The 125,429-nt window shown below is 37.1% G+C and overlaps 9 protein-coding genes across 15 annotated transcripts; 5 read left to right on the forward strand and 4 right to left on the reverse strand.

The window, feature by feature from the left end:
- The first annotated feature begins 7,622 nt into the window (after positions 1 to 7,622).
- Positions 7,623 to 19,424, forward strand: Fer2 (basic helix-loop-helix domain-containing Fer2). 2 transcript variants are annotated; one of them, XM_028321456.1, is made up of 6 exons: positions 7,623 to 7,728; positions 11,372 to 11,565; positions 11,943 to 12,048; positions 17,282 to 17,402; positions 17,948 to 18,038; positions 18,382 to 19,424. In XM_028321456.1, exons 1-6 carry the CDS (start codon positions 7,676 to 7,678, stop codon positions 18,498 to 18,500), a joined length of 684 nt encoding a protein of 227 aa, XP_028177257.1. In that variant the 5' UTR covers positions 7,623 to 7,675; the 3' UTR covers positions 18,501 to 19,424. The 2 variants fall into 2 exon arrangements, with proteins under 2 accessions (XP_028177257.1, XP_028177258.1); XM_028321457.1 differs by having other exon boundaries at positions 11,390 to 11,565.
- Positions 19,425 to 23,541: 4,117 nt separating this feature from the next.
- Positions 23,542 to 27,654, reverse strand: LOC114365041 (palmitoyltransferase ZDHHC16). 2 transcript variants are annotated; one of them, XM_028321465.1, is made up of 6 exons: positions 27,513 to 27,654; positions 26,861 to 26,932; positions 26,589 to 26,736; positions 25,990 to 26,181; positions 25,494 to 25,749; positions 23,542 to 25,252 (listed from the first exon to the last, which is right to left on the reverse strand). In XM_028321465.1, exons 2-6 carry the CDS (start codon positions 26,911 to 26,913, stop codon positions 24,753 to 24,755), a joined length of 1,149 nt encoding a protein of 382 aa, XP_028177266.1. In that variant the 5' UTR covers positions 26,914 to 26,932; positions 27,513 to 27,654; the 3' UTR covers positions 23,542 to 24,752. The 2 variants fall into 2 exon arrangements, with proteins under 2 accessions (XP_028177266.1, XP_028177265.1); XM_028321464.1 differs by having other exon boundaries at positions 27,493 to 27,654.
- A 1,259-nt stretch (positions 27,655 to 28,913) lies between these two features.
- LOC114365016 (tissue factor pathway inhibitor) lies at positions 28,914 to 30,975 on the reverse strand. Its single transcript, XM_028321431.1, has 4 exons — positions 30,783 to 30,975; positions 30,186 to 30,377; positions 30,019 to 30,106; positions 28,914 to 29,096 (listed from the first exon to the last, which is right to left on the reverse strand). The coding sequence occupies exons 1-4, from the start codon at positions 30,973 to 30,975 to the stop codon at positions 28,934 to 28,936; spliced, it is 636 nt and encodes a 211-aa protein (XP_028177232.1). The 3' UTR covers positions 28,914 to 28,933.
- A 645-nt stretch (positions 30,976 to 31,620) lies between these two features.
- Positions 31,621 to 58,253, forward strand: magu (SPARC related modular calcium binding-like protein magu). Of its 4 annotated transcripts, none has more exons than XM_028321495.1 (12): positions 31,621 to 32,005; positions 36,430 to 36,610; positions 38,557 to 38,775; positions 46,401 to 46,454; positions 47,093 to 47,292; positions 48,429 to 48,555; positions 49,714 to 49,815; positions 50,803 to 50,918; positions 51,684 to 51,876; positions 55,117 to 55,204; positions 55,575 to 55,831; positions 56,744 to 58,253. In XM_028321495.1, the coding sequence occupies exons 1-12, from the start codon at positions 31,925 to 31,927 to the stop codon at positions 56,821 to 56,823; spliced, it is 1,698 nt and encodes a 565-aa protein (XP_028177296.1). In that variant the 5' UTR covers positions 31,621 to 31,924; the 3' UTR covers positions 56,824 to 58,253. The 4 variants fall into 4 exon arrangements, with proteins under 4 accessions (XP_028177296.1, XP_028177297.1, XP_028177299.1 ...); XM_028321496.1 differs by having other exon boundaries at positions 31,622 to 32,005; positions 49,747 to 49,815; XM_028321498.1 differs by lacking the exon at positions 49,714 to 49,815 and having other exon boundaries at positions 31,622 to 32,005.
- Positions 57,983 to 71,647, reverse strand: LOC114365047 (uncharacterized). The gene is made up of 9 exons (XM_028321494.1): positions 71,303 to 71,647; positions 70,818 to 71,012; positions 70,613 to 70,726; positions 69,366 to 69,515; positions 62,685 to 63,943; positions 61,319 to 62,495; positions 61,004 to 61,122; positions 59,853 to 60,243; positions 57,983 to 59,159 (listed from the first exon to the last, which is right to left on the reverse strand). Exons 1-9 carry the CDS (start codon positions 71,457 to 71,459, stop codon positions 58,969 to 58,971), a joined length of 3,753 nt encoding a protein of 1,250 aa, XP_028177295.1. The 5' UTR covers positions 71,460 to 71,647; the 3' UTR covers positions 57,983 to 58,968.
- A 365-nt stretch (positions 71,648 to 72,012) lies between these two features.
- DUBAI (Deubiquitinating apoptotic inhibitor) lies at positions 72,013 to 106,456 on the forward strand. 2 transcript variants are annotated; one of them, XM_028321434.1, is made up of 12 exons: positions 72,013 to 72,433; positions 73,407 to 73,561; positions 77,966 to 78,118; positions 82,633 to 82,856; positions 84,328 to 84,486; positions 85,798 to 85,968; positions 87,539 to 87,726; positions 91,551 to 91,730; positions 97,548 to 97,679; positions 101,054 to 101,121; positions 101,626 to 102,025; positions 103,033 to 106,456. In XM_028321434.1, the coding sequence occupies exons 2-12, from the start codon at positions 73,414 to 73,416 to the stop codon at positions 103,442 to 103,444; spliced, it is 2,235 nt and encodes a 744-aa protein (XP_028177235.1). In that variant the 5' UTR covers positions 72,013 to 72,433; positions 73,407 to 73,413; the 3' UTR covers positions 103,445 to 106,456. The 2 variants fall into 2 exon arrangements, with proteins under 2 accessions (XP_028177235.1, XP_028177234.1); XM_028321433.1 differs by lacking the exon at positions 72,013 to 72,433 and adding an exon at positions 73,049 to 73,284.
- A 62-nt stretch (positions 106,457 to 106,518) lies between these two features.
- Positions 106,519 to 116,001, reverse strand: LOC114365022 (uncharacterized). Its single transcript, XM_028321443.1, has 4 exons — positions 115,984 to 116,001; positions 114,095 to 114,244; positions 110,132 to 110,263; positions 106,519 to 106,703 (listed from the first exon to the last, which is right to left on the reverse strand). The coding sequence occupies exons 1-4, from the start codon at positions 115,999 to 116,001 to the stop codon at positions 106,620 to 106,622; spliced, it is 384 nt and encodes a 127-aa protein (XP_028177244.1). The 3' UTR covers positions 106,519 to 106,619.
- A 15-nt stretch (positions 116,002 to 116,016) lies between these two features.
- LOC114365045 (uncharacterized) lies at positions 116,017 to 116,603 on the forward strand. The gene has a single exon (XM_028321472.1). It carries the CDS (start codon positions 116,084 to 116,086, stop codon positions 116,582 to 116,584), a length of 501 nt encoding a protein of 166 aa, XP_028177273.1. The 5' UTR covers positions 116,017 to 116,083; the 3' UTR covers positions 116,585 to 116,603.
- A 7,052-nt stretch (positions 116,604 to 123,655) lies between these two features.
- LOC114365037 (ubiquinol-cytochrome c reductase iron-sulfur subunit) lies at positions 123,656 to 124,628 on the forward strand. Its single transcript, XM_028321459.1, has one exon. It carries the CDS (start codon positions 123,743 to 123,745, stop codon positions 124,577 to 124,579), a length of 837 nt encoding a protein of 278 aa, XP_028177260.1. The 5' UTR covers positions 123,656 to 123,742; the 3' UTR covers positions 124,580 to 124,628.
- The last annotated feature ends 801 nt before the right edge of the window (positions 124,629 to 125,429 follow it).

Genomic DNA, 125,429 nt, shown 5'->3' on the forward strand with positions numbered 1-125,429 from the left:
GAGAAAAGAATTGTTTCGAGATCTTGTTCTTTATAAGGAGGCTAGCCTACTAATTTTGTAGTCCTGTGACTAGACAGTTTCTAATCAAAGTCTGGGCGCGTCATTACAATTTTACAATTTCCTGAAAAAATGCATGTGCACACAAAATTTTAATTACTTGTACCTACTTGTATTTATTTGTAAATTGTAATGAGAGATGAAACAGTGTGCGGCGGACACATATTATAAACGGGTAAAATTGATAATTAAGCTGCTTAAATAATTCATTATTAAACTGGTTCAATCTCTCCAGTCTAGATTAACTTTTATCTCATTTAAATTGTTATTATTTCAAAACCGCATTCATGGTTGATATAACGTGTTATTCAAAGGAATAAATTAATGACTATGACTATGACCAAAAATAACTGGTAAGGTAACTCATATGACCTTCATGTAATGTAGGTTTTTACACAAATTATAAACATAAAAAGTAACATAAAAGAAAACGCAAGTCATGCTAAAAACGGCAAAAACAAAACTCACACACATCACCGCAGTTCAAATATTGACCGATCCAATACAAATCACAGTAAAGAGTGGCTCTTACATCAATCTGTTTAGTTAAATGGCGTGAACACATTAGACAATTGGTTTCGGGTAATTTGTGTGTAGTTCCCATAGTCGCAGGCGCAGCCGGGCGGCGCGGCGCGGTTAACCCTCCATGTTGCCGATTGGGGTCGAAATGGCGGCGGTTGTCAAACTTTTGAAGACATTTTTTCTATTAAGCGAAAAGCATAAGCCTACCTACTGCAAGAAATGCTTACAAATAGTATGGATTTTTTTTAATGGGTAGCCTATATACCGGCTTAATAAAAAATTTTAGGCCTATATAACTGCGATTTTGTATTGCTAATAGTATTAATGCATTATGAATATTTAGACACTACCTTATGTCAATTTGACTTAATATTAACTACCTACGTTTTCGTTGTGTTCCAATTGGTTATTGATGGAGCAGAAGCAACGCGTTTCTTTCTTGTCTACTCTACAAGGCCTATAGATTTAATTAAAAATTTTATAACTTTATAAAAATCCTTTAAAATAGTTAGGTATCTAGCATTAGCATTTAACGTGAGTTTTGAAATGTTTGACATAAAAATAATACAAATACAACACCAAAAACATTTGAGAACCGCACGCGTGCAAGTGAAGTGCTGTGCCTGCGGACGACTTGTTAATAATTGCGTATAATAAATGCTTAAACACAACAAACAGACAGACAAATACGGGCGGGGGTCGCTCAGGGGATGATTTAGTTTCCACTCTATTGAGTCCAGAACGTACTGTATGTAGGTACCTACTTCAAACAATCGCCGCAGTACATCTTTTTATAGTCTAGATAGGCAGAGATCAAATATCTTGTGATAATATAATCTTTTGTGTTTTTTTAAATTAGGGCTATGATTGTGATGGGATTAGTCTGTTATCTATAGGCGGTAGATTTGCCTACATAGGAAATAAACGATGAGCAAAATATAGTTTTATTTCATTAGTTATAATAATAATATTATAAAGAGGTAAAGTTTGTGTGTTTGTATTTATGTATTTGTTAAATTGTAAGGGGTAATCTCGGGATCTACTAAACCGATTTTGAAAATTCTTTCACCAATAGAAAGCCACATTATTGCTGAGTGTCATAGGTTACCTATATAAAAACCCGAAAAGAACCGAAAAGTTATAAAAATATCTGTACATATTTAAAATCTACCTAGGTACTCGTATGTACTCGTAGATATGAAAAAAGTATGGCTGATATTCGTATGTTAATTTGGTCTTTTCGGGTTCGGGTGCGATTACAGGGCTGTCTTATTTTATTATTTGAAAAACATTTACTGTGAGAATTGTTAACTACCTAGGTACTCAAACTGCTCACTCATTTACTTATGATTCATTTTCAGGTTCAAAGGATTTATAATCTGTACCAAATATCTTTTAAATCAGAGTGCGTCAAAAACACAAACAGTTTCATCACAAATACGTTCCCGTTCAAAGTAAACAACTTCCAAAGTTAATAGTTTCCAATTTCACCAATTTGACCTAAACGCCGAACAAGATTGCAGGGCTACGACATTCACAATAACAGCGATTAACCAGTGTGACGGATTAATTAAGTGCAGTCAGAAAAACATTCTTGCAAGGGGCGTCACGCGCAGGGCACTTTTGACGACGCGTGCGCGCGTGCACCGCACGCGGCCTTTACAAAGCACTGAACCCCCGACCCCGCACTCGAAGGATAATCTCCACCAAGCGTACGCAGACAAATAAATAAATTAACCAAAGCCAACTGCGGTTAAAAACCAACTGAAAATTAAATTAAGTCGCATGCGAAAAACAAACTCGATCGGACAAATTGAGCCAATATTTTTTTCGTAGTATGAATAAATTATGCGGTAAGCCAATCGAGAGGTTTAGTAATGTGAATGAATTTTTAACCGACTCCATTTATTGTTAATTTAATATGCAGGTACCTACACACTGAATGGCAGTCACATTAGGTACATCGTTATTTACTATAAATTATGAAATAGGTAATTTGTACTATGTATGACTACAGGTCGCGTTATCAATACGAAATAATAAATATCATTCTGTGTTACAATGGTGTTCAACAGAAATTCATTGAGATAAATATTGTTTCGAAATCAACGTCCGCAGTTCCGCTCTTATTTCCGCAATAGGTACATTTTCCAGTTTCCCATTCTCATAATAATATTTCCAGTAAGTATTTTCCAGCTATAAGCCATGATTAAGATTAAGACAGTTAATTAATTGGCTTTGCCACTATAAATTTTCATAATAACTACGCGAGTTTTTCACAAGAGTAATTAAGCATATGAAATTGAAACTGTAAAGGGAACAAAATGGAAATATTCCATATATTCGCTTATGAAAGTGGTTCCAGGAAATAAATTTAATTTGAAATTTCAGGCCATCATGGCTGCCGCTGCTGGCAGTGACTGACGAGCGGGTGAAAAATACGAGCAATAAAAGTGGTCTGGACCGAGCCAGGGTATGATTTCCGAGGGCTCCGTCGATTTAAATTGCTTTTATAAAAAAACATTTTTTACAAATAAAAATACATATATCTTTCTTAAGAGAGGTAGGTTCTAGATTTTTGAGTTATCAATCTGTTATGGAATTATGTTGTACCTACCTACTTAGTAGACAATAAAATTTTGTGTCTGTAGGTAGAGTGACTTGGTATGAATGGTATGTAATATGATTATAACAGGTGCAATTTAGTAATGCTTCTTAGGAATTAAAAAATCCCGATAAGTACTATGAAGATTCCTTATTTGACTACAGGACCTTGTACTTGTACGATATACTCGCGCAAAAATTTCCTGAAATGAATGTCAATAAAAATCAATCATCACTGTAGCCATAATATTTTAACGACATTTTCGTGGCCATTTTCTGTCCACATTTCTGTCATTGAATGCGCCAACTTTCACGAAGCGTGTTTCATTTTCCAGCGCGTTCGGTGCAGACTTGCGATCTCACGCGTAAACCCATTGAGCACCGCGAGGGGCGTGTCGCGTCGCGCGGCCGCCGCGTGTCGTGTCGCGCCGCTTGCCCGCGCCAAATCAATTACAGGGTCGCGGCGGGCTGCACTTCCGAACGAGAATTAGCGCCAAATTATAGCGAACGAAATTACTTGTTTATAGAGGGTGACTAGCTAATTTATAGACATGACAAATTCGAGTACGCGAATACTTAATAGCAGGCGTAGGGTCTGTTCACACGGTCGCTGTTGACAACATGAACTAGCCATGACGAAATGATAATGTCAAAGCACATTAATTGTTAATCGCCTTTGAACTTCGTTTCCATTGAAATTGTTATTTTAGGTACGCTTTTCAATCTCTCCTACTTAGCACCACAAGTGCAAGAAGAGTCTTGTATTTTCCTGAAACTAATTCATGCCTTCGCATTTATGTCTGCTTATCGGGTACGATATGTACAGTCACGGAATGAAAAGGTTCGTCAGTTTTCAAATTGATTCCTTCAACGAATCGCGAGCACATATTACCTTTTGAAACTATGTTACAGAATAATCTCGAGTTAGAGAAAATAATCTTTAACTGTTTCTAAGTAAAGTTCAAAATTATTCTGATCAAAGTTGTTTGACAATTTATCTTGTCAAGAAGATTATCATGATTGATAAACTAAAACCTTCTTGTTGGTTCAACCTGCCATTATTATGTCTATTAAATAAAAAAAACTATTGTCAATTGGTCAATGTCATCACTGCATTGCACAGTGGGTCTAGTCAAAATGCCATCCCAAACCAATAGGAAGTTTTCACTAATGTCAGTCGCCGCGTCACCAGTAATTCGATTCGATCGGAAAATGGCAGCCAAAATGCACATTGAACCACCAACGACGCGGCGATATAAAAGTTCATTCAAAATCGAATAAAAGTTAAAAAATGTCTATGACTTTGCGATTGTTTTTATTTTTTTTTTTAATTTGTTTCTTCCTTCTTTCTGCTCTCTGTTTACGTCTATGCTTTGCCGTCAAACTAACTGTCAAAACGACATCGCGATACGGATTTGTCAAAACAGATTTAGGGTGGGTTGCACCATCTTAGTTTAATTTTGACAAACGTCTAAAATCTGTCAAACTCCATACAAAAAACACCAGTTAACGTCATAGTTACGGTCAAAGTTAGGTGGTGCAACTCACCCTATTGGTTTTCGATCGAATCGAAGCTTATCACCGGGGTTTTAGTAATCGCAATGAAAATGGCGGGTGTTGCGATTCGATTCGATTTTGATTGAGTCTTAAATGCATGTTGGCTAAGCCTTTGTATGGGAAATTTCAATCCAGTCTTTCGATTATCGATAGGTAGGGCTTTGCGATTCGATTTTTTGCCGTTTGACTAAGCCTTTTTTGTTATCGACCTCTTTTGCGATTTGTTTATTTGTTTGCGACTGGTTTGCGATGGGTTTGCGATTTTAAAGTGCGTTTTGACTAGACCCGCTGATGGGATTAAATAAACAAGCAAAACCTTATTCGTTAGCAAACGTCATATTTATTTAAATGTTAGCAGTACTGTTTCTTGCACTGTAATGTTGGCAGGTTTGACTCTTACAGTACCCAGTGCAAGCGAAAACCGACACTAAGGTGACGAACCTTTTCATTCCGCGACTGTACATTTTCAAGATTTTAATTTGTTAAAATGTACTCTTCCATTTATGAAATAGTGGTGTAATAATCAGAAAAGAAACAAGGAAACACCGATGCTTTTCAGGAGTTCATCAAAAGTATTTTACCCAATTACAACTGAACATAAATCCGTTTCATATTAAGCTTAATATCTGTGAACTCTAGATTTTTGCCAAAATGTAACATCCTGAATATAGCCGAAACAAAGTGAAAGGTACTAAAGCAACTTCTAAAAGACAATTAAAGCTCTTATCACCATAACTTTTTCAAACCCAGATGTAACAAAGGATCCGAGCACAGAGAATAATTAACTAACAAAGAGTAATTTTGGGGTATGGAGCCATACAAACCTAAAACAGGCATGATAGGGCCAGAGTGAATAGGCATATACTAGTGAACTGTACAACCTCATGAAAAGAAAATTTGAAAAGTGCGAGGCTCACCTGCACTTGAAGGGTTCCGTGTACCTAACGTCTAACAAAATTGAACTAGGTATCTTGGGAGAAAAACAAAAAAGCAACAACGCGTTTGTATGTTATTTCCTCTATTTTTTATTTTCAGAATTTTTATTGTTGTTTCAGTCAGCAATTTATGTGACATGATAAGTCACGAAAGGCATGTTGACGTGATCCCGTTGGCAGTAAAGGATTTCGAATCCATCCGTACCAGTTCATATCATTTGTACAGATAGAACGACTATTCCCACCTCTATTTCCCACCGCTGCAACTCCAAAAATAAAACATTAATTTGTACAGATAGCAGACAGCCCAGACTGGACTAGACTGCATTACACTTTTAACAAAACGAGATTCTGAGGTGAGCGTTTGCACTCACGAGAAGCTTTTAAATCCTTCTATTCAAAACGAAGCGGTCGATGAAAAACACTTCGTAACAGCATCAAATCGTTTACCATGTAACAGTTTGAAAGTGTTTAAATAACGAGCAGTCCAGACGATGGCCGCTTAGACGGGTTGTTATGGCGCTGTCAGCCGCAGGTCTTCACGCGCCAATGGACGAATAATTTTCCCCTCGCTGGGCAAAGCGGGTAGGCGGTGGATAAAGCTGTAACTGAAAACGTTACGTTTTTTTAATCGCGATAACATCTTAAAGCAGACTGCAGTGAATAATAATATGTTAACTGGAAAAAGAAACTTGGGAAATCATTAAATTAATGTAGCGTCAAGATTTTTGAAGCGATTTTTGTTGGAAGAACTTGTAGTCTATAGAATCACTTAGGCTGAGTTGCACTTATTTTCACTTATACAAACGTAAAAAATCTGTCAAATTCCATACAAAAAGCACCGGTTATTGTGATTGTTACGGTTAAAATAAGGTGGGGCAACTCAGCCTTAATTTTTAATGCATAATAACTTGTTAATTAAATTGTATTTTCCGTTGAAATACGAATAAACCGGTAAAATTTATCGTTAACAGACTTATTTCTGTTCTTCTTTCATTCTAACTATTCCTGTAAACTGTATTAAAATGTACCTAAGTAGGTACATATCTATAGTTTGAAATAGATAAAGATCGGATCGCATTTAAATCACAATTATATTCCTTCCAAGGTTACTGTGAGCCTCTTTAACTAAACTAGCAAGGCTCCAAACCTATGTTTAGGTACCTACAGAAATGCCATGCAATGTTACATACAAATTAGGTTACAACGGTGACCATAAATCAATCGAAGTAGCATCTTGGTATTGCGGCTGACATTGATGCATTAGTTGTCTGGAATTAGAACTTGGGATTAAGACACCTAACTGAAAATATAGAAGTAAAGGTTAACTGTCTCCTGGGAACTGTCTAAAATAACCAGTGAAAATGTTATTGCCTGAGCAAGCTGGCTTTTTCTATGTAAGTAGGTACATGGTGATAACCCTGTTTGAATAGAAATAAGAGACAGAGATAGGTACCTACATATTAAGTAAACTATATTTAATAATATTTAAAAACTAGAAGATAATTTCTAGAGAGAGAAAGAAATGCAGATAGGCATGTCAAATTCATCATGTTACCTACCTATTATATTTAAAATCTTTATACCTAGTCATTTATAGGCGAAACGGTTAGAGATTATGCCATACTTTGATGGTCGTTAAAAAAATATTAGGGGAAAATCCATTTTCACAGTTTTCCCCGAGACTCGTCAAGCCCCGCCCACTTTGCTCTCTGTCCCCACGAAGCGCCTCCCATTCCACAGGGGTTGGCTCGCACACAGGCACAAGACCCATCATGATTCTCACCCCAAATCGAACTTTATTCTGAGCTTGTTATAGCTCAAATTATTGGTCAATGTGACAGTTTGTGACCGTAACAGAAGCCCCTGGCAGAGACAAAATGGCCACCCTTAGGGGTATAAAAATACTTTACAAGTTGCCTCGTGGCTCAGTTGAGTTGCAATAATCAGTGATCGTGACAATCCGCAGTGCCAACTAGTGTTAGTCAAGTTAAACTAAGATGTCAGGGGCCAGAACCCAGCTGGCAGACTCATCTACCTCTCCGCCTCTTACGTAAGTTTTATTGATATAGTTAAAGAAAAACAACAAAGCCATTAATCTTCTCCAGTAATTATTAACACTTATTTTGTATGGTGTTTCTAAATTTTTAAATTGCCTGAAGACTTTACTAATCGTGTTTCTAATGTGAATATTACTTACAATAGGCGTAAGCTCAAATAAATTGAGATATTATAATACGGAGTTCTTTCAGGCTTCTTATTTATTGGTTCTTCCCAATTTTGAACAAAATTAGAAAATAGTCAAGTGCCAAAACGACGGCAAACTTTATGCAGCCTCGGAAGGCAAAGCTTATTATACTGTGTAAAATTATAGGAACCAAATCTAGTGGCTGTCTAGACTGGTGAGTAGCCTACATAGATACTTTGGCTGTGCGTAAAACTCAGATCATAGAAGGGAATATGATCTGAGGCGTAAAAACATCCATATATTTTTTATGGTAGGGTTATAGTTTCTTCTCTTGCTTGGCGAATACGTATAACTTACTTCTAAATCGATCGGTTGCAAAATCAAACGATCGAATGATATACATTTATGGATTAATTGCTTTGTCTGTTTATTGATTTAAGTAAGTAATTGCATTTTTTTATCCACAACGAGGAAGCTCTTATATAATTAATTAATATGTAATTAATTAATAAATAAGTAATTAATTAATTAAATGTAAGTACCTACGTAGGTCGATAATCCAATCACTGCCGTCACAAACTAAAATTAAAGAAAACTTCATATTTAAAAACGAAGTGTAAAAATAACACTGATTTTAAGTCGCTTAACTTAAAATACAGTGTGTGTTTATCAAACAATAAATTACTGAAAATATGAGGTAATAATTCTCTCACTTTTAATATAAACTCGCTGAATTTTCCGAGAATTTCCCGACGTGTAGGTACTAATTGCATCATCCGTGATTACACCGTGCTTTATCGATACGGGTCTACTCGTATTCTATCTACGGAACAGATTACCTTTCATTCTGCATTTTCCATTTCCCGATACAATAAAAGTATGCGATAGCCTAGTTAATTACTTTGCTATAGTAAAACTGTTTATTGGTTCACTTTTTAAAACAACTTTCGTAAAATGTAGTAAGTTTATTACCGCTTTCTATGCTTTTGTTAGAGAAAAAGTTTCCAGTTTAGATGGTTCGTGCCGGTAAATTGTTATGACAACTGCGTCGGAATAAAATTGACAATTTCTGTGCGGTCTTGCAAGTAAGTAGTGTAAGATTTTTAAAGTCAGTCCAGTAGTTTCGGAGCGTATTCAATTCAAACAAATACTTAATCAAATCTTTTTTTTTAAATAAATTAGTGCACAAAACTTATTAGGTACTTAGATAATCATCTGTTCTTTTATATTAACAAAGAAATCTTGCAATTCCACGCAAATGTCTTATTAAAAACAAAAGATAATTAATTATGGTAGCAGCCTCCGAAATAAAACTATACATATCCTCCTATTTAATTGAAAAGTACTTACTCATAGAAAATCAGAACAAATTATAGGTAAAGGTAATGGTATAATTTGGCGGAGATATCAAACTTAACTGAATAATCCCAGTGTGAGAGCCCCTTTGTAGTCCACATATTGAGCCGCGCCGCCGTAATCTCCGTGTAAATGACTTCACAGTGGACTATCGTCACAGAATAAGTAATAGTACAGGTACAGAAGGACTACTCCGCAAGACGATTTAAATAAATGCGAGTCTTGCTACGACGCGATACAGTGGAATTCAGCTCGCACAGCTCGCTCTTTCTATCGCGTGCCTCTGAACTCTTCTTACGCTGTTAGGGTTGCTGTCTAGTGAAAAAATAATTAATCTACTTATGTATATGTAATGTGTAAGTAAGTACGCATTCATTATGGAAAACCTTGGGAAAGGCCTTTGTCCAGCAGTGGACGTCATTTGGCTGAAACGAACGAACGCATTCTGAGCAGTAGTCATGGTAGGTTAGGTTCCTATACTATCCTAAGAATTATTGATTACCTACATGGCAAACATACCTTTCAGCATCTTTGGGAAGCGAAAAAAAAGATAAATCCGGTAGATTTCTTTTCGAATTTAAACACCTGAACGCCGCACAATATTTCTTTCTCTTTATGTCCATTTTTAAATAATACTTCGATCATAGAATTAGGTACCTTTTTTTTTTTGCGGGGAAAAAATGCGTTGAATCGCATACCTACCCTGCGGGGACAGGGTAGGTTATGTGGGGCTCACCAAGTCAGGAGGACGAGGCATACCCACTAAAAAGACCCCGGTGCTCCGTCACTCGCCATAAGTGGGGGGAAACTGTGGGTTTCCGGACAAAGCCTTCTCTACCACAGCCCCTCCCGGCGATTGCCCGCCTACACGGCGGGCCCTACAAGCCCCCCAGGACGGGGGGAGAATTAGGTACCTACTACAACGCACGCCAGCGTCCTGACATGCGCGCGCGTGACACTCGACTGATCAGTGTTGCCAGTCGGGTCTAGTCAGAAATTACCAGAAATATAAAAAAAAGTAACCTTTTTGAATAAAAAGTAACCTTCATACGGGGGGGGGGGGTTGTGCGGAGCGATGATTGTGTAAGGTTGTTCATGGATGGAAAATGAATACAATTGATCATCTAAATACGAAAAGTGACCAGTCGTGTAAAAACGTTTCATGGATTTGCGTTTTATTATCGAAACCATTAAACATCATCATCGCTAAAACTCATTTTTCACAAATAATAAATCAAATTCGAGTTTTAATTCACTATATGACACAATTTTTAAATTGTCACTATTAATATTTTTTACTGAATAACCTGTAAAGTTATTTCTACAATTTCTCAAAAATCACCTAAAAGTAACCTTTTCATTAGTGTAACCTAAAAGTAACCACAGCAGTACAAAAGTAACCAAAAAGGTTACAAAAGTAACCTTCTGGCAACACTGCGACTGATATAATACCCGCCGGCGGGGCGCTTCGCTGTAGGTAATTATCGGATGTACCGCGCGGAGTGAGCCAGGCCAGGCCTGCTATCGTCCATCTTTGGACGATGCATGACGTCAATAAGCCACGGCGCGATAGTGATGGGAGGCTAAATCGACCTGCATTGAGCTCGAACAATTTTCAATTTCGCCTCTATGACTTTGCCACTCAATGTGAACGAGTCTTCTATCGTGTGACCTGTAACAAGTGACGGACTTTATGCACAACTTTAGAGGGTCGTTTAAAAATATTTTCACGGACAGATTGCTTGGCCTGCGATTTTTATCGACATTGATAAAAGTCTACAATATCTGGCAAATATGAGACCACACGGGGATTTTTGCAGCATGGTGCTCTATAAGCTAATAGAAGAATACTTTCTGTATCTATTGGTCCTCGAATGAACGTGGTTAAATGTTTGTTTGAAATAGTGTGTAAAAAGCTGCCCCGTGCACACTTTAACAACGCAACGTTAAAATATCTTTAAGCGAGTCGGGAAGTCTCATACAGGTTTAATTCTCAGGGAAATCGGTTCAAAATTACCTAACCTGCAAATCGGTGAACATGTTCCATATAAAACCGTGTGGATCATTTAACCTCCTTCTTTTTTCAAAAATTGTACATTAAATCTGTGTTTATAGCCTTTCTTCCCGGATTAATTTTGCGGTATGACCGAAGGGCGTTTGATATGTACAGCGAATGCCGTCGCGTGGACTACCCGGGGCTGAAGTTCTCGTACGGGGACGGCTCGGATGACGAGGGTGCTTCGCTGGCGGCCGAGCTGCCGTCGTGCGTGTACGCAGCCGCCCGGGGAAGACTGCAGCTGCCTCTGGCGGCGTACGTGCATCAACACAGCCGGCAGCTGCATACAGGTACGTGATGGTAGATATATTTTAAATTTAGATATCTTAGCTCTTACGGCGGCGACTCGGCGGTTTTTATTGACTCCATAATCAAGCGCGTCGTGGGGCATCCACTCACCACTGGATAGATGACCTTAAAAAGGGTGCATAAAAACGCGGGATGCAAGCCACTTCTAACCAATCTGGAAATCGTTGGGGGAGGCCTATTAAATGGTGATGCTGATGTAAACAAAATTGCAAAAACTGCGGCGTCTCAAAATGAAAGCTGGCAGAGAGCACCGAGCTGAGTAGGTTAAAGCTAGATAGTAAACAATATAAAGCTTGTAAAAAAGAAATAGGTAGCAACATATTAAAACTACTTTACTAAAGTGGTGGTGTACCAACAGAAGCGCTGCTGGAAGCGAACGCCGAGCCGGAGTACCAATGCGGGGGCTCCCCGTACCGCGTGCAGCGAGCCGCGGCCAACGTGCGCGAGCGCCGCCGCATGCTGAGGTCCGGCCCCAATGGGTACCCTTCATTTGCACACGCTATTGTAGCACTGCTTTTTTATAGATTTGCACGGCGACTATATCACAGCCAAAAACCCTCAGAGCCGTTCAGCACGATGCGGTGCGGCTCCGGCGCGGCGCCTAAATGGTACGCTGAACCTCGTATCAAGGCCGGTGTGCGTATAGTATCAGAGCTAACGTGCCATGTGATATTAAAAAAAAAATTATAACGGTACCGCATCCTGTAGAACGGTTCATAATGGGTACATTTGCATACGTTGTCCACTGTCCACGCGCAACTAAATAGCACTGCTTAGCTTTTTTTAGAAAATGATAATAAAATCCAGCAGTAATTCAACCTTGTGGTAGGTATCGCCCGCGTCATGCCGAATCTCATCAAAATCCGTTCAGTAGTTCTTGCGTGAAGGAGTAAGATACTTTTTCCATCCTCAAAACTTTTCACAGTTCATAAAGAGAATAAAAGTATTCCACAAGGAGATAGGAATTTGACGGTCGTAATAACGCAATGCAGATTTCTCCCTGTTTCTTTGCGAAATTGCCGGATTTAATTATCATGATTTTATGTGTTGTTTTTGTGTTACGCTTATCACCCAGTACTGTAGGTACACTACTGATCCAAAAAATACTATCCTCAAGTTGTTACATACACATTACACGTGCATAAAAATCCTACCCCCGCTGTTTTTTCCTTTTACCACGAAAATCTCAATACGTAGGTAGAGAAATGTTAAATCCGTGTATTCACCCACGGCTTGTGGCCAGTTTTACCGGTTGGCAGGTACATGATAAAGTTTCAGTTAGTCTTACACAGGTTTACCGCCATCTAAGAAATGAAAATTGGTAATATTCAATTGAGTATCTTTTTCCCATAGACGTCTCAATGTTAGCCGTTTTTTTGTATTTATCTGACATAACTTTCTTACAGGCGATCAAAGATTTTTTCAGCAATTACTTAATGAAACAGCCAGTTACTTACTGAGTTGCCAGCCACAGGTTGCCCTTTAATAAGCTGTTATTGGCAAACAATAGACACAGATTGCAGTTATAGATCTATACTACTTAGTACCTAGCTCTTGGTATCAATTACTAATCACGAGGTGTTGCATCGAAGTAATTAGAAATGATCGTTTATGATAGCGCTAAATAATTGGCTGCTAACTAAGTAGGTTAGGTTCTATATACTTAGGGACGATGGCAATTACCTACAGTGCTTGTGTTTCTCTTCCGATGACAGTAGACTTTTTGCGATGTCTTTTACATTTGAAAGCACATAAGTAAGTACCTAAGTAAGTTTAATGTCGTTAAACTTCTTTAACGTGAATGTCAGTTTATTTTTAAATCTGCGTTAATTTTCGAAAGCTCTACAACTGAACCTTCACGTTTGCCACCTACATAATTAACAACGTACCAAATGTAGGTAGGTGCCGCTGAAACTTATACAACATAATTAGGTACCTACCTATCTACCGAACGTCTTCACACATCCCTTACTTACCTACATTGTTTTGGTCCGACTTTTGCCCTATGCTCGTTCGTTCGTTCGTTTCAGCTAAATGACGTCCACTGCTGGACAAAGGCCATCTCAAGGTTTTCCACAATGAACGGTCCTGCGCTGCCCGCATCCAGGCTCTTCCCGCGGCTTTTTTTGCGCTACACTTGACGGTTTTATCGTCGCGGATCTTCCGCGAAGAAAGTTTTTGTGTAAATGGGAGCGACACTTGTACTCGTATGAATTGGTGGAAGATTCACGTAAGGATTCTTGTCAAGCGTGGCAAAGGCCTTTAGCCAGCCTATGGGCGACGTCACACGGACTGCACCACAACAACCGCACGCAGTCGCTATATTCAACTGCATGTAGATGTCTGCTGACTTTGTCAAAGAGACAAGGTTCAAAATATAAATACTATCATGAACTTTGTATGGGAGGTCCAAATATTTGTCATATTTCGACGCACTTTTTTTTAAACAAGTTGTTTAGTATCACAGTTTGAAGCTCTTAAGTCCTGCAAAATATTGCTCATAGTTGTTTTTACACCATGTATAAGTAAAAATTAAAAGTTGTTATACAATTTTTAGTTGTAAACTAACCAATTGCATTTTTTTTGGTATCATTGATTCGCATACGCACTAAGCCCAATCATCATTGCGCTTTATTTTGATACTATATTCTTGAGTTTTATAGTTCCAAATGCTGACTTTACCTTTTATTAAAGAAATGAAGAAGTCGGTGTCGAAATCCATTTTTTAAACGCAACTGACGCGCGTTCGGCTCCAAGACTAATTGCAGACTATAGTCTTTTTCACGTAAGATGATCCGTATGACACTTCAAGGTTATCCATATTACGCATAATACATATATATGCAGAATATTTTTGAAAAAATATTTGTATTTTATTAGCAATATAATAAAAAAAATTAACTACTTGTCTTGAAATATGTAGTAAAATCTGAGTCTATTGATTATATTTTAATTAAATACGATGTAAAAATATTTTTTATTTAATGTACCCAATGTGTGAAACGGAATAGATTTAGTGCTGGGGTATTTCTTGTATAATAAAATCGATTATTTCCGCGGTTCATTAATCGATTGCAGTGAATACTTAGTTATTAAAAACATCACAAAAATCAACTATATTTTTCGATTATTGTAAAGTCAATAAACGCATTGAAAATAAATTAATAGTTTTTAATTTAAAGAAACAGAACCAGTACTTTTTAGGAATCGTTTTTTTGAACACGAACCATTAAATTTGAATATTATCAATGAAAAATTGTTACAATAATATTTGTAATTAAAAAACATGTTTTTTGTTAAATAACACCTTTACAAAATATTTCTCTAAAAGTAGGTTTTACTAATTCTTCGAAAAAAATCGATAGATAAATCGCTATGGTTTAGTTATGTGACATCTCTAAATCTTTCAAACTCGAAACGTCATACGGATCATCTTAGGTGAAAAAGACTATAACTGCATGCGAATGGCGCTGGACAGCATGCGGTGACACTACACAACTAACTATAGCGACCGCGCGAAGTTGAAGGCACGACTAGGGTTGCCAGGCGTCCGGCTTTAGCCGGACATGTTTGGCTTTTTACGGGTTTGTCCGGCCAAATATTGTCTTGTCCGGCCTGTCCGGCTTTTGTTAAGCTTTTTATTTGGCCTGCTGCGCCAGGTGAAAGTCGAGCTACAGAATAATATGAAGCGCACGCAGCAGGATGTTATGTTGGGCAACCGATGATACTATGACAGTACACACTCGTGAGCTATGACACTAATTGCACAATCCGGCTTTAGGGTAAAATGTCCGGCCAAATTAAGCACTGAGTCCGGCTTTTGTGTTTTTGGACCTGGCAACCCTAGGCACGACTGCATACAGTTCACATTGACTTCACTCAACTGTAGCCGACCGCGTGCAGTTGATATCATGATTGCACGAAGTCGAACGTCCAACTGCATGCAGTTAAATATACCGACCGCGCGCAGTAGCTGCGATGCAGTTCGTGTGATGTCCCCCTATACCCAGAGGCGGCGTAAGGCGTAGGCGACGTGGGCCACCGCCTACGGCCTCGCGGTACAAGGGGCCTCGCGCATCAAAAATTTTGAAAAATTGGTGGAGATGACAATATCACAATACGAACATTGACTATTAAATATAAATTCTTGATAGCTAAACAATGTAGTTAAAAATAAAAATATATTTTTTTCCAAACAAATTCAGCCATAATCAGACACAAAATTAAGCAACAACACGGTTTTAAGTGACGAACATTATTCTTTGGCGCAATATTCCTTTAAAAATAGTAACTGAATCAAGAAATCAGAAACTGTCAATGTATGGGTCATTCCATAAAAATCTGTATATTTTCGACGTCATTTTGTCCGTAACTTTTTTAAGATGCTTTTGAATACTTTATTAGTGTAAATTATTGTTTATTAATTAATTATGTTATGTCTAAAAGGGCCAGTCACTTTATGCTTTATTTTAGGAGAAATTATAATTTTCAATTTTTTCATACTACATTACTCCTATATGACTTCTAATAAAGTATAAAACTTTTAACCTTAACATTTATAGATAAGTTAATATGCATAATGTAGTTGTTTTGTTATTATCACTATATAAAAAACATCATTCCCTAACTAGTAATTTAGTCCCAAGTGCCGTTTAAAGCTAGGGCCTGACGCTCTAGGGACTGACGATTTGGAGTAAAACTTAACACAAATGCAGATTAACTTTATATTATAAGATGCTTAATACGATGTGCCGAAAATAGCCAAAAAACCACACGTAAATACTATTAAATTATATACAATTTCCTATTATAATCAATAAAGCTACTCAACTAGGGACTGACGAAGTGACTGGATTAACACATGTTTCGGTAACAACTGGCACGTTTGCACTAATTCAAAAAACGGCTACCGCAAAGCCAGTATGGTCTGAGGATAACTTCGTATCGTACTTTAAACTCAACTAAATGTCATTCACTCTAAATACATATTAAAGCGCAAAATTATAAAATCAGTGCGTGGCGAGGGAATGACGCTAAAAACTGTAGACTCTTTTTCAACTAAAGAAAATCAAATTATTGTTTATTGAAACCGCAAAATATTAATAGAATTTGTTGTAATATACATTTAAATAGATTATTCGTTAATTAGAACAAAGGATAAAGTTGATGTTTTTATAAATGTGGGTCCCAAAACACAAACTTTTGGAGTACGGACATGCCTAGGGAATGACGTTTTGGGTCATTCAAAAGGAATTTAAGAGGTTTTAAAAATAGTTTCAAAAAATATAAATGGGTGATGAATAAAGCACATTGCGAGCTGTTATTTAACAATTTTGGAATAAAATATTAACAAATATTTCATGTGAAATGTGGCGCGGACTAAGAGTTGACATATTTTTGTGAAATGACCCGTATAGACCTTTGACCCTTTTTTTTATTATTTCATAAAATCCGTCTTCAGGTCGCCACAGAACAAGGCCTCGCGAAATCTGTCTTGCCCACATCAAATTTAGGTCTTGCCCCGCCTCTGCCTATACCTCAGCTTTGGGCAAGCTCCACCCATCAAACATATTTCTTATCGTGCAGATTATCTGTCCTGTGGACCACACTAGTCACAGTTGCTAAGACAACCACCATCCCTTTATGACCTTTTGTCTGTGAGATAAACTATAACGTGTGCGTGCGTTCCGACTTTAGCAGTATAAACTCGGCGTTCGATGAGCTGCGGGTGCACGTGCCAACGTTCCCCTACGAAAAGCGGCTCAGCAAGATCGACACGCTGCGTCTAGCCATCGCCTACATCGCCCTGCTCAGGGAGGTGAGTGTCATTTACTTAGAATAGGGTCTCCTATAAACACTATACGCGAAGTCGTCCGACGCTAGTGTCACAAGTTCTTATCGCGTCTAAACGCCGACGTTAACGTCTGAAGGAACGCGGCCTACGGCGTCTCTAGGAGACCTCATTACCAGAGATGTGCATGATGTGATGTTACAAAGTTGTTAAATGGTGCGTAGGTGAGCGGTGCGAGGATGGTGTATCGGGCGAAAGAACGGGGTGAGGTAGGTACATGCCATAGCCCACATTCTTCTCTTGTTTTTTATGCCGTTTCCAGCAGAGCTCTGCTGACCGGGGCAAGGTAAAAGAACGAGGTTCTTTACAGACACACCTTTGGTACGTATCCTCGCACCTCTGTGGTGGACACGCAGCCTTAGTCTCCACTCTTACGACCTTCTACAATTTACCAGAGGAAAATGGACGGGTTGGGGAGACCAGATGTTAGCATAATTCTCCCTTGCTTGGTTGCATCTTGCAGACTGTAAACATGTCTAAATTGCTAAATTGAAAGTGTATTTTGCTTGTAGGTGTTAGACGCGGACTACGACCCACTGACGTATGTGGAAAAATGCCTCCGTGGGGAGATAAAAGCTGACCGTGCGCACTGGAATACTAGTGGTAACTGCCTTTTTAATTAACTACCTGTATTTTAAAAATACTAGCCATAAATAAAATATTCCCACTCGGAAGAACTTTCCCTCCATGTAGCCCTTATAAACATACGGGCTACTATCTCATCTTCTTTCAAAAGTAGAGAGGGGTAAATCTTAATCAAATAACTGTATCTCCTTTTTGATTTCCGGGTAAAAGTCATGAGAACCAGCCACCAACATGAACATGGAAAAGGATAATGTTCTACCAACCATATCGATAAGGGACAAATTGTATTCTAATCCTCTTTATACTATTTTAAGGTGGTTGAACTTAAGTTCGTAGAAGCATATTTTTTAACTATTCCCAGATCTGACAGCTCGCTTGTCCTGGATCAACTGGGAGAACCTGGGGGTGAACCCGCAACGCCGCAGCGTGCTCACGTCTCTCGCATTGAGTTCAGACAACCTGCAGTTTGCGCACAACTAGGCGCAACACGCCTACACTCGACCACTCAGACCTCAGCGTAACGTAGTTTAAGAAGGAATATTTTTTCACAGTACGCCATATACCGACATTACACAGCGAATAGTTAGACTTCCATAGATCGTAAGTACTTATATGCCTACGCGATTAAACTAGTGTTTTACAGTGCTTTAGAGCTCATATACACAATAGGAGTGTTATCATAATTGTTTTTAAAGGATGATGGCTCTGGTGATAGCTGTATTAATTGATGAATAGAATCGACATACAAGGAGAATCTACACAATAATTAAGAAGCCTGGAGATCCTGGAATATGTCCAGTTAATCATATATGCTGGATGCCTGTCACTTCCAACTGGTCAGGAGAAAGGTCCGTGTTCATCAGTGAACGTCCCATCATGGCTGAAATGATAATGGTGACGAGGTAATCATTGAATTTATGCTTGAGTGAGGCCGCGAGGGACATTGAATTTTGCTAGAGTAGGAGCTGCGTTTGGGCATCAGATTTTTGACAATCAAAAACAATGCTCGTGCAGGAAACTGCCATAGTGTTTGAATGCTTACAATTTTTAAATTTAAAATGTATCTGAGTAGTTTGCAAATGTATCTGAGTTTAGGTATATGATTACTCATATTAACTAAGAATAAACAAAATTAACTAAGAGTACAAGGTGCTAGAAAGAGTACACAAATGCGAAATCCATATCAATCGACATCTATCCCTTCTTTCACCTTAACACAAATAGTTTATTACATTTAGTTACTTAATGCACAGAGAACGGCACATCAAGGTAAACTGAGGCACATCATACAGTTGTAATACGAACGATTTCTGAACATTTATGTAGTAGTACAACCTGATAGTTAACTACGCACCTTTCGGCCGTTTGGTGTAGTGGTTCAGAACGGACTACTATGCCGAGAGGTCCCGGGTTCGATTCCCGGCCGGGCAGAAATTGAAATGGTGAATTTTAATTTCTGTGACGGGTCTGGATGTTACTATGTATAATATGTATGTATTTAAAAAAAAAAGTATATAAGTAGTATATCCGTTAAGCTAGCACCCATAACACAAGCATATTAATTGCTTACTTTGGGGCTAGATGGCGCTGTGTGAGATTGTCCAAAGATATTTAATTTAATTTAATTTAATTAATACCTCGCAGCCGTGACGTCACATCGATAGTGAGGTGCGAGTTAGCTCGATCGGGTTGTATACTCTGATGTGCTGCCGACTGTGCTTACATAGTATAGAGTATAGACGAATATACCAAGGAACTTTATTTTATGCCAAACCGCCTCTTTATTTAAAGCTATTTTTCACGTCTCATTTGGTCATGTCATAATACTTTTGAAGCTAGTCAAATCGTGATCTCATTACAAATTAAGAAATAGTTGATAAGAAAATATGTAGTCATTTAATTGTAATTCTTAATATAATTTATTTATAAGATATTCATGCCTAAACGTCATATCCTGGAAGTTGTATGCCAAATGTTTACTTAGCTTTGGTAATTAATACATATATTGGTAAAATTATATTCTTAAGATACATAAATATCTAGCAGTTTTTTAGCTTTACATAATATCAATAATATTGATAAATTCTTACTCCTTATCTTACATTTTATAGTCATTCCTGAAAGATATATCTTTCAGGAATGCAATATCAAGATCACCCATACATCTTGCCAAAAGGTGAGACGAGTGCAAGTGCACCTAACAATTTTATAATGAAACCACTTAGGCCGGGTTCCCACTATGCCGGACCGGCAGATCTCCCGGTCCGGTAAAATCGCCGGAAGGCCTAGCGGCGGTACAAATTGTATAAAGCTGTTCACATTATCCCGGATCCGGCTTTTTCGCCGAGCCCGGCATTTTTACCGAGCGTTTTGTCACAGTATATGTGGTTTTGTCGCTACAAAATTCCGGCAAAATCACCGGACCGGAGTAATGTGAACGAGTTGCGGCCCACCCCGCCGCGCCCGTGCTTCCCGCCCCGCCCCGCCCGTGCTCCCCGCACTTTATTCGGCTCGGATTTCGGATCCGGTGATCCGGTCTAATGTGAACACCCTTGTCCGGTGTCCGGTTTCCGGCAGAAATGCCGGTCCGGCATAGTGGGAACCCGGCCTTAGGTTACCTAATAGGTAGGTACGTTAGGTTTTTTATTTAATATGATTTTTCTTCCGACTGTAATTGAATTCATTTTAAGCAATAGGTCCTTTAACACACCAAAGGGGGGCCCAGTTGGTGGAAGAAAAAATATTTTAAGTCTATATCTGTAGACGCACTTGTGACTTGTCCATTGGTTGCTTACCCATTACAAAGAGAGACAAATGGAATTCTTAGTGTGAGCTAGTTGTTGTTTTAAATATTATTGAGTATTTTTATTAAGTAGGTATTTATTGTAATTATTTAAAATGTTGTGGAAGTAATTTGAATCAATTAAACAGAAGTAAGAAGCTGCCGATAACAGTCTTGTCAAAATGGTGCAATATAGTTTGTAAGTTTAGTACGAGTTTAGGACTTTAACTGCAATGAAAGTACTAATAACCAGAATAATAAAGTAACCGTAGTGATTGAGTACTATAAAATATTTTCATCGATTGTTTACTTACATATCGTAGGATACAGAATCAACTGCCGTTAAATATTTTGGTATGGTGCAATGAATAAATTATCAACAACGATATTATTGTTTCATTTTGTTCAGTGTGTGCAAATTTTTGGTTACCTGCCCTCACGTCACGCCATATGCACATCAGTTTATTTTCTTGTTGTAGAGGCTTTATCTAGCAAGTTAGAGGTTCGCGTGTCGGACTACAGATGGTTGGAAACCGCATCTCGCTAGTGTAATCGGTAATATTTAGCCTAGGCGCAAACCACAGACTTTTTTTAGTTGGCCGATACCAAATCGGTGTAATGTGCGTACTTCCATACACGCCTATACTGATTATTAACTACCCGACTGAACTATCGGCCGACGAAAATCGGTTGGTTGAGCGTAGGCTTATGGTACACATTTATATATTTGTAAGCTGTTTGTTTTCTGAATAAAACAAAATAAAATAAAATAAAAATTAATGAACAAGACTTGCAAATGTTGGAGTTAGTGTCGGAGACGGAAACACGGTCTTCAACCATGGCGACACACCGCGCCAGCGCCACCTGTCGGAGATGTAAATTAAAACACGGTCGTCAACAAGATGGCGGCACGCCAGCCAGCGTCATCTGTCGAGACGAAAGTCAAAACAGTCATCAAGATGGCGGCACGCTAGCGCCACCTAGCGGCGGAATACAGAATCTACGAGAATAGCGAGAAATCGGAGCGCGGGAACTTCAATTCGAACTCAATGGGATATTATTTTTTTCTACCGTGGACCCGGGAAGAACGTCCAAGAAACTATCGCGCGGGAAAAAGCAAGTCTAATGTTATAAAGTTAACGTAACTAATTTACCAATAATATTAATAATTGTTTCCTGCTCCCTTATAAACTATAATTTTATATTGTTGAAAGGGAGTCATTGAACAAAAATTTTCATGTGTAACCCTAATTCCCTACCTTTGCCTTCTTTAGCAATCAACAGAAACGCCGTCTTACGTGCATATGCGATAAATAGGCAATTCATATACAGAAAAAATAAATTACAGCCGTAAAAATATTCTTAAAAGTTTTATTTCATCTAATATAAACAAAGTTCCAAGAAATAACATTGAATGTACTAAATATACAAATTATTCTTATATTATTAGCTTAACATTATATCAGTAAATTGACTAGTAGACTCCTACGAGCTCGAAGGACGATTAGACCTCACTAATTTGTAAGTATTTATCATCGATATTAGTAATAAGTAATTGCATTATTAACTATGATTAATATATGGGTCATTCCATAAAATCTGTATATTTTCGACGTCATTTTGTCCGTAACTTTTTTAAGATGCTTTTGAATACTTTATTAGTGTAAATTATAGTTTATTAATTAATTATGTTATGTCTAAAAGGGCCAGTCACTTTATGCTTTATTTTAGGAGAAATTATAATTTTTAATTCTTTCATACTACATTACTCCTATATGACTTCTAATAAAGTATAAAACATATAACCTTAACATTTATAGATAAGTTAATATGCATAATGTAGTTGTTTTGTTATTATCACTATATAAAAAACATCATTCCCTAACTAGTAATTTAGTCCCAAGTGCCGTTTAAAGCTAGGGCCTGACGCTCTAGGGACTGACAATTTGGAGTAAAACTTAACATAAATGCAGATTAACTTTATATTATAAGATGCTTAATACGATGTGCCGAAAATAGCCAGAAAAACCACACGTAAATACTATTAAATTATATACAATTTCCTATTGTAATCAATAAAGCTACTCAACTAGGGACTGACGAAGTGACTGGATTAACACATGTTTCCGCAACAACTGGTACGTTTGCACTAATTCAAAAAACGGCTACCGCAAAGCCAGTATGGTCTGAGGATAACTTCGTATCGTACTTTTAACTCAACTAAATGTCATTCACTCTAAATACATATTAAAGCGCAAAATTATAAAATCAGTGCGTGGCGAGGGAATGACTCTAAAAGCTGTAGACTCTTTTTCAACTAAAGAAAATCAAATTGTTGTTTATTGAAACCGCAAAACATTAATAGAATTTGGTGTAATATACATTTAAATAGATTATTCGTTAATTAAAACAAAGGATAAAGTTGATGTTTTTATAAATGTGGGTCCCAAAACACAAACTTTTGGAGTACGGACATGCCTAGGGAATGACGTTTTGGGTCGTTCAAAAGTAATTTAAGATGTTTTAAAAATAGTTTCAAAAAATATAAATGGGTGATGAATAATGCACATTGCGAGCTGTTATTTAACAATTTTGGAATAAAATATTAACAAATATTTCATGTGAAATGTGGCGCGGACTAAGAGTTGACATATTTTTGTGGAATGACCCATATGCATGAATAATATTTTAGTCAATACATGAAACATAACGTAGGTGATTGACATAAACAAAACAACATTATGTCAATATAAACTTAGATATTCCAATTTAAACATAATTTTCATTTTCGATTTGTACGAGTATTACTAAGGTTAAATTATAACGTAAAATAAACGCACCGATAAAAGGAATGGACATAGTAAATGCGTATATTTGAAAATAATCTAATATCAAAATAGTAATTAATTAACGACATTAATGGTAGTGAAAGAGACCCCTTTCTAGTTTTTTATGAGTCAATTTTCCAACTCAAACTGACTTAACAAATCAATACTTTACAAATATAATTTTCTAGTTATTTTAAAGTTGGTTTTATGAGACGTGTTTTGAGTTTAGTATTCTATAGATAGATATTATCAAGATGATCTATTTAACAAACCAACACAGTAAATGATAGAATCATTACAATAATGTATGAAATGAGAGTATTTTTGGTGAATTACCTATTTATTCGTCAAGCAGGTACCAGTAGTCTTGATCATAATAGCAACATTCAAATTGAAATTTATTAAAAGGAATACTGAATGGATACTATGATTGAATGAAAAATTCATGATCTCACTCAATTTGATATTTTTATATTAATTATATTGTCATACCTACACTACTTTCTTAATTATGTTTTTCTTCAGTAGGTATATTTTTTGTTGATGTATAATTTGGGTTTTTTTTAAAACATGAGCCATGTCACGATAGCCGCTCATAAGTTTGACATCCTGTCACAACCAACACGAGAGGAAGAATTTAAAGCGAGTTTAATCAGTCAGACGAAAATTTCACAAATAACGAACATTGTTTGACAAGGACAACCTTCGCATTCGTTCATTCAATAATACTTTTCGCGTAAGCCGTCGGCTGAAGGTTTTTTTTATTAAATATAATGTAACACACACATCTCATTATGAATCATGAAGGTCAAAACTATCAAGTAAGAACAAGCTAGTTAGGTCTGAATGCTATGGACATAAGGTATTAATATTTTGTCACCTGCCTCACAGTATACATACACCCAGCCTTAAGACCCCATAAAAGGGATGCCCATTTACACATGAAATAAGTATGTATAATATACAGTTAATTCGCGACAACTTATGTTAAATAAATATACATAAAAATACACATTGCTTAATAACATACCTACAATCCACTAACATTTACATCAGCTATCTGCATCACTTGAAACTATGACATGGATAATATTTCTTGTACATTAACTATCCAACTAAATTCTAAGGCCAATCTTCATAGACATTGTGAACTGTGTGCCAAATTAATCCATTCCCAGTGGGTTGATGTGCCGATGGCAATAACACATGTCTCACAAACGTTCTGCCTTGCGTCAAACCAAGGAAAAGTCTCCAGTTTTTCCCTCTTCCAAAATGAAATGGATTCTTGAAAGAGCTTTGAGTCTTCCTCAACGTTGCATTTATTTGAGCTTCTACGCTTGTTTCGCCTCTACTTATGTTCCTTCCATGTACTATTACTAATGCTCCAAGTGCAAAGAATACTGACACACAGGTCACTGCCATGAAAATCACACCCTTTCTCTTCCATGGGTGGGCACAAATACGCTGGGCCTCAGTTATAGGTGGCACAGGTAAGTCATGCTCTCTAGGAAAGTTTATGGAATCATATTCAACAATGGTCTTAATAGGGATGAGTACTCCACTTTTGTTTATTTTGACCGGATGTCCAATCAGTTCTGGGTCATTGTTGGGAATGATGCCACCTGAAAATAGAAAAAAAGCATCATAAGTGGCAATCATTTATAAGAAACTAGCTGTGCCCGCGACTTTGTACGCGTGGAAATCAAATCGGAATTTTCCCATGTTTTCTCACTGTTTAAACTTCAACAATCATTTCAAAACCAAAATCAGCTAAATCGGTTCAGCCATTCTCGAGTTTTAGCGAGACTAACAAACAGCAATTAATTTTTATTGAGTGAAATTGTTGTTTAAAAATTATGTTACCTGTATCGTTGAGCCAGAGAACTTGATAGCCAAGGTCGAGCCCAGCAATTATAACGAATGTAACCCCAATCACCATATACACCATGTATAGATAGAAATATCTTGCGTTAAAATATCCGACACAGTTGTTGAGCCAGGGGCAATGGTGGTCCATGCCCAGAATGCAACGATCACACACAGAACAGTGGTGAGTCCTTGGTGGTTTTGGAGATATACATTTCTTGCAAATGCTGGACGCTTTTAAGACCTTTGGACCCTGAAAATTACATTCATATAAGTAGTTTCAAAAACCAAACACTGAGCAATGAAGAGCTGGTAACACTGTTTGACAAAATTATGCAATTGGAGATGTAAAAGTTGCTAATTACTGGTAACTGTCTATTTAAGACCTGTCAAACCCAGAGTTGTAGTATTCTAAGTTAGATAAATTCCTATCAGTCTTTCAGAAACTGCAGCAAGGTAAAGTATAAAAAATAATTGTTATGTAAATAAATACCTTTGGTGGATATCCCGGTGGCGTTGTAACTCCCATGTAATAGTGGAACAAGATATTAAGAAGTAACCAGTTTCCGAATACTACAAGAAATGCTGAAGTATACGGGTCCCGCTCCCACCAGTACGGCAGGCCAACCCAGTACGCTATTACAACTACAGCTGCTGTTAAAAAAGTCACCAAGATGACGAATACCTGAAATGTTTAGGTAATTCTGTATTAAATATCAAATACTTCTTAACACTTTCCCGGACAGTAACCCAGACACAATAGAAGTTAAATTGTTATGACTGCTATAGTAGTTCACTGTCCAGGAAAGTGTTAAAGACGCAATAAAGAACAATGTTAAACAAAAAACAATATTTTAAAAGATAAACAACTCAGTGGATTAACCAATCACAAGTGTTACAAAATAATATGCCTATGTAATAATATCACTATAGTATTCATTTAAAATGATTTATTGTTACCTCCCTGACAATTTTCAGCTAAATCGGTTCAGCCGTTCTTGAGTTATAAGTGGAGTAACTAACACGACTTTCTTTTATATAATAGATAAGGTCTGTACAGTTTATTTTAAATATTTCAATTCAAATCATTACCTTCCCTAAAGTAGCTGCAAAGTTGTCCACGAACCAGAAGATGGGTTCTAACAAGCAATCCACTACATAACTATGACCCATGTGCTCATTATAAGTGAGGGACCTTGCCGTCAATATTGCCTGTGTGAATTTCCACACTATATACCCCCTGTAAGAGAAAAAATTTAAATAAGAACAATTATTGACATAATATTATAAATAAACTGAGTACATCATAGCATCTTTTTACTACACATTTTATTTGAGTACAAACACGAGCAAGATTTACTTACTTTATTTCCCAGCAAATCCGTCGCCATTGGAATCTCCATTGTATGACCGGCATTTTAATTTTTTTTATTAACCTGAAAAGAAATGTTAATTTTTTTTAAATCTTACAAGCACCTACTTACTTCACTGTTTACAAGTGGTGTACATTTGTAGGTGAGGTCAGTGAACTTTAGTTCTAATTTATTATGCAAACCAGCCGGCTTAGGCTTACTTCAAAAACATTACTACACGAAAGGGTGTAAGAAGGAGTCTGTAAGTAAAACCAAGAGCCCTAACTCAGGAATACATAGAAATATTGACCTAAAATCAATAAATTTAAATATTGTTGAAGATGACGCTGATGGCTATTTGGGGCCTCATCTAATTGGTTTTTCTATTCAGCATTTAGTTATGTTTCAGAAATGTAACAAAATCAATACTTGTAAAACATTGTCTTTAAAATATGAGAAACATGACGTGAATTTGCTGTGTATAGTTAAAATACTTTTACATACGGGTATTATTACCATTGGGCATTTAATTAATAATCTACAGGAGCTAGGTTAAGAAAAATTATAGTATTAATTGTATACTTATTAAAGATTATTCTAAGATTGTATACTAGGAACTTCTTACTGATTTAAGAGGTACTTACGCTTACAAGGAAATGCTTACTTAACAATTAAACGGGTTTGAACTAATAAACTATACTCTCACATGATTACACCGCATAATAATTAATTGGTAGCAATTGTAGCAAAGTAAATTCACAAAATAAAACGATAGCCGATGCCGCCATCAACAACAAGGCAGGCAGGCAAAACAACGATGAATGTCAGATCTGTCAAAATGACGTTTTTAGTTTTCTCAAAATAGTTCGGGCATTGCCATTGCACCGTTTGTTAAAAAAGTTTAAAAGTTTAAAGCATTTCCGGCGAGAAAGCTGAAAACTGAAATAAAAGCACTCAAAATGGAAACATTGAATAAAATGAAATAGTTCCAGTTTATTTTGTAACTTATTATTAGTACCGTTTGAAAGAGCTCGTGAAACACTTTCAGGATCAGTAATCAGTATTTCGATATCTTGTATAGTTTAGAAATAATCGAGTGAGATAACTTATCGTTTCCACCCTGTATACAGTAGGCCACAGTTCCAGTTATTTCTGATTTTTCTCTCGCTCTCAGCAAAATAATGGTGATTCTTTGCGATAAAACTAGACGGATGACCGGAAAGGGGTAGCTGAAGAAACTGTGGCCGATTAATAGTGATAGTAGGGCCTCCTTAGTATAGGCAGGCCTCCGCACTATGGAGCGAAATTGAGATTTATGGACATAGCGATTTTTTTCACAATTTCTATTTGAAAAAAATACCTATCGATAGGTTACGTTATTCTGATGAATAAATGCTGCACAAGTTTTTCTCTAAAACCAATAGTTTGACTGGAAAAAAATATTTTCCATTTTCGTTGTATGGAATGAAACATAAAGTGGNTTAATATTTAGGAATAATAATAATTAACTGTAGTGATTTAAATAATAAAAAAAACTACACTTTTTAAATAATAAATTATTTTGAAATACTTATGACAAAAAACTATAGCAAAAAAAATATTTTAGCTAATAAAAACATTAACTTTACTTCACCGTGTCTATTTTCCGACACTTCACCTTTTAAAACTGTTTGTTTAATTTCGAATTATCGCAACACTGAAGTTTATTAATAGGTACTTTACAGATGGTGCGATTATACAAACTCCACTAGATTAAAGTTTTCTAATCGTAAATACAATAAATGCTTCTTCAAATTAAGTTTGCTCATACAACCCTGATGCTTGAGCGGTGACGTAGATCAATTCTAAACACAAAAAAATGCGCTCTTGTGAGCGTAGTAGTAAGGTGCGATTTCGAATGCACCATGTGCGTTGGATATTTTGCATTATTATTATTACCGTTAAAATGTCGGCATCTGATCCTACACAAAGGAGTGCAATTTCTGTTGCTACTATTATGTATTCTGTGGTATAGGTAAGTTATCAAATTGGGTATAATTCGAAAGGTCATGTCTAAAATAATACAACAAGTTTATCATAGCTTTATTACTGAAGCTCTGCCACGTGGTAAGGTATGCATGTGGTGAATTGATGAAAATTTTGCATAGTATTATTAGGCGGTTTCAGGCAGGTTTTTAGGCATTCCTTACGGGTTTCAAAATTATTTTGATTGCCACCACAACCAGAGTAAAGTCGACGCTTGCATGTTCTGTAAATTACGAAATAAATTGTTATTCCGGATGTTTTAAGTTTTCTTTTGCTTATTGTTGTTTTTCTTTTCTATAAATACCTAAGTTATGTTTAAGATACAAAAGACAATGCCGGAAATTGGCGTCTTTTTTTTTTCGCGCGGCCATCGACCAAACCTTGTTTTTGATTACAAAATAGTGTAATAAACCAAACTTACTATGACATATATGTATACCCCTAAACTCAGTCTGAACTGAGTTACGAGCATTAGAAGTTTGATGATTTTACATACTAAAAAAGTTTTGTAAGAAATTGTAACAAAATAGTGACATTGTATGTGAAAACAAACAATACCATCCATTAAAGGCTCCAGACATCAGTATGCAGCAGAATCAGCGCAATAAAAAATAGCGCAAAATTTTGTTGCAATTTCTTACAAAACTTGCGCGGAAAAAGCAAATCTAGTATGAAAATCATCAAACTTCTAATGCTCGTAACTCAGTTCACACTGAGTTTAGAGGTATACATGCCATAGTAGCTAAGTTTGGTTTATTACACTATTTTGTAATCAAAAAACAAAGTTTGGTCGATGGCCGCGCGAAAAAAAAAAGACGCCACCTTCCATACAAAATCTGGCATTGCCATTTTTGTAAGAACTTACATTCTTATGAAATACTTACTTGGCAAATCTATCCCAATACCAGCGGTTATAATGACCAAAACAATTGCCAAAGTCGAACGACAGCGAANGCTCGTAACTCAGTTCACACTGAGTTTAGAGGTATACATGCCATAGTAGCTAAGTTTGGTTTATTACACTATTTTGTAATCAAAAAACAAAGTTTGGTCGATGGCCGCGCGAAAAAAAAAAGACGCCACCTTCCATACAAAATCTGGCATTGCCATTTTTGTAAGAACTTACATTCTTATGAAATACTTACTTGGCAAATCTATCCCAATACCAGCGGTTATAATGACCAAAACAATTGCCAAAGTCGAACGACAGCGAACAGAAGTATGGTATTCGACCTAAAAGAAATAAATGCTCATGTAAATTAGAGTAGGCTTAATCTTAAAAATTAGGTAACTTGTTGCTGTTTAATCTAACCTGTTTGTGCAGTAGTATTAAGATGGCAATAGTCCAAACAATCCTCTTTACTTTCGAATCTATTCCCATTTCCCTGACAGCCCCCCCAAAAGAACTGGTAGCATTTTCTTTGTTTCACATCGAAATACCACTGGAGAATGTCCGCGCGACAAGGCCCGGTGTCAGGTCTGAGGAAACAGGACTTGTGTTTTGCTGCAATTCAAGATAATTCAGAATCTATGAGAAAATAAGATTAGGCTCAATCTATTTTTAAACTCTACTCTACTAATTACTCTGATCATCCATTTTCGTGCTTTTGCACGAAGAGGATGATGTTTAAAACGACATTCTGGTGCTTCTGCTGGTGCAGGTCCTAATTCCTTTTACTCATTGCTCAAGCGTAGAGCAAAGCATGAGGAAACCTAATGAGTGTAAACGGGAGGTTTCATGTAGTGGTAATCGGCTAAGGAATCTCACATGGCCAGCTTAAATGCCCCCTTTGTAGCAGGTATGTATTCACATTTACTCTGCGTAAAAAGGACAATCTGACTAAACAGATCATTTTGATTCAATCACTGTAAATAGCTACTAGTTTAGTGGAAAAAGTATACAAGTTACCTCGAAGAGTTTCATCTAATTGCATACATATTGTTTTAGTGTATGGGTCTGGCGTTTCAGTTGTTCTGTGTTTTCCATAGTATTTGTGTTTTTTTCTCTTTTTTCTGCAGTCAGATAGGCATATCAACAATATCAACGCTACCAACAGTATTCTACAGTTTACACCAAGCTTAAATCTCCACCATACTTGCATGGCCGCGGAAAACCCTCATACTACGTATTTTATTTGAAATAAATTTTATAGTGATCGTGCCATAAAATGGAAATTTTATCGCTTACAATAAATAGATTTACTGATATAAAATCAACCACCAATCTTACAAATCGCATTCAAACAAATAATGATTTTTTTTTATTTATAGGCTCTACGATTTAGGATGCCTTTGCTTCATTAACTTTTATAAAATGTCATTTCAAACCGCCAAAATTTGATTTTACCAACGACTTCAAACGTAAAAACAAAAAAGTTATGCAAAAACTTTTTGTCAAGTAAGTAAGTAAATGAACTGAATTGCAGTTTCTAATGAGAAACTTGTGCAATCCAAATAAAATGATCGATAATTACTTTGAATTGTAATTACAATGTTAGTTAAAAAATCCAGTTCATAACGAAGTTGCTTAAACTAAGTAATTAGGCAACTACAAGAAATCGCGTAAAATAGGTACAAATTATTTTTTATGAGAACAACTTAACTAATACGTCAATTTATAGTTATAACTCGATAATCTACTGATTGTTGATTTAAAATGGCCAACACCGGTTTCGTCACTAATGGCACGTCATTATTCGTCGAGTAGCGAACGAAACGAATGCTAAGCGGTGGGCGGGGTGCGAGACGCGCGTGCGCTTTTTGCTCGTGGCTCAGCGGCCGGCGCAGGCACCGCACCGGGATCGATCCTTATTGTATTTTATTCTGTTCTTTGCGCTCGCTCTCGGCGATCGTCTCTCCGACACAACACTCATTTTTTCTAACGAGCCCGTTACATCTCCGTTTTTAAGCTATGCCAATATGATAACTCTACACCATAGCCCTCCGGCGAAGTTTTTTGATGTTTTGTTTTGTTCTGTGAACGTGTGTTTGAATAAATAGTTTTATTTACATAATTTATTGAATAATAAGTTACGGAAACCGGCAAACATTATGCATATCGATTATTTTGTGATTTTTATTTTTCTTTTCAATTTTATTTATCTTGCCAATGGAGCTGCGCCCGATTTAAAGGTAATAAGTTTTATGTTTACGCATGCAGTTATTGCTTTATAATTTGATATAAAAAGTCCCAATTTATTTTATGGGTTTGTGATTATTTCCAGCATTATACAATAAACTAATTTCGTATTAGTATAATGAAGACGTTAAGCATTTACTCTACGTCATAATGATACTCAAGGGGTTAAATACAATAAACATAAGTCTAACTACCTGTACCTGTCTAATGGTTCGAAGGCAATAATTTTTTTTTAATTTATTTTATACATAATCAATTATTATTGTGTTTCATTTTTATTTTTTTATCAAAATATTTTTTATCTAAGCAATTACAAACAAAAATTAGTTGATTATGTTTATGTTGTAGAAAGTTACATAAATAATATCTAATGTCTATTTTTTAATGCACCGAGTTTACCCAGTTTGACCAATTTTAAATATGAAGCATGTACTTAAGTACTCGCAGTTACCCAGTGTTACGGAAAACATACCAAATTAAAATTCAAATAAAAATCCGATATTTTTTATTTTTTTACTGATTTATAAAAAAGGCTTTGTCCAGAAGGACAACTAGCTAGTAGAAACTTAAGCTATTTATTTTTCTACTTCTTTTTCTTCTATACGTTATCTCCTTCAGTTCCTACAGTCTAATTTTTTAGAAATCAGCAGAAATGTCATCAAATATGGCCAACTGACATAAAAATATTTTTAGTCTGTGAACTAGTGATGCGACAAAACCTCTCGTTAATCGCGAAGTGAAATGTTGTAGTACTTGCGTATCATCGCCGGGTGATCGTCAAAATACTAAAAATATGCAACAAAGTCGCAACATTGAATGTGAACTGATTATGAAATTTTCGAGAACAGGAAACAAACTGTATGCACAGATGTAATCAAAAAGCACACTGGACAGTAAAACAATCAATGATATCCGTAAAGTTATTAAACTTCTGTTGCTTGCTGCGTGATTGGTGGATTTTGACATATCTGTCAATGTCATGTCAAAAATAACCAATCATGCAGCATTTGGACCTCGCGTCTACGTATTGCCATCTGGCGGATTTTTCAATCGCGAAAACCCTCATTGAAAGAAGTTTTTTATTTTCTTAAAAATAAACAATGGAACAATACGTAAGCATAATTGCATAAAAAAGTAAAATAATTTCGTTTAAATAAAACCGACTAAAAATTAAACTGACTCCGAAAAAGTAAACACTAAAAGTAGAAAAATAAATTTACGTTATCTCCAATATTGTCGAAGTTATCGCTGGAAAACTAAGCAAAGTATCGTATATTTTTTATTTAAAATTAATCAGTAATCGGAATAAGTGAATACTTAAAATAATATCGATTAAATTTACAGATTATTGTCTATGACTCACAGGTTACGGCACTGATGTGTCAGAGACAAGTCATAGACAATATGGAGATAACACATGATTTTAAACGTCAAGTCAATTTGACAATGTCACAAATTTTCATCGTCCACGTATTTTGCTAAAATAATTTGTTTCAAAGATTGATTTCAAACTTGTATAAACGTGAAAATAAAGTTGGTTTCATGGGCTTGTTAAATAGTGTGTATGATATTATGAACACGTAAGTGATTATGGTGTAATTGTGTATGAAAGTGTTTGTTTACATCTCTGCTGGATTCTAAAAAATCAAGGTATAGTCGAGGAGGAATTTAGCAATAAGTATACCTTCCCCGATCAAAATCTAGCGTTAAGATAAGAGCTAGATTTTTTGAAAAAGTAAGAACTCACATTTTGAAAAAAGTTTACTCCTAACTATTTTAATGGTCCTACTTCTGGCTGCGCGAATTTGTACACTCTAGGCTACTATACCTATTATTTTGTATTAATTACAATTAATGACAAATTACTTACACAATACTTAAGGTGGCTTGTAACTTACCTATTATGTATCTACCACTAACTGAATACATACTCGTACATAAAAAGCACTAATCTAACAAAATAGTATCAATGAAATATCATCATTTATCCAAACAGGTTTGCTCCCGCTAAAATCAAACTTATCGATAATATCGTGATATTATTTATACTTAAGCCGGTAACCAACTAACCAAGAGGTAGTACCTACTTAAAGTTTGCAATAAATTGAAAACATACAAATTCCTGAATCTTCCCTACATTACCGCCTTTCCAATTTTATCTCGAAAACCGTCCTCTCCCTGACTTATCTGGAAAAGATCGCTTCTTAGCAATAAGTCTGCCTAAATTGACCCATTTTAATTTTGTACTTATTTCTTTAGAGTACCTACCTACCTACCTATCTACTTAACTACTATCAACCTAATCTACATAGTACCAACAAGCGAAATCTCGTTTACATACCTACCTACTGCCCAGTGTCCGTGCCCATGATACTTGTCTTTAAAACCGAACTCCGGCAATTTCAGTCGAATTTTTTTTTTCCTTTTCTATTCTGCTACTTGGCAATCTGTTTCCGTAAAACACCCAATCATCTGTCTGATTTCAATCCGGTTCTTAAATCGTTCAGTAAAAGACTAGTCCAGAGAATCATGTCTTCTTTCACTGCGTATCTTTTCGCTACGTTTTGAATACTATGTCTCTTCAGTCTAGAAAAGTGAAGACTGCCAGTTTCAGCCGGAGATTAAAATAAAACTTATGTCTTAATATTATTGAATTTATGCCAGCCATGGACAAAAAATACCAACATCTACCCGTAGGTAATGCATGTGGCAGCGTCCCCAACAAGTCTCTGGAAATGCTGGAAAATGGCAACAACAGTACCTACGTGTGCATTATCGGAAAGGTATTAATAAATAATTATGCCTTGTTCAAGTACTTACCAAAAGGACATTGTCAGAAACCGCCTAAAAAACCGCCCAAAAACATTAACCCATCATAATTATTTTCTAATTTTTTTAATACATTAAGCACCCTTTCATTCTAATGGACACTTAAGCATTGAAAAATTAAATAAATAAGTATTTTAACGTTTATTCTATAATACTATTACAACTTCCGGACGTTTTGGTGCGTGGCATGGTCTAAAACCTATCAAGTTCCNGGTAGTAATATGTCAAAATTGTTGGTTCTTAGGCGAACAATGTATGGAGAACGAACATTGTCCTTTGGCTACATATTGGTCATTTAAAAAACTGGTCTGGATATAGGAGGATATAAAGGCTAATTTGAATATTTTAATATCGTTCTACAGTATTTCATTGGCAATGCAAGCGGAACTTTAAGTATACTAACATTATCAAAGACTTGGTATTATCTATTTGATTTATTGATCAAACAACTTCGGGTTAGTCATTTGGTGCTTATCCTCTGACGTCTGATACAACAATTTACCATTCCAATATTGATCCAACCTTTAAATATTGTGAATAATTTTATCTTCGCTTTTATTTTGATTTTATGCCTGCCACTCTCAAGTGATTATCGCGTTTTCCAGAGGATATGAAGATTTATCATACCAATCATGCATATAGGTACAATGCTTTAATTATAAAATAATTTATCATAATATAGAAATATTCATTTCACTAAGAGAAAACTTGCATCTAACGACAGGCAATGCATAGGCTCTCGATCGGCTACGAATTGAATTTAAATGCATTACTCGTATTAAAATACAATCGAGCTCGTTTATAAGGGAAAATAATCATAAGCAAAGGATTTAAAGTCTCCTCAAGTGCATAAAACGCCTTTTGAATAGTTCAAGGTATCTGGATAAAAGCTATTTTGCAATTTCTGCCATTTACATAGCTTCGACACTAAACCACCTGACTTTATTAAACACCGTTAAGCTTCAAAATCATTAATTATTTTCAATAAAACCTAGCGCTAGTTTAATTACCTAGAATTCTAGATGAATACATTTAAACACATGGACACCATAAAAAACCACTCCGCACATGCCGCATGACTTGGCCGCATCTGTTTGTAATTAAGACAAATCAAAGGACTAAAATGCAGATTTATGGATTTGCTTTTAATAGAGTGATACTTGATAGAGTCAAAAGATCTTGCTACTTTTTGACGTGATTGAGAATCGAATTGATGTTCATTTCGAAGGCCGGCTGTGGTTAGACTTCAGACTCCTGATTACAATGCTGATAAAATGGCACTACTTTATTCTTCTGCCACTTCTTCTCAATGGCAGGGCATAATAATATGATGTCCCGAAAACCTCTTCCTTCCTAGGTTGCCCTACCTCCTGGTAGGGCAACCTATTTTTGGAACCTGACTAAAGTGCCATAGAGGCCTGGGCTGCGATGCGAGCCGCGATGAGCTTTTATCGATTTTACGCGATAAGTCAATTTGTCATCTAAAATCATTGATACGATTTTGTCACGGCGCGCATCCTAGCTCGGCTGAAAAGGGCCTACATACAAAGGTTTTTTACATTTTAATTAAAAATGTTGTGTTGAACAGGCCACCTCACAAAACAATGGGACGTGCTACATCCGCGTGTCGACCTGCGAAGCCAATGTGGCCAGCAACAAGAGGCCGGTCTGCGGGACTGACGGCAGAACGTACGCCTCGCGATGTGCGCTGCTGAAGGTGCAGTGCGCGGGCGAACCCGTGACGATCGCGCACAAAGGGGCTTGTGTTGGTAAGTGCTATACAGGCTGTTGATATCAATCCTCGCCATATTTATTTAGGTGATCTATTATGACTTCTATAAACGCATTTTCCACAAAAAAAAAATTACAAACGAAAGTGGAATTTTTAGCAAATATTTTCTGTGGCTGCAATACGTTTACACTGCGGCACCATAGTGTTACGCGAATCCTTGCTTATCATATCGGATAGCCTACTGAAGGAAGCCACGTAAAGTAGTTAGTGTAAATAGGTATTTTTCTTTGACTAACTAAAGTTAAAGTTAGTTTTAAATTTTTTTCGAAGTAATTTTTTTTACTGATTTGTGATCAGAATAAGCTATACTTTTTTAAACAACTTCCTAAATATGGTGAGGATTGAAATCAACACCCTGTATTATCGGGTACGGATCGTATTTGCCATGAAAATAGTTGACTAGCTAATAAGAAGAAAGATAGCCGGTTCCTCTGTGGTTGAGGATTCCTGGTAAAGTTCCCTTCCCTTAGGCCTGATCATCACTTTCCATCGGGTAATACAGGCCAGGAGCTTCCTCGTTGTGGATAAAAAAAAAGAACAACAAAATTAAATGGGGTCTTACAAGTGTTTTATAATTGGGAAAGCTCGTGCACATCGGATTTAAAAAAGGCCTGCATTAAACCAGGAATGATTAATTAATTGACTACGAGTATCATTATGGGATAATTTTAATATGTGTAGGTACAGTTGCAATTACACATAATAATAAGGAATTCTCGTAGGTAACTATAACAAACTTATTAAACTGTTGACATCTTCTAATTGGTTTCAACGGAAAACACCACTGAACTGTCATCTTAGATATTATCGTAAAGTACAGCGAAGATATCTCGACAAGGAAATGTAGCGATGACTTACACAATGAAATACTGTTCCAGAAGACTGGTGTTAATAATGAAACACATCTTTGTCCATGCGTAGCTTTGTGATCGGCGAATCCACATGTCTGCAGCTACTTTGCCCTTAGTAACAAGTGCGAGTTATTTACGAGATAGATCTATTTGATTGGCCATTCTTTGATTTCCATTCATTGACGTTTTATTGAGTCTATTGCCCTATGCAGCCAAGCCGGCAACTAGGTAACTACGTACATTTATACTTACTCTACCCCTTTCTTCCATTTTATTTATAGGAACTTAGCCTAAAGCACTTTTCACGATTAAATTATGCGAATTATAAGCATTCCATTTATCTCCCATAACAAGAATAATAGCTTCTTCCGACATTCTAAAGGGCCTACTACCTAATCTTCGCTCATATTTATTCGTGCTGCTACGCAAAAACAACTCTGGTGGTCCGTTATTATGAGTGATATAAATGACTCCGTGACTAATTTTATAAATGCAGTCGACAAAACTAGCTTTGTATCATAAATACTTGTGACACTGATGAATGATTTATGGCCTTCTGGTCAATTGACGTGCATGATTGCGCCGCTCTCAACGCCTGGATGGGTTGGCTCTGGCTTCCCTGTATAATGAAACAAAATAAAAACTATTAAAAAGTACTCATTAAAATTAAGCTCCTCTAATTATATTTGATACAAGTCTACGATTAAATTCGTAGCGGATCCAACGACAGTTCAAATTTGCCCGAGGGACTTTAATTTTACTGATTGGATTTTTTGTGGTTAACGCTATGGATCCTGGCTACAGCGATATAAAAAGACTGGCCCTCCCCTTTTCTCTCTTTAAACTAATACTTTTTGACGAGCTGGTAAAAAGCCTTGGGGGGATTTCCACAAGACCGGTCCAACGCAGCCCGCATCCAGGCGTTTTCTGTACCCTAATCAGGTCATTGATCTATCGAACTTTTAGTTACATTTGCTTCCGATTCTCAACATTGACAACGAAAGGAAGTAAACTCTTAGTTACATTCACTTCTGACAACATTGACAAGTAACTTGGAACTCTTCGTCACCAGAAGGCCCATCCTCGTGTGTCTTCGCGTTGCGTTACGCGTTGAACGCACCAGCCGATCGGCGAGCACCCTTCGTGCCCAGGTGTCGGGCTGACGGCACCTACGCGGCGGTGCAGTGCGCCCCCGCCGGCGCTGCAGCCGGCTGCTGGTGCGTCTCCCCTGATGGGAAACCCCTTCCGTACACCGTCGTCAGGAATGGCAGGCCGGACTGCACTAGAACGGGTAAGAAAACACACCTGCCTACTTTTAGTTTACGACGCCAGATGTAAATATCTGCTGCGTATCCATGAATGGTCAGTAACTTCAGGATGTGAAGGTATCTCGGGTGGGTGTTCCAAGAAGTTTATCTAAAACTGAATGAGAAAAGACAGAGCTGTCAACAATAAAGCTCGTATCCATCTCTGTGCTGGATTCCTGCTGGAGTGGTTAATTCCAACTACGAGTAGTAGCGTAGATAATATTTATCTACTTACTCTAAATTGCCTTTTGCATTTGACTTGCTATTCACATAAAGGGTGGGCAAATAATGATGATGATGTCCTGTTGATTCTAGAATGTTTTCTGGTTTGCAAGTTCGCTTAATGTTCCTGCTTAGTTCAACGCTTCACACTTATGGGAATGATACGAACATAAACAGCATCCCGAAACCTATTAATTCAGAATGTTCAAATATTATACTATATTCCCCGAAGTTTACATGCTTGTTTACAATTTAGGTCAGTTTATTTACAAACAGAATGGTTGCATTGACACGAATATTTGTTTTGCTGTTTTGCTATAAGCTGCGACTTTTACGCAAGGGCGAACATTATGCTGTACTTCTTGTGTCAGAATAAAGCGTACATCATCCTAAAGGAAGATTTTAGAATACAAATACAACAAAAACAGCCATAAGTGAGTCATTATGCGCAATACTTTATTATAATGTTTTTAAAAAGCGGGTGCTTCATCTTTCGCACCCGGATTCGAACATCTGCTTTACCTAACTCGAGGTGTAAATAACTGAAAATACTTTAGACTTCGTTTGTAAACAGTGGTACCAGATGAAATCTGATGTTTACGTTTAACCTAGAGGCGCCCAATGAGCATCGTTACTCAGAGCAGAAGTACTTACATAGATATATAATTGAGTACCTCGCACATGCTAGCGAAATTTTACGATGCAACGTCTTCATCCAGCCAAAAGTAGGTACCCACGTTTCTCGTGCCTTAAAATACTGTGAACATTTAAAAAGATCTAGAAGATTCCTATTCACTCGTATCTTGAAGACTCAAAGATTTAAGAAATCATTTAATAAGTTACGTTTAAAGAATAACTAATATGTACATACTATCTCACCAACTCTACAGTTTGAAAGTCCATAAAACGCAGCTAATGAATACCGAGGAAATCCCGGGGCAAAGTTAAACTGTCATTGGACCTTCAATGTGATTAATCTTACACTGATATAAAGCCACATGGCTCTCGACTCTCGAGTGAGTCATAATGTTAGACAAGTAGATAGTAAATCATTTGCTTTGTATAGGTACTCCTAAGATAGAGCAATAGGTTATTTATAATGTTATGGTCCTAGGCTTTCAGATAAATCACTACGTTTTACGAATACACACTTGTTTTTTTTTATTAAAAACAAGAATTTCGAAAAATAGGCAACGGGTACAAATAAAAGTTTCTCTACCACATTCGACAAATTACTGGAAACCAGGCTCGTACACTTTTGGGGCTTGCGCGAAAAATGTTTACTAAATTTGTTTACGCAAATCATCAGAAGCAGAGCTTTTGGTGAGAGAGTGTGTGTGTAAAGTACTAACTCTCGTTTGTCTTCAACGAGTAGTCCTAAAGTAATTAATTTACATAACTACTTACATTCAATTAACAATACTGTAGTACTATCTGGTTTGGCAATATGATGTACTTCGGCGAATCATCTTAGCCCATGACTAATCCACAAACCTGTCGCACATAATAAGGAAAATTATCCTGATCATTACTCAATTAAATTAAAAATAGACAATAATTCAAGACAAAAAAATGCACACCACAGTCTGCAAGCTAACGGTAAAAAAATATCGAAAGTAATAGAAGAAATATCGTTTTCAGGATACTTGTTTGGCCCAGCCAGCTGCTTAAATAGTACTTATAACAGAAAGGGAACTATGAGTTTGTTTAGCTATCACCGTATTTTTCCTCCTTTTCCTCTGCTAGCTCTTACTCGTATGTTTCCTATATTGGACTCTTAGATTGACTTCCATGGGCTTATTAAGGTGGAATAAGTTCACCTGGTGATATCCCGCATCGCTAGTGCACGTCACCACTAGGAACTAGGAACGGGGTCCCAATCTGTTCCCGTATGCGCAATGCATGTAAACAAGAGGGTCAGGGGCCCGCGGAGGCGGAAGGCGGCAATCTAACCTGTTTACTAGACAGGTGCCTATTATCGAATCAGACGACATTGATGCCAGCATGCTCCAATAGCTTTGGTCCCGAATGTCCTGATCTAAAGTAACAGGGAATATTGAAGGGAAAGCAAACAGGTGTGATTTATAAACCGAGTAAGCGATTGTTTTCAGATTAAAATACTACAAAAAGATTAAATTGAAAAGTAGAGTTTCATTATTCAGGTTTAGTAAAATATTTGCACATGACAGACTTAGTAAGATGCCATCAATTTAATCTCCCTTCTGCAGAGTTCCTTTGAAATTATTTATGTTTCAGTAACATTATCGCCTGAAGTTGTGTATTTTCACAGTGTAAATAAGTAGGTACAGCTCTTCAATAAAGCAAGATGCAATATCGTAGTGTAGTGTAACGACAGTCTTACCTGTCTAACGATACGACCACCATCGTAAGTTTTGGTAACAAAGACCTTATCAGCAATTCTACGGCTTTCCTCGCGACCATAATGTGGGTCAATGCAGCCATTTGTACAGTGGATGTTTCTACTTGGTAACAATACTATGCCTGTTGCACTGCATCGGTTCCGTTACCGCCATTGTTCTGGAGCGCGGACCAGGTCACCCTGCAGACGAAGGGTCGACCTACGCAGGGCGTTGCCCTGGCCTAATCATGTGCTTCCTCAAAACCACGCTACTTCATCTCCACTAACACTCCATTTATTTGGGTTATCGTTCATCAGATCAATTGGAACTTTTAACTTCCACAATTTCAGACTCATCAAACATTAAACACCCAGACCGCTTTAATGTATTTTTGCGCAAGTGTTTACTATAGTTTTTCTTTGCAGTAGCACTGCGAGTTAAACATCGTCATGATGAATCATCGTGTTCTTAAAACTCTATCTAAATAAAGTCTAGACGCAGGAAATTCTTGCCTGATTAATACTGCAAAAATTTCGATAGACTCGTTCGAATTTTTCGATCGTAGCATGAATCAGTTCGAAATAGGGTGTTTGCTTAGTAAGGACGAGGTTTTGTTTATAAAAATAAACCCAGGTAGGCTGACTGAAAGTCATTGAGTTTTTTGGTCCTTGACCCTGCATTTAAATATGTCAAACGAAGTTAATTAAAAATGATTTATGTTAAGTGCAACATGAGTATTTTGATTTGAATCTTAGGTAAATGGGGCCTATTATTTTAAACCTAAATGTGCATAAATTATATTTTTAATTATCAATATTATGACCTGCGGTTGCGAATGCAAATATAAATGTTTAAAATAAAATATTGCCGAGTATAGGAACACGCATCGACTTCACATTGCACCGGTAGAGTTTAGAATGTCGCTCTATATTACAAGCCTTTAATTATATAGTTTCTGGTTCTACTGTCTGTCTGCTGGTAATCAAATCTTGCATTTGAACCGTAGCTCGTACGTAACTTGAACGACAACGCAATAAGTATCTTGGTGACAAAGTGGTCGTTTAAAAGAGTCCAAAGTTAAACAAGTTAAGTTTTAAGTCAAGTTAAGATTATTGTGGCTTTTTGAAGCATGTTTTACCATGCTTTAAAAAGCCACAATAATCTTAACTTTTAAAGCATGTTTTACCATGCTTTAAAAAGCCACAATAATCTTAACTTGACTTAAAACTTAACTTGTTTAACTTTGATAAAGTCATTTTTTGTATTTGCAAAAGCATAACAAATGAAATCACAAATTGACATCGAACCAAGAATAGCCTAACCATATTCACTTAGCATTCCAGTTGGGTGCCCACATCGTCCGTCGCATTGGTAATGTACCTACAAATGTAGGTAGGTACCGTAACTGGGAATATGAAATGGCGCCATTGAACTAACCTTCTTGGAATAAGCTAGTTACTTTTTAATATTGACTTTATAGGCATGCACCTGATCCTTGCATTGTATGGCGATTGTTTCAACTCTCCAATGACTCAGATTCAATAGAGTTTGAGTAACTTTCATTAACGATGTTTGTTGGGTCGGAATACGAAAAAGGATATTGAATAAATGGGCCAATTATATCCTAAAGGTAAATCTAAGAAAAATAATTTTTTTAGAAAATCTGAAATACTTTGACTATTCGAGTTTTTGAAGCATTTACATTATCAGCAGTGAATTAACAAGCTTTGCAACGACCAAGAGGAAGCTTTTAAAAATTTATCTTCCATACAGAAAATTAAGCTGCCTTATCACAGGTCTATCTCCATGTAGAGCTACGGTATAAATTAGAAAAGGCTTATTATAACTTTAATTACGCTTGCACTTAACTAGCATAAATCCATTTGGTTAACATATTAAAATCAACAGACGGTAATTGAAAATCGTGTACGGCTCTCGGATATCAATAGCTAATTCATCTTGTGACACAGCCAGCTGACGCACGCACATTGCGTACCAACTTGATGGGCCAGCCCTTCATAGGCTGTGCAAAAATGCTCAGACGCAGATTTTTTTGGACAAATCATATGGTTGGTAGCCTCAGAAATTTAATGCAAAGGACTCTCAAACAAGAGCTGCCGTACACGCGACCCAGTTTCACCTGTATTCAGGACAGAACTGCCAAGCAAATAAGGCCGAAATCCCCAGAGCATATGAGGATAATAACCGGCCAATAGCTTCACACATGACTTTCCGTATTTTCCTATGCTGCGTCATGGGCCTGTATGCACACAGCCTTAGGTACTCCGGCGCCTGCGACCAATCAAGCATTTATGGCCACTCGTGGTGACCCGCTTGCATGGAATCTGCTACACTCTCTTTAATTACATTTTGACGTCTTGGCATGGTATAACTAGGGACTAATTGGACTTCCCATTTATAGACTGGACTACATAAATCTTTCAATGATATGATAATATATTAAACGAATAATCGAACTAGGTCTCGTATTGCGTAGGCACAACTACGTGTAAGTTACCCATGTTGTGGCGATCAAACACATGAAAGTCGAAAGCTATTACGACAATATTTTGTATGATCGTGTTGTTTTGCCAATGGGAATCGCATCGAGCGATTTCAATAGTGTCGGAAATAATCTATTATGTTGACGTTCACAAAATATGGATAGAGTCAGTGAATCCGAATGCTATATTCACACTTTGTCAGCCGTGGAATACGATACGAAACGAGACGATCCTTTGGGTGCGTATGAGACGGTTTCTAAGAACCAGCGGTGCGTCTCAGACTGCTCGACGCCGGAACACAATGGGCCCGTGTTTTTTTTTGTCTCTGTTAAAAGCAAAGAGAACCCGTCTCAGCCATCGGGTGATAGAAAAAACGTTCCAGACATCATCCGAGCGCTTTGTTGGCCGATCTTCCCGCGCCTTTGAAGTTTTATATTTAGCCCGTATACCTGTGCTACGGCTTTAATGAAGTCGTTAAGAAAGAGTTAAAAGAACGAGCAGCATTTGTAATCGCCTGTTTATTAGCGTTGTTACAGTTAACTTGCTGATCGCAAATTAGCCGGACAAAACAACGTGTCTTGTAGATATACTCAGCTCTACCACTGCTTACATGAATACAGAGAAGGATTAAGTTATTCAAAATGTTTATTGGAACTAGTGTATCAGACTCATATTCCTCGAAGAGATTACGGAAAGATAAGTTACGTGACATTAATGTGGTATTTTATTTAACCACTGGATATACTTCAGTAAATAATACGGTTGGTTTCTCCTGGTTCGTTTACTCCTATGAACTTTTTACCTATAATTTTCAATTAGTAAATCAAGGTTTGAGAAGTTCTTAATTGGTTATAGAAGTGCAAAAGTGTTATAATTGCAAATCACACTGCCCATTAAGGTTTCTTTAACGCGGACCATCCTGGGCAATTTCTCTTGAAAGTTCGTTCACGCTTTTAGTGCGTATCATCATAGTGAGACAGGTAACACCCTCGACAGGCGCCAAAGCGTCTGGGTACGAGTGACCAAACGTTAATCGTTTTAAAGCAAACCGAAACGAATCTTCATCTCGCCATAAAACGTTGTGTGCGTACTTAACGGCTTATTTCATTTTAAACTGGAAACTTTATTGTAATAATAATAAATATGACGGCGATATTTTTAACCTTTAATCGACTCCAGATGACTTTTTAACTGCATTCGATTAAATATTTTATTGGATAAATTAAGTGGTAATTAATGGGCATTACATTAATGGCATTAGTGATTTTATTATGCGATGTGTTTTTTTTGTTGTGGGTGACCTTGGTCGTAGTTAGGTGTTCTGTGGTGGGTTTTATCTACTGCATCGGCTAAATGGTTAGTACTAAATCGCTGCGGATACCTAGGTAGACCGCGTCGCGATCGTTACCGGTTTTTGTATCGGCTAATGGTGCTGTGTGCATCACTTTTGGACCGGTTGGGCAGACGGACGCCCGCACCCCCCGCGCCCTGCAGGACAAGAGCCATAGCGTAGCTAGTGACAGTAGTCGAAAACCCTAAAATGTAGAGCGCTAACCTAAAACATTACAATGGATGGACTTGCTAAATTCGTGAAAAAATAATTTCCTTCGCTTTCGTTACTAATTCGCATTCAGTACCTATAGCTCAAAGGCTCGTAACGTAAAGGTAGGTAAAGTAAACACAAATTGTGACATAATTTTATAAAAGGTTAAAATATGCCACATCAAACTCAAGTTAACTAATCCTATCATCTACTTAGATACTTCTGCTTTCTGAGAGATCATATAGCTTCAACATTAAAACCTGCATTCACAAAGAACTGCACTATATCACCATCTGATCTTAACTACTCTGTGACGGCATTCTGTGAAAATAAATCTCAACCGACACGCACACTACCTCGCGTCGAACATAATTTACGAAGACACCCGTGATATGCATCCAATACGAAGGTAATGAGCGTGTTAACTCCCTAATTAGAAGCCTGCACTCAAGCTCAACACTAATTACTCTAATAAATAGCCATTTAACAACTGTTAATACACTATTTATTCTAAATAACGCTGTTAAAACGTCGAGTGGGTGTTTTATGTGATAATTTGTATAGATGATGGATGGAGTGGACCAGTCCCCCTACGGTTTGCATAAGCTATGTAAAGGCTTATCAAACAATGAACACTCATTTGCGTTATTTGTTAAGTGTGAGTGTTAATATTTGCTGCGCGTTTTACTGCACAAATTGAATTAAGTAATAGCAAGTTAAGAACTTAAGAGCTACGTGGCTAAACAATAGGGTATATTTTTTACTCGTACATTTAACATTTTTAATTCATGTAGAGCTCTTAGATATTGGTAGATTAAGTACCACCATCTGTTATAGCTCGCTTATTAAGTTAACTGGAATTCCCAAACATGAAAGAGCATGTTGATAAAATCAGACGCGGCTCCGATTCTGCATCTGAGCCACTGAGCTCTTTGTTTACTTATCAGTAAATCAACTTATAATGTGAATTAAATTTGCAGGTAAATCCCACACAAGACGGCGTTCCTCGGTACGAGGTCAACGGAATAAAAGAAGTGAGTAACCATAACCGTCCTTTTAGTTAATAAAACTTAGAACGCGGAACAGATACCTCGGTCACCTGATACCTCGAGTTTATTGTGTCTGTAAAATAGCGAGACATGTCGCGGGACGTTAAGAGACTGTTACGTTACGATCCATTACGGAGCTCCGAGTCGGCCATAAACGGTGTTCTGTCCGATTGTTCGCTGATAAAATCGGCACAAAGATACTCGAGATTCGTGCCGTACTAGCTATCTATCGATCATGAAAGTTAGCCAACTTTCGCCGCGTCGATCCCGGAAACGCGAATGTTTGCTATCCATATTGAATGTCCCCGTCCTTAGAGCGCGTTTCGAACAGGCGGCTAACCTCGTTTTGTTACTATGATGCAGATCGGTAATCCTGTTTCGAGCATCAATCAAATAGATTAGACAGGCAAACAGCGTGGTGTGCTAAATTATACTAGGCTTTTAATGTCCTGAACCGAATAATTCTAGCAATTAAACCAGGTTATAAACTGAAGGAACTCTATCCACAATCTATCGTTAGAAATATTTTTGCTTGGCAAATCACCTTCTACTTAGATACCCTCCACTTTGTAGTATAAGGAGCCACTTAGGAATGAATTCTACATTCTACATATCACACGCAGGTTGTACCAGAACTGATCGCGCCTTGTTCAACGGGAATCTGATAAAGATCTTCAGCGGGGAGTACGAGCGGGCGAGGCCTGGCACCACCGGATCCGAACCGAGGGAAGTCGCCGACTGGAAGTTCCGAGAGCTAGACCGGGACAAGAGTGATGCCCTGCAGAAGTCCGAGTATAGAGGCCTGAGGCGTCTCATCAAAAAGGTTGGTTCTTAATCTTAGAAGAATTATGCACTCTTCTACGAAATGTTCTGGAAAGATGTGGCTTATTAAAAAAAGGTTCATACAATTCCTTCGATATCTTTGTCACGTCCACTCAGATCACTACATCCCAATTTATACACATAACACATTGACTTTAGAAACTTAACATAGCCAACTTTATAGACAACGGTGCTGCTTATATCCCTTTGTCTAACTTGAGCTATCTACGACTACGGCTAAAAAGCGAAACGACCGTTTAAAAATAGATTTTACTTAGCGCCTTCGTCTCACACGTTTCAGCGGAATCTTATAATAGATGCAAAGAATAGATGCGTATTTCTGTAAAGATCGAACACTACGCTCTCGCGCCATAATGTTGAGTCGAAAGATGAGGATTCGGTTCTATTCGTTCATCCACAGCTGAAATACTTAGACTCCGCTTAATGCAAAAACTACTCAACCCTCTATATTCGTGTATTCTTTTTTGGAGAAGTAATAGCACACAGATGATGGCCTCATCATGGGTGGCGACCACGGGCTGGAAGACGTAGCGTGGCCAGGCCTCCTACTAGGTGGACCGACGATCTGGTAAAGGTCGCGGGAAGAGCCTGGATGCGGGCAGCGCAGGACCGTTCATTGTGGAAAACCTTGGGGGAGGCATTTGTCCAGCAGTGGACGTCATTTGGCTGAAACGAACGAACGAACGATGGCCTCATCACTTCACGTCAATTTAATTACAAAGTCATCAATTGATCCGCACTGCGGCAAATGCAACCCTTTTCAACCTAGAGAAAAACATTTTTCATTGCTTTTGAAAGTTATGTTATTTCAGTAAAGTTCAAAGTGGCATCAATTCTGCCGCTACCATGGCAGCACCAAAAATGCATTGACTAACCAACCATAACTGGTGTTTTTTGTATGGCGTTTATTTGATATACTTTTGACGTTTGTTAAAGTTAAAGTAAGATGCAACCCAGCCTTAAGTTTAAGGCTGGGTTGCACCATCTTACTTTGACTTTGACAAACGTAAAAAATCTGTCAAACTCCATACAAAATGCACCGGTTATCGTCATAGTTACGGTCAAAGTTGAGTGGTGCAACCCAGCCTAAGTGTTTCATAGTAGTGACCTCACCAGGTAGTGAAACCGAAGCGCTGCGCCCGCGCTTGGGCGCGCGGTTGCGACGGCGACGGCGACGGGGAGATCGCGCACGAGGAGTGGGTCGCTTGCTTGTTGGCTACCCCCGAGCCGCCTGCACCGGACTGTGAGTACCTTGATGATCCGATGCTAGCCTGCAAGGCTGCAAGCAACGCACACTTAACTCATAACATCACTTGCGTTTTTAACTATCGATTTGATCTAATGTACAACTTTGGACTGCTGCAAGAGAAACCTTATGAATGATGAGACACATTGCTCACAGAAATATTTGTCTTATTGTGATCACCTTATTATAATACTAGCGGATTAGACTCCTTCAGACAATAGCACGGCTCTTTAAAATACTTTACCACAGACTCTACCAAAGATAACTCCGCGGTCTTTGTAAAGTCGGTCACAAAAACATAGTTTAGAATGCTGTTCGAATAAAAAAATAAATTATACTCGTGCTAGGATACATACCTACATAGATAACTTCTAGTACTTCTATTATTCGATCTACAGAGGGTATAGAGATATAAATATAGAGTCAAACAATTGCTTGAGATTATTATCTTCCGCGTCGGTAACCGTACAATGCGATGTTGTGCGAGTGACCTAAAAGATGCATTAATCGAACGGCGAACATGCGCCTATGCACAATGAACACTGAAAGTAGGATATTATGTACACACCTCTATCTACCTAATATCATGCACAAAATGTAGTGTATTCAACAAGAACAATAGCCAAGTAGGTAGGTAAGTAAAATCTATCTTGTGACTCTATCTTTTATCCATCAAAGTTTGGACTTGAAAGTCAAACGCCTATGGATAGTATCTAACTAAATAATAGTTTATTTGTCTCTAGAAACTGACTATGTAGGTACCTAAGTACGATAGTGTCTTCCGCGACAAATGAAACGTCTATCCAAGGAGCCCGTGATCTGATAATAAACAAAATGTAATAGACGAATCTTGTGAACCATGTTTTTAGCACGGCGCGGTGAAGACAAGATGGGAAGATTTATTTAAAAATGTTTATTCTCTGAATACGTGTTCCACTTAACGAAGGCGGAACAGACGCTATACGTTTAGTAAGTTGTCAAACTCGAAATAGAATTCCGAGATCAATAACATAGCTAAATTAAATACAGATCTGGTATAACGGTTAGGCACATTTCACTTTCGTCTTGGCTTGTCGTGTGAGCACTACGTTGATGTTTAATTTGCATGCTAATATAAAATGCTAAAGTGTGTGAAAACATAATAATAATATATAGTCTCTCTCCGTTTCTTCATGTCGTTGAACGCAGACGAGGACAGCGGTCCCGAAGCGGAGCCCGACTATAACGAGGAAGAACCGCCGCCAGACCCCAGCGCAGGTGACTTTCTATTCTTCATTCGACTATTATTGGGTCTATATATTATTATTAACTAATACCAAAAACCTGCATTTTGATACTCACTAACACTTTAATATCCTCTGTCTCCTAAATTCTCTAACTGCGCACTCTTCGAGACAGAAACGATTGGACACGTTATTCCACATTTCTCTATTGAATGCGACGTTTCAGTTTTATGAACTAATTTATGTTTGCTATTAAATCCACATCATTGCTGATTGGTTGAGAACTGGACGCGTTTTTAGAGGGTAATCTAATTAGGAATGTGAACACAACTTTTAATACCTACCAACATGTTCCATATTTTTAGGTAGAGTCAATAAAATAGACTTGTTATAGAAATCTATTTTTACAAGGCTATTGCTCTCATGGACACAATTACCTATTCATATTCATAAGTAGAACATCCTGTAGAACTGCGTCCGGCGTTCAATCGGTCACCCTGTACAGCCACTAATCAGCGCGCTGCAAAAATAACCTCATATGTCAAGAAACTGCTTCGCAGGCCGACGTTTTATTTTATAGGCTAGTGAACGGCAAATTCCTTGAATTTCTATTCAAGCCAATATTCATGATGCCGTACCTATATGGAGTTGATTTTAATTATCATCTCATCTGTCAGTAGGTACGTCCTGGAATCAGCGCTGGTCTTAGTGTTTTACCATATCAAGATCTTTTGGCGCCACTTTGTCAAGGCCGTTGAAGCGTGGTTGAAGCATCCAATGGAGACTAGATCCATTGCATCTAGTCGATACTGCTGAGAGTGCATACAAAATTGGTTTATGCACATGAATGTAACTGTAACATACCTAATACTTCCTATAAATCTACTACGAGTAGGTAGTAGTCCGAGACATTCGGTTACACCTAACCTTTTCTGCCTCAGATTAATAATTTAATTCCTGTTGTTGGAGGGAATAAGGTTATTGCCATCGTCGTGGTGTTAATATTTTTTTTTTATCCCAGTGTTGCCAGGCATTGTGAGGAACTCTTTCGCCCCGGACGGGCCTGACGCGGAGGCGAGGCGCGAAGACGAAGTCAACGACTGCATCACCGACCGCCAGGCTGTTTTGGATGAACAGGTGCCAATAAACGTTGCTACTATATCTTGGAATGGCACGTGGTAAAGGCGAACTAAATTGTCAGCTTTTCCTGATTCAAACCTAAGTTTGATTAAGTACTGATTTTCAACTAAATATGAAAGTACTAACCGTATGTAACTGTTTGTGGAAGTACCCACCTTGGTGCGGACGCTACAAATTAGCTAACTTTGCCTACCTCTTTCTCTTCTTATGAAACTGAATGCCTGTTGGTAGTAGGGAACCACATAACAAATGATGTTTAAAGTCGAGCTAAGTACAGAATTTTATAGAGAAGTTGCTTACTTAATACTTTTTATGGATGGTGCGAATGAGAATATTTGTAAAGGACTGACATAAACCTAACCCAGCAACACTACAATGTAACTACTACTACCTACCTACTTCTAGTGGCTGATGCGTGATTTGATGTTATGCTATGCTATCCCCTCTTCCATTTATTTGCAGGTGGTTTTAGTGTCTTGTGTTTATGTCCTTTGACTAAGCGAATGTTTACTGTTGCCTAGCGATTGTATTTATGTAATAGCACTTAACTTGTTTGTTGGGACGTAACAAAATACAACAAAATAAACGTTTATATCCTTAAGAAGGAAATGAGTGTGCTGAAAGATTTAATTATGTGTAGAGCAAATGTTTTGTTGTGTAATGTGTTTTGCCTTATTTATAACATAACAGTAACTAAAAATGTAACTTTATTACCTTTTAAATCTTCCATTTGTTATTGACGAAGGTATTCTTGACCACCAGAAAGCGGGCGGAGCGGTTCTCTACGTGCCGGAATGTACTGGTGACGGTCGGTACGCCCGTGCCCAGTGCTACCGGTCCACTGGCTACTGCTGGTGCGTCCACCAGGACACTGGCAAGCCGATCCCGGGGTCTTCGGTGAAGGACCGCAGGCCGGACTGCGATGCCACACCGCAACACGTCAGCCCCATGAGAGGTGAGCCTTAGTAGAAGAAAAGTAAGGATGTTCAGATGGTCGAGCGTAGAGATTCTAAATAGTTACATAGGGACTATAGAAGGAAACGAAGTAGCAAATGAACTCGCCAGAGATGGAGCCCATAACCCTCAAATCGGCGTAAAACCGTTCTGTGGCATCACCAAACAACGAGCCACCACGCTACTAACCGCCCTCTGCAAACAAGAGGCTATTGAGTGGTGGAAGTCTACATCGGGACAAAAACACTCAAACGCACTCATTCAGGGATATAGCAACAAAGTAACTGTTAAAGTTCAAAAGATACAAAGCTTGTGCAGTGACTAGAATACTAACCGGCCACTGCAAACTAAACAAACACAAATCAAACATGAACATGACCGAAGAAACTCTGCGCAGATTCTGCCATACAGAAGAAGAAACGGCCATGCATGTTCTCTGCTCATGCGGCCCGCTTATAAGCAAAAGAAGTATCCATCTCGGGCGACACATCATGCACCCGGATGAGAGCTATCTGCTAAGATATCAAGCTGCAAAGAATCTGGAAATTTATAGACTCAACGGGACTAAGCAGTGAACTCTAAACACAAGGGCTGCCACAATAGATCAAACCTGGTCGAGCTGGCGCAAATGAAGGTCCAAAAACCAATAATAATAATGCATAGGGACGGTTTAATGAATATTAAGTGTAGTCTCTTCATGCGCCTAAGAATATACGCGCAGCCATCTGCTTCTGCACTTAGCCATAGACTTAATGCATCGCTTACCTTCCTTGTTGTGTGCATAAGTCAGTTCTCCAACCATTCTATCCATGAGTCAGGACAGTAAATGATAACCGTCACCGTATTCTATGCAGCCATGTATGTACACTTAACCATCAGTAAAACCCAACCAAAAGCTAAATTAGTCTCTCTAGCCGTCATTACACACGCAACAAAATAAATCAAACAAAGAAGAAGGTGTAGCTCGAAGCTGAGGATAGAATATGAGCATATTTTTTCACTGCCGCTGAAACAGCAGTAAGTTTCCCAGTAAACAAGCAACAAGTGACAAAACTGTGTCTGTGGAATAACTGTGGGTAGTGTAAGAATCGATGAGTGCGTCAAACAACAGTGTCATTGTCACAGTGTCAGATTTTGAATACCTGTTGCGCATTCTTGTCCGTTCAGCTACCAGGCTCTCATAAACACCGAGGACTGTGTTTGACATTTACTCCGTTTATGATGAACTGTAAGGCTTTGTAATAGGGGTTGAAATATTGGTGCTCCCGAAAGCTATGGATCAATAACGCGAATGAAGGGGTTCCTATGCCCCTGACCAATGAGAAACGACAAGGGCGGGGACAAGTGACTAACAGGTGGTTGACACGTGGTTTGGGCATAAATGCGCATGTGTCAACGCCGGGGGTAGTGGCAAAAGCCTACAAAAGTACCAGGGCCGCATGAAATGTGAGGAGTTATTTTGCTTGGTGATTCAGCACCCTCTATCTGATGGTTTGATAACTTCGTTGTCAGCAAAGCAATTGCACGAAGGTTCGCTATTTATTGTTTCGCTTTAGGTTAAATAAGGTTAATTAAATCGGAAGGTTTTAGTACGTTCATGGGGCGCTTCGGTAGCTGTCAGCCGGCAGTACAGTCAAGATAAATACTTGTTACACTTAGGTACCATGTAGCTTAGATAAGTAAGGGTGGATTCGACCAAACAAGAGTAAATATTAATCTCAGAATAAATCGTCAGTTTTGACATATTTTCCATACTGAAACTGTCAATGTGCCATGGCAGTTATACGAGGAGTTATTCTCGGAAAAAAGATTGGTCGAATCGGGCCTAAGTCACATTTTATAAATAGATAGATTAGGTATTTTATTTGCAGGCAGAAACTAAGTAAGAAAGCTTCTAAATTATTTGTTTCGAAGGTGTTCTGTCTTTGTAGAGGACATAAAATAGTAGGTAACAAGGTTAGTAAAAATTCGCATTTTATGTATGAGAATTGAGATTTGACGACGGTCAAGAAAACTTCGAACTCCTCCTATGTTCTTCTGATTGAATTTCGTTGCGGGTCCAATTTCAGCTTAACTTTCCCCCGGTACAAGTTTATCTTTTACTGATTGGGTTTTTATTGGCGGCCAAGCTGTAGATCCTGGCTACACTGGAGTTGCATTGAGTCCAGAAAAACGAATGAAAATTTAACATGGAGAAAATTCATGATCAATCCGTTAATCGTTATTTTCACCCGGAAAATATTTTTCATTTTGTTATTTTTTCATTGAGAATATTGTATTATTCGATGCTTACTGTACTTTTGACACAAGGCTCCCACTGCCCCTTACCATCGCCTACGTAATCAATTCATCCGAACTTTTGACCAATCAGCAACCACCTATAAAAAAGGTAGTCGCTTGGTCTAACCACCAATGGGCATGTGCATCCGTCATAGGTGGTGGAAAATGCCTACAAAAGTACCAGGACCACATGAGACATGAGGAGTCATTTAGTAATTTTGAGCTTTTGAGCCATGCCATCTAGCTAACGACTTGTTAACTGCGATGTTAACGGAACACCAATTTGCTTTCAATAACAATGCAAGAGCATGCTATTTCAAAAGCATTGCTTTTTAAGCATCCATAAAAACAAAAAATTGACTTAGTCAAGTTGGATTTCAGGTATTTCTATATATATAAAAGAAAGTCGTGTTAGTTACTCCACTTATAACTCAAGAACGGCTGAACCGATTTAGCTGAAAATTGTCAGGGAGGTAGTTTAGAGCCAGGAGAAGGACATAGGATACATTTTATCCCGTTCGAAATTAAAAAAAAAGTCTGCTTATTTATTGCCATTAAGGCGGAACAAAGTTCGCCGGGTCAGCTAGTTTTAATTAAAAATAAAAGCCGTTCTAAAGAAATTAGATAGGAAACAATGCTGTTTTGGAAATATCACTCCGACAAGTGGTGCCATCATTGTTAATTACTTAGGTGAAAACTAATTGTAGGCTCCGATCGATATTTTGAACAACAAAATACAGAAACGAAGTACTACTATTTATAAAAGTTTGAATTATTTCTTCATTGATTTGTTTTTTAAACTCTTAATTTTGAACTTGTCGAGTGTTGATGTAAAATAGACGTTTACGGCATTTGTTTTAATTAAAATATCTGACTAAAATATTATCTACCTACCTACATCATGATAGGCATAAACTCTGAAGTAATTTTATTATAAGTGATAATATTTAATATTTTTCAGGATGTCCTGAAAAGACGAAGTTTCTACGCGACCTGCGGAGTTTTTTCACTACCAAGATGACAGCTTCTACCAACGGAACAGGCCCAGGGTGAGAACATGCTTAATAATTAAGACACTCATCAAATTAGTGATTGTGATTTATGTGGGACAAGCCAAGCAAAAATCTATAAATAGTTAGTGATACAGATGCGAAGGAATGATTTGTGTACCCTGCTGTTTCCAAGGCATAGTGGAACCCATTTTAAGATTTTGTTTAAAAAAGTCTACCCATACTGTGTCAATTGCCAATTTGGTCTAAATTATTGATATCGCTAACTCACCTCGTTAAAAATAAAAACAAGATCCTCTGTAGTTGTACTTGCCGCTTCTATCTCCGATCTATCCGTCATTCCACCAGATGCAACCCAACTTCTCCACTCCATTCTTGGTAAAAACTGACTCCTTAATATCATCCTCAGGGAAATGGTGAAGTGGGGTGCCTCAATCGAAGAGCAGGCTGCAACATGGACCTTCGTGATGCTAGACAAGGACAAAAACAAGGCTCTGGAGAGGCGAGAGTGGAAGGCCTTCCACCAGCTCATATCCAACGTGGACCAGTTGAGGCGCTGCGGCCGCAAGCTGCCACGATACTGCGACGTGAACCACGACACCAAGATCAGCATCACAGAGTGGATGGCTTGTTTGGAGGTCACGCAGGCTGCACAGGGGCACACGAGTAAGTAGTTTTCAATCGTCATGGTTTTGTGCGGTATGATTTATCCAGCGATTTGAAAAGGGTTGACATCACCAATCAATTAACTTTGGACAGCGCAAAACGCAGTTTTAGTATACTTTTGTATGGCAATGCAAACATAGGACGTCACTCATTTGGCAACTAGGAATTAAATTGATTCTAGAAAATTGATAAGTGGTGTCAACTACCCAATTTTATTATTGATGAATGATTTTGATATGATGATGATTGATACTTAATTAACCGATTTCGGTATTACTGAATCGATACCAGTCAATGAGGAAATTTAAAATGTGTCAATAAAGGTAACTCACATTTCGACCTTACTGATAAATGTACACTCGACAGCAAATAAATCGCACCACCCGCGACAAGCACTTTCAAACGTATGCATCCCCACTTCACACCAATATTGGTACCATTCTGAAGCCTAGTTCTAAACTTCATTTCATTATAGGAAAGGTTTTTACCCCAAAAATGTTTCTTTAGAAGGATCCAGAGTCACTTCTTCAAAAAATAGATAGTTACGCTTGAGCCAACTTTTATGGCTATAAAACTGTTAAGTTGGGATTAATCGCTATCCATCTGTTAAAGAGGACACGTGTGATCATTATTTGGTTTTATAACCATAAAAATTGGTCTAATTGATCCCAAAGGTGAGCCCAAAGTGAGGTCTTTTTTCAAGTCACATTCATGGTATATGTTAATCATTTATTAAGAAATTAAATGTGTTTTTCTTTAAGGATATTTATTGGGCTTTCAAATAACACCAATATTGTTGGGGCACCATTATTGTGTCAAAAGAAAATCTTTAAAGTTCGCGTCGCGGGTGGTGCGATTTATTTGCTGTCGAGTGTATATTATTATCTAATTTGTGTTGTGTATTTTTTAAAGCTGAAGCGACGAAGCCGCCAACCAATCCAAGAAGGAAAGGCCCCAACCCGCTAGAATCAATCCTAAAGGCTGATGATTAACCAGTGCATCTAGACAGTATAACACTCGTAATAAATATCGATTCGATTGATGAAATGAATCGAATGTTACATTGTCTACAGGCACAGTTCTCTGCCAAAATGAATTCAACAAAAACTTAATCGTGCCAGTGTTAGTGTTTACGAATGGTAGTGAATGTGTATATTAAAAGATTGTGTGACACTGAATGATTTATCATCAACATACTGATGTTTTATTGAGTATCTATAAGATTCTCGCATTTCTCGGAGAAGTATTGGCTTAGTATTTGCTAATCGACCATCCGGGCTTACTAGTCTTACGCTGTATCTCATTTATAACTTTAGGGCAACTTCTTATTTCTGTGTTTTAATTTTGGCATAAAATTCTTTAAATATTACTATGATAAAAATATTTACCTGAAATGTTTGCTTAATGTTCTATTTTACATTACAATAAAATTAGCTGTAATACTTTACCATTTGTTCGACAACAAATTCATGAGTGGTCCTAAACCGTGATTGTTCTTGAATATAATGTATATTTTAATCACAATACTGTTATGTGATATGAATTGTGTATTCTTGAGGACATATTTATGCTCTCTCTAATCAACAAATATTTGTACAAGTGATTTTTATGAGCTGTACAAGAGTAACTTTCGCTGTGTAAGCCAATCATTGTACGTTAGATCAAATAAATGGTTTTGCGAAAGCTAGTGACACTTTAATTATGTATGTTTTGTATTTATATGTGGTTCCTTAAACATCCAGTAATTTCGCATATTTGAGATCGTTAAGATTTCTAATATCACGTGAAGTATATGCAATTTCGTATTGGCTTAATCCAATCTTGTACCGGGTATTGTGTATTCTATTGTCTAAAGTTGTTCTTTCGTTTGTAAGTTGAAAACGCAAGTATTATCCTGCCGTGTAAATAAGTGAAAATCAATTGATTGAGGTAATATAGCTTAAAACTTTTATTCATATATTTATATAAAAATAGTTAAAAGGTAGTACCTATTGGGACGCTAAAGTAATTATAATTTATCGGTCGAAGTATAAACGAATCATTTGAATGTTAGGCGTATTTTTAACTGTATTTTATGTAGTATAATGTTAAATATATTATGTAGTTTCTACATAGCTGACGCGAATGTATTGTTATGTTTTATACATACAGTCAAGCTGACATCAACCAACGTCATATTTGTTACAAATTGTGTTATGTTGATGTCCAAACGTTTATTAAAATATCGAAAATGAATCGCTGAATCGCAAATAGAATATTCAAAGGGGAATACGAAAATACATCTGTATTATAATGTGTAAATCTTGAAATGTTATATTTTAAAGGAATAAAAATTGTCTATAAAAATAATGATCTCTTTGGTGGTAAATTGAAAATGGTGGATAATTTATGTAGTTTTGTGTTCCCCTTGTGTATATTCTAAGATAACATTATATTGGACTACATCAAGTAACCAAACCAAATATGGCCATGCTAAACATGTAATAATTTGTCAAAATATGCAAGGATTATCTAAATATAACATTTCTTAATACGGCCCTGATTTCATGTGTGACCTAATAAATTTAGAATGAAATAAAAAAATACATTTTGCGTGCCAGCAAGCTGTATTAAAAAGTATTTATAATTTAGGTAGTCAGTGTGAAATTATAAGGACTATGTGATATTTTTTCAATATTATTTTAAATAAATAATTTAACTTTAAAAAGTGTTTGTTTTTACACTGACCGACAATTTTAAATAGAAACGACACTCTTGTAAATGCAATTAAATAAGCTCTTACTACTTAAACTAACTACGAGTTCAACAGCCGTGAATAGCAAGTTTCAGACGTGATGGCACGAATGGAAGATATACACAATATTTTCATCTCTTTAAGAGAGAGAGAGAGAAGAAAATTATGTTCTATCCCGCTTAATCTGTGTTCTCCAATAGTATTACTGTTTACAAAACATGCAAATTTTCGTATCAACAAACTTTAACCAATTCAAAATCAATATTCGTGCCATTCGCCTGATACAAACTACGCAAATGCAACCAACATACCGACCAACGATTAAATATATACTGCAATCGCACAGCAATTTCTAATGCTTCGCCAAACTAAACTTAACAACACATTGTATATTTCACTAGAACTATTTGTTTAACAGGACTGTCCTTTTGTATTCGTCTACGGTTTCGGTGAGAATTTTCTGGAAGATGCACTCGAAAATTTGATTTTTGACTAAAGCTTCGTCCGTGTGGAGAGCCGTCCACTCGGGCTCGCAGCGGCGCCACTCGGCGAACAGAATGTCGTCGATGTGGTCCGACCGGCGGGCGCCAACACCTGGAAATGAAATAAAATCAAATCAAGTAGTTTATTCAGGGCACTTTTACTCGTGTCGGCGCGATTGGTCCAATTATCAATTGGTCCAATCGTAAAAAAATCACAAATTCGCGATTAGTTCAATTCGCGATTGGTCCAATTCGCTATTGGGCCAATTCGTTATTGGTCCAAAATAAATTGGTCTTGGATTGGACCAATCGCGCCTAAACGGTCCCAATATAGCTGGCTCTACCACCACTTCCGGACATATGGGCTGGAGCTGAGAAGTGGCGGAAGAAATTCAGTCACCTTTGTCAACCTCTTTTTCGAGGTTAGTAATTTATAGCTTCCATGACACGTTCACACGTAACAAGTGCGAGCTAGGCAGGTAAAGTCCACGCACTCTTATCATAATAATCGTTTACTTTATTTTTTTCATAAGGATCATCAGCATCAGGTCCACTGCAGGAGAATTTACTAGAGGCAAAAGGGAGGATTTAGCCTGCACTTCCCATGCTGGCCAGACGGGTTAGGGAGGCTAATCACTGTCCACGCATGAGATGCAATAGTAAAAGAATAGAACGTGAAACTAAGATGGGTTTATTCCCGTTGTCACCACCAGGCTTGTCCCCCTAGTGAGACAACGGGAATTTAATACAATAAATTAAAATAAAACTCGGACACCAAGGTATAATTAATATTAAAAAAACTCACCAGACACTATTGTAGGAGCGACGCCCGTTAGAATTTCTAATAGATGCGAGGATGTTTTCTTTATCACTTTTTCTGTGTCCTCCGGTGGTTTTTGCGGTAACAAGTTACACGAATCCCATGGCTTGTCGCTCTTTTCTTGCGTTTGCCTCTCTATGGTTTCCAGACAAAAGTCTCTGACAAAACTGTCGAATGCATCGGTGGGATCATGGTCTCCAGTGTGAGGATCTTTTATGTATCTTTGTATCTTTTCTTCGGTGGTTTCGTCGGCTACATACATCCGAGGTAGTTTGGACACTCGAGCTTCGGCCGGTGGGGTGTAAGGAGGCGGTGGTTTGTCCGGGATCTCTCTTACAACCAGCAGTTGACATTGCTGCTGCTCCAACGCCTTTATCTGGAAGATAAAGATAATTATTAAATAATGAATGGGAATTTAAAATTTGTACAAATTTTTGTTTGCTTGAACGCGCTAATGTCAGGAACTGTTGGTCCGATTTGAAAAAATAGTTTTGTGTTGGATAGCCCATTTATCGAGGAAGGCTTTAGGCTATACAGGGTGTTGATTTCAATCCTCGCCATATTTATTTAGGTGATCTATTATGACTTATATAAACGCATTATCCACCAAAAAAAAATTACAAACTAAAGTAGAATTTTTAGCNCAGCCAATAGGGGCGGAGCAGTAAAGAAAAATGACCCAAAAACGGGAAATTATTCAAATTATTTTCAAGCCTATGTAGTAGCGGGCACAGCTAGTTGAATATACAAATAGATTGAAACTAAATATCAAATTTTAACGGATGATATCTCAAACCTACCATGTAGGTCTTGCTCAGACGATTGTTGTCACAGTAATAACGATTTTCGAAATCAAGTAGCAGATACGCAAAATAGGGATGGGGGCCGGGACCCTGTTTGTAGGGCTATAACTTGATTGAGACTACAATGTACAGGATGTGAACCACTTAAGGGAAGGGTTATAATAAAGTTCGCAACAAATTAGTCTGCATCGACCGGGGTCAGAAGGTTACCGAGATACTAAACAATAAAAATAATAATACCACAAAAGCTATTCTTTTGGACTATGTGAATATCTACTCTTACTGTCTGCAAATAACTATGAATATAAGAAAATAATAATATAATTATTATACCTCTCTTTCTATAGCCAGTTGTTGACGTCGCAACTCCTCTGCTTCGTTGAGCGGTGACGTCATAGACGAAAGGGACGTCCCACTTTGACTGGGGGACGGGCTACTGATGCTGGAGCAATCTGAAATTATTCGATACTTTCGTTACAAGAACATATTATACAGAATCGTGATTTTTAACTATGTATTTACTTTAAGGTGATTAATGTATAAACAAAACTAACGTGTCTGGATAGTAAATGTTTTCAACTGTATTAACACTGCCCAAAACACCAGTCTAGATTATTTATAGTTGCAAGTTATTTAGTGTGTGTTTACCTGAGTTGGTGTTGGATGATTTGGGGATCGCCCACAATGTGGTCTGGGGTTCGGGTCCCGGCTCGGCGGACCCCGCGGGCACCGGTAACGGCCCCTGCCCTACAGGCGACGAAGGCTCCTTCAAAGCCTCAGTCTCCACTGAAGTGTCACAAACACACTCCCGATTCAAGTCGTCCACATTATCTAACACCACAGTGTCCGCACTATCACTAGTCATCGTAGACGCACTCTGGAAACTTCTGCTCTCAAACTGTACGGGGTCTACCGCTTGAACTAACGAATCCTTGACTTCATAAATCACGGATTCACGAACGTGCGATTCAACGGGAGACTTCTCCTCCTCGATGAGACCTTTGTAATACTGATCCATCTCCTCGACGAGACTGCGAGCCGTGGACGGCGTACTCGTTTCTAAATCAGGATTTTTTATTTGATTCATGAACCTATCTAACACGTCTCCTTCGTTCATATTTTGGTTTGAGTTTACCGAATTGACTATATTTCGCAATGCTTCTTCATTGACTTCGTACTGTTTACCGCTACTGAAGATTTGAGGCATTGAAAGGTTATGGAATAGAATATTGAGATATCCCCCGTCGACTACGACGAAGTTTTCAGCTGCCGTGTCTGTTGCTTGGTCGACCTTTAAGCTCTCTATCTCACTTTCACCAGTCTGTATACACTTCTCGGCACTGCGAACAGCGGCGACCGTGGGCGGCACTTCCATCAAAGGTATTGCCGACTTTGGGCGGGAAGTTGAACTCTCTTCACAGCCGCTGCTGGATAGATCGAAACACTTGAGCGGAGCAGTATTACGATCAAATGAGTTGCGTTTCAATTTTTTCTTGCTCAAAAGTATTTGTTCAACATCAACACTATTCTTCAACTTTAGTTCTATATTTTTCTTCGTTTTCAGAAGCACAACTTTCCGCTTCTCTGACTGTGTGAGGAGAGCTTTTCTCATACGTTGCATTTCCCCGCATTCATGCTGTAGCTTCAGAAGCGCGCCGCGTTGTTTCTTCTTCAATGTAGATATATCAGTGTTTTCCTGTTTCTTCTTATTCTCTAACCACAGTATTTGCGACTTAGTGAAGTCTTTAAGAGCATCTTCTCGCATTTTAAGCACGAACAGAAGATTCTTTGCTCGTCTTTGTTCATCACGAATGAGCAAGTTGAGCTGAAAGCAAAATTATTTTAAAACCACTGTTATATTCCCGACACGCAAATATAAAGTACCTAATAATGAACAACTTTTGAAGATCATCCATTAAGAAAGTTACAGCTAATGTGATGGAGGACAATTAATTAATGATGCAAATAAGTGATCGCTTTCTAAGTGTTTACGAATGGAAAGAATAACACTCACCAGACAAAGACTCTTCGAAGCCATTGTTTCCGTATCATCAACAATCGCGCCATTTTCGAGTTTTGACAAGAAACAACCATATTCTGAATTCTTCACATCGAAATCAGTGTTATTTACCCAACTCTTAACTTTATTCTCTGTGAAACACTTATCGGCGAGCGAGCAGCTTTCTAAATACTGCAGGGACTCAAAAAAGGAATCTATAAAGTTGAGCTCCCTTTCAAACTGCTCACAAATGTAGTCACTTTGTAATAGGTCATTATTAACTCTTATTGTGCTGATAATGTCCGACGGTTTCACTAATTTATTGCTATTGAAGACGTAGGAACAATTAAGCGACTTTAGTTCATTCAAGCAATTAGTACACTTCGCGTTGGATTTGTCCTCCTGTTCGAATGAGTCACGAAGCTGCTTTTTCTTTATTTCTTTTTCATAAATGGAAACTACATTTACAGGATAACTTAGTGGACTAGGAGATTGATTAGACGTTTCATTACTACTACCCACCACATGGAAGTTTATCTTTTGCTTTGTGGTGCACGTGACAGTCGCGTGGCCGATTATGTACGAAGTGCTATTGAAGAACTTGGATTCATCATTACTACATTCATTGCTTTGTAGGCTGGAGTCCAACGAAGGGATTTTGAGATTTGGTAATGATTTACTATTAAACTTTACTGACTCTTCTTTGGATTCATTTTTATCCTTTGTTAATGTTACATTTGGTATATCAAGACTATCAAATGCTTCTCTTAATAGATCAGTCTGTACGTTTGCGTTTTCTAAGCTCTTTGAGAGTGTTTCACACGCATCGGACTGTGTTACTTTATCAAAAGTAATCGGTCTAGGGTCCGTCCCTATATTAACATCCTTTGAGTATATTTCGTTTTCTACAAAAGTACCAAAATCTTTTTTGTTGTTTAAATCAATCACAGGCAGTACTAATGTTTGATGTGATTCACTGTCTTTGATATTATCTCTTTGATAATTTTCATCTAGTGGTACATGTATTATAGTCACAGGTTTATTTTTGCTTTTTATTTCTCTAAGAAAAGTTGTTGCACTGTTTTTATTGGACTGTGTTGATGTCTTGCTATATCTTGGACGTTCTATTGATTTCTTATTTTGAGTATTTCCTTTCAAAGAATCGTATAGTTTAGTTTTGATCACTGATAACTCTTTTTCACTTTCACTTGGGGTTATTGAGTTTTTCAGACTAACTTTAGATGCGGCGATGGTGCTTTTAGTCCGGATGGTATCTAAAATTAAAAAAAACGTATTGTATTAACACATCTGTTTGTATACCTATTACAAATAAATAAATAAACACATTAAACGAAGGTAAAGGATCTTAAACGTTAACACTGAACTACGAAACTAATACATTTTGGTAAACGAAACCGCGCACTGTCACTTATGGCCTTTATTCGTTTCAAAAAGGGGTTCCGTACAATCGAGCGGGAGCGCTAAAAGTGGTTAACCCTCCCTTCTTGCCGTTACGTCGCGTACTGTAGGACACCGGATCACGGCGGGTGCAAATTACGTCACGTACTGTAGGACACCGGGTCACGGGTGTAAATAAAGGATCAAATGAAGGATCCAGCAACAAGTGTTAATACGCGTCGGGATACAACGAACAAATTAAAGTACTCGCGCATTTGTCGTCATCCCACGCGTCGAATATTGATTTCTATTCTCACTGTCGCGATGTTCAACCCCTTCGCGCTGTTTTGATATAAGAGATAGAATCTGGACGCTGAGAGGTCAAAGATTATATCCCAAAACACTATGATTTTTTAAGATTTATTGCATTGATTGAGATCGACGTGATACGGATAATCTGTACAAATAAACTGGTAGAGATTGTATGTATTTATGATTATTTTCGTAACATAACAAGATTTTTTCATGAATTTCTCAGTTATAAAATTTGGTTTTTAATAATTAATAAGTATCATAAAAATATTGCTGAACATAAGTCTATATTTTAAAAATTAACGTTACGATTTTACTTTAAGACGACCTAAGTTAGTTACACTTTATGAAAGATTCACACAACACGTCCTTCCGTGATACAATACAACATTTTTATAACATATCAAGTCAACCGAACCCCTGAAAAAATGCTTGCTTGTACGGAACCTTAAAAATGTTTCAGCGATTCACTGGGAAAGCTTCCCGTCCGTTTAGAGAACTGTTTTGAACAGTGTTCCCTACTCGAGCCATGGCGAGACAGTAATGGCGGCACTTTCCGTTTTATTATTAACTAGCGGCCGCCCGCGACTTCGTACGCGTGGATCCCGTTTTACCCCCTTCATCTATCTTACGCGGTTTAGATTTTTTCATACAAATGTTTTTTCCCGCTAACTCCCGTTCCCGTGGGAATTTTGCAATATCCTGTTGTAACTAAGCTTTACGTTCACTAAGGTACCTGCATGCCAAATTTCAAGCGTCTAACTTAAGCGGTTTAGATTTTTCATACAAAAGGATTTTCCCGCTAATTCCCGTTCCCGTGGGAATTCCTAAGTATCCTATAACCTTCCCAGGAGTATGAAGAATAATTGTACCAAGTTTCGTTAAAATCCGTCAAGTAGTTTTTGTTTCTATAAGGAACATACAGACAGACAGACAGACAGACAGACAGACGGACAGACAGACAGACAGACAAAAATTTTACTGATTGCATTTTTGGCATCAGTATCGATCACTAATCACCTCCTGATAGTTATTTTGAAAATATACTTCATGTACAGAATTGACCTCTCTACAGATTTATTATAAGTATAGATTATGGACGAGTAATTGGCCCGTTACGTTTGTTACAGTAGCCTGATTGACAATCTGAAGTACTCTACTGAATAAGTTATCAATGTGTTCAGTCCATACACACACGCACTTCGTAGAGAGCAGAAATAATTTCTTTATTTCTCACATCACAAATCGATACTATTTTTTTATTTTTATCTTATTAATAAAATGCTGAAGAGTATTTTTGTTTGTTTGTTTTCTTGAACACGCTAATCTCAGGAAGTACTTTTCCGATTTGAAATAGGTAATATTATGGTGTCGGACAGCCCATTTATCGAGGAAAGCTTTAATGTTATAAAACATCACCCTACAGCCATTAGAAAAATGTTGCAAAACCCGGAAGTATTATGGAAACTAATTTCACGCGTCCGAAGTCACGGGCACAACTTGTCACATTACGGGAACTAAATTATCTAAACAAATACAATAATTTCTGGAGTGTGGGTAGAGAAAATTTATTAACAAGTAGGTAGGTAGTAAAAAATAATCACTGCACAAATTGTTATTTTCGAAGTTCGGTCGTAACATTATGACTTTTGATTATTAAATCATATCGTTGTTGTTATTACTCTATTACCAATATTATGTAAATAAATTCAATTAATTAATTTAAAATTTAATACAAATTATTGTTTTTGTGATAAATGTGTATATAGCCTGACCAGGAACATAAAAACCCTCGCCATGTTGCGGAAAACTAATGGTACTAATTTCTTTTAATGGCAACAGTAACTGAAAACTTCATTGACATGTCACCTTGCATGTCAGTCTATTGCTGTCAAAGTGTGAACAAACTTTATTTTAAATGTGCGCAATTGGTTTTATGAATTAAATTGCTAAAATATTTTTATAGTCGTGAAAGAAAAGTGGTTCACAATGTGTTAAAGTATTTGTCGAAGAGAAATACTAAGGGTTCGGACAATATTTTCATTGAATAATGTTTCCGACAAAGGTTGTCAAATTGACTGACATGTTTATCGTATAGTACAGTCCACTATGAAAATTAGCTGTGGTTTGTTTCAACTACCTATTTTAAAGTTTTTTGTCACTTTCTAAGTGTTGAATTTTATGGAATTGGGAAAGAAGTACCGAGTTTGAAGCGTTCATGAGCAGACATTGCAGTTGAATATTCAAGTTCTGAATTTGATTATTGACGAATAATAAAATAAAACCTACTAACTCGATTGATGGTTTCATTTAATTTATTTAAACCAGGTTACCTATAATAATATTTTTTCGTAAATTTATGAAAATATCAAATTAGCCCGTAATCCAGAATCCTGATACATAAAGTTAGCCTATTAATAGGCTAGTTGCCTAAAAAAATTTTTTTAGTCCGTAATGTTTAATATCAAAAAATATTGGACACATATATTTTTATTTGTCAATCTAACAAATAATTACATAGTTATGGTGCGTTGAAGTTGCGCACGACGTCACAACGTGCGGCATTTTTAAGCAAGCGTTGACGTCACGGGCCTCTTCTTATGAACTTTGGGGCGCTTTATCTCTTTAAATTTTCATTAGTTTGAAAAAGTGAAAAATACGTGTAGAGTATTTTTTGATAAGTTAACTGACGGACTAATTAAAACTCTTGCTTTTTGACCCAGGCAACATCCCCATTTAACACAGGTACGACTGTACTCAGTGTTGCACTATCAAATGCAATTGACGCGCCTCTATGCCAGGGTTTTTATGTTCCTGGTCAGGCTATACATGTGTTGATAAATAGTCAGTTTCTACAACTTCAAAACTATTTCGCTGCCTGGCCTGATTGTTAACCACGACAAATAGGTCATCACTGTTTTCAATCAGTACCTCTAGTACGAAAAACTTTCGAGTTCGTTTCGTTGCGTATTCAAAGTGTCATCGAAAAATTTTGTATGAAAAATTAAACAGCGCCCCCTAGGGCGGCTATAATATAGGGGGCGCTGTTTAATTTTTCATACAAAATTTTTCGATGACACTTTGAATACGCAACGAAACGAACTCGAAAGTTTTTCGTACTAGAGGTACTGGAATCGGCTTTCTAACCTTTAAAACTTATACTACTAAAGCCTGGTCCGTGAGCACGTAGAATCCCGTCCAATGACCCCAAGCTACCCATCCCTATCGCTCGCGCGTAATGAGGATCATTTCGATTTTTAGCTGTGAATGCAGATTTATAGGGCTAAGAAATCCTTAATACACAGTGCAAAAATTTTTGNACTAGTTTTATTGAATTTTCTACAACAGTACTGATCCTCATTATGTTGCTGTCGCGACTGTGCGACGGGCGCGGGCGCCCGCAGTGAGTGTGTGAGCGCGACAGCAACATAATTACGCGCGAGCGATAGGGATGGGTAGCTTGGGGTCATTGGACGGGATTCTACGTGCTCACGGACCAGGCTTTAGAGAATGGAGAAGTTTCCTAATGTTGAAAATATTATATTATTATTACTCTGAATGGGATTAAAATATAGACCAAAACTAAAAAGACGGTGAAGTTTTTTTTTCAAATCCATCAAGAAATGGCTGAGAAATTAATTATTTAAATTACCTACATATTTTTGCGTGGAACTCAAACATAGGCGGTGTCGTGACGTCACGCCACCCGTTCTAGTTTCAAATATAGATGACCCACGCTGAACTGTCCCACCAAACTCAATGACAGGGGGGCGCTACCATCGTTCAACTATATTGTTTCCAACATGGCAAAAATCGGAACCAGCGATCCGGTATTGACGGTGGCGCCCCACTGTCAATGTCATGCATAGGACAGTTCAGTATTTTGGAACTATACAATGCTTACCACCCCTGGCGCGTTGTCAAGAATGACACTATTATGTCAAAGTCTTTTTAATCTTTTTGTATATGGCCAGAGTCCCGATTACGGTATCTTTTAACGTTTCCGATCCAGACACGCTTCTCGATTCTGCGATACGATTGGTCGTTCAACAGCGTACGTCAGCTGTTTTGACCAATCGTATCGCAGAATCGATGAAGCGTGTCTGGATTGTAGACGTTAAAAGTTGCCGTAATCGGGGCTCTGGTCTGGGATATTTTTAAAAAAGGTTACAAATTTTACTAAGAAAGAATATTGAGTGATTCTGGCAAAAAAATTAAAATCTACTAAATTTTAAAAAATTGGATCTGTCAACAGCATTGGACCAGTGGGTCTAGACAAAGTGCAAATTATAATCGCAAACCAGTCGCAAAGTGGTCGAAAAGCCCCTTTTTTGTATGGAGTTTTGACGGATTCGATTTTCGATTCGATCAAAAAGTGCGTTTTGTCTAGTGTCTAGGGGGGCAGGGGTGATTTACTGTGTGTACTCCGAATGATTGCCGTGACTTCACCGATCAAACAGCGCGAAATACATATTTGATATGCGCAACTTTAAGGCCCTGTAACTTCTTTATTTTTAGAGATTTTTCCATGATTCTTTCATAAACCTAATTTTTTTTAAAGGTCTCTGCTCTCAATAAAATATTTATATGTAATATGTGGACATTGTTGTTGGTCATACAATAGTTTAGATATATAAGTGCAATCCTAGACTAAGACCCATTGTAAGACTGTTTTTTGTCCCAAATAAATGAAAAAAAAATAGTTTTACTTATATTTTCAAGTTTTATTAAAAGAAAAAAATTGAAACTTCTCCATTGAACTATTTTGCTGTGCCTGTAACATTTTTCTGTGAAATAAGATATTTAATAGCTCTATTGTTATATTATGTTTAGTACTGTAGTTTAAGTTACTGAATAAAACTAAGTAACCTATGCTAGTTTCTCTTTGCCAAACAAAACCTAAAGTTTCAATAATATTGATTTCAATTATCCTATTAATTAACCATAAAAAGCATATTTTTGTAATTAAATAAAATGACTCCTTACCTCGTTCCTTCATGCTCCGGACCTTCGTGTTATCTGGTGAAGACTGGCTCAAGTTTGAATATTTACTTTTGAAGTTAGGTTTAGGTGCACTAACATCTTTTCTATTAATCAAATTAGGGGATTTGGCACTTGGTTTAGTTTCTCTTGAATCTAAAAATAAAGTAAAATCTAATGATATTAATATAAAAATTGAAAACAATGTTAATGTGAAATGTTATTTCGCAACTGCCATAATGATACTACAAAAATATACCATGACCACCAGTAAGGCAATTCATTTTTCAAAGTCAATGCTTTTATGCATTATTTACGCCCTTCCCAGGGCGCTTATACACGTCCTAAATATAGTTTGCCCTACCACCACTTCGGGACAACATAATATGGGTTCAATTAAAATTCATTCTAGTGTTAAGTCTTGTAAATGTTCATTACAATTTAGAGGATTTACGCCCTATCATGTTTCCCTAACGCTACATCATAAACAAGTTTTTTAGTATAATTTATAGCTTCTTGCTCACATTATTATACACAATTCGCTTAGTTAGCAATATACAGCTCAGCACAAACAGAAAAAGATATTTCGCCAAAGTACAGTGCAAACAAAAGCAAGCAAAACAAAAAAAAAAAACAATAGTATGTACATGAGGAAAAATAAATAAGCTGATTACACGGTAAACTATTATTTTAAGACTAAGATGCTATTACTACCAAATACTTGTTTGGCAATGTTTTGTGCATAGATTTTAAGATTTATTCTGAGAGATGGATAAACCCTGCATCTTGTAGTTTTCTATGCATACCCTGTAGCTGTAAAATAACTACACACAGCAATTTTTACAGCAGACATAATGTATATCAGGTTCTCTATGTAACATTCAATAAAAGTAAATACATAAAAATGTTTAGCACATTAGGTGTTGGCTAAAATATACTAAAAAATATGGACCGGAATCCAATGTAGAAGGAATATTAATGAAAAAAAAAAAGGCAATTTTACTAGCAGTATGCAGCCCTGATTAGCCTACTTACATCAACACGCATTTGCATTTTAATATACATAATTCTAAATCAACTCTCTAACTAGAGTATCTAATTGATAGTAATAAACAACAATTTTTCATTACCGAGCATATTTAGCTATAATTTTGTTTGTCTCTCAATGAAAGCCTCGCTGGTCGCTGACATGACTTAACATAAACAAAAGAATAATGAGGGAATAAAGAAATGTTACTGGGTTGGATACTAACATTTGGAAGAATTTGTTAGTCTGGAAGTGGTTCTCTGAGAAAATTGTTTTTCATTCTTCAATTCTGCTTCAACAGCTTTGTTTGAAGTTTTACTACATCTTTTTACATCTTTAGCTGAAAGGAAATAGGCATAGTATATGAAAATATGTTTAATGTTATAAGTGAATCTTGAGCAGAGAAAAACCTATATTTAAATAAAACTTACAAAATTTAGGATGAAGATCACTTTCATCATCTTCAGCAATGGTTACTATTTTTCTTCTGGTAACAGAAGACATGGTCTTTAAGGGTGCTATCAAGTCAGGCTTCAGGGAACGACTAGTAATGACTTCGGGATCGTCAAGAGTGATGATGCGTCGTAGACGAGGCTGCAATGTGTAACTTTTCTCGGGCCATGATACTGGAATTAATTAATTAAACATATAAATTAATATGCAAAACGTCTAAATCTATAACTAAAATAAAAGGTACTGTAAGCAGACACTAGATTGATATAAGGGTTCTTTTGTTATGGTGTAAACATAATGAAAATGGCAGAATTTTACACATACTCTTAGATAGCCTAATCATTACTTTAATGCTATTGGTATTAAGTCAACCATTGAGCTTGAAACCTAAATAAAATAGGTCAAATTACACAGAAGTTACTTGAAATAAATTATTGTAGCAAAACAACAATGCCAACTTTACCTCTTGAATCAAAGTCAAAATCTGGAAGTTTTGTATATTTAATGACTGTATTCTTATGCTTAAAAGGGCTAGAGTAGGATGAATTTTCAATTTTGACAAAAAATCCATAAACTTCGTTTATATCAGCATCCACTCTTGGTGATGCCGAAGCATCCATTATTTACACCATGCACTAAAAAATTTCATGTAAACCGGAAGCCTTGCATATTATTCAGTATTTTTTACTTGAATGAAATACTAAGCTTGAACACAATATGGTGTTATTTTTGGAAACTATTTTTACATTTTTGTTGGTAGATTTAATATTTTTTGTTGTCAGTTTTTTTTCATAATGCCATAGATTCACTGTTTAGTTTTTTGTTTCGCTAGGATGCAAATGGATTGTTTATGCCTACTAGTGATGTATAAATTGTATAATCGAAATAGTTTTGGATTCACTGTCCTGTATTTTAATTTCTTTTTTCAATAATACTATTATTAATTATTATTATCCGTAAAATTTTATTTAGTTTTACATATTATTAAATCATTTTAAAAATTATACGCAGTATATTTACATGGTCATGGTTAGTTCCGGTCGGGCCATGATTATGTCGTCTCCCTAAGTAGTCTTGCTCGAAGTGGTCATAGAGAATTTAGTGGTTTTTATTTAGACTCTTTGGTCTACTTAAACTCTATACCATAAACTAAGGAGACCATAGACTCTAGAAATTAGTTGTGCGATTTCAATGGAAGACTTTGTTGAATAAAATCAATCTTTTGTTTCAATCAAACGCGAGTTACAGTTTAAACAGTGAATATTTAATCATAAAAGACTTTCTCGTCCTTGTTTGAACACGTTTTCTAGTTTGAGCTTGTTTTAAGATCCAGCTCGCTCGTTGTGTGTGAATAATCTGACCCGATCTTCCGCAGTCGCAGTAGTTAACTTTGTTGACGAAATGAAATGTCTTTTTATTCAGTCGCGATTGTGAAGAATTGTTCTTAATTTTATTCCTCAGTGAAAAGTGACAATGCAAACATATCGATTCAAAAGATAGAGGTGCAGGACAATGTATATTTTTATTATTGAGCAACTCGTGTGAATTTGTGTGTGGTGGTATTTCTCCAAACGGATTGCATTAAATCTAAAAAGTAAGTATTTCTTTATCTCATCTCGCTTCAGGTTAATCATATAGATCTTGGGAAGCCATTTTAGTTGTGTAAGTACGTATTTATATTGATGGAAACAGACAGATGGATGGGGTAGTTCGCAACGCGCAGTGTGGGTGAAATTGCGCATGATAAGTTGGGATGCACTAGTGTTTACAGATTGATCACAGGGGGTGCAAGTCCCGTCAGTGCATAGCCGGCGTTCGAGGTGAACACACCTGTCTCACTTGCAACTTTTCTGTGTAGATTGTGTTAATATTGGTCCAGAGATTTAGTGGCTTACTATTTGATAAGTGAACTACAAATGAATTAAACATTGGTAAAATACAGTTGAAAACTTTTTATGTTAGTTAACAAGAGTTATTCAAGACTTGTTTAAAAGTTTTTTTTTTTTACATATCCTATTCAATTTTTTTTTATTTAATTATTATTTACAATATTATGTTCGTTTTGTGAATTAGTGATTATTTGTTTTGATCCTGTTTATTTTTTGGCCTTATAAAATAACAGGTTTTGTTTCTTCCCACATCAGTTTTAGTTGTAAAACTGTGTTTTACTAAAATCACGTTTCACTCAGAATGGTACCTGTCCCTTAGAGAGATAATTAGCAAAATGAGTTATGTGCTTCGACTGAGACCGCGGAAGAATAGGCCGATTGTTGTTCTGGATAATCCTCAGAATAATACTCTGAATAACAATTACTCAGATAAAAATCTGAATAACAACAAGCCAAAAAATAATCCAAAAAAGAAAAAGACAAATAATAATCTGAAAAAGAACAAAAAAAATAATAATCTGAAAAAGACCAAGAAAAATAATAAAAAAGAGCCAAGGTATGCAAAAGACAAGTGTTAGATAAAATATGATCCAAATTAAATTCATGTACAGGGCTATTTGAGATGAAAATATTCTGGTTTCTTTATTTGTCAATTATTTAAATTTAATTTTGTTTTAGAACCAAGATGGCGGTAAAGAAGCACGAGCTGGTGCATGACAACCGCAATCAGCTGGACCTGACTGCGCTGGTGCAGTACATCCAAATGCAACCAAATTACTTGCCGCCACCCAGTGACCTCATCAAGAATTGCCAAGACATCGTGAAATGCCTTGGTAAGTAGTTTTATATTATATCATTAATGCAATATAGGGGGGCGTCTGGATGTGAATGGTGCTGGACCGGTCTTTGTGGAAATCCTTGGGGGAGGCCTTTGTCCAGCAGTGGACGTCTTTTGGCTGAAACGAACGAACAATGCAATATCTATATAAATAAAAATGATTTGATTTTCGTTAGTCTGATTAAAACTTGAGAACGGATGGGCCGATTGAGCTGATTTTGGGTTTAAAATGTTTGTCGTAGTCCAGGGTAGGTCTAAACGGTGAGCAAATACGCCGTTTATGCTCAAAATGCCAACCGATCGCAAAATGACAACTTCGCAGAATGCCAACTTCTCGAAATGCCAACTTCGCGAAATGCCAACTTCTCAAAATGCCAACTTCTCAGAATGCAACTTCTCGAAATGACAACTTCTCATAATGACAACTTATAATTATAATGAATGGAGGAGCAGTGAATGCTACAACAAATAATAAAAATAATTAAAAAGTCCATAATATTTACAATATCTTTATTTGTTACTATACAGGGTGTTAGGTAAATGGGTATATGAGCCGACACTAGCCCATGTTAACATGGGCATATTTATAAATAATATGGTTATAAAATTTATTTTGTACGAAAATTTAAAAAAATAAAATTATGATATCAAATATGACTTCACCATACCATTTATATGCCCATGTTAACATGAGCTAGTGTCGGCTCATATACCCATTTACCTAACACCCTGAATAATCAATCAATCAATACACTAGGGTCGTATCGCATCAATCTCTTATCTCAAATGTCGATTGAATGACATAGTTATGTATACCTCTATATTATTGTTACAATCATTGTCCAAATCAGAGAAACAAAAACCAGGTACTGTCACAGTACACTTTGAATCATAAATTAGTGTATGGCGAAAATAATGTTACGTTATGAGGGTAGTTGTAAAAATGCACAAGTTATACTTGTCAAAACTATTTCGCCCTTGTAATGTGTTAATTTATCTAGTAAAATAATTGTTTTGCTGTTCCAGACCGTACCTGGTTTTTGTTTATCTGATTTTGACAATTATATAGGTGTATGTCATTCAATCGACATTTGAGATGAGAGAGATTGATGCGATACGACCCTAGTGTATTGATTGATTGTATAGTAACAAATAAATATATTGAGATATTGTAAATATAAGGACTATTTAATTATTTTTATTATTTGTGGTAGCATTCACTGCTCCCGCATTCATTATAATTGTAAGTTGTCATTATGAGAAGTTGTCATTTCGAGAAGTTGGCATTTTGAGAAGTTGGCATTTCGCGAAGTTGGCATTTCGAGAAGTTGGCATTCTGCGAAGTTGTCATTTTGCGAGCGGTTGGCATTTTGAGAAGTTGGCATTCTGAGCATAAACGAAATATACCACTCAGGATATTGACGGTTTCGTAAAAATATGTGAGGGCTCAGCAGCCGGTTACAATCAAGGTTATTTTTCACTTTAAATGCAAAATGCTATAAATAAATATTTTTTTATAAATATCCTTGGACATTTTACACTGCGCCTCTAGTCCCAAACTAAGCAAAGCTTGTACTATGGGTACTAGACTACGGGATAAACATACTTATATACTTTTTTTTTGTAAATACATACATATTATACATAGAAAACACCCAGACCCGTCACAGAAATTAAAATTCATCATTTCAATTTCTGCCCGGCCGGGAATCGAACCCGGGACCTCTCGGCATAGTAGTCCGTTCTGAACCACTACACCAAACGGCCGACCTTATTATGATATCTTTGCTTTATTGAATGTCATGTAATATTCAGAATCAATTGCATTTTTTTAAACTTATAAAATTACTCGTTAACAAAGTAATTTATTAATCTAAACACTGAATCAATTCATTAAAAATAATTTACAAGGGTAAGGGGGTACCTTTGAAGTCGCAGTACAGCTTGGTATTTAAACTTAATAAAAGCTTGTAATGACTACGAGTGATATAGGCCCATATTAAAAAAAACCTTTCACAGAATTCGAGAAATTCGATCAAATATCCAGCAAATGAATTCAGTTATTTCAATAAATGATTTGAAAGATCGGTCCAAATATCAAATATTCAAACTATAATAGGCTTGAATCTATGCTTGAGTATAAGTTTTCGCCTCTCGCGTGTATAAACTTCTCTCTTTCAACATCAGGTTTTAACAAAATGGCTTTGCTATTCGCGGCCTTCACCTTGGCCAGATTTGGCTAACAGACTCCCTCCCTTCCCTCCGAGTATTTTTCAGTCCTTGTTACGCAAATCACCCCTTTAACCCTCGCACAACAGACAACACACGCTAGGTACAACATGATAAAAATTTTCATGGCTTTCGATCTTATAATAAGTGAACCAGGTCCAATTTAGGGTGGCAAAGGCAATATATTCGCCAAAGCCCTTTGAGTTAATACGCATAACATTGGAGTAGGTCGCTAGTAGATTGGAGATATGTCTGTTGAAAATGCCGATATTAAGCATTTTCAGAGGAATTCAGAACTGAGTTTTGTCTTTCGTCCATTAAGTTATTGGTGAGGTTAAAAATATTTTGATTTACTTTTGAACGAAGCGTTTTGAAGCCCTCAACCCAGCTCTTTGGACAGATTCCCTTTCGTTGTATCAATAGTGTATTTTGTCTTTGAAGTAAACGATTAATTCATGAAAGCACGTCCGAGGATTGTTTTGTCTAAGACTAAGACCACAGAATAATAATAAGTACTACGTACAGAAGTTTTACTTCGCGAAGGTATTTAAAAAAAAATATGCTCAATGTTATTAACATTAAGGTGTAATTTAGCCTGTCTCAAGAGTCAAGCACCGTTTTGTTGACAAACGTCAGTGATCGGCACTGCGCCGAAGCTATAGGGCTGACTTCGGTAAAATGATGTGACGTGAGGTGCCAAACTGCGAAAAATGGCGGAGGAAATACATGATTTAGCATGAATTATCATGAATAATATTAACTACTTATTTATCTCTCAGTGTCTTGAGGCAACTTAAAAAAGTACATTCTGTGTTTTTATTATTATTTACGCAGTTAAACACTGCACAGTATTTAGTACACCATTTTCTTTATTTTCTTCCATCATACACAAAAATACGCGTGCGTGAGTCAATGTTCGCTCGTATGTGGGGCCTTGTCGAATAGTATCCTGTAGGTGGGCCATCGTGCGTGTTTTGTTTTCGATGTAAACTCGCGGAGATGAACTGGCTTGCTAAGACTAAGTAGAATGCCTACTTAAACTTATTAAACCTAAGCCATACTACATCTTCTATTATATAAAAGAAAGTCGTGTTAGTTACTCCACTTATAACTCAAGAACGGCTGAACTGATTTAGCTGAAAATTGTCAGGGAGGTAGTTTAGAGCCAAGAGAAGGACATAGGATACTTTTTATCCCGTTCGTAATTAAAAAAAAGTCTGCTTATTTATTGCCATTAAGGCGGAACAAAGTTCGCCGGGTCTGCTAGTATATATATAAAAGAAAGTCGTGTTAGTTACTCCACTTATAACTCAAGAACGGCTGAACCGATTTAGCTGAAAATTGTCAGGGAGGTAGTTTAGAGCCAGGAGAAGGACATAGGATACTTTTTATCCCGTTTGAAATAAAAAAAAAATCTGCTTATTTATTGCCATTAAGGCGGAACAAAGTTCGCCGGGTCAGCTAGTATTTTATAAAATAAAGTGAGCTAAATGAAATTTATGCATAAAACTAATGAGTTTGCCGTGTTCTCTTATTAATATTCTCCGTGTAATGACACGGAGAATATATTATAAGCACAACATCGGCAAATAAAAACGTAGACGGCAAACAAACTTCCAGAAAGCTAACTGTCGCGACGAGACATGTTTTCCGTGTTTGCTCTGTGAAAAAAAGGATTTTTAGTTTTCAAAGTTGAGACTGAACTCGAACATTAATTAAAATTAATTTGTACATGTATCTTGTGTAGTTACTAAAGTTTATCTCAATTAGACAAATTGAAATAGCAGCGAAATTATCTGCCTTCGATCATGGCTGTATTTGTACACATATTGACACATCCATGCAAATAACATCGGAAACTAGTTGACTGGTCATCTATATCCTTATTGGTTGTATGTATGCTGTCGCGAAATGAGTTGGGGAACATCACCCTAAATTTCAAAGGGGTGCACTGGTCAATACGAATCCATACACGCGTCGAGTACGTTCTTAATTAGTCGTGCGTACTTAATACAGTTCTTTAAGCAACTTAACGGTTGATTTTGCATTGATAGTACGTGTGATACATATGTGTACTATATTAATATAGGTACTATTCATGATGAAAAGGGCGACCGGTGCGCTGTCAAAAAGGTATTTTGGCAGATTTTGCATTATTTATTTGTTTCAGCCCGCGTCCGCGGCAGTGAGGAGCAGTTGTGGGAGCACCTGCAGTGTGTGGAGGAATACCTCCTTCGCGTCGTGAACTCCGTTCACAGCACCATCCGCCATGACATCATCACTGCTGTCCTCGCCAAGTTTTACTCGTTCATCTCTGATCCGCGTAAGTACCTTTTCAGCTGAAGAGTACCTCATGAAAAAATATTTGCCCTGTTCTAGGTATATTTTTTTGGTTGATACCTACCTACTTATAATTATTTATTTCAAAACTTTATTGCACTCAAAACAAGACGAAGTTAATACCATACGTCATCCTCATCCAGTCACTTTATTATATACCAAAATAATCTTTGTACATTTTAAAATATTAAACAGTACAAGTAAAACTGTCAGTAATATTAAATATTGTTAGTAAGAAAGGTTGGAAAAATAACGAGTCGCGGACGCAAAGTCGACGAGAGGAAAACGCAAAAGGGGCAGATTTTTTAGCAAGGGACAATTTTGAGACGCTCCTATTTCAGTTATTTTTAGATGATTTTTATCCGCAGAATAATAACTACATCATGTTCGTCGTCTAATACTAGAAATAGTATCGGCGTGTTCATTGTTTCAGTACCAAGACCAAACTCGGATAAAATCGTAACTAGCACAGAATCCACATGTCTATGTCTTGTGGTTGCTGCCTAATATCAGAATAGGTATTCCTGCCGTCGCTCCCGCCACACTGAGCTAAAATCAATAATTCGGTGCAGATTGGACCCCATATTTCGTGTTTGTATTTTCTAATTGGCTGTTTGATAATAAAAATAATATGTATAAACTAGTGACAGCCTTTTTAGCATTTGGGTTAGTTATTTGTATTTCGACGATCTTTTTTCCTGTGACGTCGTTGTTACTATGATGTTCAAGTCAATGAAATACGTTGTACAAAGTGACGTTTGGGCTATGTACAATTTTACACGCATTTTGTTTTATATTTCGACAGCCTTTTTAGCATTTGGTTTAGGTTTTTGTATTTCGACGCTCAACTCGCGAACTTTTTTCATGTGACGTTGTTATTGCTATGACGTACATGCTAGTTAAACACGTTGCTTAAAATGACGTTTGGGCTATGGATACGCATTTAAAAAATATTTCAACAAGAATTTCATTAGTGAATTGTATAAACACACCAAATCTACTCAAGTAAAAAATATAGTTTACAGCAAACAATAAAATATCATTATAGTTAACTAGGTAGACAGACACTGGAATTGGCTCGTGTGCCGGACTAGTAGTGTAGGTTTTTTACCCCTGCCAGAATGATCTTGAAGGAATATGTTAAATCGAAGTAACCTTGTATTAAAATGAGGTGCAGGTAGACCAATTGCAAATATCTTCTTGCGTCATAAGCACCTATCCCAAACTCTTCAAGATGCTTGGAATCATGTTTGTCGTTTGTAGATGCAAATTTATCGTACCCGATTGCACTGAATTTAAATTGAGGCACTCATTTTTATATTCCATCGGTTGTGACAGTTTTTTTATCGATTCAACGAGGAAAAATAAATATTGTATACACTTTGCGTCAACGATTTGCAAGACGTTAAAAGCTTTGTCAAATATGAAAAACAAGAGAGATGGCAGCACTTTATTACCTATTCAAGCCTTGGAAACTTAACTGGCAAATAAATTTTCTTTTAAAAGTAGGTGAAAAATCATTTTTAACACGTAGGCTGCCATGACAGTCACCGGTGACTGACAAACATGCAACCTATTCGGGCCATGTCAGTCACTGGAGCCTGACACTGAAGCATCTAAATCAAACGACCGCAGTAGGCCACCTGGCACGTTTAATGCGTTACTTCCTATTTTAAATGACTGACGTGGCCCCCAACAAAGTATGTTCAGCATGGCCTGCAACTCTTGTACCTAAATAAAAATTAACACAGGTTTAAATGAAGATTTTAGTAAAAACCCGACAAATATTTGAAATTCTTAATAAAATCACAAGTTTACGATATATTTCGGAATAAATAATTAAGCATAATTATTAAAATTATTATTTGTGTAAAAAATTGAAACATTACAGACAAAAATTAGGCTGATTAGGGCTTTGAAGAGAGTAAGTTATAACTTGCTGTCTTTCTCGACTTTACACGACCGAAATTTGACAGTTGACCGACAGCAACCGGACAGAGCGATAGTATTCACGAGGGCTAAAGCGAGGAAAGCGATGCGACACGGTAGTTCCCGCCAAAACGCAGAAACGTGATTTTGTTGTGCCTGACAAAATGCTTGACATGGCGCTGTGACTGAAATTTATACCATTCGGGCCGCGTCAGGCACGGGTGGCTGACAGTTTTTTTTATGGGTATAATATGTCAATATAAATAGTAAAAAAATATTTTTTAACAATAACTATTCATTTCAAGCCATTACACATCGATTAGCAAAAAATTCAATTTTGGCGAATTAGTAAATTTACTTTGGCAGTCAACGTGTTAAGCAAACTACGCAATTGTTGCAATGCGGTCTAAAGTAAGTAAAACAAGCTGCCATTTTGTAGGCTTCTCAGTAAACTTCTTTGAAAAGTGAAGCACAATGAATGAGTTCGCCAAACATTTTCTTTTTGACATTTACGCAAAAGGTCTATTTACTTACCTATTGAGTGTGATCCTAAAAATATATTAGAAAAGTCCTTGTTTATTATTAAATAAAATAGCCTGAAATGCTATTTCATAACTAAGAAAATACTTTTGAAAACGTCTCTAAATAAAGTACGTTTCTCGTCACTCCAACATAATTTTAAAATATGTAGGTACGTAGAATCAGAATAAAAGCAGCGAAAAAGTAAAAAGTTGCCATAAATGTCTATTTTACTGATATAAGAGACGATACAATTTTATTTTGAAGCAAAAGGCTAGACTCGGGAAGGGTATTCCAATAGTCAATAGATCCAGTGAAATTGTAGACACAATGCTCTTCAAGATTCGTCAAGTGTGAATAAAATATTTCGCATTTGCCGGAAGCTGAGAGTTTAGTCGAGTGGTGTTCACGACCGGTATGTCGACGGGCTCGATATTGCGACCTGTATCTCTAGAGGTCTATAGTGAAATAAGAAATTCTTATACATGTCTATCTATCTTATATCTTTTAACTGAAGAATAAACTTGTCATTTTGACATATTTTCCATACTGAAACTGTCAATGTGCCAAACTTATTCTTCAGTTAAAAGTTATCCGACGATTAAAAAAATAGCCCTTAGTAGTAGATACAGGTCATCGATTTTGTTTTAAGCGTGAAAAGTACAAATTTTATTAACAGTAGAGGTATATCCACTAATTAAGGCTTACAATGTCATGTTAACGAGCAATAGTAATTCATAGACTACTATGATATTCTGATAGTAAATAATATGGAACCATGTAGTACTCATGAGCCAACGCGCTCTTCGTTGGTTTCCATTATTCTGTAACTGAAAGGTACGTCTAGGTACCTTTAACGACACGAAACGTGTTCATGAGCTTAGGTTATGCGACAAATTAAAAAAATACTTTATTCAACCTTTTTGTAAGATACTTAGGTTCTCATTTGTCATGGCAAACCATCCTGTATACGCAGTCGACTCGACGACTCTCTTGAATATTAGATTATGGACTGTCTAGTGCCATAAGGTCCATTATTACGGAGTCCATCTTTCTTGCAGAAATGACGTCCGTGCAATACTGACTATTGGTAACTGCCGAATTAATTTGAATTAATTGATTTATTATTTAACGGGTGCCGGTGGTTATATTTATGAACACAACGTGTATGTTCACAATAAATTTGAATACATGCGTCTACTCATCAATTCAAGAGGCAATGAAATAAACTTGCCGCACCTAACTTCAGCCTACAAAGTTATCAAATTCAATCTTTGAGAACAACATTAATATTATTACATAAACCCAACGCGAAATCCTTTTCAAAAAGGATACTACAGAATAAATAAGTATTTAATAACAACAGGGCAATATTCTTTTATAAGCTGCCTAGCTCGCAGTTATTACATTATTTTGCAAATTGTTTTTCCCGTTATAAGCTGACAAAGGTGACTTAGTTTCATGCGCCGTTCTCATATGTTATGCATATCAATCGATAGGTTCTGCTGAAGTATTGGCAGGAAAAGCTAATTTTTGGGCAATGCATAAGTAGATAGCCGAACGAAAGTCGAAAACATACGAAATAAATAATATTTTTGAACATTATCATAAAATGTTATCCGCTTTGTCTGGCATGGTTTATTTTAAATATAACCTGACTAAAAATATTTGAATGTAGGTGGTAGGTATGTGAAAAATCAAATCAATAAACTAGACAGACGGACATTGAATCACATTACATGAAACGCAACGTTTATACGATTTGCAATTTGACAAATAATTTAATAGTTATCGTACATGAAATTTTAATTTATTCCGATTTTAACACGTACCGCACTCACAGCTTTTATCCCAATATGAAAGAGCAATTATTATTGCTTTTAGTATTTTACCATTCCATTTATAACAGTTTACAAACATCTGTGCAATGAAGTTTTAAAATAAATAAAATCGGAATATTCTGTAGCATTACTAAGCTCATCTGAAGCGCAACGAACACGTTCAATGGGATAAACTATCGGTTTGGTAAACAGCTTAATCCTTTAACAGAGTCGGACGCCTGTCCGTCCATGTCCGTGGTGCTGGTCGTGTTGGATAGCTCGGACTCCGATTCCACCCTGGCGGCCGCTCGCTGGCTGGTCCAGCAGGTGGACAATGGGCCCGCGGTGGCTGGTCTCCGCGCCTCCCTGTCTTGCCTGTACCGCTGGATGTACGAGTGGCACGGCACCCCCGCCCTCGGGGATTGGGTGCATGCCTACATCAAGGCTCTCGAGGTAAGTACAGTCCTCTCAACTTAAGCTGAGAATTGCATTTGTGTGAGTGCACACCGATAGTTTAGAGTGGCAATCGGCTTGAAGCGCGGCGCGTCCCGCGCATGGTTTATTATAGCAAGCGGCCTTAAGCGCGGCGCGTCCGCCACGCACCGCTTCCTTGTCGCTCACATACTTCACTTCACCCCCGGTACTGGTAGCAGATACGTGTAATTTTATGTAATTGTGTTCCAAATATTAGTGAAATGGCTCCTACTGTAAGTGAATTTCCTGTACGAAATCCATTAAGCAGCCAAGTGAAAGAAATTTTATGCAAATTGAATACGTATTATAATTTTAAAGGTGTGAACTAAAAGTTTTTAGTCTGTTTTTATTTGTAATTTTATAAAGTTTGTCTTTTTGTTGTATTTTGTAAGGCTGGCTGGACGCCCTCTCTATAAACGGTGCTCGCAGAATATCAGCGTCTAGGTACTTCGTGCCTTGGCATATGCTGAGCGAGGACCTGTTTTTATTTATTTATTTATTTAAAAGGATGTGTCAAGTGTCGTTACATCGGCCCAATTGGTAGCAAGTGTTTTATAGACTTCCTTTTAATAAAACATTAACAAATATTAGTGAAATGGCTCCTACTGTAAGTGAATTTCCTGTACGAAATCCATTAAGCAGCCAAGTGAAAGAAATTTTATGCAAATTGAATACGTATTATAATTTTAAAGGTGTGAACTAAAAGTTTTTAGTCTGTTTTTATTTGTAATTTTATAAAGTTTGTCTTTTTGTTGTATTTTGTAAGGCTGGCTGGACGCCCTCTCTATAAACGGTGCTCGCAGAATATCAGCGTCTAGGTACTTCGTGCCTTGGCATATGCTGAGCGAGGACCTGTTTTTATTTATTTATTTATTTAAAAGGATGTGTCAAGTGTCGTTACATCGGCCCAATTGGTAGCAAGTGTTTTATAGACTTCCTTTTAATAAAACATTAATTTTATTTTTATGTGTTTTACTAACGGTACTTTTGGCGATCACTCACACAAATGCAATTCTCAGCTTAAGTTGATAGGACTGTACACGTTATGAACCGCCCCAGTAAGCCCCGACAACTATCTAGATATAACTTGATACATATCGCCTCCAACGAAGACAGACCTGTCTCGATTTCTTCAGTCACTTATTGCCTGTTCTTGTCCTGTAATCACTTTTTAAATTACATACTTTAAAATTATATTTTTAGAAACTAACTTTGAAATTAATTCAATTTAGTTTGTGTATTGTTCATTTGGCAAAAAAAAAAGATTTTTCACATGAATTTTATTTTTTATTTTTATTGTTAGAAAAACAAACAGCAATCTATAATACACATACGCCCGTATTCACAAACGATGCTTGCTTAAGTAAAGTACGAGTTCCACTAGAGTAGTTAATTTTTCAAGTGTATAAAATCATGTTCCGGCCATATTACAATTTTACACCGTTTTTAGGAGAACGAACGTTTCGATATCCTTATCGAAGTGTCGGTAGACAATATGAGCCGGCTGTTTTTGGCCCTGGATGCCCCGATCGGCCTTCGTCAATCTGTCGCCGACGTCATCTTCCATGTCATGGCGGCGCTGCTGGAGTCCACCGATGCGCTGGATAGAGTAAGTAATGGACCTGTAATACTTTATAATTATCAATGTCTACTATATCTAAAAATTTTAAAACCCCGACGCAAAAAGTTAGTTATGTTGTTATTACCTATGTCTGTTGCATCGTAGATCCTAAACGAATTGTTCTATAATGAAGTTTCATTTTTGTTCATAAGTTTCATTTTTGTTCATAAGCTGGTTTTCTAGCGGTCTTAGGTGTCAGCTGTAAGTCTGAATAATGAAGGGTATGACTTTTGAGCGGTACCTTGATGCGTCAATTTAGCGCTATTTTAACGAGCCAACTTTATTTTTGGGTTTTTAAATTTTGATTTTTTTTAGTGCGATCATTATTACATAGTTCGTTTCCAATAGATCGCGCCGCATTTACGCCGTTTGCTATTGAATCTGGGGGCACAGCAGTGCCCCCACCAAGTCGAGCAAAAAAGCGGCACGGCCGTACCATCCTTTTCTCGAAGCAATTCAGGCCATTTTCGACCGCCTGTAACTTCGTTGTGGATAAAACTAGAAGGCTGAATTTTCATTAGCTATGCAGGCATTGTAAAGACACGGTATATTTAAAATTTCATTCAATTTGAACCAGTAGTTTAAGAATTATAACGGGTCAAAGTTACTTAATTTTGTCACTCACTGACTGACTCACTGACTCACTGACTCACTCACTGACTCACCGATCATCAAAACTCTAAGGCACTTCTAGCAGACCTAGAAGCTTCAAATTTGGAATATAAGAAGTGTTTGGTGTATGAATCAAGGAAAAACTAAAATATTTGGGGGCACGGTAGTGCAACCGCCAAGTCGAGTAAAATTTTTCAATTTCGGTCCAGTTTTCTAGATACATAACTGCTGTCTCCCATCAAAAACAATACTTGTCAAAAAAACCAAGTCTCGCAACTCAGTTGTTCTACGGTAAAAAGTTGTGAGATCCATGTAATACCAAGTCCAGGCCAGGAAATCTTTAACGTTTTACATAAATATATTGACTTGGTCATCGCATGAAAACACGTGTAAATAAAATTATTTAGTGCGATGGCCAAGTCAATAATTTATGTAAAACGTTAAAGATTTCCTGGCCTGGACTTGGTATTACATGGATCTCACAACTTTTTACCGTAGAACAACTGAGTTGCGAGACTTGGTTTTTTTGACAAGTATTGTTTTTGATGGGTCAGTATTATACGGTACTTTTCGGTATTGCAGCGCTATTTCAACGAGCTAATCTTATTTTTGACTCAAAATATTAGTTTTTATTTTGCGTTGGGGGGTTTTTTTTTGGGCGGCCATTACTATGTGTTCGTTTCCTAGATCGCGCCGCACGTAGGCCGCGTGCTGGTGAACCTCGCCGCCGACAGCGGGCAATGGAGCCGCCAGCTCTTGCAGAACGTTGTCGATATTATTTCGGCCATGATCCAGCGCTTGCAAGAAGGGTTGAAGCCTGAAGGCCTGGATGCGTTCAAGGAGAAATATTCTGGTGTGGTAAGTGTGTTTAATAAATTGAAACTTGGAAAAAAAATCTTACCAAAAGCATTATTTGCTGTGTTATTGATTGCCCATTCTCATTCATTCTTGTGTCCCATTTATCCATTATCGGGTACAGCATTAATTTCTGTATTAAATTATTATAATGTTACGCTAAAGTTTTGTTCGGTCGGTTCAGTCGAATGACTTCCACTACTAGCTAGACAAAGGCTAGAATTTAAAATTAAAACAATGAATTTTTACGACAAAAAGTAGAGTACAAGTTATGTTTTTCTCCTTCCAAGGTCTAACTGAATCTGTTTCTCTAACGAAATTTATAAAAATATAAGATAAAGATATTTATTTGCAAGAATAGGTAAGTACAGGTTATTGTTGATGTTACATGTATTAAGGACTCTATTCTGTTAAAATATATTAACATGCAAATTTACGGGTAAGGAATTCCCGAACACTGTAGAAACAATAAGTAGGACTGGAGGTATTATATTCGCGAAAATTTAATCCCAATTCATTCGTCATTTCGTTGAAAATTATTAAAAGTCTTTGATGCGTCAGGCGAACTAAAAAAAATCCGGGCTCAATTCGAAAAGTAGGGCATAAAGGATTATTTCCTGTAAATACGTATGGGCAGATCAATGTAGGTACCTACTGCTAGTTAGCGTCCCGGGCTCGTCAGCTCAGCCCAGCGGTGCCAGGCTAGACTCACGCGGCTGCGCGGGCTTAGTGCACACTGCTATAAGTACGTACCTATTTCAATATCAACTGTACTTTGTATGATGTAATATGGTATTAATTACTACAAATTATAATTAGTCAAATATCGCGCACTTCATTATTACATTTTGCTAATAACACACGACCAGTTGCATATAAAATCAGTCAACTGTTTAGCGGCCGGTGATATATTTCGTTATGTTTCGGTACATTATCTGACCGTTAATGAGATTCAAGCGCAGTTCGTTGCGTTGACGGGTCCTCGTCACGACGAGTTATCGGTTCGCGATTTTCTGTACCTCTAGTAGGAAAAACTTTCGAGTTCGTTTCGTTGCGTATTCAAAGTGTCATCGAAAAATTTTGTATGAAAAATTAAACAGCGCCCCCTATATTATAGCCGCCCTAGGGGGCGCTGTTTAATTTTTCATACAAAATTTTTCGATGACACTTTGAATACGCAACGAAACGAACTCGAAAGTTTTTCCTACTAGAGGTACTGATTTTCGTGCGGTGTTTCCGGTGAAAATTGACGAATACGTAAAGCAACATGTTGCCGGATGGCGCGCACTTCGTAGGCGAATTTACGTATAAAGAAAAAGCTTTACCTATTGCTTTTCGGGTTTATTTAATATCGCTTAATCGTGATTCCTTTAATTATTCATAAATAGAGGTCGGATAACTTATTCGCGACTTAGGTAGTTCATTTACTTGCCAGCGGTTCCCTGAATTTTTCAATTACTTTGCAAAATTTTAATACCTGCTGAATTTCAGCCGTAGACTTATAAAATTCCAGTTTAGGTCCAACGATTATTATTTTCGTTAGCTCCGTGTTGTCACCGTTCATTTGTTGTAGATACTATGCCTTGAGCGTCACATGGCATCGTGTGGCAACCGTTACCTGCAAGTATACCCGTGGCGCGCGCGCAACGTGTGCCTGACCTCCATGAAATCCCACGTTCCGATCCGCAAGGTCGGCCTGCTGAACCTGGGCAACACCTGCTACATGAATAGCGTGATGCAAGCGCTCCTGGTCACCAGGCAGTGAGTACTTTAGATGTAACTTCTCCCTAGTCTTTCTAGCGACTTACTGCTGAGCCGATCCGCAAGGTCGGCCTGCTGAGCCTGGGCAACACCTGCTACATGAACAGTGTGATGCAAGCGCTCCTGGTCACCAGGCAGTGAGTACTTTAAATGTAACTTCTCTCAAGTCCTTCTAGTGCCTTGCTGTTGCTTCTGATGCGGGAGACATTGCCTCTGTCAGCGGCCGTACTTTCTTCTTTTGTTTTAAGCCCTTCTAGCGACATGCTGCAGCTTGTCTGATGCGGGATCCGTCGGCTGCAGGCATACTTATGTAACTTCTTTTTTAAACCCTTTTAGCGACTCGCTTCTGCTTGCCACTGCGTTGCGGGAGCTATCTATCGCCTCTGTCAGCGAGCGAACTTTTTGGTATCTACTTTTGTTTTAATCCTTTTTTAGCGACCTGCAGCTAGCTTGCTGCTACTATGCGGGAACGATCGACTCTATCAACAGGCGTACTTTTTGGTGTAAATTTTGTTTTAAGTCCTTTTAGCTACTCGCTGTAGCTGTGATGCTGAATTCTCAAACCAGCTGCAAGCTTCAACAGGTTTGTTTATTTTATATTTATTTTTATTGTGTACTTTTTTTAGGTTTTGAAATAGGTTTAGTTGATCGATATTTTACCTTTTCAATCATTGTGCTGACACTGAAATGATCTACCGACCTTCCAGAAAAAATGCGTATTACAAAAATTAGCTGTGATGCGTTTACAATCGAGCACCGTGAAACCTTATAAATTACAGAAGTTTCTTTTGAAATTTTGTTTCTAGTTATCTGGGTCCTTATTAAATAAAGAGTTTGGGTCTTTTGATATGCTTACAGAAATGTATTCTCAAAAAAAAAACATACGGGTCGAATTGAGAACCTCCTCCTTTTTTGAAGTCGGTTGAAAAGACAACTCACTTGTGAACAGCATTTAAATTAAAAAATACTTACGTGCTTATCTACTTACCATACACAAAACACATTTTTTAGCAAAGTGTTCTGTTTTGTTTTTTTCTTTTATGGTGGTTTTATTTTATACATCCTTAACAATTCGAATAGAACTAGAACCCGTGAATATTTGCGACGCTTCTGAAAATGAGTGGCGCATTTCATAAAGTTTAACACAGCAGCCGCCAGACACAAAACGTAGCTCGGAGCCCTGCCAATGTTTGCCTTCACCCAGCTTTGAGGCACAAACGCACTAAATTAATTGGGGCCCTCCTGCAGAGGCAGAGAAGGCCGTTTGTATGATGACTAGAAATGTAGGTACATTTCCGTGAAATATTTTAGATTGATAAATATTTTCTTAGAGACTTATTGATTGATTGATTTGAATCTGATGAGATACTTTTTTTTTTATAATTATTTACAAGACCTGATTTTTTAGGCATTCCATTAGGAAAACATAATGGATAGAGTTTCTATAATAAGCGTATTCTAAAGGAAGCCACGCGGCTCACCGGTGTGCCTCGAACTTTATATACAATTTCTATTGTATCTCTCTAGTATCCGGCAATCAAAGACTTATTTTGTACCTCTTATTTTCTCTGTATAACGAATGTGGTAAGTCTGAACACGGAAGCTTTGTAACCTCACATTTCACACATACTCGTACCTTGCCGGATCAAGCTCATCGATAAAGCTATGTATCGGAGCTTCCGGCCTGGAAATTGGTTGTGGCTTACTGGCATCCCTGTGACTTTGCAAACAAACTTTAAAAAACCTTCAAGGCACCCTCATTTTCAACTCGACACGTTCAAAGGAAAACTTGTTTTAAAAAACTTTGTTAACCTGCCGTACCACAGCTCGCTTTTAGTTTAATTTTTTTATATTTTAAATTAATTTTGCTAGTTATCAGGATATGGTTTTAATGTATTTTGTAAAATATTCAATCAATACGTGCGCCGTTAATTGTGTACTCTTGTGGGCTCAGAAAGGGGTTGCGGAAAATGTGGGATGATTGAAAACAAAGTAGCGGCCGGTACATTTATGCCCATAATGCATACAGGGGGCCGCGGACGCTGGAGTGTCGTCTGATGAAGCGGGGAGAGAAAATTGCTCGGATTTTTTATTTTTCGCGAAGTTATTTGTAGTTTCATATTTTATAAGTTCCCAGTTTCCTTTGTTTTTGTATATTTTAACTCTACCATATCGAGTTCACTACTTTTTTAACACTCTGGCATTCTAAGACACGAAATCACAGACCAAATACAACAATATGGAGATTTAGATACCTGTTCTTTACTAAAGAATAGAAATGTTGTCTCGAACGTCACTCTCCCACCCGGTATAACGAAATAAACCTTCAAAGGGAAACGGGAAGTGCAAATAAAATGCATTTTAAAGCATACGAAACGGAAAACGCCTTTGGATTTCAGCTGAAATTCGAAATAATATGGGTATTGCAGAGAAACATAATAATCCTCTTTGGTGTAAGCAGGTCTTAAGGGCTTAGTGGAGTTATGAACTAAAAATTTTATTTTATGCCTTTGTGTTAATAGTTTACGGAATAGATTTCTTGGTAAAATGCAGAAGCTTTAGTTCTCTTATTGGCTATTCAATCTAACCAAAGTAATAGAGCTAAATGAAGGAATCCCTTTGTAAGACTATTACGTTACAATTAGTGAGCTTTAATGTCCTGAAGCATTTGAACCTCAGCTCAGCATAAATACTAATCAGTGGCAGGTACTTAGGTAGGTTCTATATTAAATGGAAGCAGGAAAATATTTTTCTCAATTATTAATTAATCTTACTCTGTAATTATTTTGAATTTCGGAAGAGTTTTCGCTCGTATTGTATTCCAGTCGGCAACTTACTCGGACTAAAGTAGCTAATAGCTCCATTAGAGGATCATATGGCTTGTCGGAAATTAGTTAAATGGTAAGCTGGGAGCCGGGCCTATAACAATCTGATAGTGGACGTATAAATCGATACTGCACCGGGCAGCTCCCCGCCCCAGCAAAAACAGGCTCACCCCAGCCGGCTCGTACTTAAAACAGAAAATAATAATTTAACTCAATATCCCCGTGAAAACATTTTAGCACAATACAGGTCGCGCGGAGTTTCGCGATGAACGGTTCATTTTTGCATTTAATTTCGTTTTCGCTGCAATCCATTGGTTTGGTCACTCTTTTGTCATTGCAAATTGAATTACAAAATGATTTTACAGGTTTGTTATTTTTGACATAACCTTTATAATGCTATGCATCTTTTTAAAAAGTGACAGCAGGTTTAATTTAAAAAGCTTGTGCGAATGAAAATATATATTATAAAAAAGCGAAGGTTTTCACACTAATAAAATTACTCAGTTTACTCAAGAGATAGAAATTATGTATTATTTAAAGCTGAGCCTAAACTATGTATAGTCTTCACAAGGTGACAAAGACCAATGCAAATGTTCAAGTTCAAAATTTTTGTTACGCTTCTTTTTTGTTATCATAATTCAGATTTTCTTTTTTGTTACCTTTATTTGCAGCTGTGGTTTTCTTTAGTGGCGAATGTATGTTTTTTTTTTCTCTTTCTCCTATTTTATTTTATTTCCCCTGTGTATTGTTAGATCGATATGCTTTAAATATATGCAGTTTGCTAATCTGAGATAAGTGCTTCCATTGAAGTTCCTCGGACACGTTTCTGTTGGGACGTCGAGCGAAATCCGTCTTTGCAGCGATGCGAATAAAATTAAGATGGTGCTGCGATAGAGATAGGTCGCAGTTCGAGTGCGGTGCGATTGTAATCTCTCGATTGCTAAAACTTGATTTGGGGTTATTATCGGATGTCTGAATACATTTGAGTTTTCTTTTCAGATTCAGCACTCACGTTGTGCTGAAGATGACCGGCGTACCTTACTGGTCGAAGATGGGGATGTTGTTTGCGAAGATGATGCATTCCGTCGCCAACAAGATCAACCCAGATGAGTTCTTCAAGGTGGTCAAGCCCCCATTCTTCACCAGGAACCACCAGCATGACAGCTCCGAGTTCCTCGGGTAAGTAAACTATAGTCTATCCAATATAGCTTGATTAGAATGACAGCTGCCATCAAAAGTAACGACATAACTTTGTAGTAGCGATCAATGAGAGCTAAATATTGGCGGACAAGAAATAATTCACGTCTGACCTACAAACAATATTTTCGACGACAGTGCTTCCAATAAAAATGTTAATTTCGTGTAAATGCAGCGTTAAATTACACCAATAAGTAGTAATTCGAAATTATAAAAATCAAGCTAGAGTATTAACGACGTCTCTACAAGGTTATCTCGAGTTGCAAAAATGTTAGTGTTGGGACATATCGACAAATGTCATATTAAATTAAAACTAATTGTTTAACATATTTGACATTTTTTTTTTGTAACTAATTTTTTAACATATTTAAGTCAAGTTATACGTTTTTCTAAATGTTCACTATCAAAAACCAAAAAACATTTCATTTATAAATAATCAAACATCGAAAATCAATCACCGGTAATTTTTTGGGTATTCATAGCACCGTTGCTCTAGAAGAGATGCCCACCGCCCTCTAGCGAGAGGAAAAAACCACTGAAGAACACTGATGATAATGACTACGACTTAGGTTGTACACCCTTGACATGAATTTTAAATTTTACTGTCTTAAATCATAATTGTCATTTTTATGAATAAAGATATGAAGAAAAATTGGGTGCATTTTTTTATATCATTTTTTCGAAAACTTATCGATACATCTATGTGAACCGTACGAAACATTCCCAGCACTAGTCACATTCGTTTGACAGCCGTCATTCTAATCAAGCTATATTGGATAGACTATAGAACCTTCACAGCATATTTTATTCCCTTTGAACACCTGGAATTTAATTATTCCTTTGCAACGTCCTGCCAGGTGCAGCGTAAAAGGCTTGCTGTTATTTCTATTGAACTTTTTATTTAGTTGTTTATTAAGGAAGGTGAAGTGGTTATGTAATTGAGTTTTATTTAAAAAAATAACAGGGAAACGATGTGGTTTTTGCAATTTTATATTAAGGAGAAAATTTCTTAATATTTCTTTGACTAATCAAAGAGTAATTTTTAAACAAAGTTATAAAGTAAGATGAAACCGTGTTATTGTTTCGGAAAGCAAATGCTGTCAAAAGCATAACATTTCCATGTCAAAATTACGTTTTCGGGTACTAAATTGGTGACATTAAGTACGACTAGATTCTGTTATCCAATTTTGCATATACCTGTGTTGTATTCGGGCTTTTGTTCTCAACCGCGTCGCATCGATCAGAGCCGATGGCTGCGCCGGTAAAAGCTCATAATGAACGCTTCCAGTGCACACACGTCCACCGATACATCGCCTTATTGCGCGTTAATGTTATTCGTGTTTGCCCAGTCGGCGGCGCTTGATCGTACTTTGACCATGCTTTTCCGCACATTGCATGTGATCACAGTTCACCTGATAAACATTCACTTTAAAATGTTGCGGGCTTCGTTAGACTTTATTAGAGAATAGATATGAGAGCGTCTATTATTAGGTTTATTTCAGTTTTTGTTATTTGTACCCAGACTTTTCGATATTGAGTCTCTAAGCTATTTCAGGTTCCATTTAGTTCTTCAGAAATGTTCAGTGAATTTAGATTATGTTCATAAACGGCATCGGCTTTTAGCGGGATGACCTAAGTGAACTACATTTTAACGTTAAAATGTTATATTGACAACGCTAGAACCAACTTTGTGATACTTGGAACTCACTGAAACCCATTAGGGCCAAACGTGAGTGCGAACGTAATACCAACTAGTGTCACCCGCTTTAGAGTAACACATTTTATAAAATGTTCCGAAATTTTTCGTTAGTTCCACTCATTTTGCTTTTTGAGCATTCATGCACAGGTTTGACGCTCAAAGCACCGCCCGGACGGATTCCTCGCGCATTCATAGCTTTTCTGAAATAAAAAGTGATTGTTTGTAAATATGTTAGCAAAGGATTATCTCTGGGATACACTAGTCAAATTTCGAAATATTTTCGTGAATTCAAAACTGCATTCCAATTTAAAAGCTCCTTTTTGTTTTATCTCGGGTTCACAGAGGGACTTTAGGGCTGTTTTTTAAGAGGCCAGAGAGGCCTATGTTCAGCAGTGGACGTATTGTGGCTGAAATGATGATGATGATTAAAATAATCTTCAACTTCTAATTGAAATAAATCAAAGCCACCTATATTTTTTAAATTTTAACCCGTAGCACTCAGATTGTCAGTATTTCCACAAAAATACAAAAATTGCATAACTGTGTCGCCTTGCGGAAATGGAAAAGGCAATCAATTTGTCTAACTGGCTTCCTTCGGTCCGCCACGCCACCTGGATTCATAACTAAATTACCTCTGAGTTTTTATTTGGTTTTCTCGTAATAACTTTAATATCGTTACGAAGGAATTCAATGAAAATGTGCAACAATTGGCAACAATATAACAATAGAAGTAACAGAAGTTGCACTAGTGGGTGCACTTAATTGATTAAGATTCAGGAACAACAGGGATCCTCTTTTCCTGATTATTTATTTATTTATCTTTGTTCACATTATGAATTGCCATTTTGTAGAGTAAAAAGAAAATCTATTTTCGGTGCAAAGGTAAAAGCTTTTATTAAGCCTGCTCCTTAAAAGTCGCTGAAAATTCAAAATAAAATGATCTAGAATAAGGGCCGATTTTTCAATCGTTGGATAACTTTTAACCATTAATAGGCCAGTAGAATTAAACACAAAAATTGATTAAATCGGAAATAATTCCTACAAAAGATTTTTTTGCTTTAATGGCTTCATTGGTTGCCCATTAAGACTCTCCTAAGTTTTCGACTTCGACGGAGTTGTGCTTAAGTGGTGGGGGCCCCCGAAAGCGGCGTTTTTTCGGTTTTCCGGTTATACCGCGTAAAGGACTTACCCTATCGAAAAGTGGTCTTCATGACGGTTAAAGGGCACTTAATCCTGCATTGAATAAGACCAAATTCATATGTTTTGGACAAACCGTTCTCGCGCTAAAGTTCGGCAAAGTAGAAAATATACGTATAATTAATGACCCTCTCCACGTCCAATGGCTTGTTACCCACATGCTTCCAAGCCTTGTAAAGGGTCGCCTTAACCAGTGTAACCCTAACAAGGCTCACGAGTTTGATTCGCTTATCCTTGTTCGTCCCAGCCGTTCCTTAACTGCGGTTGCTGCACCTCTTCCTGACACTCTCCTGAACGACTCTGTGTTACCTAATGTGGCTGCCCCTCTTCCTTGTACCCTCCTGTACGATTTCATTGCTTAGCCATATGCCTGGTCCAAGGTTCGACGCCACAAAATCAACTTCGTACGAGTGAAAATAGTTTAAATACTATTTCCCGTGCTTGCAACATTTTTCTTTACTGCTTCGCCTCTATTAGTCGTAGAGTGATTGTATATATCCTATAGCCTTCCTCAATGTATGAGCTATTCAACACAAAAATAATGATTTCAATCAAACTAGTAATTCTTAAGATTAGCGCGTTCAAACAAACAAACAAAAAACTCTTCAGCGTTTTAATATGAACTTGTTGTTGTTGATTTTTGGCGTCGAACCTTAGACCAGGCATACGGCTAGGCAACGTAGTCATGCAGGAGGATACAAGGAAGAGGGGCAGCCACAGTAGGTAACACAGAGTCGTTCAGGTGAGTGCCAGGAAGAGGTGCAGCAACCGCAGTTAAGGAACGGCTGGGACGAACAAGGATAGGCGCATCAAGCTCGTAAGCCTTGATAGGGTTACACTGGTTGAGGTGGCCCTTTTCAAGACTTGGAAGCCTGTGGGTAACAAACCATTGGACGTGGAGAGGGTCATTAATTATACGTATATTTTCTACTTTGCCGAACTTTAGTGCGAGAACGGTTTGTCCAAAACATATGAATTTGGTCTTATTCAATGCAGGATTAAGTGTCCTTCAACCGTCATAAAGACCACTTTTTGATAGGGTAAGTCCTTTACGCGGTATAACAGGAAAACCGAAAAAATGCCCCTTTCGGGGGCCCCCACCACTTAAGCACAACTCCGTCGAAGTCGAAAACTTAGGAAAGTCTTAATGGGCAACCAATGAAGCCATTAAAACAATAAAATCTTTTGTAGGAATTATTTCCGATTTAAAAGCTAATTCTACTGGACTATAACTGAAGAATAAGTTTATCACATTGACAGTTTCAGTATGGGAAATATGTCAAAATGACAAGCTTATTCTTCAGTTAAAAGATATGTGACTATTGAAAAATCAGCCCTTAGATGTATAAAAAATTCACAGTGTCTGATAGTAGGCCACGAATTTAAATATAAAAAAATACTTCTGAATTCAATATTCTTTATTTACATCACAAGTGGCCTACTAGTTTTTATGTGTTTTATTTCCATGACATTGTCGCAAAGGAAAATAGTTTCGTTATTGATTGCCAAGGGAAATACAACATAAGTTACCTTATTTTAAACACCGTTTGAACTTCCATGAATATTTTAGAGGCAAGAACTCGTGTATACCAAAAAGGCACCATAAAGAATTGGCATTAAAATTGTTGTATTCTATTATTGGAAAAGGTTCTTATCACGTTTTCCAAGGATGTTAGTGGTGGGTCTGATGACTGATCATTATCGACGCCACACTTTGTAACAGTGATACGTTTGTGCTAGCTTATTCGAGAAAGTGTCGTGCTATGTCAGGAGTGCTTCGCCTATTTAATATGACAGAATAGGCTGTGATATTAGCGTACAACATAAACACGTTAATATTCATAGTTTCTCTATTATTTGCAAAGATATTTTATCAAGAAAACTTTTGATGAGAGCAAAATAATGACGCGAAAACAAATACGGTAATTTTATTTCTCGATGTTTTATGGCGTGGGTTTGTGGCAGACTGACCTTAAATAAAAGCCGCTATAGACATTTTAATAGACTTGTGTATGTGCCCTTCATGACTTATCTATGCATCGTGTTATCAAACTAGGAACTAAAACGAAACTTATTTCCCCCTGCCCGTCCTAAAAATTAAATTCTCAATAATACAAACACGTACAAAGTAAGCTATTCCTGGAATCGGAGTCACTAGGAAAAGCCAACCAAGATAATTCCGAGGTACATCGCTATCTCAAAGTCAGACCTGAAAGCCAAAGGAAAATTAAAGCTTAGTATTCGCGCTTTGTAAATGCATATCCAACAATCAAATTATGCTCAGAGTCCCACTTTAGAAAAAAGGTAAAAATGTAGTCTACCTAATCCGCCCGCTGCACGATGCTGTCGGAAACTAATACTTTGCTAACAAGGAGATAAAGAAATATGGCAAATGTTAACGATATTTATTAAAGGTTTTTTTGAGTCTGGTAATTTGATCTGAGGCTTAAATCCTGGAAAAATGTTTTACAATAAAGTATTTTTAGATCGCAGTTCACGCGAAAATGAGTCTTATACAGTTTGGTTAAGTTAGGCATGTGAAAGTCTGATAGGAAAGAATTTTCCGTACATCGGAGGGCACGTTCAGCCGTTCTGAACCTGGCTGTAATGTTTGCCACAAGGGTTATCAGATCACACACGATACTAGAAACATTATGTACCTTGACTAAAATAAGATGATAATTTTGACAGATCTCGCCCACGAAGTTTCGTGTTTTTCCGTTAAAATTCATGATAATACAAGCTTTATCAAATAGTCTATTATTCTTTTGTATTAAATATCGATTCCAAGTTTTCTAACGAACAATCGATTAGATATTTTCACTATCGATAAACACTATTCCATCGCTAGCCCTGTCAAAAGTGTCAGTGTCAAAGTTTAACGTCAATTGTTTTCGCGATAGGTATCTGTTTGAGCTGCTGCGCTCGTACGAGCACTGCTCGGACGTCAACTTCGACTACTCTCGCCCCGCGGTGCTGGCCGGGTCCAGCCGAATGCGCGCGATTGCTCACGCGCAAGCTGCCCAGTCTTCCAGGTAAGCATTACAACTGTCTACAGCATTTTTGCGCACGGGTTATGCATAGCTTATTTTTATTGCTTTAATACCTAGAAATAAGAATAACAACAAAAAAAAATTCTGAATTTGCTATTATGTGTAAAAAATAGAAAAATTCATATCAATGAATGTATGAAACATGAACATAGAGATGATTTAATTGGTTGCCAAATATATTTTTTTCTTTCTTTCATTCATTCTTTCTAATTATTAAAACATACCAAACATCCACTTAAGATTCATTCTCAACAAGAGAAAATTTAAAATATAGTCCAAATATTTATTAAAAATGAATAGTTCTAATTTCCTGTCAAGTTCCATAGAAGATTTTTCTCATAAAAATCTAACCCTATCATACTTTCAGTTTACTGGCGTCGTATTACGTCGTCTCTCAAATCCCACTATATTTTGATGAAAGCGTGCCCCTTGTTCTTGCGAATAAGCCCCCATAATTATCTATAAATATATCCCAATGAGAATGTGACGTGCATCTTTAGAGACATTCTACTATGAAGATGGAAAATTCAAATCGCTATAACTCTTTAAAAAGCAAATATTTTCGATTTGTAATCGCACTTTTTTATATAAATTTGCTTATATAATCTGAATATAATAAGTAAAATCCATGCGCAAAAAAATATTTTTTTTTTGTCGACCGGTGTTATCCAGTTTAATGAAACTACTACGATTTTCCATTCGATAATCGAGCCGTCCCATGAAGAACGTGACAACCGCTAGTTGCCACACTCTCACAAGAGTTCACCCTCTCACAGGTTAGCGTACCATCCCTACATTGTCTACATTCCACCAGCTCTCGCACTAAGCATTTCGATAACTTTTTTATAATGCGAACAGCTAGGGACTGGAATTCGCTGCCTGCTACTGTCTTTCCCGCCGAACACTATAAACCGGACGTTTTCAAGGCGAGGGTGAATAGGCACTTACAGGGCAGATATGTACCATCCTAGACTGCATCTATAGTCCATTCAGCGTAAGATGGTGATTATGACAGTTCTATTTAGTGAGGCGCTCCTTATAAACCTAATCGATATTTTTTAGAATCGAGAATATTTTCTATAGAAATCTAATCGCATTTTATTTGTTTGATTTTTAATCTTGATCAAAATTGTATCTATGAATTTGAACTATCTGGAAATGGAATAAACGTAAATATTCTTAGTGGTACAAAATAAATCACAAAGAATTAAATATATGCATTTTATTCAATAAAACATCAAAATAACAATAACAAACAATACGTGGAGAAATCGCATAAAACAAAACCGTCATCAAAGGCAAACGCACACGTACTGACTTAGCTTTGACCTGCCTGAGATAATCATCGTGATTCGATTTTAAGATGACCACCTTGCCGATTACTGATTTATTGCGATTGTTTATGTCCCATCCCTATGAGCAAAAGTTCCGACTAACGCAGAAGCAATTCATTTCATATTTTTTCACAATTTTTTCTAAATAATAAACTAATAAATAATTAGAAATTCTTGTTTAGGTTAATTGAGAAAGATTAGTGATTGATATTTTGGAAGGATGAAAACACACAAAAGTAATTGATTTTTACAACTCAATATTTTTATTCGTAGAAAACTACCCTCAAAAGGGCAGAACACTGATTTTCAGCTTTTGCTAGAGAACGCATAAAGCGTACAGGTACGGAATGAATCCGCTCGCTTTCGGAAACATATATCATATCTACATTAGTAGGTATAAAATATATGATGAGACAAATAATCTTATGGTATAGTGTGCTTACTTTCTGTGAAAGTGTTCTTTCACAGAAAGAAGCAGTGGAAAGGGGGAGCGAGAGGCCTCAGCCGACACTCCGGCTATCCGCCGCCGACACCCTGGGCGCGAGAGGACAGCTTATGGTCTCCAACTGTCCCTTCCTGACAGGCCTCGGTCGCTAGACATGGAGATGTCTGGTGGCGGCTAAGGACGAATGCTACAGGCAACAGCCAATGGCGATGTCCCGCGTTTCCTCATATCACTCATATGGATCATGGCAGAAACAGTCAGGTTTTTAGTGGATGTAGGGGCTACCCACCTTCTGGTAGGAAGAACCCCACATAACCCACTAGCTGCCCCCGCAGCTGGTGGGTATGAAATGTTAAGCATTTTCCGGATAAAAAAAGAATGGAAAAGTTTGTTTTGAATAGAACCGATTTGAAAAAATCTCTCACCATTAAAATTCATTTTTTTTCTGCTGAACATAAGCTGTATAAAATATTCTCAAAATAGTAAAAAACCTTTGATAAATTTACTATTTGATAAAGAATTTACGTATTTATTATTGATTAGGACTAATGTATACCATTATTTATAATTGATATGTACCATCCTAGACTGCATCTATAGTCCATTCAGCGTAAGATGGTGATTATGACAGTTCTATTTAGTGAGGCGCTCCTTATAAACCTAATCGATATTTTTTAGAATCGAGAATATTTTCTATAGAAATCTAATCGCCTTTTATTTGTTTGATTTTTAATCTTGATCAAAATTATATCTATGAATTTGAACTATCTGGAAATGGAATAAACGTAAATATTCTTAGTGGTACAAAATAAATCACAAAGAATTAAATATATGCATTTTATTCAATAAAACATCAAAATAACAATAACAAACAATACGTGGAGAAATCGCATAAAACAAAACCGTCATCAAAGGCAAACGCACACGTACTGACTTAGCTTTGACCTGCCTGAGATAATCATCGTGATTCGATTTTAAGATGACCACCTTGCCGATTACTGATTTATTGCGATTGTTTATGTCCCATCCCTATGAGCAAAAGTTCCGACTAACGCAGAAGCAATTCATTTAATATTTTTTCACAATTTTTTCTAAATAATAAACTAATAAATCAATTAGAAATTCTTGTTTAGGTTAATTGAGAAAGATTAGTGATTGATATTTTGGAAGGATGAAAACACACAAAAGTAATTGATTTTTACAACTCAATATTTTTATTCGTAGAAAGTTATAATCATGAAACGAAACGTTTTATCTGTCTAAATCACCATCATAAGTTGAATGAACTAATGAACTATAGGATGGTACATACCTATATACGTACCTATAGCATAATGTATTTTTTACCAAATGTAATTGCTAACCTAAGTTTGTGAGGGGAAATAAATGATTTATTTATTTACATCTCACTTAACACTAGGTGCGATTGCGGTCTAATACCTGTCTTGTTATGCATAAAAACTCAAGCAATGGTTTTTTTTTCTTTTTTTTACAAAATAGTAAACTTTTTATGTTCCTTTCTCCGGACTTATGACTTACAAGATTATCTTCCTGTAAAACAGCCGTTTAACTTGCAGTGATGATCATGGCGACGCCAACGCCAATAGGCGCTCCGCATCGCCGCGCCCGGGGAGCAGCGCCGCCGGTAAGTTATCCTAGTTTCTCTAAAACCAACAAAGTCTGCAATGAACTACTAGATAAGCACTATTTCAGCTTTACAGATTCGGGTTCAGACAAAGTTTTCGTTATAACTGTATCATGTTACATAAATACTACTTTGCTTTAAACTAGTCTTGTTTATTAAGCGATTCGGAAATCACTGCGATGTTGCGAGACTTTAGTTTAATACGGGATTAGGTATACCCTTTAGCACTGCTAGTATTAGGTATATATTCTGTGCCTCTAGCTCCGTCCCCACCGCTACAAAACTTCGTAGCGAGGATCTATAGCTTGACCGCCAATACAAAGTGAACTAATGAATGAACTTTATTTACGCCCGTATTCACAAACGATGCTTGTATAAATGAAGCAGCAAATCGAACGCACAGGTGTGATTGGTTCGTGTGTCACCCTGTGCGTCCACGCGCATGAGACCTCATAGTAATGTTTGTGAATACAGGCGTTAGTTTGATAGCGAACCTCTTTACAGGATCAAGCTCCAACAAGAGATCTCAAAGCGACGAGGTCCTGGTGCCTCCGAAGAAGCGCTGCTACCGCGTGCGTAGCGATCCCGAGCCTTTCTTGCGTCGCGACTCTTTCGTCGATGGCATGTTCGGAGGCGTGCTTCTGACGCGTGTCGAATGCACTGAATGCCACTCGTCGTCTCTTTCTCGCGACGTGTTCCGCGATCTCCAACTCGCGTTCCCCGACAAGCCAGAAGGCTGGCAACACAGCGTGCAGAACCTTCTCGATTTCTACTGCTCCAAGGAGCGGCTCACCGGCGAGAACCGATACATGTGCCGCGACTGCGGCGGCCTCCGCGACGCCGAGAGGAGCGTGCTGATTGAAACCACGCCCAAATATCTGATTCTCGTCCTGAAGAACTTCAAGTAAGTAACTTTTTACTTTCACAGATTATTTTTCCTTTTCGGTAACAGACACATTTCATGATACACCTACGGCAAATTATTATTCTGCAACGCCAACGCATCGTTTCATGTTTTAACCGCCTACACTCGACACAGAAAAGTCTTCACTTATTTCAGATAAAAATAGAAGCTCTCAATATGTCTTTCAATATCCTTAATAATTTTTACATTTTCTACAGATCAGATTTTCCATTTTTAATGTTACCTCTTCATTTATATTCTGGATACAATATTAAATTACTTTTATGAAAGAGTTTATCCGCAGAATAAGGGTACTGTGGGATAAGCTCATCAATTTGACAGCGCCAGGGCTTCATAGTAGTTTCCTTTTGACCGGTGCCTAGACGATACGCAAATAGGTAGCTCGTATTTCGCCGCATACGCTGCAACGAGTTGAAGCGATTTTCTTGTCGTCACTCGATTTAAATCAGATCTCAGGGCTGTCGGATTTAATACAAAGTATCTAGCACATCTGTGTGTCAAGAGAATTGCTCGTAATGGACACTGAGGGTCCCCTGGCGTCCTGTGACTGCTATAATTTATCCATCGGCGCGATAACGCCTGCCGGCGCGGCCACGTGCTTGCCCCTGCAGCTTGCATTCGCACCAACACTATAACCACCCAAGGCACTCGAGTAAATCAGTTGATTGCAGCGGTGCAATCTTCGAATTATTGCTCATTGGAATCATCTGCTGAACGACCTTTGTTTGCACTTTGATCCAGTCCAGTGTGTCTGAACTCTTGATTCGATTAAAAATCTGTTCTTACTGTCATCCCAATTCCCTACACCGAAACTTGCTAAATCTACTAAATCACACAAACATACACTGCATATCCACGACTGGGGCTATAATCGCTGGCACTCTTCACCCTATCGAGATTTGAAGCTGCAGCCAGCTGGTCCAACGCCAGCTCAGTCGCCAGTCCAGATGTTTCAGGATTATGTCCTAACCCAGGTCCTCCCACAGGTTCGACGCGAAGCTGCAGGTGCAGACCAAGCTGATGCACACGATGTTCCACAACCACACGGTGGCGCTGCCGACCGTGCGCACGCAGGCCGACCACGCCGGGTACGTGCTCTACGCCGCCGTCATCCACGCCGGCACCACGCTCGACTCCGGCCACTACTACACCCTCGCTAAAGACAAGGAGCAGTGGCATCTGTACAACGATGACGTCGTCTCGCACTCCGAGGAGAGAGAGCTGAGCAACTCCAACCGCTCCAAGACCCCCTACATCCTGTTCTACCGCCGCAACGACGTCGAGGAGGGCACCGCCCCATCCATGGAGGAACTCCCCCCCAAGTACCAGGAGGCCGTCATGTCATACAACAAGTCCTACGTCGAGACGATCCGCAAGGTGCGCTTGGGGCGCCAATGACAATTAAGGTCCGACCGATTCCTAGACTTCACGGTGTTGGACTACGTCAAGCCCGAAATGGAATAAGTCGAACCCGTTCTTATTTCAAAAAGTGACACGCACGTCAACGTATTTATCAATGATATTTGTCGTATTTATAATCGAGAGCGAAGCTACTGATCTGGAATGATTTCATGAGTGAAGGTTTAAGAAGCTGGTTAGAATATTATATCTCATTGATGTTTTAGATTATAATCAATAGGCAGTGTACCTTCGTTTAAAATATGTAACACTTCTTTTTCGATGTTTCGATGGTTGTCATATGGAGACTTAAATATTTTAAGCCATTTAACACATTGATATTTATTAGCACTGAAATGTGTCGTAGCTAGTTGTTCTAAGATTGAAGTATTTAACAAGTATATCCATATAGTAGAGAATAAATGTTTACTTCGATGTATTAATAATAATACCTTATAATAATCAATTATATTTAAACATTCGTGTCACTTTTTGAATAAAAATCGTCTTATACGTGGTACCTTTGATATAAATGTTTTTATCGTATGAATTTTCTTTATAATATTATGAACTATTTTGACTCCAATGAGTTAAATATAGTTAACTTTTCTCAGTGAGTGGCAATATGATTATATTTACTTGTTGATTTTTACCTAATTTAGCGAGGTCCCATAGCCTGGCGTTATGGGATCTTGTACTTTAATTAAGTTTATGCTATTTAATTATTATTTTTTTATTTCAAAAATACTTATTTCTTTTTTGCAGAAATGAATTGTAAATATATAGGTATGTATACTTTATAATATCTATGCGGCAACAATAATGAATACGTATAATATTACAAACTACAACATATTCCCTAAAACATGAAAACCTCAAAATAATATATTATGTACTATGTACGTCTGTTACGTGAGCCATAGTAGATCTATCTAAACTGTGTTACTTGATGTCTTCTCTAACAACTGATGTGACCTTCCAGGTGTCAAAGCCAGAAATATATCCCAGATAATCTAAATATTCAGATTTTATAGAGTTGATCACTTAATTTATTTAAAAGAAACCTATCACACGCAGTAAAATAACGTTCTGAATGTTTTTTTTATGTAAATATAAATGACTGTTGCTCCTCGAGTTTAAATTTTCCTTGTTTTAGGGCAGATTTTTCAATCATCGGATAAATTTTAACTGAAGAATAAGTTTGGCACATTGACAGTTTTAGTATTGGAAATATGTCAAAATGACAAGCTTATTCTTCAGTTAACTGACAATTGAAAAATCAGTCCCTAATCATATATTTTTCCAAATTAGATAATATAAATTGCGACCTCGTGGAAAGTCATCCAAACCTTCGAACTTTTCTCGACTGTTTCAAAGAAAAGTACGCATGGGTCGACAGTTACAATGCCGTAATATAGTTTTGTTTATACAGATTTTAATTTTAAACAAATAAAGAGTTCTTTATTATTATTATACTTTGTTCATTTTGTGTAAATAAACTGAGATCTCGTAGAGATCTTTTCACTGTAATTAGTGCATCCGGTTGTTATTTCTGTGCCACACGAAAGTTGTCCGTCGAGACGAGGGCGAGCCTTTTGTACTGCTCAGTAGTCAGTCCGCTCGATACTTTTATGTGCACACAGAAATGCAAAAAAAAAGTGCTAAACAGATTATATAGCGTTAAAGTGTACATTTTATTATTATTTAGAAATAAGACTGCAACATTCTACTGCGGGTGGTTTCTACCTTTTTAAAATTTCATATTAGTAGTAACTTACACATCAAATAATTCTCTCTTGATATTTTTATATTTAAATGATACATGAACTATAAGATCTTCCATGTCGTTTATGCGTTTAGGATCGGGCAATCTCCTTAATTATTTTTATTATTAATATACATACATACATACTTCGTATATTTTCCGCCCGCGTTGTGATTTTTCCATGTAAAATTGTTGATGAATTCAAGGTTTAGATTACGGGATTCTGTAGGTAACCGCATGCAACAACCGATAGTAAGACATTTTATCTTTTGATTACCTTAAAACTATTTTTATTTAATTTTATAGTAAAAAATCCGCTGTCGTGATCTTAGTTCTATTCTTTCCTACTTTCACACCTGACTTATATATCTTTAATCAATTTGAGTACCGTTAATTAATTTTATTTTATTAAATTTTTAACATAACCCTGTTTTCGATCAAATGAAATTAATCTGGTCAAGAGACCATTCTTGCCATTATTTGACTAAACTTCATGCTAAAATATACCAAAGTGTAGTTTAAATAAACCAATTTTTAATTAAAATGTGAAATGGCTCTCATATTGTTTTAAAATTTACCCAGACTGTGCTACAGGCTGCGACAAAACCTACTCAACAACTCGACGCGCGTTCTATTGTTTAGTTCGCGTAACAACTAGAATTAGCCAACGCGTGTTTTAATTAAGACCAAATCTTTAAGTGGCTGAAATATGCTTCTAGATCCAGTTAGCGTATCATTATAATACAAACAGACGATGATGAAATTTGAAGTTATTAAAGGTTTTTATTATTATGACCAATTTACTGAACAAATATAGGTATTCGGGATTACCTTTGCAGGAGGCTGATTAGTTGCTTACAGACACAGAACTTAGCGCGCTGTCTATGGCCATTGTATCTTCTCAAAGTGATTTATTTTAAAAGACTTAATTTTACTCTCTCGTAATCTTATTGCCCATGGAATTGCCCAGCTTCAAATCTGTTATATTAAACACCAAACAGATTTTGAAATCTTCTCATAATTTCATATTAATTGTATTGATATGAATTAAATATATTTACTATGTTTATATGTACGTTATACAATTGTTTCGCGTTATGTCTTTTGTGTAAATATTTTAAACTCTAAAACATTTAATGTTAAGATCTAGGTATTCAGTCATGTTAACATTAGAATAAGTAGGAATATCTCACTCGGGGCCTATTTCCTGCCCCTTTACTGAAATATTGTAACACTTTCATTTATAAATTAGATGATCAGAGATTGTAAATCGGTTTTTGGTTTAATAAAAGAAATAAAGATTTGAAAATCAAAGTCTTGTTTTTTATTTTGGCATTTCTGGTTAGGTTAAATGAATACACCGCTATATCCAACTTAAAGCTAACTTATCACTTACACTTAGATACATTATTATAAGCCAATAAGTCTTCCTCCAAAGTTATTTAATTTTTCGGATGCAGCTCTGGCGATCTTTCTGATGATGGATTGCGGAACCTGAGGGAAAAAACACAAACACCAGTTCAGTTGTATTAACTATGCCTATAACACACACGGCACCCAGTTAGCAATACAAAACCGACAACCCTATGCGGGATGAATAATAAAAGTAATAAAAAGAGAGGGTCTAAGCACTTATACAGGGTGTCCCAAAAACAATGGATAACCCTGTAACCATCGATAGGCCTCGCCATGGTCTCCCTAACGTTCAATTTTGACCCCAGTAAAAAAATATCACCGTTTTCAAGATTTTTAAGTTTTTGTGCATTTTTAGAAAATTTGCAATTACTTTTTCTCATGCATTTCTACAAATGAGGATACTTTTCAATCTAGTTTTTTTCCTTATCACAAGGGATAGTTGGGCTATTAAAAGAAAAGATTAAAGTTCAACAAACTAGTTTAAAAGTATGAAAAAATTAAGAAATTGCAGAGAAGGAAAAATTAATTCTTTGTCATGCACACTTTTTGTTTTTTTCATGCAAAAATAATTTTTTTGATCAGCCATTGTGCAAAAAAAATGTAAGAAGACCATCGGGCCCATTACCTTAAAAACTTCCTTGGTTAATTTAATTGAGATTCTAAAAAGGTATCACAAGCCTATGTATTCTGTATTATTTTTATCTTATGGCTACTTGAATAGCAACTACCTACATAGTATGAAAACTGCAAAAAAGATTTTTTCTAGTAATAGTTAAACTAGGACTGCATAACTAGTGACATTAAATACAAATGGATAATTTTTAGCGTAGGAATTTAAATAAAGCAACATTTTATCATCATCATCATCATTTCAGCCATAGGACGTCCACTGCTGAACATAGGCCTGTACCCCAATGATTTTCATAATGACCGCTTGATAGCGACCTGCATCCAGCACTTTCCTGATTACCTTTATGAGGTCGTCGGTCCACTTTGTAGGTAGTAGTAGGTAGCCTCCACTTGAACACTGCTGCCTCAGTTCTGCAAACTACTGTGCCATGGCCCATGCCCATTGCCACTTCAGCTCGCTGATCCGTCGGTCTATGTCAGCGACTTTAGTTCGTTTACGGATCTCCTAATTACTGATACGGTTTCGTAAAGAAACCCGAGCATAGCTCCTTCCATAGCACGCTGTACAAAAAATCCACGTTTCCGAGCCGTGTATCGTCACGGGTATCTGTCTATAGGCACATTTATAAGGTTTAAAACAAAAATTAAGTAATCACAAAAACGTAGAACTGACGGCCAATGGGGCAACAGGGTTCAAGTGGGGGCTACGTACCCGAAAGCGCATCGTAGGACGTCCACCTACAAAGTGGACCGACGACCTCATAAAGGTAAGCAGGAAGGTGCTGGATGCAGGCCGCTACCAAGCGGTCATTATGAAAATTATTGGGGTACAGGCCTATGTCCCTATGTTCAGCAGTGGACGTCCTATGGCTGAAATGATGATGATGATAAAATGTTGCTTTACTTATTTAAATTCCTACGCTAATAATTATCCATTTGTATTTAATGTCACTATGCAGTCCTAGTTTAGGTACTATAACGAGAAAAACTCATTTTTGCAGTTTTCATACTATGTAGTTGCTATTCAAGTAGCCATAAGATAAAAATAATACAGAATACATAGGCTTGTGATACCTTTTTAGAATCTCAATTAAATTAACCAAGAAAGTTTTTAAGGTAATGGGCATGATGGTCTTCTTACATTTTTTTTACACGATGGCTGATCAAAAGTGCAAGACAATGAATTAATTTTTCCTTCTTCTCTGCAATTTCTTAAAATTTTCATACTCTTAAACTAGTTTGTTGAACTTTAATCTTTTCTTTTGATACCCCAACTATCCCTTGTGATAAGGAAAAAAACTAGATTGAAAAATATCCTCATTTGTAGAAATGGCATGAGAAAAAGTAATCGCAGGTGGCAATTTCTCAAGGTCTCAAAAGACCGCGCCGCTACCCTACTCACTTGGTGTACTCGGAGGCGCACGCCCTTAGCGTCCGAAAACTATACATCCTCAACGCCGTTCTTTCGACCCACAAGTCGGTGTTTGGTTCGGCTGAGTACAGGGATCAACTAACAAAAAGGATATTTCGAATTAAAATTCCTTCTGTCGCAACAACTTTTGCAAAAAGACACAAGGATTTCCTATACCCTTTCATCTACAACAAAGTGGCATCTTCTTGTGACATCAAATCGAGCCATCCATCTGTCGTGAAATCGAAGCTATTCGACTGGCTTCTACAAATTAGCTACCACGAAACAGAGCTCCTGTTGACTAACCCCGCGTGAATACTTTGAACATTTCAGTTTCATAATCTTAGTGACATCATACCCATCTCTCTCTTACATACCCACACAAACACACACCTACTCACTCACACTCACACACCACACATACATACCTTATGCATCCATAAAATTCACTTTTGCCAGTACCTGTGCAGTTTAAAGTAATCGTACAACCGTAAAACACAGCAAACTATCAACTCCAGTTCCCAAGAGACAGGATTACCTAGTTTGGGAACTACCAGTAACCTTAAGTTGTTGTTGTAAATCTTTCTGTGAATAAATTATTTTATTATTTATTTTTTATTTAATTTTCTAAAAATCCACAAAAAGTTAAAAATCTTGAAAACGGTGATATTTTTACTGGGGTCAAAATTGAACGTTAAGGAGACCATGGCGAGGCCTATCGATGGTTACAGGGTTATTCATTGTTTTTGGGACAACCTGTATACTCGTAAATTAATAAAATAAATTATTATAACATATTTTCGCATTCATAATAATAATCAACCAAATGTTGAAAAAAAAACAAAATGTTAATAGGTGTCAGACTACTTAAACATAGGTACACTTTTTAGGTAGAGCTTTCTAAAAAAATTGTTTAAGTTCAAGAAATAATAACAGATAATAGTTGGATAATAGTAATCTACATTAGAGACACAAATAAAACAGAGCAATATTTTAACTTCATGAAAAGCTCTGCATCACAACTCGAAAAAAGGCACCATGATTGTGTCAGAAGAAAATCTTTAAAGTTCGCGTCGCGGAAGGTGCGGTTTATTTGATGTTGAGTAGGTATATTAATTTCCTCTGAAAAACAATAGTACAACCGAAGAAAAAATGTCATTTCTTCGGAACTCGTCCGCAGATAATCTAGGCCTAGGTAAGCCTAGGCGCAGACCACCGACTTTTAGTTGGGCCCGATACTAATTTGTATGAAGAATCGGCCGATACCTACTTACCTAATCGGTGCGCACTCTCATACTTACGTGTCCATAACAACCCGACCAAAATTTTAGAAGCCGTGCAACAGTTGTACCTACTTACCTAGTTATACTAACTTAGCCATCCCAAGGGGGAAAAGTAATCAAGCAGATCTTATAAAAAATAAAAGGAAACCAGCAGACAGCCTTTTAAAGCTTGATTAACCCACCTCTATAGCTGAATTGATAAAGTTGGAGATATTTTCTGCCCCGCCAACTACAGCTCGACCAGCGTTGTAAAATTTGTCGCCGTGGTTGCCGTATTTTTCTTCCTCCTTTATGGTATCCACGATGGGCTTCGGCTGAAAATAAAAATAGTTTAAATAGAGCCACGATTTTGAATGCTGCCACGTGCATTGAGTTATAATGTACTACGTACTATTACTTCAATGGCCACGTGAAGGTATTTTTGAAGAAGCCAGTAAAAACCATTGTAAAAACCGTTACAATGAGAAATTTTGTGTTGTTTTTTATGAAAAATCGTGCGTCCGAAATGACGCAAAGAGGAAATAAGACTATTTATAACTGATCAAGTAAATTAAAAGTACATTAGTTAACGGGTGGATTCGACCAAACAAGAGTAATTAATTTCAGAATAAATCGTCAGTTTTGACTTACTTAATTCCCATATTAATTGTCAAAGAGTCAAGACCAGGAGTTATTCTCGGATAAAAGTTTGGTCGAATCGGGCCTAAGTAAAGTATGTCTCTGTTAACATATTTTCCAGTGACTGATTTTTAACTTCATTATAAGATATTAACTACTCTATTAATGCAGTTTCATAAAATTCAGCCTTCGGCCAGGTCAGCACTATAGCACTGACTTGCGCTAGACCCTAAAAACAAACTGCCCCGGGGTGTTTCCTTCTCTTATTAAAAAAACTCCAGGTTGTTTCGAGCTAGGCGGATAGAAGTTGCCCTATTCCACTAAATAAGTAGCATTGGAGTCTAATTGCGCCCTAAATTATATTATTTACCTATTTATTTATTTAAAAAGATTTGAGTCGTAATTTACAGTCATCCGGAATTTATAGTCATCCGTTTTAGCTGCAGTAACGTTTTGAATATGAAATGTTTTATTCAGCGACACTTTCGCCCGTTCACAAACGATGCTTACAATCGAAAGAACAGCAGCGTTTAATAGAGCTCTGTGATTGTTTCGCATGTCACCCTGTGTTCATGCGCACTGTGAGACCTCATAGTCTATGAATATTCTACAGGTTGAGCCATCAGTCAAGTGGATAGTAATAGTAATCAGTCCCTGATTACAGTGCTTCAGTGTTTAGGACTCAATTATTCCTTGCACCTCATCCTCTAGTCTAGATCTAGGGTTGGCACGCTGTATCATTTTCGATACGATCGGGTCATACCGATATAATGAACCGGGTATTTTACTTACTCGTGTTTTTGTGAAAAATAGTGAGAGGGGGGAGATTATTTCAAGACTAAGAACCTGTTATAATGTCCCTATAATAGATAGGTATAAGTAGTTTTACTAGCTCAAAGACGAATCCCTGTAAAGAAATCTGAACAGGTGTAGCTATACATGTTAATCATTTGATGTAAGTCAGCGTCAAATAGTACGTGACACTCAAAGTAACGGGACTATTCCCACCTCTCGTTCCCACCACTGCAACTCCTGTGTAGCCAGGATCTACAGCTTGACCGCCATCACAAAAACCCAACCAACGAAGGTCAAGTTTGTCCCGGGGGAAAGTTAAACTGTCATTGGACCCGCAACGAAATTAATCAGAAGAACAGGAGGAGTTCGAAACACTTAAAGTAGACAAGTTCGTAACACGTCTTTGTTATAATTGGAATAAAGGTTGTATTATCGACTTTTGACCACTTTGGGTGTCACGAACTACCTACTTGACGCTGACTGTACCTAGTCAGTCAGTTTTCGATATTCCAGATAGCATTATTAATAAACGGCCGATCGTTTGTGAATTCTTTATTTTGAGCGTTCGATGTAATTATTTATTAACTAGTCGATTATGCGAGCGGCGCAGGACCGGTCTTTGTGAAAATCCTGGGGTGAAACGAACGAACGAACGAATGAGATTTTTAATTACTATTGAACCGTTCGGCATTATCCATTGATGCTGATTTACCACAACACTACGCCTCGGACATCATTACACGCGTCAGAGACACGCATACGGATAATGCCAGTCATATACCTAGGTATAGGTTGGTATAGGATGTGTATTGTGTATGTAGACCGCGGTTAAGGTGCTAACATGAGCTGTTTGGGCCAAACGCTAATTGGTAGAGAATGCCTTTTGAATTTATACTGTTTAGTTTTTGAAGATACATTTAAAAGAACCTACTAAGTAGCGCCACTTATTTATTTTACTACTAGCTTTCCGTCCGCGGCTTCGCCCGCGTGGAATTTTGTCTGTCACAAAAAAACTCTATCGCGCGCGTCCTTATTTAAAAACCGGGATAAAAACTGTCTTAAGTCCTTTCTCGGGACTCAAACTATCTATATGCCTTTCATCAAAATCGGTTCAGTGGTTTAGGCGTGAAAGCAAGACAGACAGACAGACAGAGTGACTTTCGCATTTATAATATTAGTATAGATTGCACTTAAGTAGGTACCTACTTAGTTACGAAATTCTTTTCTGTATCATAAATCCTATACTGGCAAAAAGTAAACGCAATAAAATAAAAAATGCGCTATGTGGCGATTCAAAGTCCCTTTGTAAGTATTTACCGTGTAACACAAATATTGTGTTATCAACTTGGAAATCAGAGCGGAAGGGAAAATCTCAAAGCTGGAATTATAAAGAAAGTGTGTTTAGTTAGTAGCTTAGTTTTAGAAGCAAAATAACTTTACTGGACAATAAGTTAAAAAAATCTTCGTCTAATACGGACTGCTTATCCCACGCAATGTGACGTAGAAACAGATTTAAGTAAGTAGGTAGGAGTAGGACCTCTTTAATCTCAAAGGACTAGTAATTTAAATTAATATTACTATCATTGATTATGGGAAAGTTCACATTATTTCCACAGATTAATTGTATCAATAGGTAGTTTGCCAGTACTGCACTAAACGGTACAGCTACACTCCGTAGGTAAATTGAGTTGGGTACGCAACGCACTAAGAGCATGCTTTTAGGTGTACCATAGTCTTATTAGAGATCCATAGCAAGATATTAGTTAAATTGGATGTCTTCTGGGAAGAAAACTTTATTTTTCCTAAGTACGACATTTAATAAAATCATTTTTATACCTACTTAGGTACCTATGAAAACCTAAAGTTATTGCATAAAGTTAACACACCTACCTACTTTACTTACCTTTTTGATTATACTTATCTGTTTTATTGAATCCGTTGGAAGTTAGAACCATTCTATCGAAATATGGCCGACACAGAGGCGTAAAATAGTGGCTAATATGTTGGCGCGACGGTTAATTTAAATTGATGTTTAATTAAATTAATTTATCGGATGTTTAAATACCGTAGTACTTATATCGAGTGCACTCGATAGAGTGCTTAAGGGCTATTAATTATGCCCTGAATATATACTTTACTTGGTATCGTTAGTTCATCTACGTAGAAGTACTCAACTTAATAGACTTTATTCTTCATGCAGGACCGCTGTGCCTACTTGCTAATACATATACGCCAGACGTACTGGCCCCTCGGAGGTAGGTACCTCGCTAGGCAAACTGTAAATTTTATAAATGTGTTACATGTTTCAGAAATAAATGTAGAAGTATTCAACCAATCATGTGCCAGCTTCCTGCACAAAGAATTATTAATCCCCACACAATTAAGTATTTTTCTTAATAAAGACCTATCCTCATAAATAACTTCGAAATAAAACAAATCGATCGGAAGACAAGAAGTTTCTGGGTCTTTGTTGAAAATAGAGTACGAGTACAACGCAAAAAGTGCCGAAAACAACAAAAACACTACAGCATTTCCTATTGTAAATAATAATAAAATAAATATCATTGGACATTGTTACACTGCGTCTCTAGTCCCAAACTAAGCAAAGCTTGTACTACGGGTACTAGACAACATTATGTAGCGTTAATCAATAAACACCTCTGATACTAATTGTCGGTTTATTTAGAGAACATTTCAGCAGAAACAAATGAACCGCTCTGGGCTATACTCACTTGAAAGACTCCCGCAACGACTTGGTGAAGATTGTCCTTGATGGAAAGCTTCTTACTGCCAAGACCCTCGGTCTCCAGCAGGGCCCCCTCAATCGTGGTCACCGGCGCGGCAAACCAGCCGTCTCTGGCTTGCTCGTTCACAGTCCCTGGCTATGGAAAATAGCATGCTTTAGGATTAGAGCCTACTTATTACACTGCACAACAAAATTGCAACTTTTGGCTGATGATTGACTTTCATTACATGATGTTTACTAATTTGACGTCGCTGATTCTGAATCTGCCGTCCATTTTTTCGTAGCAGCTCTTGTTTACATGTTATAGCTTTCACTCAAAAATTGCTAAATTTCAGTCTTAATTCGCCGACAGTTCAAAAAATACTATGTTTTCTTTGTATAATTTAATATGGTAGCATTAAGAAGTGTTTGTGTGAATGATCCAAATCAATTTTGTTTCATTTGCGGAGAGGATATGTTTAAATAATCCGTTTAAATGTGACAAAATTCGTAAAATTGACCTACAAAAATTAGTTTGGGGACCCAGTGGAAATGAAAGATAAGCCTTGAATTCCGCAAAAGGCGTGGAAAAGATGCGTTGAGTTTTTACGTTTATAAACAAATAAGAATATGTGTAGATTTAGGTACGAAACCGCTATGATCTGAAAGGAACCCTTGAACCATCGCGACGACTGTTATTTTTATTTTTGTACAGAAATGGTATTAACCAGAAAATATTGAACTAAATGGTAATTCCTTGCATACGTTTGGCATGTAGACGTCTTTTCAACCCTAAGAAGTCACCTGAACCTCATGTTGATACTTCACATGAGGATTTTGAAAAAAGTAACAAACAAAGATGTTTTAATAATTTAGTCTAAATATTTTACAAATAAGACATACGTGCATAAATACTTAAATAAGCTATATTTAAAGAAAACATATTATTTAATAACATTTAGTTACAACTTCAAATGTTTGTCACGAAAAACATTATTTAAATTAGCAATAAATCGTGTAGCAAATTAAATTATAATCAATTTGCAGTTTTGATTTTGTTTGTTTCTCTTGACGCCATGTCGACATGTGCGTTTCTTACGAATGCGAGGCAACACTGGCTGCACGAAGCTAGCGTGGGGTGCGGTACCAGGTGCGCAGGGTACAAGGTGCTTCGACCTGGTTTCGCATTGTAAAGACATTTTATTACTTCCGTGCGGTACCAGGTCTAAAAACCTGGTATTAAGGTAGGTACATCATTGGATTCTATTTTAAGAATACATCATAGATATATATTCATCACTTTCCTACACCGGACCCAATTGAAGTTATGCCTTTCGCACGACAAGGAAGACTATAATTTTCTTAGCCGCACGGTAAGCGAGACGTACACAAGGTCTATAGACCTGGTTTCGCACTCAACGTGTTAAAATAGTTGTTTTCCAAGACCTCTAGATTAATAATAATTCTGTAGTCAATTCTGTAGGAATGTTCTGGCCTGGGTTACTATTCAGCAAAAGCTCTCCTGCGGTTTCGCTTGCGTGGATAATATTAATTGTATACATGTGTATAACTTTTCAGCGAGTACCTAACTGCTTAGTACAAGTACCTACTGCTACTTGCTGCTACTATTATTTTGAGTATTTATGAGTTACGTCTCAAACAATTTTTTTCATAACTTGAAAGGGTCGCTGATATGAACGAGAAAAGATCGAATTGCCTAAGGTGAGAATCGAACCCATGACCCTTCATGACTCCCTGCACCTTAGACAATTCTATTTTTTAAGTTATATCCGTCCTCGTAGGTATAAGAAACCATTGACTAGAGTACTAGGTATTTAACAACTATTTATCACAAACATGACACGAAGTGAAATGATGATTTATTATTCTCTTTGCCTGACACGCGTCATTCATCTCGATTCAGATGTCATGTGAGGTTTACAATTTGTTACAGAAATTACCAATTTTATCAAAGAAATACCAGGCAATTTGCAAAATGGACATGCCAGAAGTGAGAAGGTGTTTCGGAATATTCCCTCCAAAGCACGGAACTTATCTAATTTCGCTGTTCGGGCTGGCATCGGGTGGCGTGGGTATTGCTGGTATAATACTGTACGGTATCGCCGAAGAAACTATATTAGTCCACTTTATGAAGAAGGACCAGCTCAACGAGGATATAAAGAAAGTGGTTTTGTTGACAATTGGACTGACGTCTCTTATGTTGCTGGTGGCAAATGCGATGTTGTTTATCGGAGTGAGCTCGAAGTCTGCCGGCGCGGTATCTGCAGGAGTTATAACTATATTCATACTGTGCATCTTGCTGATCATAGCTGCAATTGCTGCGCCTATGTCTTGCTTTTTCATCGACTCTACATGCCTCGTGAAGAAGGTGTCGTCGATCGTTATAACAATATTTATCGTAGGTCTAACGCTGTTTCTGGAGTTGTGGCTTTACTTCATGGCGGTCGCGTGGAATCATGAGCAGGAATTAGGATGATTTGTGATGTTTTTTAACTTTATTTTTTTTGTATTTTTTACAATATATCCAAGCCTCGTATTCACTTGAGATCAAGACGTCTTTCGACTAAAGTAATTACCACTTCCAATAATATGAAGGAAACTATATTTAATATTTATGGTTATGGCGTTATTACCATGCATGGCGTTATACTTACTCTACATCCCTAGGGATCGATAGACTATGCGAGGTCACCTGTAACCACCTAGAGCAGTCCGTAGGCTACAGTAAATTCAATTGTAGCAACATTGGTCATCAATACAAGTGGTCATGCGGTAGGTACCTACGTACGAGTAATGAGTACATATCTAATATGTCGTGGAGAGTTCGCTTGGTGAACTATCAATATGGTATAACGTCAGACGTTGTAAGACATCAGCTTCTTGAGTGTTGAATGGCAGGCATTGCGGAGCATTTATCCCTAGTGAATATAAAGCTTTATCAACCATTCTAAAATCGATTACTATTTCTTTTGTAGATTATAAATTAATTTATTTTTGGTTTACCTCGTCTGCTAACGGACCGATTTGTGGTTATTTTGAGTGGGCAGGTACTTCATTAACTATCGCTAAATTTTGCAAACCGCATGACCAAAACAAAACCCTTGAACCGATAAGTAGGTTTATAGTATTCGACCCACCGATTCAAATAATTAAATAATTTTGATTAACTGAAACCGTTAATGTTACCGCTATTGGATATAATTAATTTAAAGGAATACCGAAATTTATGCAGGGTGTTTGGCGGAAGGTTAGACAAACTTCGTGGGTGTCTATGGTAATTATTGTTTTTATTAATTTTTCCAACATTTGACCTAAAAACTGCTTCTATAGCCTGACCAGGAACATAAAAACCCTCGCCATGTTGCGGAAAACTAATGGTACTAATTTCTTTTAATGGCAACAGTAACTGAAAACTTCATTGACATGTCACCTTGCATGTCATTCTATTGCTGTCAAAGTGTAAACAAACTTTATTTTAAATGTGCGCAATTGGTTTTATGAATTAAATTGCTAAAATATTTTTATAGTCGTTAAGAAAAGTGGTTCACAATGTGTTAAAGTATTTGTCGAAGAGAAATACTAAGGGTTCGAATAATATTTTCATTGAATAATGTTTCCGACAAAGGTTGTCAAATTGACTGACATGTTTATCGTATAGTACAGTCCACTATGAAAATTAATTTTGAAGAGCACTCATACGGCCCGTGTGCGGTGTGAGTGATCCTAAATAATCGTCATAACTTTGGAACGGGACGTGCAAGGGATTTCGGAATTTGTTAATAGTTTTAACATATTCTTAACAATTTTTCAATACTATAAAAAGAAGTGGAAAGGCTTTATTTTCTGAAATAAACATGTTGACGTTTTCTTAAAGCGTGCGGTATGAGTGCTCCTATTTATTGGCCATAACATTTTTATCTTAGGTTTAACAAATTTTTAAACTTCATCGCAATGTTTTAACATATTTTAAGTAAAACTTCCTCGATTTTTGTTAAGATTGAAGCAAGGATCACTCAATCCACATGCACATCCAGCAATATTGTTAAAGCTCTATTCACTGATTTCACTGGATTTTTCGGCGAAATTGGGAATTTTGATTAAAATCTCTACATGCCACGCACTTACACACTTTTCCAATAATTAACTTATGAAAGCTTGTTAAAATTAAATAATAAATCACCAAGCAGCGATACGATGCTTCCAATTTATCAAGATGCCTTGGATTAATGATGAAGAAAATAGTTGCTTGGGAAAGCGATTGACGCACTTTGTTAAAATTATAATTACATGGCATGGTAAAAATGGCCTAAGGTCAACTTTAAAAAGGAAATAAAATATGCATAGTGAACTGTAGTGCATGTTTTATTTCCTCAGGCATCACACAGGAAATATTTAAAAAAGTTGCAGCGAGAGCAAGTGCAAAATTTTTACTCAAGAGGATTGATTATATGGTTGAAATGGTAGTAGTATTGGGCTTACATAAAGACAATTAAATACACTTACTTTAAACAATTTAATAAGTATTTATTTAACAGCTCTATCTCTTTATCAACCGTTTTACTCTAAGCAATAGCTTAGCCGTTACGTTTAACACACTTTTTTAACGCTATTAGTACCTACACCTACACCGATAACATATAATAAAAAAAATGGCATTACGCATAATAAATTAATTAAAGTAAACAAATTCGCAAATGCAAAGGTACTCACTGTGGGTCGAGCGGCGTGCGGTTGGGTGCTATGGCGCACGCGACTATGCGCCCGCGCCGAACGGATACTTTCACGAGTTACGTCATAGAGCCTTGGCAGTTACCGCATGTGTCTGTGGACAACTTCTTCAAAATCCACTGTTGCCCAACATACGACATGCGCGTCTGTGTGTTGCGACTCATTTCGCATATCGATTTGGTTATAACAATTTTTGTTCTTTGAACATTTGACACAAGTCGTTGACGCTTTTTTCTTGGCTAGACAAACAGCCATGATATGTAGGACTTTTTCCTTCCCATCTACCCCCTTCGAGCTTGCCACCTTAGTAGTGGTTGACAAAAATAGAAGAGGTGGCGTTTACCACCCCGGTGGTCAATGGCACCTATTTAGCTTCATCTGCCCCCTACGTACGTATAGTTATATAGAACAGGGGTTTATTTTATTATTTAGGGTTTTCCTTTCTTTCTACAGGTTGCTACCTAGTACGGAAAATCTGGTAAGTAATTTTGAAGAAAATAAAACTCTTTTTGGTTCTGTTGGTGGATGGCGTGGATTGACACAAACATCACGTTAATTATTTGCAAACTAACGAAGTTTAACATGATGTCGGTGCCACAAACCGCAGACATACAGCTGTCCGGTGCGAGTTCGTACCCTCGATAATTCTCCAACGCACGGGCGGAAAATTTTAGTATGATGAACACGACTTTTTACCTATAACTAAACTGGGATTTATTTTTGTGCTACTTATCATTTTCATTTAACAAATTAGAATTATGTAACGCATTACGTAATACTTATTGAACTAATATGTGGAAAATAATATCAATGGGAACTTTGATTGAAATATCATCATTTGTTCGCAATAACGTAACATTGCTGGAGTGCTTTGAATCAGGGATGTTATGGATATGAAGTTTCGGTTACGAATACGGTTACGGATATTAGAATAATATTATACCGGTTACGGTTACGGATAGTAAATAATTTCGGATTATCCGAAAGTTTCGGATAATTTCGGTTACGGATATTTTTATAAAGGTAAAATTCAAATAGCAAGCTGCTACGCGACTTACATTGTCACTTTATGTACTATCACGGTACCTATGATAGTTGAAACAGGCGGGTACCTTTAACAGAATGGTGCCAGGGGATTCCAGACAAGTAGTAACAAATGGCTATTTCTCATCGCCACGGTTCTCATCGTCACCTTCGTGGCAAATTTTATTTTTAACTTATTTCAACTTTTTGTAAACAAAAATTGTAGCGCTTGATGAGAAGAGTGTATTCTCAGTAAATCAGTCAAATAGTGAGTCTGGTTTGGAAGCTTTAACGTTTTGAATTTTTTGATGCCACGAAAGTGATTCTGTACTTCACAGCAATAATTTTTTCAAACTTTACTACTGTAAATGACTCTTAAGTATTTATAAAACATATATTTTGTCTTATTTTCATAGATAAATGGCAACAACNATAAATGAGAAGTACCCAAATATTAAATACCTATTAAGAGTTAGACTCCGCCTTTATCCGAAACTTTTGAAGCGGTTTCGGTTACAGTTACGGATATTTTTTTATTTCCGATATCCGATAGTTTCGGTTACGGTTACGGATATCCATAACATCCCTGCTTTGAATTCTGTTTTACCAGAACACAGCATTAATAACAGGATTTTCCAGGTAACGAACGACTGGAGCAGAAACAGATTTCGCATTGAAATCCATTAAATAGGTCCAATATTGACGTACCTACCTACCTACAGGAATTCAGAGCTGATGCATCAAAGCTCTCTATTACTGTTTGCAGGAACTAATAGAAGCCTGCAGCGATATTACAATTTCAGATAATCCCATTTTTGCAGGGACTGTTTTTAGCAGGATTCCGTTTTTTTGCAGTTCGAATGTAGGTATGTACATATATATACCTAATATAACTAATTTTATTTAAAAAAAACACATAATATATGTTTACACGACAATCCAGTAAAGCAGGATACCGCAAAAGTGGATTGCCGTGGGAACGAGTAGGTAAACTGAAGATAGTAACGGCCGGCTAAAAATGTTTAACTTATCATTCACTTTCAAATCAATGAATTTTCAGTTTTAAGGCGATTAGAGTCTACAATCAGTATCAACTCTGTCCGTACTAACATCATAACATGCAGTTAAATCATTATTGTTTTCATTCCCAAAATTTTCCTTTAATTTGGGCAGCCACGTAATTTTCGCAAATCGTAAATTATTTTTCTTGTTATCAGCCTAAGTAGCTGGGACGGTAAATAAAATTAACCTAAAGAAACCCCACTTAAAATAAATTACTTTTAGATTGGTATTGCGTCCTTTTCACGTGGCTACGTACTATATTGAAGCATAATACACAATACGAAAGTCATCAAAGGAATTTTCCTCAGCTTATTTCAAATGCTTCTTAGCAATCGGCCAACGCGACTTTCTGAAAGATTCATAAAGTCGTCGGTAAAGTAAAACTTATTTAAAAAAAAGGCTAGACAAGGAATGGAGGCTGCGGTACAGCTTACTGATCCACAGACTGAGCCCACCCACTTAGAATACCTCCCCCCGTTTTTTACCATGTTTATTTTACAAAATTTTATTAGTGCATGAAAAAGTAATCTTCTGGTAATTGGTGAGATTATGTTACGAGACAAAAACTAAGCTCAATAAAGCTTGTTAAGTTTTCCACTGGAAAATGTTGTTTACTGTTTACTGAAAAGGGATAAAGCCATGCTGCAGTTTTGAAAAGCTTTTTGCATATGCAAAGGGATTAATTATGGCATACAGATTACGGACTAAAAAAGACGAGATATTTTTATTTTTTTATTAGATTCCGAACATAACTAGTAAGTAACTAAATACTTACGCTATGGTTACTACGTCATTTTATATTACGTAAATATGGGAATTTCAGAAATTTCAATTGTTATTGACAGACTTATCAAAAGCAATGGAAATTGCCTTAGGCCTAAATTGGATTCCGAACACACACACGGTGGTCGGTATCGGCACGGTAATACTATCTATACAGTATTCCAACTCGGCCATATTTTTGAAATAAATGTCAACAGTCGCGCGGTACGTCACAGTATGACAACATGCGATAGGGCTGCCCACCTACAGTACCCAGTTTAATTACATCTGCCCACTTAGAATTTCTATCTAGTTTTGTGATTGTATTTTTTTATTTAGTTAGACAAACAAAATAGTTTGTGAATGGAATAGGTTAAAAATGTGTGTTGTTTTGTGATTAGTAGATTTAATTTATTTAAAACTACTTAAATAATTTTGAAACTTTAATAATCATAATGATCTGTTACGTTAATTTCGGGCGAGCGAAGTCGTGGGCAAAAGCTGGTTTAATACAATATAATTTACATTTCAAATCAAACTGACTGAAAATGACAATTTGACTAGTTTTTGACCAATTTGACCGTAAATGACGGTCAGTCAAATTCAATCAGTTTTGTCATTTTTAACACTTGGCCACCGACGTCCATTCGGCACATTCGCGACACCCCCGACTTTTGCATACCGAGCGCATACCGAGATTTGAATTTCGAAAGAAAGTTCTTGTTTCGTCTGTTTATATGAAGTTACAATACTGTATGATATTATTACCGTGCTTTCGGACTGCCGATTCCAGCATTGCCGGGAGGGTTCAATTTCGCCGCTGGAAATGATGGAATTTTGTGGTGACCACCTCGCAAGTTCGCAATACGCGGGCATATTATTAAAAAAGGTAATGTTTGTACCTAGTAGTTAAGTAGGACTTATTCTGTTTTGTCTCGTATTTAATTTATTTTTAATTTTAAATTACCTAGTATCAGTGAAAACTTCTAGGCTGCTTACTTACAGTAAAACATTCCCATTAAAGAAAAATAAATGAATAATAAAAATATTATTTAAAGTAAATGTCGGGCTAGAGACGCTGTTTCCAAAAGAGATGTAATTTATTTTTAATAACATCATAGTAAAATATTGGCATTCAATTAGGGTGGTTAACAAGTTCTGATAATAATATTCAAGCAAAACGCGGACCAATTTAAATAAAAAATCATGCTTTCTAGAGCCCTGAATCCATAGAGTTACTCAATCAGTGGAGTATAGCACTCGAACTTTTTATACTTATTTTAGTTGCTGCACTTTTATCTATGTACCTAATTGATATTAGAAGCTCTTCGGATGTAGTAGGTACTCGTATGACAAGAGCGGTTGTGATCTCTTTATAAAAAACCGGCCAAGTGCGAGTTGGTAAGACTTGGGTAGACCTCTAGGCTCTACCTTTATCCGAAGGGTGAAATTGTTTGAAATAAATTAATATAGTAAATGAAAGTTTGGATTAAATTAATATAATATTTTAGGTCGATAATTAGGAATTAGTACTTAAACCGGTAAGGCGAAGGTTGACGCCTAAAGTAGCGCTGTAGTCCAGTCAATAAAGCATTATGTTCCACGTTAACCACGTATTGTACGTGGTTCCACGGATTTCTCTCTACACCGTCGTTAAGGCATTCATTGACTGGACTACAGTGTGTGTTTTGTTATGGTGCATCATTGCAGATTTTGCTTAGGGTGGGTTCCACCATCTTACTTTGACCGTAACTATAACGATAACCGGTGCTTTTTGTATGGAGTTTTACATATTTTTGACGTTTGTCAAAGTTATAGTAAGATGGTGCAACCCAGCCTTAGTGTATAGTATGTTGTAGTATGTGTATAGACACGGGAGGTGAAAGGAGTTTTTTATGCCATACTTATAATTTATAATTAGAACTATTTTATTTACACTGTCACTTTATGTCTAATGAAGTTGTCAAAATAATTAATCAGAGTGGGAAATTATTTTGTAAAGTTTGCTAAGTAAAATGTTTATGATGGTGTAAATTTATGAAACGAATTAATTGGTATAATGAATCTTATGAATGGTGGCTGTTTGTCTCGTTTTAGTCGGGTAAATTTTTGGACTACGCCATGTTGTAAAGTCTTTCTAAAACCATCACAGTCTGCCAGCACAGATCCAGAGGATCGGCGTAAAGCGGAGTGGAACCGCGCAAGGCCGTCAGAGAGATTGCAGCTCAAACCGTGCGCTAACCAAAGAATACCCTCAACCTTTCTTCTCACACAAGTCCGTTACAAGTGTCCACCACCCAAACTTCACCGAGATGTCGAATTCCCAAACTTCGACGCTTACAGGAAAGAGGATTACACGGATGTCAGGAGAACCACGTGGGGCTCAGGTGATGCCAAACCTGGATACACTTACGTTATGGGCTTCTTTGGTTACTTGTGCGGGGGTTACGCGATAAAAACGTTTGCATACGACTTGATAACATACATGGCAGCCCCAGCAGATGTGCTCGCATTGGCGTCGATTGAAGTCGACCTATCTAAGGTGGCACCAGGTGGGTGTTCGTCGTACAAGTGGCGAGGGAAGCCATTGTTTATTAAGAACCGCACTGCAGCTGACATAGCTTTAGAGGAGTCGACGCCAGTGGCCTCTTTACGTGACCCGGAAACCCAGGAGCAGCGGTGCGTCAAGCCAGAATGGTTGGTGGTGATTGGCATTTGCACGCACCTTGGCTGCGTGCCGATCCCAAACTCTGGCGACTGGTCGGGAGGCTTTTACTGTCCGTGCCATGGAAGTCACTATGACAACATCGGCCGAGCGCGCAAGGGACCAGCGCCGTTAAATTTGGAAGTTCCGCCGTACAAATTCATTAGCGATACTCTTATTCTTGTCGGATAATATTATTGAATGGTGATAATTTTTATGTATTTAATTAAATGCTGATATATACGGCACAAGAAATATTTTCGTTTATTTATTTACCGCACCTGATAACAAAGTCGTGATAAACTGTTTCTACTTTTTTAGGTAGGTAGCCTACAGTCAGCGTCGAATAGTTCGTGATACCCAAAGTGAACTAAAAGTTGACCTTATTCCAATTTAATTGTAACAAAGACGTGTTGCGAACTTTTTGACTGCTTTGGGTGTCTAAGTCTAGACGCAGACCACCGACTTTTAGCTTAGCCGCAGACCACAGACTCTTTGTCGGCCGATAAATACTTAGTTGAGTCGAGATCAATGATATTATAGAACTTTTGTTTTTATATAATATCATTGGTCGAGATGTTAACCAATATGGATGTAATGAAAGTGCGCACAAACAAACATTTTAATTAATTAAATAAATAAATTACACTGATAATGTTATCCATCGGCCGAATGAATAATTTTATTCATACAAATTAGAATCGGGCCCAACTATCGGCCGACTAAAAGTTTTTAGTCTGCAGCAAGGCTTAGTTGGCTGATAGTTGGGTCGGACTGTTAATCAGTATAGAAATGAATGTAGTGAAAGTGCGCACATTACATCGATTTGCTATCGGCTGATTCTTCATACAAATAAACCATCTATCGGGCGACTAAAACTATAAGCGCCTAGGCTAAAAACCTAATAGAGGTTTATATGAGTTCCGATAGTGGTGGAAGGAACCCTAAAATTAAAATACTTACCTAGCGGAAGGAAATTAACTTAAATGGAACTGGTGAATATAATAATTAAACTTGATTTTGAGAGTACAATAATTATTAA

The sequence above is a fragment of the Ostrinia furnacalis genome, unplaced genomic scaffold (genome assembly GCF_004193835.3).
Source record: "Ostrinia furnacalis isolate ACB-3 unplaced genomic scaffold, ASM419383v2 OfSCF7532, whole genome shotgun sequence".
Classification (NCBI taxonomy): Eukaryota; Metazoa; Arthropoda; class Insecta; order Lepidoptera; family Crambidae; genus Ostrinia; species Ostrinia furnacalis.

What these genes read in the sequence shown, in the direction of transcription:
- Fer2 (XM_028321456.1), top strand. Translation starts at nt 7,676, where the DNA reads ATGTCAGGGGCCAGAACCCAGCTGGCAGACTCATCTACCTCTCCGCCT. An exon ending in CAGCCGGCAGCTGCATACAG is followed by an intron (nt 11,566 to 11,942) that starts GTACGTGATGGT and finishes GTGTACCAACAG; the next exon opens with AAGCGCTGCTGGAAGCGAAC. An exon ending in TGCGCACTGGAATACTAGTG is followed by an intron (nt 18,039 to 18,381) that starts GTAACTGCCTTT and finishes AACTATTCCCAG; the next exon opens with ATCTGACAGCTCGCTTGTCC.
- LOC114365041 (XM_028321465.1), bottom strand. Translation starts at nt 26,913, where the DNA reads ATGCCGGTCATACAATGGAGATTCCAATGGCGACGGATTTGCTGGGAA. An exon ending in TTGCAGCTACTTTAGGGAAG is followed by an intron (nt 26,182 to 26,588) that starts GTAATGATTTGA and finishes TAAACATTTCAG; the next exon opens with GTATTCGTCATCTTGGTGAC. An exon ending in CACCGGGATATCCACCAAAG is followed by an intron (nt 25,750 to 25,989) that starts GTATTTATTTAC and finishes TGTAATTTTCAG; the next exon opens with GGTCCAAAGGTCTTAAAAGC.
- LOC114365016 (XM_028321431.1), bottom strand. Translation starts at nt 30,975, where the DNA reads ATGCAAGTATGGTGGAGATTTAAGCTTGGTGTAAACTGTAGAATACTG. An exon ending in TAATACTACTGCACAAACAG is followed by an intron (nt 30,107 to 30,185) that starts GTTAGATTAAAC and finishes TATTTCTTTTAG; the next exon opens with GTCGAATACCATACTTCTGT. An exon ending in TATTGGGATAGATTTGCCAA is followed by an intron (nt 29,097 to 30,018) that starts GTAAGTATTTCA and finishes CGTAATTTACAG; the next exon opens with AACATGCAAGCGTCGACTTT.
- magu (XM_028321495.1), top strand. Translation starts at nt 31,925, where the DNA reads ATGCATATCGATTATTTTGTGATTTTTATTTTTCTTTTCAATTTTATT. An exon ending in GCCGCCAGACCCCAGCGCAG is followed by an intron (nt 49,816 to 50,802) that starts GTGACTTTCTAT and finishes TTTTTATCCCAG; the next exon opens with TGTTGCCAGGCATTGTGAGG. An exon ending in ACACGTCAGCCCCATGAGAG is followed by an intron (nt 51,877 to 55,116) that starts GTGAGCCTTAGT and finishes AATATTTTTCAG; the next exon opens with GATGTCCTGAAAAGACGAAG.
- LOC114365047 (XM_028321494.1), bottom strand. Translation starts at nt 71,459, where the DNA reads ATGGATGCTTCGGCATCACCAAGAGTGGATGCTGATATAAACGAAGTT. An exon ending in CCGGAGCATGAAGGAACGAG is followed by an intron (nt 63,944 to 69,365) that starts GTAAGGAGTCAT and finishes TTTTAATTTTAG; the next exon opens with ATACCATCCGGACTAAAAGC. An exon ending in CTTCGAAGAGTCTTTGTCTG is followed by an intron (nt 62,496 to 62,684) that starts GTGAGTGTTATT and finishes TTTTGCTTTCAG; the next exon opens with CTCAACTTGCTCATTCGTGA.
- DUBAI (XM_028321433.1), top strand. Translation starts at nt 73,064, where the DNA reads ATGAGTTATGTGCTTCGACTGAGACCGCGGAAGAATAGGCCGATTGTT. An exon ending in CTCGTTCATCTCTGATCCGC is followed by an intron (nt 78,119 to 82,632) that starts GTAAGTACCTTT and finishes ATCCTTTAACAG; the next exon opens with AGTCGGACGCCTGTCCGTCC. An exon ending in CCACCGATGCGCTGGATAGA is followed by an intron (nt 84,487 to 85,797) that starts GTAAGTAATGGA and finishes TTCGTTTCCTAG; the next exon opens with ATCGCGCCGCACGTAGGCCG.
- LOC114365022 (XM_028321443.1), bottom strand. An exon ending in TCGTTGCGGGAGTCTTTCAA is followed by an intron (nt 110,264 to 114,094) that starts GTGAGTATAGCC and finishes TTTTATTTTCAG; the next exon opens with CCGAAGCCCATCGTGGATAC. An exon ending in TTATCAATTCAGCTATAGAG is followed by an intron (nt 106,704 to 110,131) that starts GTGGGTTAATCA and finishes TTTTTCCCTCAG; the next exon opens with GTTCCGCAATCCATCATCAG.
- LOC114365045 (XM_028321472.1), top strand. Translation starts at nt 116,084, where the DNA reads ATGGACATGCCAGAAGTGAGAAGGTGTTTCGGAATATTCCCTCCAAAG.
- LOC114365037 (XM_028321459.1), top strand. Translation starts at nt 123,743, where the DNA reads ATGAATCTTATGAATGGTGGCTGTTTGTCTCGTTTTAGTCGGGTAAAT.